This window comes from Haemaphysalis longicornis, unplaced genomic scaffold (genome assembly GCF_048455015.1).
Source record: "Haemaphysalis longicornis isolate Haplotype H1 unplaced genomic scaffold, Haemaphysalis longicornis Haplotype H1 scaffold_5, whole genome shotgun sequence".
Lineage (NCBI taxonomy): Eukaryota > Metazoa > Arthropoda > Arachnida > Ixodida > Ixodidae > Haemaphysalis > Haemaphysalis longicornis.
This window is the reverse complement of record NW_027526385.1, coordinates 75,919,618-76,062,944: the sequence shown is the minus strand read 5'-3', so window position 1 is coordinate 76,062,944 and position 143,327 is coordinate 75,919,618. Positions and strand designations below refer to the sequence as shown.

The 143,327-nt window shown below is 46.9% G+C and overlaps 4 protein-coding genes across 5 annotated transcripts; 1 reads left to right on the top strand and 3 right to left on the bottom strand.

Annotated features, from left to right (window-relative positions):
- Nucleotides 1-5,242: 5,242 nt before the first annotated feature.
- Nucleotides 5,243-24,416, bottom strand: Smd1 (small ribonucleoprotein particle protein SmD1). Its single transcript, XM_077670723.1, has 5 exons — nucleotides 24,265-24,416; nucleotides 23,893-23,969; nucleotides 17,960-18,151; nucleotides 11,904-12,009; nucleotides 5,243-5,384 (listed from the first exon to the last, which is right to left on the bottom strand). The coding sequence occupies exons 1-4, from the start codon at nucleotides 24,276-24,278 to the stop codon at nucleotides 11,927-11,929; spliced, it is 366 nt and encodes a 121-aa protein (XP_077526849.1). The 5' UTR covers nucleotides 24,279-24,416; the 3' UTR covers nucleotides 5,243-5,384; nucleotides 11,904-11,926.
- A 4,849-nt stretch (nucleotides 24,417-29,265) lies between these two features.
- On the bottom strand, nucleotides 29,266-45,270 carry Echs1 (Enoyl-CoA hydratase, short chain 1). Its single transcript, XM_077670722.1, has 8 exons — nucleotides 45,017-45,270; nucleotides 42,072-42,263; nucleotides 39,503-39,630; nucleotides 36,598-36,697; nucleotides 34,263-34,367; nucleotides 33,981-34,100; nucleotides 30,287-30,354; nucleotides 29,266-29,441 (listed from the first exon to the last, which is right to left on the bottom strand). The coding sequence occupies exons 1-8, from the start codon at nucleotides 45,105-45,107 to the stop codon at nucleotides 29,376-29,378; spliced, it is 870 nt and encodes a 289-aa protein (XP_077526848.1). The 5' UTR covers nucleotides 45,108-45,270; the 3' UTR covers nucleotides 29,266-29,375.
- A 200-nt stretch (nucleotides 45,271-45,470) lies between these two features.
- On the top strand, nucleotides 45,471-73,040 carry LOC144138440 (WD repeat domain phosphoinositide-interacting protein 3). Of its 2 annotated transcripts, none has more exons than XM_077670720.1 (10): nucleotides 45,471-45,659; nucleotides 46,028-46,102; nucleotides 48,265-48,366; nucleotides 57,063-57,150; nucleotides 57,258-57,352; nucleotides 58,388-58,578; nucleotides 60,378-60,463; nucleotides 63,640-63,744; nucleotides 68,304-68,425; nucleotides 70,641-73,040. In XM_077670720.1, exons 1-10 carry the CDS (start codon nucleotides 45,593-45,595, stop codon nucleotides 70,751-70,753), a joined length of 1,044 nt encoding a protein of 347 aa, XP_077526846.1. In that variant the 5' UTR covers nucleotides 45,471-45,592; the 3' UTR covers nucleotides 70,754-73,040. The 2 variants fall into 2 exon arrangements, with proteins under 2 accessions (XP_077526846.1, XP_077526845.1); XM_077670719.1 differs by having other exon boundaries at nucleotides 48,262-48,366.
- A 6,031-nt stretch (nucleotides 73,041-79,071) lies between these two features.
- Nucleotides 79,072-114,733, bottom strand: LOC144139291 (lysosomal alpha-glucosidase-like). Its single transcript, XM_077671686.1, has 20 exons — nucleotides 114,622-114,733; nucleotides 112,246-112,560; nucleotides 106,800-107,088; nucleotides 104,831-105,074; nucleotides 103,036-103,178; nucleotides 101,985-102,150; nucleotides 100,439-100,535; nucleotides 99,465-99,835; nucleotides 98,750-98,860; nucleotides 97,004-97,120; nucleotides 95,668-95,870; nucleotides 93,566-93,699; nucleotides 92,398-92,549; nucleotides 91,790-91,938; nucleotides 89,575-89,659; nucleotides 88,608-88,789; nucleotides 87,772-87,860; nucleotides 86,693-86,742; nucleotides 84,584-84,730; nucleotides 79,072-79,200 (listed from the first exon to the last, which is right to left on the bottom strand). Exons 1-20 carry the CDS (start codon nucleotides 114,731-114,733, stop codon nucleotides 79,135-79,137), a joined length of 3,222 nt encoding a protein of 1,073 aa, XP_077527812.1. The 3' UTR covers nucleotides 79,072-79,134.
- Between the last annotated feature and the right edge of the window lie 28,594 nt (nucleotides 114,734-143,327).

The window sequence follows — 143,327 nt, the reverse complement described above, 5'->3', positions numbered from 1 at the left end:
TGGCCAATCTCCCGTCCTTACGGGTATTTAGGTGAGCATATATAAGTCTGCAGCAGCGTCTGGATTTCTATTAACAGCTTCTACTTTTGCTGTTTTTGGCATTCCAGTGAATCCTTCCTCACACCAGTTGTATTCTTGAAACCAGAGGAGGCTCCAAATTTGCTCAGCTTTGGCCAGTTCCCGTTTAAAGGTCTGGAGATAGAGAGAGAAAACGTTCATTGCGAGAGCCTTTATGGTGTTGCAGGAGTGGTTGCCTCTTCACGAGACACCAGATGAAGAAACTCTTGATTTATAGCAACAGCCTTCTGCTCTTTTTGGTGTCCCAGTTGAAGCAAATTATATAAACCGCAATCAATTATTCTTTCGCCTCCTGAATTTCGCGACGAGAAAGAACCCGTACTATACAGAACTCTGGAAGTTTTATTCTCATCAATGAAAGAACCATGACTAAGTTGTTATAAATCAACCTTTTGAACCCAATTCTCAGTACTGACACATTTAATTTCCCTAACCTGCACTAAACGTTTCCAAACCTGCACAACTCAAGATGGGTCGAATACTCCTAAAGGCATTCCATGCCTAAAAATATCATTGCAAAATTAGAGCAAACCTGTTGCAGTACTTCAAGTACACACAAGTTTTTAGACCATTCTTGGCAAACCTACGCAATGGTACAGTGGGCTGCCTCTGCACAACTTGCCTGTTGCAGCTTTCCAGGCATGTACCGCCCTCAGCTTTCTTAGGCGATACCACGTGGAATTTAGTTTCACTGGGCCTACCCATGAAGGGCGCCCCTTTTTTCAAATGCGAGTGGCGCAATCCTTCCCTCCTGGGAATATCCACACAACTGTTTAGGTCCGCGTGCAACACTCCTGGTGTATTATCCCAGCCAGAGTGCAGGAACTGTTGGAAAGTTAAAAGTGCTACTTTTCCACTCTCATGCTACTTGGCAGCCCATGTGCGACGACGAAGGTAGGGACAACGCAAGCTGCCAGAAAAAGTACCCGTTCTAGACTTTAACCACAAAGCTGTAACAATAAGACACCAGGGTGGTCAGAGGTACCATTTCAGACATTGTGTCATTCTCAGCTACATCTTTTGTCAAAATTTTGTGGGCCAACACTAAGCCTTCTCGACAACAAATAATTCGAAGAATCGGCCGCTTTACCTTTAAATGTGACAAAAATATTTTTAAGGCAGTAAGAAAGGTGTTTTCTCTGGCTTTCCTGCATAAAAAGTTTCAGCCTCGCTCGGGACGCAAGCTTGAACATTGCATTTTTTGCAGCTTGCGCGTTTCCGGCTTGGCCCACAAAATTTTGACAAAGACTGTACCTGTCAGTACTTAAGGGGGACTCACCTGATTACACTCCTATAGGACTTGCTAATTCATGATCCGTGGGCTTAAAAACCATCACGTACCGACGCAAAAAGTTCTACAGATACAAGAAAATGTTCTTAATGGCCTAGTTTGCTTCTTTTAAAATATGTCATTTCTTTACTCAAATAAACGTTAAACAAGAAACACATTTTGGTTTATCGAATTTTCACTAGATGGCACTAGGTGTCTAGCAAACAAGTTCTAATTTTTTTTTTTTGGTACAGAAGTCATTTCTTTACTCCAATAAACATTAAACAAGAAACACATTTTGGTTTATCGAATTTTCACTAGATGGCACTAGGTGTCTAGCAAACAAGTTCTAATTTTTTTTTGTTTGGCACAGAAGTGATGCATTTCCAAAATAAGCAAACTAGGCCGTTGTGAACATTTCCATGAATCTGTAAAACTTTTCGTATTGGTGCACGATGGTTTTTTAGCCCATCGGTCATGAAGTAGTATGTTTAGCAGGTGAGACCCCCTTAAAGGGGCCATAAAGACAAAGTTCAAGTTGGTTTCATTGAAAAGACTGCTTGGTCCCGATAAAAATGTCAACTTCAATGCTAACTTCACACGGGTAATCTGGGTATTAGGGAAAACAGACGAAATAGTAGTGGCTGCCTGCCACCCACTTTCTAGCCAAGTCCTAACGACGTCACGGGGATCTGCTTGTAAAACTGGCATCCGCTGACCAAGAAACAAGACTCCATGACAGTAGTATGGCCTCTAGTTGTTTGATCTTACCACTTAAGCCAACATGGAGTTAACATGCTGCTAACCGTTTTTAGTTTGCATGCTATTACCTGATTCAGTGGTGCCACTGATGAACGGTGATTTGGAGCAATTTTTGTATCAGGAAATTATTAATGTTGGAGCAATTTGGAGGACCTAAATGCCAGTTTTGGAGCACCTTGGAGCAACTAAACATCAACTGCTAGATGTGTCCAAAGCAACTCTCAACACTAAAAATTGACCAGTATCGTCCAGTAATTGATGTGGAGGTCGCCATGGAATGTGCTTCAAGGTGCTTTTCACACAAATGGACGGCACAGCTGAAGAATAATGGCCTTCTTGTCCTTACCAGGGGAAGACTTTTTCAAGGAGTCACTGAAAACGCTCCATAGTTTGCAGGCTCGAACATGCATTAAAAATAGCTTTCACAGTCAGCTCACCCACAGCCCAAGAATAGACAAACAGCCAATAAGAATTCCGCCAAGTACAAAAAAAAGTAGCCATATTTGGCTACTTATAGCCCCAACCTGGCATCCCTAAGGCAATGGGATTTTTTTTCGCACTTATTTTGAAACAGTCCCTAGAAGTCGCGAGAAGTTTGATGCAATAAAATCCCCCAAGTATCCACGCAATAGCAAAAAATGCCACAAAACATAATTTGCAAGGTATTTTGTTCCTTTCTGGTGCAGATAAAAGGCAACATGCAACACGATAATGAATATTGAAAGGCTTCGACAAACCTGCGTAGCAAAAAACACGTCTCTCGCGCCTTTTTTCTACTTTATTAATTGTTGAGGCAAGCCCTCGTGTTTTATTTTTTCATTTTATTAGATGCAGGCGCTTGCTATCAGTCCTCGTGCGCATTTCCACGCTAGCTGGAAATGCGCACGAGAAATGCGCATGGAGCATTTTTGCATGCGATTCGTGCACGTCGGCGTTGCGCGTGCGATTTTTTCACCCCCGCGTCGACGATTCCACGCACGCGGCAGCTTCTGCCTCGCTCAGAAAATGACGCGCGTCGCGCGCGGCAGTGGGAGGAGCCTGGCGACTTGCGCCAATGGGGAGGCGCGCGCCTCATGGCGGCGGTTTTGAAGCGCTCGAGACAGCCCGGTCACGGCCGGCTGGCTCCGCCGGAGGTGTTTAGGCTTACCACCCCGGCAGGTATTGCATGGACGCTTTCACTGGAGACGCGGATGATGATTTATAGTGCCGATTTCGTCCACATTATAAGCTCCTTTACCACACCAGCAACCTCGTGTGTGCCTTGAGCTTTATTTTAGAGTTCGCTTAAAAGTAGTCACTCGAGCTCCCTACACCACTTCGCGGCCGAAGCCGCCGCCATGTTGCCGCGCCGCGCGCAGCGTGCGGGTGATTACGCGGCAGCGGCAGCGCGCCTGTGGCGTGCGCGGCGCGTTTTCGCAAGCAGAAAACGCTCCATGAGGTTCATGCTTTAGAGAGACTGGCCGTTTTTCACGGCCCGCTTCACTTGCGACGGTCCACTCCGCGAGCCCAACAAGCGAAGCGGAGCTTGCAGCCGAGCGCGTCACGCATGCCGCGAAACGGCACTACCATTGCCTCTCGGAGCAGAGTGAGCCGGCAATAAGCGCTACCTAAAACTACCTATTGTTTATAGCAGGAACCATTGGAAACTACAGCAAGAAGGAAAGTTTTTAACCGCGGTACGCCAGCGCTGCAATGAGTTGCTAGACGAAAACACTGTATCAGCGGTACAGTCACGGCGCCAACCAAACTCACAGCGGCAAACACGATGACGGGTGCTTGGGAGTTCAAGTTATCAAGCCGAATTAGTTATACATGTCTAGAGACCACTGTGAAGTAGTGCTTGTAACAGGCTGCACGCGATTTGTGCGACACAAATTTTGGCGCACTTTCTTGCAAAATCGTGGGTTTTTTTTATCAGGATGGCGCAGGATATCTCATTTTGCGCAAATTGGCGCATTTGGCGCAGGAGTGGGAGCACTGCCGATTGCTCGTGTTAGGTAGCGCGGTGAGCACAGAAGATTATTACAAGGCTTGGGAATTCCTCACTTGGAGGCACTTTTTTTTTAGGGGCTTGCTTTGTCATTGTAGCTCGCTCGCTGGACTTAAGTAGAGCCCCATGGCGTTCCGTCGTAGCGGCTGTCGTTGCGGCGTCCCACAGAGGCTTCGAAAGCCAAGCGGTTTATATAGTCATACGCGCTCAAAACTCGTGAACCGCTGGCGCTCGTCATACATCTCCCCCTTGTTTGGAGCAAATAAAAAAAACTGATGGTACGTTTGAGGCAAAATATATACAAGTAACCGGCAGCGCCCACGTTCATGCAGTTAGGAATGCTCGTTGGGTTGTTTTTTACGATGGTAAGAAAAAAAAAAAAAAAAAAAGTGGCACTGCAACGCTGGCACGTGCGGGAGGAAAAGCAAGCACAAAAAGAACAGAACTCCCACTGCCGCAGTTTCAATCAGGCGGCGTGCGAGCACTATGGAGGCGGGAAATTTGAATTGCTTTGGGTGGTAGCAGTGAGCGGATAACGGCGCTACAGCCCATTATGGCGAATCACTGCTCTGCACGCCCGATAGCTTTCACATTGAGTGGAAGGGCTTTAATTTTTTTTTTATCTTTCTTTTCCTAAATTTTGAGGCCCAAAATTCGTCAGTGACGGTTCCAGCATACACCCATCAAAACTTTTTTGCTGAGTGCTTGTTCATGGAATTGCAATTTGTATACATTTCACCTTCTTCCAAGTGAAACACAAAAAACAATTGCTCACCTGCTAGTGAAGTGAACCTAAAGTTTCGACACAAAACTACTACACGGATTTTGTCGCAAGTTACACATTAATAATTACACACAATCCCCTTTGGTGCAATGTCACTTTTTATTTTGCTGAAAGTCAACAGAGTGAACATATACCCCTGATGATGAAAAACAAGCCCCGAATTGTATTATATACAGCTTTTCGTTTTGATGTCATAGCCACAAAATTAACTAAAAAACAGAAATATCAACCTGGGTGACATTGTTTGTGGTGCTGCAAGTTGCGGCTTCGTGCTTTCGCATCACAATTATCCCTACGAAGCAACTGCTGCGAAAACACAATTCCAAATCAAAAAGAGAAAAGATTAACTACAAAAAAAAAGAAAACGCAATTAACAGTTGAAGAGCAGTTAACGGGCCCCAATGGATGATCTGCTGAAGTGCGGTGAAGTGGCTGCTGCTTCAGCCTATCCCAGGGGCTGTGAATGGCGCACTCCTTCGAACCAGATGTTGCTGGTGAACCTGAAAAATGGGGTTGTAACAAAATTCTGCCATCATTACCTTCACTTTTACAACAGCCCGACCAAACTTAGTTCAGCTTTGGCAGGATGCTGTTAAAGTTTAACAGCACAGTCACTGGATTTGCAAAGGCCCAACCACAAGAACGTGACATACCGATGTGCTCATGCATCAACGTAGCTCTGTGTAAGGGTGCGTAAAACAGGTGAACTCTGGCATACATTGCTACATGTTTCTTGTGCCGAGGTACGTGCAAGCCAGGTACGTGCAAACACGGTTTGCACGTGCAAATGTGCAAGCACGAGACATTTTTCCACACCGAACGCAGAAAAATGTCCGCGCATCTGAATGAATGGTTGGTTGGCGGAGAGAGTTCGTAGCAAGAACATGCTCGGTGTATTCATGTATTCCCTGCACATTTTTTACCAGTCTGAAAAGGAGTTGTCACGTTAACTCTTTCCTTACGGCACCATAGGCCATCGGACACTAAGTTCCGATGACTTCAAACGTCCCGTGAAAGCTATAAATGGTGCCTTGCGGACAACTAACGCCACCTGGCGTATTTATTGACAACTCCTCTTTTTATTTTATTGTGTTTTGTTGAATTTGCGCGCGGAGATGGCGCCAAGAGTGAAATTTGAACCTGCGCTAGCGGCGAGTTGTGTGAAAATGGCGTCTGCATCCCGGCGCACTCCACAAAAGCAGACAGCTGCGGCGGGGACTTCGGCAGCTGCTGCTGCTGCTGACTTTTGTTACCCCAGCAGCAGTGATGACTCCACCAACGATGCGGATTCGTTAGATTTTAGTTCTGATGAAGACTCTCCCATTCAACAACCTCAGACTTCGACAGGTGCTGCCACGTAGGTTCGTTTGTGACTTCGTAGTGTGTAATTATAAACAAAATGTGCTTCCCATCTGACGACTGTGGTTTTACTTTGAGGTGCAGGGTCTGGACAACGTACGGCAGGGATATTTTGTCAAATTCACCGCGCCGTATCGCGTTATCACCTTCAACATAGCCTGGCACTCGTGTCAGATTAGCACTGCGGAGCGATGTGCAATGCTTCTCAAGAGCGCTGGAATTTTTTTCTTGTTTTTTGTCACTGAAGTGATAATGAGTTTGTGTGAGAACACAAGCAAGTATACTTGGATGCATATTTTAGAGATAACGACCTACTCTCGAGTGGACCCGCGGAGTGGCACAGCCGTCAGTTCCACTAGGTTGACGGACCCGCATAGAACCAGAACTTGGTGTATAGCATTGATTTATACAGTTGAACCTCGATATAACGAACCTCGATTTAACGAAATTCGCGATATAACTAATTTTTTCAAGTTTTCTATCAAAATTTTGCTAAATCCCTGTATTTTTATCTCGATTTTACGAAGTAATTTCGTGCGGCGCTTTCGATTTAACGAAGTCATGGCGAGAAAGGAAGAATGAAATTCCAGTCGAGGCACGTTTTATTTTGCCTCTCAGAGCCTACATTGAAAACATTCAGTACTCGCATTAACTCTTAAAAGGCTAAAATGAAAGAAAAGCGCTGAATTATGCGGTTGAGAGCAATTAAAAGCGATGAAAGTAGCTGCTCAAAAACCGCATGCGGTCATGGACGGTTTAATAGTGCGGCCACCATTTTGACGTCTCCATCGTTGCCTACGCCAGCGCCCTCTATGCCTAGGCTGCCGAAGGCCGAAGCCTACTTCTAGCTAGTGTTTTTTTCTACGCATTCTTGCTCACGGTGCTGCTGCTCTAGGTTGTGCTCGCTGATAACCAAATTAATATTTTGCTAGTCCATCACTAGATGAGTCTTATAAACAGCATGAGCACTCCAAGGGAAAGAAAAGTGTTCCGAACAAGAGCCTGAGGAAGTGTCGGTGAAACCGAAGGCCGTTGAAGTGATGGATGCCATCGATGTTCTGCGGAGGCACGCAGGCGCATGCGAATGTTGAAAAGCAAGCCTTGTTAGCGCTGTCAGCATACGAGCGTCACGTAAAGCCCACCCTGGTCAAGAAACGCCAAGCACTGCTTACGGACTTCTTCACTACGGCTTGAACATCGAGTGCTGGTGGCAATAAATTGCTCTATGAACGTGGTCAAAACGTGTTCATTAGACAGCTGTGATGCGGAAAAATCGGTTTCTTTAGGCCTCAGAGCATAAAAGTAAGTGCTTAATCAAATTTGACCGGAAGATATCGAATGTAAGCTTTCCGCTCTAGCGGGAGCACGTAAGCGCTGCTCCACAAAGTGAAGCGGTCCGTGTGTACTCCGCTCAACTCTCAATCATGGCTTTATCTCGAGTGTCGTGGTTGCATCACGCGGCCATACTGCAGAGCCTTTGTGCATGAAAAAAGTCTTTCGAAAGCTTTATAGCACCCTTCCGCTGTTGGCCCGCCGCACCCCTCAACGCCGCGCCTAAGCCTACCACTGAACGGACGAAAAGAGGCATAACTTCGAACCAGCACCTCGCCGGGGTGAAGTTCACGGGGCATGGACGCTGGTTCATTCGACTAACAGCGGCGTTTAGTAGTGACCGAAATGAAAAAAAGAAAAATTGGAAACCTAGTCTGCTATCATATTTAATGCAACGTTGCGGAAAAAGCATTGGTTTTACGACGACACAAACTACCGTCGGCTATCCGAATTCCATTGCCTTTAATTCACACAATTTTCGCGGCCAGATTTAGTACAAATTTCGGTTTAAGTGGAGAGGTAACTACATAGCAGTTGTTTCTGAGTGATGGGCAAGGTTTTGAAACCTGAATAACTGGTTAAATTAACTGTAAAATCGAAACGTCGATTTTACGAAATTCTCGATTTAACGAATTTTTCGCCCGCAAGTACGACTTCGTTATATCGAGGTTTAACTGTATATACAATCACAGACAAGAAATGTAGAAACAATTTGCATATCTTAAAATCTATAAAAAAATTTTTAGGCTAAGTACAATTGCCTATATACGTTGTGTGTATACTTTTTTGTGCATTTTTTTCTGATTATTTGACCAATAAACTGCAAATAATTGCACCTTTCACAAAACTGCTGTTATGTGTTTGGAAGAGCCACTCATAAGCTACAATTTCATGCATAACAAGGCTAAATGAGTCCACTAGCTGAAGAGAAAAAAAAAAATAGTTTCGTGAAGGCATTCCAAATCGGCCGTTTTTCCGCCGCAAAGAAGAGTTAAAGGGCCCCTGAGATGGGGTTTTTTGGGGGGTCGATGGTATCGGGGCTCAACGGCTATTTCTTGAACTAATCGTGACGTGTTTGTGCGCTCTTGATTTAATCAATTTTTTACGAGCGTAAAAACATCAGAAAGCTACAAAAAACATCTTTTGTGTGTGGGTGCTTTTACACAGTCACACATATTTGTTTTATACCGGAGTGTAAGGCACTTACACACCGGGCCAAACCGGGCTTGACGCTCCTCCGTTCTCGGCGGAAGGATACAGCAATACAGTCAGCGCAGGAGCAACGACGCTTGCAGCCAGCGTGATCGCTCAGCGCTCCGTGTCTTCAGTATCATCAGTTTTCTTTGCATTTGCTTTCTTGGACGCTGTACCCGAATAGATTCTTTGCACCATCTGTGTTTCGAGCGTAGCCTCGACGTTGTTTCAGAGGTGGTAACGAACAGCGCGCCAAGGGAGCGCCGCGCCGACGACGAAGGAGGAGCTCCGCACGCAGCGCTTGGACGACGCCGGCCACTGCTCGTGATCACGAGGCGCACGCTCAAGTGCGCTCACGCGGGCTGAATAAATCAGTTCAAGCCCAAACGCTGTCGCAGCTGATTCTCTGCGGCGGTCGCGACAAGGGCAAGAGCATGCTCATTCCGTAACGACAACTGCCAAAGAGTTTCATTTCATTGCTTCCTATCAAGTCATGATCGCAGGAAAGTGTGGTTTGCTGCACCGGCCTTCTGAATGAACCTGTTGCCTAGTGTCCTTAGCGCGCTTTACCGTTTACCGTGTTAAATGAAGCAAGAGTAGCCGTTAGCCGCTGAAAACGAAAGGATTGCACTCTGCGGTTTCTGCATTCCGGCTTACCGGCTCTGCCGAGTAGCGACATCTGGCGAATTTGTCGCAAAGCAAATGACACAAACGTTTGTTGCCCAGAGCTGTTCGCTTACGCTTGAAATGGCTTGAATCTTAGACGTCTTAGATTGAACTCTCACAATACAATAATTTTTTTTTAAAAGAGCCGTATACTTCTACTGTAGAGCTTAAAAAATCGAAAACATGACGTTGACGCCGCCATCTAGTGGGAAGAATTAGGACCAAGTATTGCATTAACCAGAATTCACGCCACCGCTAAATATTTCGATATAAAATGAGTAAGATATATTGTAATGATTCCGCAGTTACCTATATTACCTTGCCCAAGACGATTTTGAAAGCATAAAAGAGCTATGCTAGTTCATAAAGGCATCTGAACCATTGGAAGCGTGGGAAGTTGGAGTAGGGGCGGAAATTTTGCTCACTCATTCTAAAAAAAAATTGTCCTTTATCGTGCTCCTGATCATCATTTAGCAAGAATGTAGTAAACAACATCAACTAAGATTGCTTGCATGAAGCGCAGAGCACAGCGCATTTGCTGTGCCGTAAAGTTCCGGAAGAACGCCCTCCCAATTTAAGTACAGTGATATCAAGTGAAAAATACGAGATGGGCGAAATTTCGGGTCACGCGCGGAAAGGACGAATAAGTGACCGCATCTACACATGAAGAGATGATTCGGGTTTGTTTTGTTCACTCATCGGCGCTAAAGCCATGGATTTCACAGGGTGGGCGCGCGTCTTTCAGTAAATTGAATATTTCACCCGTAAAAGGGGGTTGGCGATGTTTCGGGGGAGGGCGTTCACTCGGAACTTTCCGGTAATCTAATCAAAACGCGAGCGTACATTTCGCCGGCGCAGGGGGCTCGCTACTACAGTCGGTAGAAATTCTAGCCTCTGTATCGCTATGTAGCGACGGTAAAAATAAGTTACCGTTCACGGAAACTCTCGCGCATGCAAGGTCGACTTCCGCAATCACCAGTATCTCCTGCTCAAAGTCCGTAAAGAATGAAAACGTAGCTTAAATAAAAAAAAATAAAAGGACGTCGTCGTCTCATGTGCGACCCACTCGCTGAAGTAACCATGGTAACGACGACGCTCTAAACCAAACCGCCGCCGTCAAAAATCGCGGACATTCCGGCGGCCAACCATGAAATGAGTGCTTCGCCTCGGACGAGGTCGGACTATGTCGTCATCGCAAGCCGCCGAGCCAACAAATAGTTCTGTCTCGTCGGGGTAATAACTTTTGTTAGCGTGAGCGAATATGCTTACTATTTTTGGACTTGTTTCTACAAGAACTATAGAGTAGATTTCTGACACAAACAAAAACACTTTGAAATCCATCTCAGGCCCCCTTTAAAGAAAGGGTTCTGGTTTTATCATTCTTTGTTCGGGAGCAATTTGATGGTCAGAAATGGTGAAGGCAAGCTTCAATGGAAGCCAGTCCAGTGGTTATTAGGCTGGTAGCATTTCGGCTGGCGTACCCGCAAATTTTCCCACCATTTTTTCGCGGGGCTACCATGGTTGCCAGACCAGGACTGCCCTCTTTTGATTAGCTCGCATCATCTGTAAAGGCCGCGGATCTGTCAGCCCGCTCTGGTAATCTGTCAACCCGCTCCGGTTACAAACCCCTGCGCGCTTGCCGCGCGGGCTCGGGCTCGAGCCCGGGTTTTTTTTGCGCTTCGTCCACACGGGAGGTACTACGAACGTATGGGGCCCGTAAAGGCCGCGGATCTGTCAGCCCGCTCTGGTTACAAACCCCTGCTCGCTCGCGCCGTGGGCTCGGGCTCGAGCCTGTTTTTTTTTTTTTGCTTCGTCCCCATGGTTACCAGACCAGGACTGCCCTCCCCTTTACGGACTGCCTTTACGGGCCCCATACGTTTGTATTACCTCCCGTGGGGACGAAGTGAAAAAAAACCCGGGCTCGAGCCCGAGCCCGCGCGGCGAGATCGCAGGAGTTTGTTACCAGAGCGGGCTGACAGATCCGCGGCCTTTACAGATGATGCGAGCTAATCAAAAGAGGGCAGTCCTGGTCTGGCAACCATGGTAGCCCCGCGAAAAAATGGCGGGAAAATTTGCGGGTACGCCAGCCGAAATGCTACCATTAGGCTTACGCTGTACGGCAACCATTGCCATTAAGGCAACCGTCATGTGGTTGCTTTCCCTCACCGGTCTACTGCGCAACAGCAGTACTTTCATGCACTTGCGCATCGACACGAGTGCATACTCTGTTTTTTTCCCACATAGTTTGTTTGTCGTTGCTGCAGTGATTTATGAGCAGATTAAGTTAGAAAAATCACAGAAACGACTTGTGTCACATTCAAAATACGCTCAGCAAAGTGCTCTTCATACCGCACAGGGGAACAGCCGGCTGTGCTGATGAGGCACAGGGACAACTTCAATTGTCGTTTTTAGGTTCCACCTGAGTACAGCCACCATCTTAGCAAGGAATGGCCAAGGGAAATACATACCTTGGTGGCCAATGAGTCGCCGTCTACCGGCGACCTCGGCCCCTGATGCCACCGCCGCGTCCACGGCCGCGACCTCTGCCCCTTCCACGGCCACGACCCATGGCGACTGGGAGGAGAGAGAAAAAAAAAAAAAAAAAATGGTTAAGGTGGGATTTAACCTGGCCTATGAGGCGTGCCATATTGAAGGGCTTACGACCAACTTTGACCAACTGCAGATCTTCTAACGTGCCCCGAAATCTCGACACAAAGGCATCTTCGCTTTTCGCCACCATTGGAAAAGCAGCCCCTGCCGCCGGGAGCAAACCAGCGTCCTTCAGCTCAGCAGCACAACGCCTTAGCCACTGAGCCACCATGGCTGGAGAGTAAAACACACCACTGTCCAAGTTGAGTACATGCGGCACAGCTCTTACGCGATTACACGACGGCTGACGTTACCCTTACCTCCATCAAAAAACACTTCTCAACGACAGCACCACTAAACAAACTAGCCCCATCGCTTTCAGCTTTACGAGTTCACACAACCTGTAACCAGATCGTGGAGTTAACTTACATAACCCTTCATATGACAGTCCAGCAGAACTCAATAGCTTTGGTTTATCCATGAAGAGCCACCTTCATTTCACGCCACTACTTTCTTGGATTGAGCGTCCTCTGCGGTACCTGTTCACCTCACGGTCCGTCACTCGTTCCCCCCCCCCCCCACACTCCACGTACCGACAGTCCTTTTGGTACCATCTACTGTAGAGACGGTCCACAACACTGGACTTTTGGACTCGCGAGGCATAGAAGACTTTCACATTCAAAAGTATTCAACCTTTAGAAAAAGCTGCCTTTATTTAAATGAAAGTACTCACACTTTATGACTGAAAATAAGCACAAGCACACAGTTATACCCTTTAAGAATTGTCAGTGAGGTTAGTTCAAACCCACCGCCAATCCCTCACGTTGCCTTTCCTTCCCAAACACACTGGTGCAGCCACAGAGCGACCGCTTTGACGGTAGAGATCAAAGCTGCTACGAAAGCCACGGACAACGAAAAGAGCTTACCCAGCTTTATGAACTTTTCTATACATCCGTAGACCAAAGTAATGGCTGTAGTTTTTTTTTTTTGTTTCTTTCGTGACTTGAGGTCACAATTACATGAAAAGGAAGTGAATTTCGTTTTTTAAATGATGGTCTGCTTTCCTTTAAAGTTGAATTTACTGAAGTGGAAGTACTCACACTTGTCAGCTGGAAATAAATACGAAAACGTCACACCACTGACTTTAGTGTCCCTTCAAGAATCACACGTGGATTTAGTTTGAACACAAAGCCAATTCCCCACAGTCACCTTCTGGGGTTGTGTATACGAGAAGAGGGAATTTTCTGGCAACTCGTGACAGCAAGAGCTGTTCTCTGGTGCTTAGCTTTCACCAGTAGTGGAGCAGTGACCAAGTTGGAATCTCAAATCGGCAACAACACAATATTAATGACTGCTTTGGCAGAAAGAAGAAGAAACACTAGCAGATGATACTCGAGGCAGATTACAAACTGTCACAGGCTCGCTGGCTAGTTAAAAAAAAGCGGCGAATAAGACCGAATTACATGGCTTCTCAATATTTACACCACTGTGAATAGTGAGTAGAAATAACTGTACTATACATACTTCCAGAACGCAAACATCCTTGCAAATGTCCTTGAGGTCTATCCAGCACAGGAAATGATGCCATTGCGACATTTGGGTGCCTTTCAAATATGGACAAGGAACATCTCCAGACGACAACGTGTTGAACGTGTGGTAGTAGGGTCCTAGCCCCTGGCCATGGTTCCGAAGAACGACACAGAGTTTCCCGAAAAGCACACCATTACTCTGAGTTCCGTCTCCACAGAGGTCCGATCCCAGCCCACCTCGCCGCGCACTCTCTCAGTTCCCTGCTGTCCGCAATGTCCTGAACACACTCGTGTTCCCATCCAAATCTTCACCACCTGGCACACGGTTCGTTTGTGTGGATGGCCACCTTGTGGGACTGACCAGAGAGCCATTGCTGTCCAGTTACCTGGTTCCCACAAGCATTATGAATCACCCGGGAACACTCATGCTGGTGTCCTGTGGGTCAACCAGTGGTCTCGCTACTAGGAGCCTGCGTTGACATTCTCCACACAACAAACCAGGCTACAAACTGGGCCTAACAGCTCCTTTTGTATCTTTCGTCATCACCTCATTTTAAGCTTCTCGTGCTGTGTCTCAAACACTTACAGGCAGAAATGCCGATGTTCACGTGATCAACGAGCGACGTTGCATGTGTTTGTAGCAGAACTCACGCTTTCGTTTGCCAATTCTCCGGCCTAGCTTCTTCGACCACGAGCTAGAGGTGTCCAGCTGTGTGGCGTTCATTCCCTTCTTGGCTTGTTTTCTTTCATACTTTTCTTTTACTTGCTCTCTTCTGGGGTTCAGTGGGCTTTCTTGTTTGATTTATTTGGTCCTGCTTTGCCGCTTATGTTTCGTTTGTACACAGCAATGGCCGTTGCCGTGCTGCTAACCAACGCAGCTCTGCAATGCCCATGCTGCTTCTTCCGCTTCCGTGCCTTCAAACCCATGTGGCAGCAGAAGAACTGCGTTAACTTTTACAACTAAGTTTAGAGCTGTTACAAAAGGGCAGTGAAAAGAGCCTGCCAAGCTCTGCATAATGGTTGCCTCTGTTGAAGTAGAAGTACTCACGTTTATCGGCTGGAAATAAGCACAAAAGCACAGTTGTAGCACCAACTCCAGCGTCCTCACCAAAATCAATTGATTGTATGGTTTAACATGCCGACGCAACTCAGGCGATGAGGCATGCCGTAGTGAAGGGCTCTGGATTAATTTTGGCCACCTGGGGATCTTTAACACGCGCCGAAACCTCGTACACACGGGCATTTTGCCTTTTGCCTCCATCATAAAAGCGGGTCCTCACCGAAATCGTGAATGGATGCGGTTTGAACTCTAATGAACTCTAACCTGGATCCTTCCGCAGCCTTAGCTCCTCAGCAATAAAAGTGAGGTGGCCACAAAATGACTGCATCCCTTTGGCGACACAGTTCAAAAATTTGGAACAAAAACCATGGACAAGGGGGGAAAAAAGCCGACTTGGCTGTACAAGCTTCTGTACTCGGGTAAAGATGACTGCGGGTTTGATAGTTTTTCATCTTTCACGACTTGAAGTCAGAGTTGGAAATCCAGAAACTACATGGAAAGGAATAGATTTTGTTTTTCAAATGACACGGTGGTCTGTGTTCTCTTTGAAGTTGTCTTTGCTGAAATGGAAGTACTCACACTTCTCGGCTGGAAATAAACACAAAAACACAACTTTACCACTACATTCAGTGCCCTCAAAGAGGCAGATGGGTCTGCGGGACCAAAAAAATTGCCCAAAAAAGCATTTTTTAAGTAGTATCATTTTTCTTTTGGTTTTGCCGAGTTTTTCCTCCGAAAAGTTGGTACTTGAGCAATGCCAGGTACTTGTAAAGCTGTACAGGCCCGATTTCGACGAGATTCTGATGCCGAAATAACAATTTCTTTACAATTCCCCACTTCTGTGCCACAAGCGGTATCACAGTGATAGGAAATTCTCGAGAGGTATATCTCAACATGTAGAGCCACTAAAAAGATAATTTCTTTTCGAGCGTGAAGCTGAATGTGTAAACCTCGCAATAAGGGAAACAAATTTTGGATTTTATGTTTCAATAATTGTTTAATCAGCATTATTTATAATTGGCTAGCAAGAATGCTTCTAACCAAGAAGTTAGAATTGATGTAAACTTGCACGTGATTGGCAGACAAAAAAAAAAGATGCCTTAGCATTGCAATCTTTATAACTTCTACTACTACCTATTCATGCCTCGCTGGTAATTTTTGTCGAATGGTTTGTTTTATATAGTTCTCAAGAACAATCAAGGGCAATTTTTAATTATCTTGTAAAAAAACTACCTTCCATCAAAACTAACTGAATATTTGAAATGAGCTAAAAAAAAACTGAACAAGCTCATAAAATTTCATCAAAATTGGTTGGAAAGCAATAACAAACTTTCTAAGGCCAGTCCACCCCCTTCAATTTTAATAATTGCAGTTGGAACCCAAAGCTTAGCATTAAAACAGATGTGGCCACAAAATGATTGCTTCATTTCAGCAACAAAGTTTACGCCGAAGAGCCAATCCAGCTTTATGTGGTTTTGTATACACCCCATATACTCAACTCGTGATTTTAAGGCACAGCTATAAATGCGGCAACTACATCGAAAGGAACAATCCTATTTTCCATAAAAAAAAGGAGGGGATTCTTATTGAAGTTGCCTTCAACAAAATGAAAGTACTCACACTTATCAGCTGGAACTGAACCCGAAAAACACAGTTGTCACTCTCACAGTGGTAAAAGACACACTAATGAGACCACTGAAAACTTTGCAGTTGCTTGGCCTTACATTACTAAACCACTTTCATGGCCGACTTGAACCAGCTCACTTTTCTTCCTCCAGCCAGCATTTTTGGGGACATCAGAGGTTCCGGGTTTATGCTGCCACGAAGGAAGTGTTAAGTAACATCTTGACAAAATAAATAAATAAATAAATAAAGAAGAAGAAAAAGAAGAACTCAATATTTGTGTAATTAAACCCAAACCACTGCAAAATATGCTTAACAGGTCATCACCACTGAGCGTGCACTGTGAAAGCCATAAAAAAGCAACAGAGGAAGCGGAATTTCGTTCACGCTATAAATCTCGCAACAGCGTCTGCATCCCCAAGGCTGCATGAATTGGACATTAGGCGGCGCTGCCCAATGCCCTAAAATATTCGCCCCAGAATGAGGCTTGCATATGCTGAGGCAAAGATAAACCAAAAAGTCAACCACACAGCCATGGAATGCCAAAACATCCACCCAGCTAGAAGTGGGGGGACAGTCTTCCCAGGCACCGGGTTTCACCGTTGATGGAAGCGTTAACTGGGCAGCGGTGAATATCATTAAACAGAAATGAGAGTATTCGTGGGGAAAAAGCAGAGAAGGTGTCGATCGAGGGTCATCACAGCCACAGATAGTGGCGGGGCAAAACTTAAGGGAAATACGAGTCAGAGGTTAATTGAACATAGAACATAAACGAGATGGCCTATGCTGTCACCCCAATTCAAAAGGGAGGCCACTGCTCATCGTTATCACCGTCAACAAAACAGGAAACCATGTGAAAGATCAATCAACTGCAAAAAGACTCTGCAGGGAAACGTACAGTGGTTTGCTGAAAAACCCCCCGGAGAAAAGTGCTAAAGATCGGGAATTTCTTCATCGAGAAATGGGAAATTTTCCCAGTAGTATGGAACATCACTTCTTTATTAAACGGGCTCATGCATAGAGAACCTTTCAATATCACCAAGGTATAACGGGTAAAAAAATTTAGTTTCGAAATTGAAAGTATGTAAGAAAGGTAGTTACAGGAGACAACTAGACCAGAAAACAACCCCATGTGAAACAATAGCTAATTACACAAGACCTAAAAGTTATTCTTGCGTTATTCGCCGCCAATTTCGTGTGTCAGAGTGCGTGCGAAATTTTGCACCGAAACATTTGAGGGGTTGATATTGTTGAATATTACAGTTAATTAGGATTGTCTCACTGCCTGTACTCCACATATTCAACACAGTGCAGATACCTAAAGGACATAGAAAAACAAACAAGCAAAAAATCCGGGGCCACCTCCACTAACGTGAAACCTGGGGAGGGGCGAAGCGTGCAAAGTGTATTCTTGGCGCCTTGGTGTTTTTGCCAACGGAGATGAAACCATTGGGGGGTAGAGGTATGCAGCTTTGCTGTAAAAGTCTCTTGTCTGTGAAGCACAAAGCTCTCTAGCACGAGGCGTAACAGAGTGTCCCGGTGTTTTTTTAGTACGGGCTACAAAGTGCTCCAGCATAAGCGTGAGGCATAAACGAGTTTCCCGGTGTTTTAGTACTGTGACTACATGAGATGAACGACGATTACGACGATGACAGGAGACGCCAGCCCCAGCCCCTAACGGGCTTCGCCCCAACAAAAGCCAAGAGCGGAGGCGTGCCCTCACCTGCTTCCTTCTTCTTGGCCTTGGCCTTGGGCGTGTCGTCGATGAGCAGGGTCTCCAGGGGCAGGCTGTCGGGCAGCAGGTAGTAGCGGATGTTGTTACCTCGGATGCTCAGGCTGTCCAGCTGCACGGGCTCCCGGTTCTTCATGGTCATCTTGACCGCTTTCAGGTGGGTGTTCATGGCAACGTCCACGCCTGCGCCAGGAACCGGGGGTCATCACTATCCCCGCAACCTCAAGCGTGTGTGTTCTCCGAGAGCAAATGACCCAAGGTGAGGCCACAAGGCCTTAGCCCTTTTGGCCCTGGCGGTGTCAATTGATGCCATCACCTAAAAGTTCCTCCCGTGCATAGAGAACGAAACCAAAACTGCTAGTTTTCGGGGGAATCGCTCTCCAATGATGCCTATTGCAATAGATATCACTGCTGTTTCATTTTAGTGGAGCTGGATGCTACAAAGAAGAAGCCCTGATGAAGACGAAATTACGACATTGAGGCTGAAAAAAATGGCCGTCCGAGTTTTATTCCCAAGTTTGCAAATCTATAAATACATGCACTAGGTAGCTCAATTTTTGTTCGTAGGTTCATGTAGTCATAAGGTTTAGGAACATATGCAGAAGTTATGTCTCAGCTCAACATAAAATTTTTAATTGCCAGATGTCCTGATTAATAAATCTTAATATTTGCACTTCCAGCTTTATTTTTGTTTGTGGGCTTATGGGAGCCTCAAAAATTTAGGAAAACACACAGACAACATTGTTTTGCTTGAAACAAAAGAATCAGGGCTGAAAGGGTTAAGGTTTGTGTAAAGAAGAAGGCGCAGTAGAAAATTTGAATACTTTTTGCAGCTTTAGCAGTGCTACTGTGACCATTCTCACAGTTGAAGCAACCAGAAACAGCCAATGCAATGGTACTTGGTGAATGCAACGGATTATCGACCGTGACAAAGTCGCAACCTTTCACACAGGAAGCTGCCTGATTGCGATGTATTTAAGAAACTCAAATCACAGCAAAAGCAAGGATAAACAGCCGGGTGTTGCCTAGATGGGTGCTTGTTAAGGCTACTGAGCTCAAGCACTGTTCAAAACAAACACCAATGCCAGCAGGTAAATCATTAATGAAGATCAGGAATAAAATGGGCGCCAAAACACTGCCCTGTGGTAAACCTGACGTAACATTGGCTATGGTAGAACTTCTGCGATTGACTTGCACGTACTGCGTTCGGTTACTCAGATAATCCGCCTCTTTCATTGCGGTGTGCTGCCACCTAGCGTGCCTAGCGGAAGTTGAAGCTGTAGGGTTTGCCGGCGTTTCCTCCGGCTGCGTTCTCGTTGTATGCACGGCAATCCCACATTACGGCGAGGAGCAGCCGAAGTTTTTCTTCTGTGTTGGTGTTATAACGCCTTAAGACGACAGACCCTGGTCATCACATAATACCAGGCGGCTTCTTATCACTGAATGAGGACTGGCAGAGAAATCTCGGACAGATCCGTGTGCCGTCCGAGTAGCAGAGCGAGCAGTACTTGGAGTCGTCTGGCATGAAGTGCGATCGCCAGCTCAACAAAGGCCGGCAGTTCGCTGGACACATGTACGATTGGTACACGCGATTCGCATGCGACTGATCGCTACGACTGTCGCCACGACTAGTCGTACGCGTGAATTTGAGACGGCCCGATGAGCGCATGAAATGCGTCGTCGGCGTCGCTCCGCCCACTGTTTTTGCTCCATGGTCAACTACGATGATCGCTGAGCTGAATTTGTAGATTCTGCGCGTTTGTTCGCAAAAAATGGATAAAGCAAGCAATCGTGAAGCGTTTTCTGCCTTCGGAAACAGTCCGCGCACACGCCGGCCGCGCCTGCCAGCTCGGCACACTCAGCGGCTCGAACCGGCGCAGACCACGGTAGCAACGGTAGCAACCGCACTTGTCGCTGCTCTTCTGAATCAATCTGATCGCTAAAAAGTTCTACATGCGAGAAAGTAGGTGTTAGTGTGGTGAAAAATTGTGCTAGGGATTGTTGTCAGGGCTTATTTTAAAAGCGGCGATCAGATATATCTGCCGCGATGCAGACCTATACGCTGACCGGTCGCCGCAGCGCGCGGTGCGCCGAGCGGCCGAGAGATGGCGATACCTGCGCGGAAGCATCGAAACAGGCTACGCAGATGTTTCGGTCACCGATCACTCAAACGGCAGTTATAACTTAAATAGAGTTCCACATGCGAGAAAGGGGATGATAGTGTAGTGAAAAGTTGTGTTGCGGATTGTCATTCGCAGTTGCACAGATAGCAGCGATCAAATATCCGCCAGGATGCCGAGCCGACGCGAGCGACGCAAGCCGCCGTAGCCGATCGCGTGCGGCCGACGGGAAGCCATAGAAGCCGACACCGTTCCCTTTTCGGCACTCCGAGTTACAGCGGAACGTAGCACAAGTTGTGGGCATTGTTCCGCGCACAACGAGCACACACAAAAAATCAAACGATGTAAATACAACCACGACCCCTTCCCGCTTGTGCGGGAGCTGTGGGGATTGTCGTCTGCTGCCCCTACTGGACTGCTTAGGGACTTGGCCGCTAGGGGATTGCGCATGCGCAGTGGGGTTGTGAAAGAGGCGGATTGTCTATCCGGTTAGTAAGTGCACCTGTGCCTATTGTTGCTTCTAATTTTCTTGAAAGTTTTTTGTGTGGCACCCGATCAAAAGCCTTTGAGAGATCCAATAGGCCTCCTGCGCTACCCAGGGGGCGCAGCGCAAGCGGCTTCCGGGCGGTACTTCCGGGTAGTACAAAGCTGCGTGGGTCCCATAGGATCCCGTGTTGACAGAAGCAAAACGAGCTCGACGCTCCCGATTATTTTGCGACGTGGTCACCAGCTCATCCCCGACGCGTCCGATCTATTTCGGCGATCAAGTTAGCATTAGGGGAAAAAGCTTTGCAGCGCTAAACACGTTTACAGCGCCGACGAAAGTGCCAGAACCATGACGGCGCCTGCTACTTGCAGGTTCACCGATCGATGGTCGTACGAAGTGAAATTTCAGGTGAAATTTCTAGTTTAAACTAATACTCTAGGTGACAAAGACTTCTCAAAAACAGCCGATCAAAAAAGAAGAGTGACGCAATCGGCGATGATCGCGCTTTAAAAAGCCAGCGAGTCCGGCGGACCGCAGGCTCACCTGCTGCGGTGCGCCCCTCTTTTGCGTACCTGCACACTATGCGTGCACTTTCATTGCCCAGTGCTCGTTTGCGTAGGTGGTGCAGTGTTAGCTTGCCGTTTTGTTGCGTGTCTCAGTGACAAAATGCCGTGACCATCAGAAGCGTGAAATCTGTTTTGCGATTCCGAAATTAGTGGCCGTAAAACAAAGTGGTCGGACGAACTAAGAGGCCGCTCGCTTTCCTTGTTTGCTCTCACTTTACTTAATTACGCTCTTGCAGCATACATTCCCAGTTCGCACTTAATAGCCTAGAATGAGGGTCAGCAACGGCCGAGTTCCATGCAGCCGACACGGCGGAGGGCTGGACGGCAAATCGGGTGGGAGGAGGAGGGGGGCTTTGAATGCAAAGAGAAAAAAAATACAGCGAATTTCTAATAATATTTGACAATAATCTGGTGAAGTGTGAAGATGGGGGGGGGGGGGGGGGGGGGGGGGGGCAATTCAACTGGAGGACGCCAATCCTCTGTTCTTGTCTCGCTGTCTAACTCCATTCGAAGTTGGCGTGTCGGCGTTCAGATTCGACGACCCTTGCACTAGAAAACCAACACAGCTCAGTGATGATCGTATGTAAATATTTGGGGCCCCACGCCGTGTATGCGGCTGTGTTATGTTATGCTGTGTTATGTGATGTTATAGAAGCATACATCTCTGCAGGCAGCGGGCGTGTGATTTGGTGCATGTTTTGCGTCCTTTAATAGCGCTTAATTTGTTTATTTGGTGCTATTGTACCCTGCCGTTCGTAAATCCTGCTGCGTAAAACGTTATGCAAGAATCATTTAGTTTGCGAAAATACAAAACAAAATTTCCACTCGTTTCAAAGGCGGTGCCAGGCCAGCAGTATCAGCTGAGTCGGCTGCGCAATTCTTGCGTTCGCTTGCATGCTCCCTCTGAAGCAACCTTTTGCAGTTACCTTAGGATATACGATGAGCAGAGTTCCGTGTTAATGCTACTCGCGAACTTTCCTTTGTCGACCGCACGCAAGAAGAAAAAACTGTAACTGTCGTCAAACAGTTAAACCACCCGACCTGGCGATACTGTCCGACGCCGTGACCACCGTGACAGCTCGCTAAAAAGAAAGCCGATAAATCGGCTTCTTTTAGCAGATATTATTTTGTTTAGCCTCTGCAACTACTTTAAGGGCTATTTCATACAGTATGAAGTCATTTAAACACGCCACAAAGCGCCACAACCAACTTTCATTTCACTCTGGCTTGTAATTAAAACATATGGAGGGCGGCGGGGGTCATCTGCTATTGTACTACCCAGAGGCGTCGGCCGCTAGGGGCGCTGCATGTTGCCAAAACTCCAGCGCAGGAGGCCTATAGAATTAAATCGGTTTGTTTTCTGCAGTCTACATTGAGGGAGATGTCGTGAATTAGTTCAACCAGTTGGATAACTGTGGATAAACCTTTGCGAAAACCGTGTTGTAGTGGCGATAAGATGTGATAAGTTGATTATTTGGCAGAAGTTTTGGGCAGGCTTGAAGTAGTTTGTCCCAACGAGTAAGATTTGGACTCAACTTGTTTCGGGCGTTGATTATGAAATTTCCTGAGCCAACTGTTCATCAGTGTACATAGGGGAAACAAAGGACTTCTTGAGATGTCTAAAAGAACACCAGAATGTACGGAAGAGAACCCTCAACTACAACTTGAGCAGGTGTTTGCACCTGTCATACTGGAAATACGACAAAACTATGTACCCTTACCCTCTCGACTGATTGCAGGGTTTAATGCGCTGACACAACGTAGGCGATGAGGCGCACCCAAGTGGAGGGCTCCGGATTAATTTTGACCGCCTGGGGGGGGTGGGGGGGGGGGATCTTTAATGTGCGCCGAAATCTCATACACACGGGCAGTTTTGCTTTTTGCCTCCATCAGAAAAGCGGCTGCAGCGGCTGGTAATCAAACCCGCGTCCTTGTGCTCAACAGCACAATGCCTTAGCCACTGAGCTACCGCGGCGGGTCCCCTTACCCACTCTCTTACATCACTCTGGTTTGCTACAATAAGTCTAAAATTTTGATTTTCGCCTATTTAGTGGCAAATATTGACTTTGTCTGTTTATGCAAGGCTGAGCATGACACTAGTCATGCGAATTTCAGCTTGCGCCATTGCAAGAGTGTGTTGTCGCAGCAGATGTCGGCAAATCATTGAAGGTGGCAACTACCCTTTTGAAAGCACGGTTTACGTGAAACAGCGCAAGGAAGTCCGCCGTAAGAAATCAGAATATGACTTATGCACAGAAGTTAATTACCCAATAATTGTGAATCTCTTCACTGTCACTTTAAACAAAGCCACCTATGAAAGAACATAGCTGGAATTTCATCTTCTTGACATTCCCTTTGCAGATCTTGAAACTGCTTTAAGGTACAAAATGTATTAGTTTGATCATTACCACACCCCTGCTTCTTTTAGCCTACTGTTGGGTGTGAGAAAAGTGTAACGCAAATTATCAGGCTGTTGATGCCACATAAGGCGGCACACAAAACACAGATCACATGGTTCTGTATCGCTTGGTGCTGTTGCAAGAACCTCTCAACTCGCCAGGAAGCCCTGCTGCTTCCACAGACAACGCTAAATGCTGTTTACTACACTGGAAACGAAGTATGTCCATCGCAAAAACCGCGCAACACTTACACGGGCATCGGAAATACATGTGCTGAGTAACAATCGTACACGGAATGTATGCCGTTCTTCAGGACCAGGTCCATCGTATGGAAGCCCAATGTAATACGTACCAGTTATCGTGCCGTGGACTTGGGTGCCATTCTTGAGCTCTATTGTCACCGTTTCGTGACTCAGTTTCATCAAAAATCTGCAGAACGATGGGGAAATGACATCTCATTGTACTACTTCCAGGAACCACGAAAACATGTAAAGCCGATTGTGTCACACGGGTGCATCGCGTCTAGAATTTGAAAAAAATAGTTTTTCGAGCATCTTTAAGCAACAATTCTGAAGCACCTTTCATACAACTGTTCTTTAATTCAACACGCGGTTAAGCGCGCACACACCGAAAGACGAATACAACGAACATCGCACAAAGCTTAGACCGTATTTCACAACACATTGAATTGAATTGCCATTTCACAAAATGAGCGATACCGTACCTGACTAATTTCATGGCTGCAGCGGATAGTTATAGAAAGCCGGCTACCGATGGCAAACGTGTTGTTTGCGTTGAGAGACGCCAATGCTTCCAAAATGGCGCGACGCAGTGGTAGTTTCAGCCAGCGAGCCTCCAAGAGCTAGATTAGTAAACTGTGAGAAAAAATAAACAACGCGAAACCGGTTAATTCTAAAACGCGCGCCATAAAAACCATTAAAACAGAACATCTGTTCATTTTCAAGTGCAGCAGGCGATACCCAAATTGACCACTTCGACATGCCGGCGTTACAACGAGTCAGAAGTAGCCAAAAAGCAGCCAATAAAATCCAGTACGAGTTTACAAAAGCAGCGTAGATTTTGTCCGTCACCGTTTGTTTTTTGACAACGCCCTTGCCAAAGCTAATAGTTGCAAGAGCTGGCAACTTTACATCATGAAAATTATTGCCAAAATACTGGGAAATCCATCAACGAAGTGCTTTCTCACATTAATGCGGTTGATGTCTTACGCAGTCATCCTCGGTTTTATCCACGGCGCATTTTTAAAAATTTTGACCCATGAACATGATTGTACTGAAGTAGTTTTTTTTGCAAACAAACATTTATTATGCTTGCGTTTTCACCAAAGCGCCTCGTCCAGTAGCACACGGAAGCGGTCGGTCTGTGTGTGCTCAAGAAGACACAAACCACCAATGTTTCCATCCGGCATTGAGAATCTGAGGCCCATCTCCCTTACTTCGTGTGCGGGAAAGGTATTGGAACATGTCCTAAACAACAGGTGGCAAAGGTTCCTAGAAGACCGCAACATGTACCCGCACACGATGCTAGGGTTTCGAGAGAAGCTCAGCACGCAAGACGCCATGCTGCTAATCCAGCACGAAGCCATGGACACCACCACAGTCAACACCGGGGACAACCGCGCCATCCTCGGCCTAGACCTACAGAGCGCCTTTGACAAGGTGCGCCACTCTGCGATCCTGGCTCAAGTCAACAGACTGGGGCTCGGAGAGAGGACCTACAACTACATCAGGGACTTTCTGTCACACCGCACGGTGATGCTACAGATTGGAAACCTACAAATGGAAGAGCGGAAGCTGGGCAGCATCGGCACTCCGCAAGGCGCAGTCATCTCGCCATTTCTCTTCAACCTGGTGATGATTGGAGTCGCCGAACGCCTGAACCAGCTCCCTCAAGTCAAGTACACCATCTATGCGGACGACATTACCCTCTGGGTCCCCGGGGGTAGTGACGGCCACATTGAATCCACACTACAAGAGGCAATCGACAACATCGAAGACTGCCTGAAAGACACGGGACTACGATGCTCTCCGCAGAAATCGGAGTTGCTGATACTACCACCGCCCGGGCGCCTCCGCAAGCGAGCAGCGGAGGACGCCAAAAAGATCATGCTGCGCACGGGGGACGGCGCAGTCATACCCCACGTGAAAAGCATCAGAGTGCTCGGCATGCACATCGAAGCCAGCCGCAGCAATACAACCGCAATCGACCGCATGGTCACCAAGATGGGGATCGCAACGCGTCTCATCAAACGAATATCTACGCGCAGACAGGGAATGCGAGAAGCTAACCTGCTGCGCCTCTTGCAATCATTTGTCATGAGCCACGTTACATACGTTGGTGCGTTCCACTACTGGAAACAACAGGAGAAGGATAGGATCAATGCGGCCATCCGCAAATCCTACAAGGCAGCACTGGGGTTGCTCAACAGCACGAGTAACCAGGCCCTTGCCGAACTGGGGGTACACAACACCCTGGACGAGGTGAGTGAAGCCCAGCGGGTCTCCCAGCTCGAACGCCTCGGTTCCACCAAGACCGGCAGGGCCATCCTCCAGAGGTTGGGCCTCAACCCACCTCAAGTTGACCAACATCAAGATAGGATCGTTCCCATAGAGGACGACATCATTCGCAAGATCAAGGTGCTCCCCTTGCCGCGGAACGTCCACCCGGACAGGAACGCGGAGAGGAGAGCGGCGCGAGCCCGAGCGCTTGCCGAGGCACACAACAGTGACGAGGGGGCAGTATACGTGGATGCAGCCAAGCACCGCGACCGTCCCAACACATATGTGGTGGTGGTCGTACGAGCCACCACCGGGGAACTAATGAACGCCTGCAGCATCAAGGCCCGAACGGCCGCGCAGGCAGAGGAGGCTGCCATAGCCCTAGCGCTAGCGAGCAGCCCCACAATCACCACGGTGCTCAGCGACTCGAGGACCGCAGTAGCAAGCTACGCCAGGAACGCCGTGTGCGGGACTGCAGCGAGCCTGCTCCCCGAGCGCAAGGAGACTACAACGCACATCCGCTGGTTCCCCGCACACGTGGGGGGCATTGCGGGTGGCACCGTCAACCGCAACGAGGAGGCGGACGCCATCGCACGCGAGCTCGCGCACCGTGCGGTGCCCCCCTGCCCATCGTCTGCGGCGGAGATCATGGAGCCCCTGACCAACTACGGGGACATCCTTCACTGGCATCGTGCGGGAAGACGCGCCCTGCCCCCCCCTCACCCGAGGCTCAAGAGGGGCGAAGCCGTCCTCCTCCGTCAACTACAGACTGGATCCGTGCTGACTCCAGCGCTCGCGCGCCACGTGTGCCCTGGAACTTACGAAAGTGCAGTGTGCAGTGTGTGCGCGTTGGTGACTGCAGACCTGGCCCACATCATGTGGGGATGTGAAAGACACAGTGCAGTGGGGAGCCCAAAAGAGCTACCACCGGACATTATAGGACTCGTGAGCTCGCCCGAATACGAGCGGCAACTGCTGGCAGTCCAGCGGCTCGAGGCTGCTCTGGCCCGGCAAAGGCGAAAAGGAGACCCTCCTTCGGGAGGGGACTCGCCGAGTAGCCTGAACCGGTGCCCAGGCATAGCTTCGGGGTCTACTTAGTACATAGACAGGGGGTGGCGAAGCCCTGCGTGGCCTGACCCGCCTCCCCGCCGGAAATTTTCAATAAATGTCATTTTCTCTCTCTCTCTCCATGTCGCATACATTACCGTCGCTCTGTCTGCATTGTGGAAATTTCAGCGTTTGTCTTTTTGTGGCAACAACGAATTCTGTGCCAACTTCATGTCAAACGCACAATGGCGCATGGGCTGTCCATGAGATATGCTTGGTTTGGACTAGAAGGCATAGACATGGGTACACCAGCATTTATTGCAAAGTCAAAAGCCATTTTCGGCCTGCAACTGAAATAAGGGCACTGCGCGGTCCCAATCAGGTTGGCTACTGGAGCTGAGCTCGCACTGCAGTCACCGTAGCATCCTTTACCTAGGCTGGCAAGCTTTGGTGCAGTGATCTCGGTAGTGGATATCTCGGTGATATCAGTTGCAGTGGTCTCTCAGATCTGGCTGCTCCTGATCGCCACATCGTCCCGGGAGTTGACGCTAGCACGTGCTTCAGTTCTACAGTACCGCTAATGCACTTACCCTGAATGCAGCTATATAGGGATGACTGTATTCTCAGAGCAGAGCAAAAGCCAATGCCTATGTACACTCATTTCGATGGAGAAGCAGTCACAGTTACACGATCCTGCAAACCTACAACACCCTAATGTCTTCTTAGGGCGGGCTGGTAGAGGTAGAAGTCGAGTGAAACTCAGAAGCCTGGCACACCCATGCATGGACAAACACCAGAACGACTAGGACGTCCCGTGTGTTCAGTAACATTTAAACCATAACTAGAATATGCCCCAGCCAACAATGTACTCCCCTCCAAGGTGATCTCCAATGATTATTCATTATAAAAAAATGAAAGAAGCTCACACTTGTAGCAACATTGAAGCAGCGAAGAAGCAAATCGGCTGCAATCGTGGACTTAAACCGTTGTCATGATTGTGAAGGTTGCATATGGCTTCGCTACATTCAAGTCTCACGCATTAGTGCGAGCTTCCTTCTTGGGTTTTTTTTTTTTTTTGGAGACGCAGAAGTTGGGCCAGAGAGAACTGACTGAGCTAGCTGAGGTCGGTGGGACAGGCCTGCAACACTCATTTAGTCCGTTGGATAATGCGGGTCAGACATGAAATCGCACCGGACAACCGTTGTTTTTATCCCTTTGCAGTCCAGAGCTTTTACCCACTTTCCGCATGTCTGCAACTGTTTTGTCAGTTTCTGGCGCTGCTAAGAAAAACTCACAGGATATTTCTTTTTTTTTTCTTTCATTTTGCTTGCAAGTCCTGTACTGATATTGGAGCAGCGTGTGAAACTGCTCGAAACATTCTCCTGGGTGCAGGCCAGGGTTGTTACTGCAGGTTTTGCAGAAAGACACAGTTTCCCTGCTTCCTCTATTTGTTTTTCTATCGCTACAAACAGCACAGTCCTTGCTGCTTCGGCCACAGGAAGCTTGTAGATGAAATGGCCCGTCCCATCTAGCCTTTCCTCGCACTCCAAACAGAGCAGACGGGCCCCGATTTTCAGCTCGAGCTCTCAGACCACCCACCAACTGTTGGATGAGGTTTCTGTGGTGCTGCAGGCCTCGCTGCTCCTTCTTGCCATGTTTCTGCAGTTGTCTGTGCCTCCAAATATAAATATTGACAACGGAAGCCTTTACATGGCAGGAAAAAAGCTTTGCCACCACTCCATTGTCCTTCGACAAAATGAGTAGCTTACAGAGCAATGATCCGCACGGTGCTGTCTCCACTATCGTCGTGGTCTTCGTCACTCACTTCTGTCGAATCACTGTCATTACTAACTGATGGAGGCACGCAATTCTCTTCCCCACTGAAGTCATCATTGCTTTCGCTAAGTGCCCCACCGTAGAATGCATGCGATGAGAAAGCGGCCATGCTTCTCAGCGAACAGCACACACGTGAAAACACTATGGAATCCAGAGGGCCTGCGCTGAACATTGCGCTGCACCGCAGTGAACAAAGAAGAAAAAATAACGCGAAAACACTGGTAAACTCCCCATAATGCCAGCAAAAATAAGAGTTTGGCAAATCCCCTACAGTGTCCCTTAGGACCCACAAGCTCGCATCTCTGCAGGGAAAGATTAAAAGGTGTAACCAAAATATTAACGTTTATTAGGTTGTTCTCACATAACGGGGTTCACGAAAGAAACAATACGGGGATGGCCACCGAGTACGTCTATAGCCAAGCGCAGGACACCTCTAGTTGTTGGTGTACTTCGCTGGCCGCTTCTCAACAAACGCTGTCATGCCCTCTTTTCGGTCCTCCTGTAGAAATAAAAGAAAGAAAGAAAGAAAGAAAAAAAAACACGGTGTGATCGAGTGTAACGACCCAAGCTTACAAACATGCATGGCAAAAAAAGCAGTCACTTGTGGAATGCAACTCAGATCAGTTGGCCGTATAACTGGCAAAGTAAAGCTTCCTGTTTGGAAAAGAATTTTTATATACAAAATTAAAGCTGTTCCACTGAATGTGATTTTATATACAAAATTAAAGCCGTTCCACTCAATGTGAAAGCTGTCAGAAGTGCAGAGCAGTGATTCGCCATAATGGGCTGTAGCGCCGTTATCCACTCACTGCCACCACCCAATGCAATTCAAATTTCCCTCCTTCACAGTGCTCACGTGCCCCCTCAGGGGCCTGAAACTGCGTCAGCGGGAGTTCTGTTATTTTTGTGCTTGCTTTTCCTCCCGCACGTGCCGGCACTGCACTGCCGGCATTGCACTACCAAAAACCAACGCTAGTTCTAATGAACATGGGCGCTGCCCGTGAATTACATATATTTTGCCTCAAATGTGCCTGCAGTTTTCTTTGTGTTAAACAAGAGGGAGATGTATGACAAGCGCCAGCGGTTCACAAGTTTCGAACGCTTATGACTATATAAACCGCTTGTTTTTCGCAGCCTCTGGGTTACACCGCGACAACAGCCGCTACGGTGGAACGCCGTGTGGCTCTACTTGGGTCCAGCGAGCGAGCTACGACAAGGCGAGCCCCTAAAGTGCTCTGCACTTAAAAAGCAAGAGGACCACCAAGACACAACTGCAACACGGTGACCTGCCTAAACAGTCCTAGTAATCCTGAAATGCACAGAGGTGTTGAGGCAGTCACTTACCAGGGCAAAGGACGCATGGAAGAGCCTCTTCTCAACACGGAGACCTTCTTGTAGAGTGGTCTCGAAGGCTGCGTTCATCAAAGGGTTCTATAAGCATCACGGCACGCTGACAAAGTTGTGAACAGGAACACAGAGGTGGCTGACTCAGCACAGCTTGTGACAAGAATGAAATTCCCGCTCTTCACAGCAAAGCTAAAAGCAGGTTGCAGTAGCACTGTTACGAACACTTCAAAAATTGACAGTTTCCAAAACGCTTATACAGTGTAGACCGCTTATAACGTATGTCGCGGGAGCCGCAAAAATCCGCACTATAAGCGGTACCACACTATAACCAAAACACGCGCGAATTCAACCACATCGCCACCTATCTCTCAAGTCAACCTATATTTATCATGACTCAGTCGCACAGCACTTAAAAACGAAGGCACGGTCTATATTTCGTATTATTTTTAACATCAGCCGCTGCTGAAGGGCAACAGCGCAGTCTCAAGAACGGCGAGCGCGGCTTTAACTTCCGTTGTGTTTGTTTTGAAAGACCGTGGCTGCGTTTTTAGCGTCTATGAACAGCTGCCGCAAGACGTGATAAGAACGCCAGCGGGTTTTTTTTTTTTTTTTTTTTTTTTTTTCCTTCAAACCCCACATTGTGTTCACGATGCCGAAGGCGGCTGCATATCAGCGCAACGTACTGGTGGTGGAAATCTTCGGCTTCGCGCGGCTCGGATGTTCGGAAAGGGAAAGAGCGGTTGCTTATCTGCACAACGTTCTAAAGCGTGAACCGCGTGGTAGATTTGGTATCGCGAAAACGTGCAGTGCACGCCAGCGCGGATACAACTGGCGTGGTGTGGGCGGCGCGGTAAGGGGCGGCAACATGGCGTCGGCACTGGCTGTGAAGCGGTGCAGGCAGTTCCAGTAAGTTCCAGCGACCGCTTCTAACCGCTCGCTGAAATGCTGCACGGGGCCGCAAGCGAAGATGCTCATGCAAGAAAAGAGCTAATAATGTGGACGAAAAGTGGAATATAAACTGCCATCCACGCTGCTTGTGAAAGCGCCCATCAAAAAATATCGCGGTGGTAAGCCTAAACATCTCTGGCACGGCTAGCCGGCTCGGAGCGCTTCGAATCTCCCGCCGTTAGGTACGCGTCTCCCCATTGGTGCAAGTCGTCAGGCTCCTCCCACTGCCACGCGAAGAAGCCACCGCGAGCGCGGAATCGTCAATACGAGCACGAAAAAAAAAAAAAAAAAAAAAAAACACGCGCAACGTCGATGTGCACGATTCGTGCGCGGAAACGGGCCATGCGGTTCACGATTAATAAAATCAACTTGCCACACGCGGATGGGGAGTCTGTCGCTATCTTCCGAGGTGCATCAAGCAAGGTCAGTTGTGGTTATCAGGTACGCACGAACTAAAGGGTGCCTATTTTTTTTTTCTTTGGGTGTCTACGTTAGAGGAGGGCAAGGGGTGCACGCTGCGTCAGATGGCCGATTTCATCCTTTCTTTTTTCTTTTGCTACCCTAAAACGATGCCTCAGCTGCGCCGGTCGATCAGCAGACCCGCCGAAAAACCGCACTATAAACGGTATTGTGCTTCGGCCAACCGCATCTTAAGCGGTATGCTTATGCATTGAGTTCTATGGGAGGCAAACCGGTGGTCGCAAAAGCCCGCGTTATATCCGGTCCCGCACTATAAGCGGTTACGTTATAAATGGTCTACACTGTATCATTCATGCTCAAATTTTGAAACAAAGCTTGCACGTTGCGGCACATTTTAAAACCAAGGTTTGTTACAGTGTAACACCTTGGTGACAGAGCAATACCTTTAGAAACTGAACCCCCATCTACTATGCTAAATTGAAACCCTTCACTTTCCCTTAAATTGGTACCGAAAATTCTGTTTTCGGGGTCAGTAGTGGACGCTGCCACTCCAATAAAAATCCCATATGCATGAGGTCCCATATACCCTGTACAATAGACTCGCGATAATTCAAACTCCGACAATTTTGTTTGAATTATAAGAAGTTCTCATAATAATGTTTCACGGCAACATACCAACTTTTGTTGTAGTGAAACATTCACGTATATTTAATAACGCAACAATCACCTACAATACTGAAGGGCTAAGGAAAGAGAGGAGGAGATGAAGAAGAGACATCACGAATGAATTACTGTAAACATCCCATTCCTCACATTCTTGAGACTCAGCCCTATTTTCCCCTTAGTTTCATAGTTTTTAACCTTTTTACTGAATCTGACTTGGCCGATTCCCCAGAGTGGGTATGAGCCACTGATTTATTGGTACCAACCAAACAACTGACTGCTTTGTCTTTGCACGAGAGTTCAAAACAAAGTTTCCACTGCCAACAAAGACAGACAGTTCATTGCGAATTCACTGCAGGTTTCGCTTCGACACGCCTAAGCATGGAAATGTCCAGGTAGAAGCAACAAATGCGGCAGGTATTTTCCGGCCAGAACAAGCAAAAACTATGAATTAACCGAATTTATGGAGTGGTTTGAATTTGGCAGCTTTAAAATACATTTAAAGCATAGCGGGCGAAAAGTTTGTTTGAATTATCACGAGTCTACTGTATATATGAGAATTGTTTGTTTGACTTCTAAGTAACAAAGTAAGTGCTGTTCCCAATCTCAGTGTTCAACGAAGCAGACTAAAAATGAACATAAAAATAAAAATTAACTTTCATACGAAATTTCCGCATGTATGAGAGAGCAATTAAGAGAATAGCGTCGCAGCCTGTACAAAGCTAAGCCAGACGTAAGCTACTAAGGCATGAAGAATCTGCAAGTTGATGCAAGGAGCGAGAAATCAATTCTCCTAATTTAATTTATGTTTTGACCTCACAAAGAATACAGAAGCATGCTGATTTATTTTCAGCGAAGTTGTAATAAAATAATTATCATTTTCTCCCTTCCCATTCACTGAAATGAAGTTTTGCTGCATAAGAATGCTTCTAATTAAAAATAAATTAGAACTGCATTTTCAGTAGTCTTGAACATAGAGACATTTTCACATTTTCATTTCTTTCTCAAAAACTATTTGAGCCTGAAGTGAAAACTCTACTGTAGTAGACTTGTTACTTGACCCTGCTATTAGTAACACTAGAAACCAGGCCAAATTTAGCAAAGCACTGATCTACGCAAAGCCAAAATACATTGCTTTAACACCGATGGGACTTCTTAACTTGATTGACTGTACTTGACATTCAGCTTAACATCATAATTTTTCCCCTTTTTTGCAACCACATTTAGCACCATTCGATTACAAGCCTGACCTTCCCTATTAGCGCAAGCCTAATGCCTCGGATTTTGTCAGTTCGCATCCACAAGAACGATCCATCGTCACCTTTCTGTCTGGATTCACATTTTCTTGTTCCCGTTTTAGCCATTGGTGCCGAGACGTTATAAACCCCCAACAATGTCATTTTTTCCCCGATTTATGAGCATTTGCTAAGAGTTGAGGCGTGCAAATCAAAGCCTTCCCTGCTGACAACACAATGAAACTTCTGTACAGCTAGTTCTTTTGTGTTCTGTACTTCGCCCTTGAAGTTGGCCTGAAAATCGTAATTTCATATTAGGCTATTCACTAGCCATTCCAAGGCTGCGACAATCTGTTATAGCTGTTTCTGCTATCGAGATAACAAAGCACTCCGATTGATTGACTTGATTGATTGATTGCACTCACCGTGGTTGACACTGTCCTTGCAGAGGGCAACAGAGATCTGCGAGTAGCTGGCGATCTTCTCGGCTAGCTTGATCGCCTCATCAACCAGCTGGGCTGTCGGGAATACCTTGCTCACCAGCCCTGCACATGACACAGAGCAAAAAGAGACACAAACAACACTTTTTTTATTTTAAGTAACTTCCAGCCTCGGTCGTTATTCCATCTTTCCTTCAGCACTTGCTGTTCATGCAGCATCGATGAAAATAACCGAGAAGCCGTTTTAAAAATGCCGGGGCCACCAACCGTATTTCTCGGCCTCCGCAGCGGTGATCTGGTTCCCCGTGAGACACATCTCCATGGCACGCGACTTGCCAATGGCCTTGGTTAGCCGCTGGGTACCACCAGCACCTGGACACAATAAGGGCAAAGTCACAAGACTGTGCAGTGTGCAGTTGAGTCTCATTTAGCCATAAAGCTTATTGAGACGACAATGAGCAGTGCTGGACTTGAGACAGGTCAATTATTTATTTGTTTTTAAGTTAAAATTTACAAATCTGCCAGTCTCGTTTAACAGCATAGCAATTCCAACTACAAAAACAGTAAAAAATTGTACAATATTGTAGTGAGCTCGAAAAGACTGTTTTGAGTCATCCCACAAAAGCACAATCACTGCCCAAGTTGGTTTAGCTACAATTACTGTCCAAAATGGCGCTTTTTAACAATGCACTGTCAGAAATGAGTAGTGCAACCTATCGCCGTCTTTTTTTTCATAGGCAATAAGGCCAGGCCCGAGAGACCCAAGAAAAGCGATTTCAGTAACGCCAAGACGGCTTAGTGCGCACAAAACGCATGCTGACCGTTTATTACTACACTACAGCACAAAAAGGACAGTGCCACCACTTCCACGCAGTAACAAGCTTTATTACTACATTAAAGGCACAACATCGGCCCCTCTGAACGAGCAGATGTTGAAACTGACTCAGCAGTGTGATGCCTCCGTTTGCCTTACATTCCCAGCCCCAGATGCGAGTAACAAATGGAGGATTATGAATATTGCAAGGAGTGTACTGTGCACTGCAAGTGAGGTAATGACGCAAGTGTTTATGATGGAGTGGAAAGGCACGACGGCATAGTGACAACAGCGCGTCATTCCACTCTTTGCACGAGTGAGGAGAGTTACGTACGGTTCACCAGTCATCGTCCTCCGCATTCCTACCAATTCCTTCGCGAAACGGAACAACCTCGAATTTTGTTTTCCCCGTACTGAAAATGCATCCGCTATGGCCCAGGATATAACTCGATAGAAGGCCTTAGCACCTTTGACACTACGACAAAGGTGTACCATTTTGAATCTCTGGGCTGAACTGGAGTGCTGACTCCATATGTGAATCGAACAAGTGTAGCTTCAAGTTACTTAGAGGTAAACTCTGCATCAGCCAGGCTTTTTTTAATACCATTGGGTGCCTCAGCTATTCCGCGGTTGTAGAGAAGCAGTGGCCTATGCACATGATTGATTGACTGACTGATTAACTTTTGTTTTCCTGTTGCAGGTGGTAGCTGTACTAGGCCATATTCCCCTCTCTGCTTTTCGTCCACCAGCGCTCTAATCTTCTTTTAGTCGTCTGGACAGCCTTGAAGGTAACTCCCTCTGTTCTATCCTTAAATCCTAGGGCTTCTGGATGGCAAGTGTTTCCCTCTTGAAGATTTGGATGGATGCACTCATATTTTAAAACTATGCGCGTCCGTGTAGCATACCCAGTATATTTTCCAGTAGGCGTCGCACACCACAACAGACAAACTCTCTATTTTAACTAGGAAGATCATTACATTTAAGTGTTGTTATAAGGTATTGAAAAAGCTGATGGCTATGCAATTATTTCATCAATTATGGCGGGTAATTTGTGGTCTTCGTTTGCTCAATTATGCCGGTTCAATTCCATCATCTAAGTTCTCCCCTAGCACATGTGGTAGGCCAGAAGGATCAGAAACACAAAATATCCTGTATTTAAAACCGTTCAACCACGACACCATTTTCGTTCGTTTATGAACAATCACATGGCTTTTTTTTTCTTTTTTTGCAATTGCGTGCCTTTGGAAGCCAAAGTAAAACCCACCTCCTCGTCTCAACAAAATAAAGAGTAGGCATCTATGACAGAAATAATAATAAATAGCTCCACAACCCCACGCAAATGCTACGTATTTGACCTGAAATGACAATTACGTTTTCCTCTTGTTCACAACTTATTCATTCCTTCCTTCATTTAGTTACAAGGATAGAGCAAAAGCCTCGGGCCTTACGGCTGCCCCTTTCTAGTCGGCAATAACTCAGCTAGCAGGCATTTTAAAATGATTTTTGCAGGAGAACATTCCTTGGAAAGTACTCCAGCGACTGCGAGTGTAAGATCGCAGCCTTCGAAACCCTATTCAGGGCCGCTTTAGCAAGCGTCGGAATTTCAACAGGCGCGGGCGTTTTTGCTCTCCACCCCCATCTGAAGCGCGGGCACTGTGGATAGTATTGAACCCGTGGCTTTAGGCTCACCAGCACAACACCCCAGCCACCGTGCCACCATGGTGGACCAGTTTCCACCCTACTGAAACACTTCCTGTTTTACCAGTGCAGCTTCCAGGCAGGACTAACCTGGCAGAGTTCCCAGGATGATTTCGGGCTGTCCAAACTTGGCGTTCTCGCCGGCGTAGATGATGTCGCACATCATGGCCAGTTCGCAGCCACCACCCAGCTGTGGCAGGGAGAAAAACAACAGACGTGTTTCGCAGCTTACTCCACACCAGGCAGCCTGCTACAAGTGTGTCCTCCACTCAAAAAGGCAGACATAATGCCAAAGTATCAATCATTATCTAACACTGCTTTTCTTTTTTCTTTTTGAGTGAGTGAGCAAGTCTGCTTTGTACCTCTTCAAAGTATCTGCTCCTTAAAGAGGCCATGAAGACAAAATGAAAGCTTGGTTCATTAAAAAGATTGCTTTGCCTCAATAACAATGATGTTGATCTTACTGCAAACTTCAAATAATTGAGATGCTAAGGAAAGGCCTAGTTCCATTTGATCTCATCACTTGTATGCTAACGCACAGTCGACCCACTGATAGCCACGTCCCATATTGAAAAACATTTCTTCTACCCGAGAAGACGCAAAACATATTGAAGAACCTTTAAATTTCACACTACATTGATGTAATATGGGCACGAGTGACGTAATATGGGTCAGCTATCCGCGGCCCCTATATTACGTCACTCGTGCCCATATTATGTCACTGTAGTGTGGAATTTAAAGGTTCTCCAATATGTTTTGTGTCTTCTCGGGTAGAAACAATGCCTTTCCTGGCTGGCATCTGCTAGTACCGTATTTGCACGAATATAACGCAAGTTTTTTTTTCGAAATTACGTGCTCCAAAACGCACCTCGCGTTATATTCGGAATTGAGTTCAGCCACAAGGCGCGCGAGTCTGGAGAAAGGGGAGAAAGCCATCCCAGTTGAAGGAAACGAGGAACGGGAACATCGCGCCAAGTAAAAGGAGGAAAACCGAATCTGGAAAGAACTCGTCGCCCTTGTGACATACGAAAAAAACGCAAAAACACGGCGCAAGAGGAGCGCGAGGGCGAGGTGCGAGCGGGATGAGCAGGATGAGGGAGGGGGCGAGAGCGAAGGTCACCGGGTTGCCCCTCGCCGCTGCCGCCATGTTGAGGTGGTGTATTGTGTGCTGCACATCGTCAGCGTCGCGCCAAACGGAACTCGAATTTCTTTGTTCCGCGTCTGTTGAAGTGCTGTTTTTCCTTGTCTTCTCGTCTCGAGAGTCGTTCGTATTTCGTGTGTTACGTGCACCCACGGACCTCGCATGGAGAAGAGGACTCAGTACGACGCATCCTTAAAGAAGAAGGCAATCCTTTTGTCCGAAGATGTCGGCAACTCGTGTGCGGTCTTCACATCTTCACGTCAGGCTCGTCTCCACGCTCTTCAAGGACACAGAGGCCCCGTCGATCGCAACGGAGTCCTCTTCTCTCCCCTCTCTCGGACTCAACGTGCGCGGAGGCTACCGACGACTAACGAACACTGGAAAGAGCGTTGTGTGTGTCTGTGACGTTCGTGGCGTGTTGCCGCTTGTTGCATTTGACCGTTATCGCTTTTGGGTATAAATAGAGCTGCCCAAGCATTGTAACTCATTCTTGTTAGAGCAGCGAATCGATGTTGTCGCTCTGCTCGAGTCCTGTATTGTAACCTCACCCGTCGGGGCATTGTTCTTTGGCTTCGGCTCACCTCTCACTATGAAGTAAACAGTTACGTTAGCCTACGGCTTCTGGACTTCTTCACGGCTGCAACAGCGGCTGGCCGCTCGCATCATACACGCTACCACTCGTATGTCGGAGGCCACGGAGCTCGGATCGGGTGCCCCCGCCCGGTCGCAACAGAGGTGACAACAGGGCGACCAATAAGTGGATGCCGCTGTCACAGTACGGGACATCAAAATAGACATGGGGGCCGACGCAGCAAGCTGAGCGCATTTTTTTTCTTTGTCTTGTGAGTACATTATATGTGTTTAGTTAGAATTATCTTCCTCATCAATATTGAACGCATGCTTGCCGATATCGGCAAATCTGCGCCAATAACGTAGCCATGTTCGCTTTGAAAGGGAAGAAAACAGAGGTAAGCACGATCATCATTAGACATGACACACATACGACATACTGCTGCGGCAAGTTCAGGGTGCGTTCATTGCGCAGGAAAATAAAGAAAATCGAATTTTGATGACAAACTTCAGGGGTGCGATCATTACGCGAGTGCGATCATTGCGCGAGTAAATGCGGTAAATAGCCAGTGAAGGACCTCACAAAAATCAACACCTCACCCTTCTTGCAAGCACCTCAAGACACCATGCAAGCACCTCAAGACACCACAAGTACATGATGGAACTGGAGGTTGAGTGCATTGCGCGTGCCTTTGTGACTACTTTTTGAAGTTCATTGATTGATTGTAGGGTTTAACACACCGACGCAACGCAGGCGATGAGGCGCGCCGTAGTGGAGGCCTCCGGGTTAATTTTGACCACCTGGGGATCTTTTAACGTGCACTGATATCTTGTACACACCAGTGTTTTTGCTTTTTGCCTCCATCAGAAAAGCGGCCGCCGCTGCCGGGAATCGAACCCGCATCCTCGTGCTTAGCCACTGAGCCACCACTAAGGCGGGTTACTTTTTGAAGTGTCCTAGAGGATTTATCAGCATATCAACTGGGTGCATAACCGGTGCTTTTTTGTAGGCAAAGCAAGTTTTACCTTCACCCATACTGAAAGTTCACTCAGCAGCGCAGGAAGTAATTTGAAGCTCCAGCTAAAACAAACGACAAGGAAGACTCTTCAAAATTTTTCAAAAAAGTCACCACCATCGTGACTAGCGACTTCGTTCTTAAAATGGAGTGTTTCAGGCTGCGTCCTGGCAGCTTAGCCCCTCAAAAGGTGTTAATTGTTCACGAGGGGGGAAACCGGGGTGTAAGAGTGACCAGACGAATCCAATAGCCGGCAAACCGCACTCACCGCGTAGCCGTTAACAGCCGCTATGACCGGCTTGATGGAATGGGCCACCTTGTCCCAGTGGCTGAGGAAGTTGCCCGTGAAGCATTTGGCAAAGGTCATGTTCTGCATCTCCTTGATGTCCGCACCGGCTGCGCCAAGGGTGACAGAGTTAGTAAAGGTCACCAAGACAGTTACATGTCAAGCGTTGTCTGAAAAAAAACGAAATGCTCCCCAGGGCAATATTTGTCAAATGTCAGACAAAAAAAATTTAGCTTTACAACAACAACAAAAATCTCCTCCTGGCATACCCCAAAAGCTTAACCTTAAAGGGACCCAGAAAAGCCTTTTGTAAAAGTTACAAAAGGCCTGTATTGTCGCATAGCACCAATATAGCGATGCAATGCCGTTGGAATTATTGATCTACATTAAGTATTAGCTGCGCCAGAAGCAATTAAATGCACCTCCCCCCTTGCCGATCGATTCCTCCTCCCTCTCTGCTTCTTTCAAAGCAGCTGGAAACACTGGGAATAACCATGTGACAGCGCGACGCTCGACTTCCGTTCTGCGCTAGCTACATTCCTGCACCTAGGCACTGCTGCGTACCTGCCTTTGCCTTTGCACAGTCAGCAATCGTCCGTATCTTGCCTCATTTTGACGCCACTCAGTCGCTCGCTTTGCAGCCAACGACGTGGCACGGATAACTCATCTTTATCCAGATCCGGATGCAGAGCACTCGTATCGGAACGTCGCTGCAGAAATCTGGTACTCTACACCTACTCGGGATCGCGCAGGAAGCAGGAAGAGCAGCCGGAAGCCAATGGCAGTGACGTCGCCGGCGATAGGGCGAATCAGGGGGCGCCTCGCCGTTGCGTCAGCCGCGATCGGCTCGCTGCGGTGTCGCGCTCATCGGCTGAGAAAGGCTATCTTCAAAAATTGTTTACAAATTATCCGTACTTTGTATGGGGCTCACATTTGGTTCTAACATCCCCCGTTATGTGTTCTACCACCTGAATGCGTTTGATTGCCACCTTGACAAAGCTTTTCTGGGTCCCTTTAAGTCCTCAGAATATGAATCGGGCCATTTGGTCAGTGCTGCATTCTGGGGTAGCAGGCCCTGATCACCCTGTTCCACCAATGAATTCAGGGTAGAACACATGTTGAACTCCAGAACATGAGAGAAGTTTATTCCCTTCTTTCAATAGTTGTAGGCGTACGTACGAAAATATTCAAGTATATAAGCATACAGTACCTCAAGAGCCCGCTTAACACAAGCCTTGATGGATACTACAGCAGCCAATGATACAAAAACATTTCAGTAAAACATTTTGCCATGCCTGTGTATTCACGGCTGTGTAAGAAGCCTTAGTGCAGCAGAGACGAGGAACAGGGTTGGTGATAGACAAGCTGGCGTCCCATTAATTACTCCCCTGTGGTCACTGCGCTAAGCCTTTTCCTGCAACACAAACGCCCACTTCTATGCTTCCTAGCTTCTGCTTGTGCTGCAGCCAATCGCCATTAAGTGAAACTTATTACTGCAATTCAAACCCAGAAAACAGCTCATTCCTCATAGCATCAGTCTGACCTTGAAGCTCGGCTGAGGTCGAAACCCCCCACGGGGAAAAAAAAACTCCAAAGTGAAACTGATGAAATACTTTCTCTTTTACCCTTTGGATGGCGTTAGCTGTTCAGAAGTGCTCGGAGGGCACCAAAATTTGAATTTGTATAGGTTGTATTCACTAGCAAGGCATACATGCAGGCAACCATGTGTGTGCCGTCACTGGCTACGTCGGGCTACGCAGGATGGTGGTACCTGTCCGTGTTAAACACATGATGTGTGTTGAACATTCCAAACTCTACCCCACCGAACGCAAAGTTTTTCCTCGACTCCAAAGTGAGTGCGATTAATAACATCTCTTTTGACACCACTGTTGAGAATCGGGTTGAAACGGAGCTGACGACGAACGCTGGTGTTTTTCTTTTCTTCGGCGTGCAGGCGCAGTGGCACAAGCCGCACCACGTCCGTGGCCATTTCCAGTGTTGCCAAGCGAAGAAATTGACAGCTAAACTTTTCAGTGAATACCATCTATTCATCGATAATATACTATCGATGGGAATATGCGCGGTCACGAAAGTGTTAACCGCATTCCACCACGGCAAATTTATACCCAAATTCTGTATCACCTCTATGTCATAGGCTTTTTTTAAAAAGCTTTGCTGGTCGTCCACCTTGTGAGAGTGGAATGAACCTTTTTTTATTTTGAGGGTTTAATGCACCGAAGCTACACTTGGGCTGTGAGGTGCACCATAGTGGAGGTCTCCGGATTACTCTTGACCACCTGGGGATCTTTAACATGCGCCGAAATCTCGAACACACGGGCGTTTCTGCCTTTCGCCTACATCTGAAAAGCGGCCGCCGTGGCCCGAAATCGAACCGGCGCCCATGGGCTCGGCAGCACAACCCCTTAGCCACTGCAACGGGCACAGGGTGGAATGGCTCATGATTTCTTTTGTTGTCACCAACGACACACCATCTTTACCCGAGCTAAATACCCCCACTGACGTGCACGTCAGCGACGAGGTTTCTCCTCACCGGCGAAGGCCTTCTCGCTGCCAGTGATGACGATGCAGCCCACCGACTCGTCCTTGTTGAGCGCGTCCACGGCGTCCCCGACCTCAGTCATGAGGGCGCTCGACAGCGCGTTGAGGGCCTTGGGCCGGTTGAGGGTGAGCAGGGCCACATTCTGCTGGGCGCCCTTCTTCTCGACCTTGATGTGCTCGTACGCTGACAAGAGGGGTGGGGTGGGGAGATAAAGCCACATCATCATCATTATAATTAGGCGCCTACTCCAACATCCCACTGACCTCCCATTGCTTTTGCCCTTCATCACACCCGTGATTGCACTGCCCATATGTGCTCCTGTACTCGGGAACAAGTTCAGAACGGCAATGGCTCATGCACGGTATCGCTCCGCCTAAGCGACGGACACGGATGTCAATGGGAGCGTGAGATTTGAAAGGAGGTTGGTTTGAATGCGTGATATTGCCTGCTCTTTCTCACGTACTTTGTTTGTCATCACTGCAGTAGTTTATAAGCATGTTAAGTACAAGAAATCACAGAAACAGCTCGTGCCATGTACAAAATATTCCCAGTAACGCACTACTAGCGCCGCACGGAGTAACATCTGGCTGCGGTGATGAGGCACAGCGGCAACTGCGGCGCTGCCTTTCTTAAGTTGTACCCAGAAATGGTGCAACTTAATGGTTTATCCTATCATCATCATCATCACAATCTGCCCACTGCAGAAACAAAGCTAACTACAACTATGACCTCCAATCCCTCCTGTTCTTTCATCAACTCTTTCACCAGGAATGTTTCTTCATGTCCCTGAAATCCTGCTCGCTTATTAAGACTCACCTGATCACATTCCTACGGGACGGACAAATACATGACCCACTGGCTTCAAAAGCATCGTGTACCATCTACCTTTCATTAGATGGCACTAGTGGTCTAGCAAGCGAGAGTTTTACGTCTTTATTTCAATACAGAAGAGACATATCTCTACAATAAGCAGGCTTAGCGGTTCTGAACGTTATGTGTATTTGTAACACTTTTTTCATTGGTGCCCGATGGTTCTTAAGCCAGTGGGTCACGAAGTCGTCCGTCCCATAGGAATGTTAACAGATGAGTCCTCCTTCCTCAATCTGTTGTGTGTAGCACCCCAGTTATCTTTTCTTTTGATGTAGGCTATTACATTTTCCGCTCCTGTTCTGCAATCAATACTGCTAAATCTTAATATCTCTAGGCACTGCAGCTGACTTTTTCTTCCCTGGGTTCTTTTCTTTATCTGGTCTTAAGCTTTCTGCCCTAAGAACATTGGAAATCAGAGAACCAATGAACTTGGCAGCTCAGTGTTGCATTGTGTTTGACTGCGCCAAGTTCAATTGAAAAGATCGGAGGAGAGACAGAACTTTTCGCCAGCCACTAGCAGTGATTGAACACAGACAAAACAATGTGGACTACTTAAACAGGGAGGACTGCAGGAAGAACGAATACGGAACTTGGAGCGCATTTCCTTTTCTACGGTTCTTCAGCTTAAAAATAGTTTTGTCGTCGGCATTTTACGTTGTGGAGCGGTTCAGCAGTACACAACTGCTTGTTGATGGAGCATGTAGAAAACGATGTGGCACCTTCTTATTCTACGTGCACAATTAACAGTGTTCCATTATTGCACATGTTCATATTACAGCGCAAGTTTGCCCTACTTGAGTGTTTTTGCAAGCTGTTTGTGCAACAAAATACTGGGCACGGGCAGTGTTTTAGAGGAACCCAAGTTTATTTAGTTGGTTGGAAGAGGCAAAGGCAACAGTCTAATTAGTGTCGCATAATGGTGGCGATGGAAGCAGTCGGTTGATTTTACCCAACCGGCCGCACCGCTCACTGACTAGCCAGAGTCACTGTAATTATAATTAATGACTCTGGATAGTCAGTGAGCGGAAGCGGTTTCTCCAGTTGGGTAAAATCAAGACAGACTGATCCGTTTGCAGTTGCGAAACGGCACCAGCGAGGATTGCTGTACTGGATGGGAGCAGTCTGTCTGGATTTTTACCCAACGGGCCAAACCGCTTCCGCTCACTGACTATCCAGAGTCATTAATTATAATTACAGTGACTCTGGCTAGTCAGTGAGCGGAAGCGGTTCGGCCGGTTGGGTAAAATCAACTAGGTCTGCTCCCATCCCCGCCATCATGCGACACTAATTAGACCGTTGCAGAGGCAAGAAGGGTACCAGAACCGTAAGATGTAACTGTTGTAGCTAACGATAGATAAAACTAGCACGAGTGAACTGGTGGGCTGCAAAGCAAACCCTGAAAGAACGAACAAAATTTTTTCAGTTCACCGAAATAAAAAAGAAGACGCAAAATCGCCGCGTCCCTTCCACTTATTCGAAACGCCTTCCGGATAGCGCTTATCTCAGCTTTGATAAACTGAGATAATGAAATACGAGGAAACTCTACAACTTGGCCCCACGTTTTAGGCGGGAATCACGCGAAGCGACCTTTTCTGCAAATTTTAAACAGTAGCCTTTTTTAACCAAAAATTTATTGATCAAACTGAAAAAAAAAAACATGAAAACACCTGAAGTTAGTGAAAAGCGACAAAAGCACCGCCCGTAAAATGTGATATGCGTAACCACGTGAGCGATCGGACGATATGTCGCGCGCTCAGAAAACTGAACTACAAAGAAATAAAACAAAAAGCGACAAAAAGACATTTAAGAGGTTTCAACCACTGAAAAACTTACACAAGACGATTAGCTATGAACATAAGAGCGCGCGCACATGAGGTCGCAGCTGCATAGAATAAGCTGCACATCTTATTTTATGTCTTTTTCGTTGTTTTACGGAATATAAAGTAAATAACTCTAGAATATGCAGAACAAAACGGCCTTCGTCAATAGAGGAAGCGCATTATTATGCCTACGTTCTTGTAATGTGAAGGTGCAGAACAGCAGAGCTGCCCCCTGAACGCTCTCACCTGCCGATGCGAATCCACGTTTCACGAGCTCCGGGTGTTTGAACTGCCTCGCGCCAAGCAGGAGTGATCGCATCACGCTAGCGGTGTTCATTTTTGGCCAGACGTGCCGCTCGACGAGTTATTTAACCAGCAGGCGCGATATTACGCGAACGAAATTAAAATATATTCGTGATTACTTCAAGGGGAAGAGATCACAGCTGCAGACAGGCGGCACGTCCGGCTTGCTTGCGTGGCTAGAGCGTGGCTGACTACGACTCAATTAGCAAACATTCAAGCCTCAAAGCTACATCCAATCCATAAACAACACAGAACTATATTTTAAAAGTTAATAATAAAACTTATTTATTTTTACTAAAAATCAAATTTATTATTACGTTTAATAAAATAATTGTCCTATTGGTAAACTTGATCATACACTAATGAATGCGAAGCTAATGCTACATACCGCCGCTGTGTTGTGTTTTGTTTTCGTTTTTTGTGATGGCCGTCGATGTGCTCGTTGAGCTTGGAAGCGGAGCCTTTAGGCTGCACGAAAACGAATATTGACGCTTTGCTCATCTCCAAAACAACGCCAAGATGAACCTGTGGCCGGGTAATCGTTACGGCAACGGCCTGTTATTTGCCGGCTTCAACCAAGACCAGGGTAAGTTGTGTGACGAGTCGACGGCTGCAGTGCAAACCTCTACTGCGTGCTACGGCTTTTATTTTTGTTTTTGCCGCGGTGTGACTGTCACCTCGCACTCGTCTTTCTTGAGAACTTGCGAAGATTCGCCACTAAGCGATCTGTTTTCGGTCATTGTTGCGTGATAACTTCCGTTCGTAACCCAACGTCCGCGAATTGTCCAGCTCTGCCGTTGGACGCTCGGTTGAGCTTGGCAAAAAGGAGGTCACCGCTCTTTCAACTCTGATTAGCAAATTTTAGCAGGAAGAGGTTTCGCCACAACTTGTTTAACTTTCTTCGTTTCTCAGATTGGGAGTGATTTGTTTGCTTGTTCCTTGCAACGCCTGCAGGATGTTTCGCTTGCGGCATGGAAAACGGATTCAGGGTCTACAACTGCGATCCTCTAAAAGAAAAGGAAAAGCAAGGTAAGAACGATGTTGTCGTCGTTGTTATTCGTTGTCCGCGCGCTTTAGTAAGGGGCGCTTGTTCCAGCTAGGTGCCAAGTTTTAAATTCGCTGCGCTGCCAACTAACTGAGGGCGTTGTCGCGCCGTAGACGTCCGCACGCTACTACGTTTTCCGGTCCTTCGACACGCCGAGCTCCTCAAGTTGACGTTCGCATCTGCGACATTGCACGAGTTAATATCGTTGGCTCATTATTCCTTGCTCGCGAATGATGCTGCACTGCGCAGATTGACGTCTAGAATTTACAGAGTCGAAACCTGTTGGAGTTGATTCATATTCGGCAGGACAAGACGGACGTAAACAAATCTACGTCCCGATGCTGCAGGGATTAGTAGAAAGATGCACGTTAGAGACATTTGTTAAGCTTGTTATGAAATGTAGTCTTACCACGCTAGAAACTCATTGTTTTGAGAAACTTGCTGTTCGATGCTAAAGAACAGCACAACTTGGACGTCGCGGGTTCGATTCCCGGCCGCGGCGGCCGCTTTTCTGATGGAGGCGATAAGCAAAAACGCCCGTGTGTACGAGATTTCGGCGCACTTTAAAGATCCCCAGGTGGTCAACATTAATCCGGAGCCCTCCACTACGGTGTGCCTCATCGCCTGCGCTGCGTCGGCGCGTTAAACCCTACAATCAGTCAGCACAACTTGGTGAAGGCGTGAGTCGGGGGGGGGGGGGGGGACTCTTACTGTCTGCCCAGTTATGCAGTGAAATATTGTTAAGCGCCAGTTAATGTTGAAAATTCTCGGAACAGGGAAAGGATGAAGGGTGGTTACGGGACGTCGGTGGCATAACTCTGAACTTGAGTGGGGGTATAGTTGCAGTCTCCCCGACTGTGTGCGATATATCGGTCAACATTCCCGACAAAGATAAAGTATGCGGGGCTTGGAAATGGGATAAAAGTAGGCCACTTGTTTCCTACCCGTTCTTATCATTCCAGGTGTTATCTTTCATGTTGAACACTCGAAAAACTACTTTGGCTATTTTCGAAGAAGAGACTCTCGTGTTTTTCTTTTTTTTTTTTACTATATCCTGTTGTGCAAGATTAGAAGATTTTTGTGTGTTTTTTTAATTTCGTTTTCGCAGAAGAACGGGGGTTTGTCAAAACTGCCAGTACTTAACGGGAGATCTGTTCTGGTTTTTCTCGCTTTCTCTTCACCAATGTTCAAAGGCCTTGAATTTGCAAGCTTTATCGAACATACGCTAAAGACTACGATCCGCGATTGGCCAACCCGGCAGTATGTGGAGGCCTATCCGATTTTACACAGCTTAGCATAAAGGTGGATGGACAATGTGTAAAAAAAAACCAACAAAAATACAGTCACAACGAAGTATGTGTTTAATGGGGTTGGCTCCACGCAGAAGTAGTGGAAAATTAATGGCGGTGGCCTTCATCCAGCTGCCAACAATAATCACTGCTGAGGAAGGTAGATGTAATGTATTTTGGTTGTTGTTGCAAAAAAAAAGGAGAGAGAGGGAAGAGCTTGTTTGGTTTCACTGCAGAGGTCTTGAAACGTAAAGAAGTAGCGACACAAAAGTTCGAACCTTAAATAACTATGTACAATGCTTCCTTTTTATCAGGAGATATCTCCCAACAAGTTTCAACACAGTAACCGTTCAGTATAACATATTTTAGATCCGTTTTAATCTCTGCCCGCACGAGAAAGCCCAGAGTGGTCTGACACGACATCGTGTGCTCCTTGCCCCAAACTGCTGACGTCGGGGCTCCCGTGACGTCGCCGACACGCCGGCTGCGCTTGGCGCGCGCTGCTAGCCATGTGTATCACGTCATGGCTTTGGGACTGACGTCATGCTGCCCGGGCACGTGGGGATGGTGAAAACCTTGGCTGGTCTGAACACGTGCACCCTCCTGTCATGGCCGCCGCTCGGTGTTCATTTTGTCGAAACCGAAACTGACAGGAATAAACGACGCTGTAAATGATTATTTACGCTGCGATCGACCGTCTAATGTGCCATTCTATGATTAGTGGGCTAATAGGCACCCATAGCAGCGAAAAAACATAACACGAAAATTTTGTGTCAGTACTCTTTTAAAACACGCCGGTTGTGGGCGAGTAACTGTGGTCTTGTGGCTAACAGTACTACTTCTCCTTCTCAAAGCAGACTTTGTCGACGGGGGAATTGGCACAGTGGAGATGCTGTTTCGCTGCAACTACCTCGCCCTGGTCGGGGGCGGACGCAAGCCAAGGTACCCTCCAAACAAAGGTGAGGGTGCCGACAGCTCTCGCTTGTTTGCTTATCCTATTTCTTGTTTGTTTTTTGATTGAAAGCTTTCAACGTCTGGCTCCTCGAAGTGGAAGTTTGCCTGTACCCTGCGTTTGGGGGGGGATACATTGTCACTCGTCTTGAACGGCGAATAAGAAGGAAACAGCGACAGGCTTAACGAAACAGGCATCCATCCCAAAGACAGCACAGATGTATACTCAAAAGACCACACACAAAAAAAGAAACACCCAATCTATCAACTAACTGCCAAACACTCTTCACTGAATTATCTGCAGCACCTTCTAACACATCTCCCCTCAAAAATCTACGATGTCCCAGGACGGGAGTCTGTTAGGTGCAAGGCCCGGAACTGTGCCCCTTCATGCCAGCTCTCCCCGGATCTCTCTCCTCCGTCTTTGTGCTCGTCTGTTTTTCTTGGGCGTCGTTGCGGGGATTGTCCTAAACTCGTAACGTCCATATTCATCATGAGAAAGGATGCGATTAATGATCCTCGTAAGAGATGGGGGCAGATGAGTGGTAGACTGGTGTGGTAGAATGACACACTGCCCCTCCTCATGATCCCTTGTGTCATCTAGCAGATTGAGCAGTGGCGTTGCATAGGTGTTTAAGAACTCTCGAAATTCGACTTCTGTGTTCTTACTTTGTGTGGCAAATGCAGATGGTTGTATATCTGGAGGGTGACAGGGTCAAATGTCATAGTAAACACTGGTTGTACATCTGTAAATATATCCAGCACTCTGTCAGTTGTGTTGCAGGTTCGTATGCCTTGAAAATTGCCTTGCTAATTTTTTGTTGTCACGTTCTTGGTTGCGACAGTTGAATCTCGCTGGAATGAGTCGAAGTTAGAGTTAATACTAGCGTGTACCACATACAGGTGCACTCTGCTTTTTTGTGTGCGGCACTTTCTTGTTTGTCCTCCCTCTGAGCCACAGAAACATAAAATCGTACTCACTTATACTGTGATTGTGGGTGCATTCAGTGCAGATATTCCTGAAGACTAACTTGGCTCACTGTGAGATGGAAACAAACTAAAGCTAATACACAAGGGTTTTATCACTGTGAGGCGGTGAATTCTGTAATCTTTATTGATAAGGGCAGCGTCATTGAGTGGTTCGAAGCTTGTCTTGGTGCAAGATTTGTTGGTTGTAATGAGTAAATTTACTTAGCTTTGTAACATTGTCACAAACTAGTCAAAACCGCTGTCCTTGGTTTTGAATAATGCCAGGGTGTGTGCGAGTTTGTTCTGCGGAATTGCCGAGTTTGCTGTCTCATTGGGTCATGCCGCAAGAAAATTTATGTTCTGAGCTTTGCTGTGTGTGCTGGCCTCTGTTTTTGTAAGATGTGGGAGTGAAAAAGATAAAGGCAGAGCTGGACTGGTTGGAAGTTGTGTCCCCAGGTCTTGATAGCATTCCCAAGTAGTCTTCACATCTAGTTCTGGTCTCGGGGTGAAGCTTACGTGAAAAGGAGGTTTTGTGGGGGGGGCCAACTTTAAAGGGCCCATGAAGACAAAATGAAATTTCGTTCAATTTGAAAGAACCAGCCTTTGGTCACTTACTTAGCTCCATTTCACCCAAGAAAGAAATTTTTTTTTTAAACTGAAGTAACCAAAGGGATAATTGAAAAACCTTGAAATTTCATGCCGCAGTGTTTTAATATGGGTAACATTTGCATGATATAGGCCAGTACACAAAACATAGTTCTCAGTGTGTTAAACAGCTTGTTAGCGTTCAAGTGATACAATCAAACGGAACCAGAGGCCAAGTCATGTGTCTAATACCCGTGCCACACGTACACGAAAAATGACATTACGTGCTTAATGCCTTAACTTTTAATTCTATTAATTCGCTGCTACACGGAAAAATCTAATGCCGTTCGCTCTAATGTCATCTTGGTTTAAGGAGTTCCGCACAACTCATTTACCTTCACGAACACCTTAAATCTGCCTACCCTCGAACGCGATGAGCACCAAATGAAACCAACGAAACTCTCAGCACCAGAGTGTTGACGCGGGAATGTAGCTGAACTTCGAAATAAGGCGATTTTTTGTGCACCTTTGGTGCCGAAATATTGAAAAAGATGAATTCCACTAAAACAGCGGCAAAAGGCAAAACATCGTGTCACTCGTCGGGCTAAATTTTTCGGATTTGGCTACCACTGGCAGGCGATGGCAGCTGATGAAGCCACTTTTAGAAATGGCTCACACCATTTTTAAGAAAACACTGTTTCTCATAACGTTTTCTTTCACAAAAAACATTTGTAACCCTTGTGAGATGTTTTTCTCTACGTTAAAGACTTCTAAAATACGAGTAAATTTCTCTTTTTGGTCGTGATCACCATCATGCCTAACACATTTAATGCCTTTGCCTTCTAGGCACTATATTTGCGGTTTTGCGTGTAGCACGGCCCAACCAGTTAAGGTCATTTGGCATCTTAAGGCCTTCAGCGCTTAATGTCATTTTTTGTGTACGTGTGGCACGGGTATTATACCCCTGTTACACGCCAGATCTAATGACGTTTCGAGCAAATGTTATTCACTCCGAATGTCATTAATTCAGCGCTACACGAGAATAGCGAATGACATTTGAGGCGAATGACACTTAGCGGCTAACAGTGGTTCACGGGATAGTTCAGCGGCCAAATGAGTAGCCTCAACAGCAGTGGCGTGTCACTAGTGAAGAAAGTTCAGTAATAAACCGAAGAATACTGTTTCTAAAAACTGTTAATAAACTTATATTTTGTCCTTCCTCTTGTTTTTAAAATAAAGAAGGACAAACAAATACTAACAAACAAGAAAATCTCGTCTCCAATGCGCGCGCTATCCTAATACGGACTTTTTTGCGGACTTGTCTCGGCTTGTGATGTCTGCTGATGTCACCTAAACCGATAATTTTCTTCTTTTTCTTTGAAAAAGATAACCCTTTCTTATGTTTTAAAAAATTATGTATGGAAACTTTCTGGATGCACTTGCAATACAATTTCGCAGTTTTGCGAGCTCGCTTATTGTCACCACTATCAATATCAAGTGACATTTGTTTCACCGCGTATACCCGCCCGATCAAACTGAATGTCGTTAACTGCTAATGTCATTCACTCTGAACGACTTTAGATTTGCCGTTTGACAGGGGTATTAGCAACGGTTTATGTTGGCGGCCCTGCCAGTCGCAGAGAGTCTGCAATGTCATATAAAAGTTGCCCAAACGTGGCTGGGGAGTCGCCACTACTTCATCTGTTTTCTTTACTATCTCGGTTATTTGTTTGAAGTTTCCAATAAAATTGGCATGATTGTTATCTGGACAAAGCAGTCTTCTTTCTAATGAACCAAACTTGTATTTTGTCTTCAGGGCCCCTGTCCGGTACCCCTATTTGTAGTAGTGGACAAAATAAAAATGTTATATCTACTTGCATGTGGTGGTAGCAACGAAAGAAGCGTACAACCCGCCGCGGTGGCTCAGTGGCCGAGGTGTTGTGCTGCAGAGCACGAGCACGCGGGTTCGATTCCCGGCCACGGCGGCCGCTTTTCTGATGGAGGCAAAAAGCAAGAACGCCCGTGTGTACGAGATTTCGGCGCACATTAAAGATCCTAGGGTGATCAAAATTAATCCAGAGCCCTCCACTATGGCGCGCTTCATCGCCTGTGTAGCATCGCCGCATTAAACCCTACAATCAATCAATCAATCAAATGGAAAGAAGCATACAGTGGTGAAACTGCCTCCTCTTTTTTTGAACTAGATAAATTGGGGAAATGCATGATGGCGGGACTAAGAACAGCAAGACCTCCCTGTTCTGTAGCCTGGCAATTCAAATTCCTGTTTTGCACACTGAAAGGAGCCATGAAGACAAAATACAAGTTGGGTTTATTAGAAAGACTGCTTAGTCCCGATAACAGTGATACCAATATCATCGCAATTTTCGAATAAATAACGGAGATATTAAAGAAAAGGTGTGAAGCAGTCGCGACCCCCTAGCCAATTTCCCGCAACTTTTCTATGACGTCACGGAACCTTGTTTGTGCGATTGGCGGCCGCCTAACTGACCTGTCGCGACGACACATGACTGGACGTCTCTAATGGGGCCTCTAGTTCCATTTGTCCGCATCACTTGAATGCTAACGTGCAATTAACGCACGGAAAATTATGTTTTATTGTTGGCCCGTATGACGTCATTCTTGCTCATAACACGTCACTGTGGCACAAAATTTGAAAATTTTTAAATACTTCTTGCTTTTTGTCGTTAAAACAACATCTTTTGTGGCTGTATTGGAGCTGAGTGAGATACTGAATCCTAGTTCTTTCAAATTACACGAAGTTGTATTTTCTCGTCATGGCTCCTTGAAGTGACATCTGGTCTGAGAATATGAAGCAGGCCGTAGGGAAGACCTGCAGATCAATTCAGACTGCCCTGGTGGGAATCTCGGTGTGCGGACACTTTTTTTTTTGTTCTTTCACGGAAAGAAAAGGAAAGCAAGGCTGGGGATAGGAACTGATCCTTCGACCTCAGGCTCCGTAGCGCTTCGTTTTAGCCGGCGAGCCACGGCAGTGGGTGCCTGTCACGAAGCATGTTGTCGTTCGCGTGATGTTGCTACAGTGTATTTGTCGCCAGCTTGTGCATTGTGCTCAGCGTTTGTTGCTGCACCGAAGATGAAACAAAAACCACGAGAGGGGAAAGAGGAAAACCAGGCTGCTGCTTCCTGTCGGATAGTGCTTATCAGAGTAAACAGCGCTCGTGGAACACTGCTCTCTGCAGCGCAAACAGGAAGGCTCTGCAAAGCAGTTTTGTTGGCGTCTGCGTTGCACAACAAAAGCGCGGGAGTAAACGTGAACATCACCTGCTGGGCACACTTAGAAAGCAGTGTTGTCCTCGTGGTTTGCACTCAACAAGAAGTGTTGCATATCAGTTAAAGCTATGACCTTATGTGATAGTTTCTCTCTTTTTTTTTTTTTTTTTTTTTTTTGCAAAGTGTGTACTTTTACAATTCAGTGGATGCTTCCTTCTGAAGCAGTTTTGTAGGTGGTGTGTTTGTGCTTTTTTGAGGTGGTGAGCTTTCATTCGAGGGCATTCTGGTTGGTAGCGTACGAGTTCCTCATTTTATAAAATTGGCGCGTCCCATGCTTTGTTTGTTTCTTTATATTTTTTTACTGATGGGAAGTTGTTGCTGCTTTTGTGCTTCAGTGCTTTTATTGAAGTGTGGGACAGCAGGAGCATTGCCATTAGGGTGATGTACTGGAAACTAGTGGGCAGTGTTAACTTTAAAGGGGGCACGAAAACAAAATACAAGTTTGGTTTGTTAAAACAACTGATTTATCCCAATATCCCAAGGGTCCCATTACAGTTTTTAACTTTGGGACCGTCATCTGTATAATACTATTACTGTAATGCTTTTTTGGAATGACTAATAATAAACTGAAACTGAAGCAACAATACCAATTTCGTCTGAAACTTCAGACAAATAATGAAAATTTACAGGGTTCGCACAGGTCCTTGAAAACCTTGAAAACCCTTGAATTTAAAAGTGTCAATTTCAAGGCCTGGAAAGTCCTGGAATTTTTAAATGGTCCTTGAAAACTCTTGATTTTTCCGGAGAGAATCAATGGCCCTGTCTTTTTACAAGAATTTAAAGTGTTTGTTGTGGATTTTAGGTGCTAACAAATGTAAAGAAACATTGTAACAATCACGTTTCCGTGTATTGCGTGAAATTACAAGTTTGGTGGATTTTCATTATTACAAGGCAACATTGGGAGCAGGCAATTGTCAATCCAATCCATGTCACGATACAATCCAGTGAACAGTGAAAGCCCAGCTTCTGTTCTCTATCTTGCACATGGAGGAAAGAAAAGGTTAGGAGAGGCCTTGACGTCACATTTGTGAAGCCGAGTCCCGCCATGACTTGAGCCCACGGAGCCCAGCACTCTATCCCATCATCCTTTGCTGTCTCCGGTTTGATTTGACTAACATGGCGTCGCCCTGCCCTCCCGCTTCGAAGCGAAAACAGCTTCGCCGCTAATTCCTTGGTGCGATGTCATCTTCTAAGCTGTTGATTTCGCCTTCAATTTGCCCATTCTAACCCTCACCTAAAATTTCAATCGAAAAACGGCCTTCGTTTTTGAGGTAGAAGGACGACTTTTCAGCTCTTAAGCCTGGCAAAGTAGCGTTTGTCGTCGTCATAGCAACAGGCTCGCGGGATGGCGAACGCAGACGCCTCCGATGGCAGAGTTTTCAAACTGGCCTAATTTGAAAACGTTTGTCGTAGCGACTGAGTTGGTTTGCAAGCGTAGCGAGGCAGCCACATACCAAGCGCCTTAAAAGTTTGTCCGTTCTATTCGCCCAAATTTGGCCGCCGCAGTTGTAAACAAGCAAGCAACATTGTCTATGGGCTCAAGAAAATTCACGTGACTTCCTCCACACTTTTCGCAATGCATTGGGGTGCTAGGGGCCTCTCCTGAGTATTCTTTCCTCCATGATCTTGCATCTTCCATCTAGTCTGTGGACGCTCGCTCCTTGCATGTTTGCTGTGCCTCATACGCTCCATCTGCATTTGCTTTTACGTGCAAATGGTGGACGTGTACATTGTTCATCCTGCCTTGCAGCAACACTTGCGGATTTAATTTTAGCTGATGCTCTTGCTGACAAAGCAGGAGATGCAGGCAACATTAACTAAGTTTTGAAATCAAACAACCTCAGCAAACACAAAGGAAAAAGAAAAACCTCTAAATACCAGCCATGAAATAAAAAATAAAGCTGGGGAAGCATTTACGAACCCGTTAGCAACTATCTAAATGTGCACTAATGTGCTTAGGTATTGGGCAATAAAAAACTTTTGCATTGTGTTCGAAAGGTATAAATAATCTCATATAAAACGTTTGATGGGGACCTTGAAAATGTGTTTCCTGGTCCTTGAAAGTCTTTGAAAACCCTTGAATTTTTGCTTTTCAAGCCTGTACGAACCTTGATTAAGGAAAACAGATAAAGTAGTGGGGAGTCCTGTGCCACTTTCCATGACATCACGGAATCCTGTTTGTGTGATTAGCGGCTGCCGACCCAAGGCGTTACCGAGACACATGAATGGGTGACTGTACTGGGACCCCCAGTTCCTTTTGACTGTATCACTTGAATGCTAATGTGCAGTTTATTTACCCTTTGATGCCCGAAACTTCAAATTTTTTGCTTAAGATTGTGAAAACATTTTTATGATCTAAAAGAACTTCCGACATCAAAATATGAAGTCAGAAAAAAGTTTGGTTCCTTAGGACGGACACTAGGACACACTGGGCGCTGGCTGCCCGTAAATCACTTGAACAAGAGAGCTAGCTTGATCACCATGATTTATGGTTCAAGTGAAGACAGTAACCTAAAGTTTGTATTGCTATCATTTGTTTTAGCTACGAAATTTCGCAATTTTGCTTACTTGCCCATTAAGCCTTTGAGCTCGATGTGAGTTGACACACATAAACAAGACTTTGTTTTTATACATATTTTTTTTTTAATTTTTGAAGGTCCGGGAACCTTTGTCTGTCAACATGTGGTGTTAAATGTCGAAAAAAAAAAAAAAAAACTCGAAGTGCGAGAAAACATAATATTGTTTTGAGTTGTTGCTCCGTAGCGAAATTACTAGGTTGCTAGTTCTGGCCCACACTACGTTATTGTAGTGTGAAATTTAAGCATGTTTTTCGCATTTCCTGCATTTTTTTTTTTTGGCTAAGAAACATATCTTGGGGCTGGAATGAAGCTGGGTGAGCTACCAAAGGCTAGTTCTGTCAAATTCAAAAAAGTTGTATTTTGTCTTCATGACCTCTTTAATTAAGCGGAGACATGGCTGTGAAAACAATTTATTTTAATTGTTAAGTAAACTCTGTGAAACTTGCCAGTCTTGCTGCCTGTTCCCCACTGATTTCAAATATGCCATTATTTTTTGAGTCAGCCAGTTAGTTACCAAGATATTTGGCCATTTTGAGAGGAACACTAGACAAAACAGCGGTAGCCATAAAGCTGTAATGTTTACATTTTCCAATACTATGAACCCAGGCGAGTGTTACAGCTCTTTAAACTTTGGTGTTACAAATGGCCTTTTGAAATGGCTCCTTTGCCAGTGGTGCCACCAAGGTTTAATGAGCTGTAAAATTAGTTCCAAGTGATGCATCAAAAAAACTGATTCTCTTATTGCATTCACCAGGGTTCACGGTATTGTAAAATATAAAGATTACAGTTCTGTGACTAGCACTGTTTTGTCTATTTGTTCCTCCAGAAATGACTAATTACATATCTCTAATTGTCTTGGTAACTAATTGACTGAGTCAGAAAATAATGGCATGTTTGAAATCAGTGGGAAAAAAGCAGCAAGAGTGGCAAGTTTCACAGAGTCTACTTGAAAATTAAAAGGAGCTGTTTTAAGTTTTAAGAGCAGTGTTGTCCTCCTTGAAATGCAGCTGCGGGGCCCTTCGATTATCAGTCTTGAAGTGGAACTTCCCTCGAATAGTTTCTGGGTAAACTGAGGGCTTTGCTTGCCCTATAAATACACGGGCAAAACGAATGCCGGGTTGTTTCTTGGTGAGTCTGTGGTGAATCTGGGCTGGATAATTGAAGAGTGCCAAATGTCATAGTGTGCGTTGTCGCAGGTACAGGTGAGAAAGGGGAGTAATTCGCTCTCATCGCGGCTTTTGGGTCTTTGTGTCTCGCTGCAGTGATGGTGTGGGATGACCTCAAGAAGTTGCACGTCATCGAGCTGGAGTTCACGAGCGACGTGAAGGCGGTCAAGCTTCGGCGAGACAGGTTGGTGGGCTCAGCATGGGCGTAATGTCTTGAGCAGTTAACGTTAAAGGGACTCTACAACACTTTTTGGGATGTGTGTGTGAGTCGCATGTGTTCTTTCCTGTTAGGATCGTGGTGGTGCTGGAGTCGGTGATAAAGGTTTACACTTTCACCCAGAGCCCACAGCAACTACACGTTTTCGAGACATGCCCTAACGAAAAAGGTAATGACTCTGTTTCATGCCTAGTTCAGTTGGTGCGCAAGTGCTTGCTGTTTTTGGTATCCTGCTGTATGGCATCTTCAGTTGTGTTTGTTATTACTGGAAGGGAAAATCGTAGGAGGTTTTGTAGGGGTAACTTGTTAGTACCATGGAGTCTAAAGGCACTGGGTTGTCTGGAGGTTTTTATCGAGGAAAACGGGTTAGGTGTTACAGTAACGGCATTAGACACTGCTTTGTATGAACCCTTGAGTACTTAGGGTGGGACACTGGTCTTGAGGACATTTTTGTTATATTTTAACCTATGTGCTTGAGATTTTTACACATCAGGTGCATTTTAACATCATGAGCACAAATATGCAGTCAGTTTTTTGGCTATGTGGTCTAAGTTCAGATTTGTGCAACATGTTATGTCATTCCGTTTCGGGCAATTTTTTCATTAGCTACCTATGAAATACCCAAATACTCTTTATCCTTCTGTGCTCTAGAAGGACCAGGGAGTGCAACTATGCCACAGCATTGATTTTAGCATGGTTTCTGAAAACGCTGTGAACTAATTATATGTCAGGTCTTCAATTACCAATGTTTTCGTAAAACTAACTGCATAATATTTTGTGCTAGCACAAAGAAATTTCATATTCTTGTGGTTTCATTGCACTGTTGAGTTTATAAGCTTTCAAATGCAGCAAAAATGATACAAATCTGACCAGTACATCCTGAGATGCTGTACCTGACAGCTGACCTTGTGGGAAAAAAAAAAACTGGTTCTGTGAAAACAGGGCACGAAGTTTGGAAACAGGCAAGAATAGATATTTAGGCAACTTCAAAGGGCGACAGTGTTGTGAATACTTATAGTACAGCTGTAATATTTTGCAGGTACATTCTTTGGGACCTGTAGACTGTAAATAAAATGCATACAGAAAAATTATTTTTTGGCAAGCTTTTTTCGGTCCTGTAGACCAGTAGGCACCTCACATGCAGTGCAGGTTTTGCCCTTATCCTCCTCCTCCACCTCTCCCTGTCCCCTTCGATGCCACGCAGGCCTGTGCGTGCTGTGCCCCAACAGCAACAACAGCCTGCTGGCCTTCCCCGGCCGTCACACGGGCCGCGTGCAGATCGTGGACCTTGGCCAGACGGAGAAGGCGCCCCTGGACATCGAGGCCCACGAGGCGCCCCTCAGCTGCATCGCGCTCAACCTTAGCGGCACACGCCTGGCCACGGCGTCCGAGAAGGTCTGCTTCTTCTGCCCTCCCGCATGTCATGTTCTGAGTCCGGGACTTGCTGGAAGTCCGTCTGGTCAGCTTGCGAGTTTGTAGCAAAGTTGCAGTCGCTGAACAGGGCAAAGGCACAGTTTTGACGTTTCGGATCCCAAGCGGGATACTTGTACACAACGAGTTGTTCTCATTATTAGGTTCTGCCACCTGTGATGGGGCAAAAACTGGTTCTACTTAACTCTTCCACGACTATTGAAAGATGGCCGATATTGAGTGTTTCTGGAAAACGTTTTTTTTTCTCTTAAGCTATGGACGCATTTAGCATTGCTATGCATGCAATTATACCTTATAGATTTCTTTTTCAAACACACAACAGCAGTTTTGTAGAAGGTGTAATTATTGAGCGTTTATTGGTCAACGAAAAAAAAATACACAAAAAAGTACACACTAAACACAAATAGGCGATTTTACTGAGCCTAAAATTATTTTAGGGAATTCTAACATGTAGGGCGAAACTCTTTTGTTACGGCGAAAAAACGGCCGATGTTGAGTGCGTCCACAGAACGTTTTTTTGCTCTTGAGCTACTGGACTCATCTAGCAGTGCTATGCATGAAATTTTAGCTTATAGATTGCTCTGTCAAACACATCGCAGCAGTTTTGTGAAAGATTTGATTATATTGATCAAATTAACAAAAAAAAATGCACAAAACGTATACACCCATTGTATATAGGAGATTGTACTGAGCCTAAAATTATTTGAGGAATTCTAAGATATACAAGTTATTGCTACTGTCCTAAGCTATTATTCAATATGTCCATCGATTCAGTATATTTCAATTCAATTACATCAATTTAATATATACAATAAATATACTTTAAGGATTATTTGCGCTGCATTTTGAAGAGCTTGCAATCAAATTTTGGCCATGTCGAACTACGTATTCCGCATTAAAGGGACCCTGCAACACTTTTTGTGCAGTGCAAGTAAACCTGCGTTACGTTTAGATTACACTGCCAGGAATACCTGAGCCAAATATTACACGTGCACGTGAAGCGGTAAGTGTGCAAATCGCCGTGAAAGACGCGGAAAAACCAATCGCGCTCTCTTCAATTCTCCTCATTATGCACCCTTGGCATGGCCTAAACGACGTTATTGAGGCCATGGCTGTCCTACTGGCTGTTGCTGGTCAACTTCGCGGCTTATTTCTAGCATTTCCTGTGATGATCCGCTGTCGTCGGCACTGTACCAACCTCTGGTATGTCTGAACCTGCACACATACTTTTGGTGTTTCTTTTGTTTTGAATGCGCGCGGAGTTTGAGTGACGGACTCAATGCTTTCCTTTCAATGAGGCCACTCGACAACAAACGTTTATTACTTCAAAAACACCCTACCAGCCTGAGCGCTTCCTTGCGAGCAGGCAGCCATGCCTGCTTTTTTGGGGCTCCAGACCGGAAATAGTCTCCTCCACGTTGCGGAGAAAAGGGGAAAACTCGCGGGCCTGTGATATATCGACAGCCGCCGAAGAGAACGCCGCGCAGCTTTCGTAACATTGTCCACAGTCGTGTTGAGGGGGAACAATTATGCACGATTTCTCATCACGTGTAGTTTCGGCGATAGTGAAGGAATTTTCATAATTCTTGCAAGGGGGGGGAGGGGGTGATTGCTGGGCAATAGACTTTACCCCACAATACATTCCGAGTAGTCGATGGTAAGCGTTGCAGGGTCCCTTTAAATCCCGTTATTGTTCTTGTTGGCTATCTCCTTACCGTAGTTTGTGCATGTGTGATTCACTGGCTTGACCTCGTGTTTTTCAGGGCACGCTAATCCGGGTCTTCGACACAGCCACGGGGAACCTGGTGAATGAGCTGCGGCGGGGTGCCAACACGGCTAGCATCTACTGGTGAGCACGGTGACGGTTTTGCCGAATCTGATCAGCTGCATCAGCACTACCAGTGTGTTCAGATTGAAGTGCGTCGTACAGCATTGCTAGTGGATAGTCCTTTTCGATTATTGTGATACAGTTAACACTCTTGGACTTGGCTTGTAATGGCCGGTAAGTTATGCGGAATCTTTTAAAGCGATTTTCCTAGTGGGTCCGATGGTGTCATGTCAGAAAACTAATATAGACCAGTTGGCTGACAAATAAGCATCTCTGGACAGACGGCGCATGCGTGAAACTGCGATTCCACTGTGCCAATACGGTTACTTGACAATCACAAAAAGGAATGTTTCTAGATGAGGCGTTATGTGCATTGATCGTGAAGAATAAGTAGTACAATAGTATATCTCTATCTCGTAAACCACGTATCGCTATACATTTAGATCGTTTGTAGATGCGTTTACTTAGTGTGGAAAAATGGTCGCACAGGTTTACTCTTCGTTTGCGATTTCGGTCGTTGAAGGTTTAAAGATCGATTGGACGCGCTTACACCCAAGGTTGGACGCTCTTTTAGCGAAGTTTTTGACTCAATTTTGATGTGAGAGAGAGCTTTCACACTTCTCTAAACTTTCGGTAGGAAGGGATGGGGAAGTTTTTTAGTGAAGCCACTTAGTGTGATAAGTGGTACAGTAACACTTTGTTACAAGAGACACCTGGTTATAAGAGACATTTGAATGATGATTTGGTTGGTTTTTTGTGTTCAACATAGTAGCAACATCGCATACAACAGACCTTGGTTACTAGAGGCATATTTTCCAGGTACCCTTGAGTGCGTCTTGTAACGGGGTTTTTCTGTGATATTGCATGTGCTCTGAGAGCAGGAATATATGGTGAGAGCTGTATTTTTGTCCTCGTAAAAACTACTGGTTGACACTATCATGGCTGTGACGCTTCCTGTTCAAGGGGAGTCTTTGGGCTTCCCATACGGTGACTCTCAGGTTGGAGTGAATCTCATTATTCCAAAAGTTCTGCCACATGGCCACAGTGAAACGTAATTTTGATTGCTGAAATAAGTCAGTCAGTGCGGCCGGGCAAAGACAGAATCGTTTGAAAAAATTTTGCACTCACCCGTTTGACTGCATTCGCGGGCTGCACGTTATGTTGTAGTATCCCACCTAGGGACTGTACTTTATTACCAACTTGTTGAAATAGAAAGGAGGACACACCAGAACCGCACAGGTGTGAGCTGCTCGGACCTTGATGAGAATCTGGGATTCCTTAGCCGATGCACTTTCTGGAGGCAAAACCGTGGGGCTATGTTGATGGGATCATCTACAAAACTACAAATCTACAAAACTGGACAATGACTTGTGGCCTCACAGTCCTGTCATACATCACACTGTCAGTTCGAACTGCTTCCAAAGCATTCACTCGTGTTGCTTCAGCAAGGTTACAGTGGTGCCTTTGGTGGCTGCAGTGTGCACTTTCTTGGAGATGTTTGGGAACATCTTGTGGAGAGGTTGTTAGGTGAGAACAAGGATTCTACAAAAGCTTGACAGCTGATCATCTCTAACATCAGTTGTGCATGCAGCGAGCACCTTTTTATATTGATCATGAAACTTCCATAACTTTGTAGTGCTGCCGGCTGCAGCAGCGCGATGCAATGCTCACTTAGTAGAAATTAGTGCTGCAGGGTGCTGACCAGTTTTAGTAGCAACGCGAGGCCCTTGTGCTTGTTCGTGAACTCAACAATAGCGAGTTTAATCTTCCCAAATGACCCGCCGTGGTGGCTCAGTGGCTAAGGCGTTGCGCTGCTGAGCACGAGGTCGCGGGTTCGATTCCCGGCCGCGGCGGCCGCTTTTCTGATGGAGGCGAAAAGCAAAAACGCCCGTGTGTACGAGATTTCGGCGCACGTTAAAGATCCCCAGGTGGTCAAAATTAATCCGGAGCCCTCCACTACGGCGCGCCTCATCGCCTGCGTTGCGTCGGCACGTTAGAACCCTACAATCAATCAATCAATCTTCCCAAATGCCGTTCATGTGGTGCTCCTCATTGACGATTTCGCGGTGCTTAGAGGCGGCCACTTTTCTGATGGAGGCGAAAAGCAGAAACACCCAAGTGTTCGAGATTTCGGCTCAGGTTAAAGATCCCCAGGGGGTCAAAATTAATCCGGAGCCCCCCACTACGGCGCGCCTCATCGCTTTTGTGGCTTTGGTCATAGTTGGCAATTTCATAAATAGCTGCATTTTCACCTCTTCCGTTGCTGGCGTTCTCCTTATCTTTGAGTGTTGTTGCGAAATGCCCCTCCATAGCGTGCAGGGAGTTGATATTGTTGACAAATTCAGCTGCACTGGCTCTGGGAGCTGGCTGTTGTGTTGGTGGCATTTCTTCTCTTGCGCTTTCCTTGCACTGGTGTGAAGAGTGGATGTAGTGGAGGTAAAAGACACGCTTCTCTTCGCCGTTTGTCATCAAAAATTTTCGTTCGATGAAGAGGAAGTGTGAACCGTTGCTGAGGAAACGTAACACAAAATGATGAATGGGGTTTACAACATTATGTGTGCTGGTGGCAAGCCAATGGTGGTCCCATTTTTGTGCCCTGGGATTTAAAGGGAGTGAAAACTCTCAAAAGACGTGACAAAGCATTAAAAAAAATTCTTTTTATGCATTTGCAACTGGTAGTGGCTTCCACCTAAGGAAAAAGTTTGGGCTACATCCGACCAGTGGCTACGATGTCGTCCCGATGTGCTGCTATGCAGTGAAGCCACTCAAAGGTGGCCAAAATTGAATCGAATCCTTGATTTCTTGAGTCACCGGAAGTCAGTCAGACGTTTTTTTATTACTAATTTCTTATTCAAATTTGTTTTCATTTTTTTCTGCATGAAAATAATCGTGGATAAATAAGGATAGTGAATGAAGTGAAAATAAAAATTGAAAAATCTCAAAAGATGCCTTTTTATTTTCGACCCGCGTCTCTCGTAAGAAAGGTTGGCAGTGTCGCAACAACTGCATCATGAATATGATGCAAGAAAGAAGAAAACGTGGCACAAACTAGACGTGAACGAAGAAGACAGGACAAGACAGATACAGGCGCCTTATCTTGCCTTCTTTGTCCACGTCTTGTTTGTGCCACGTTTATATGATGTAAGGTTTTTCCAAAGCTGTTTCGGTAAAGTGCAAACCCTTTTGGCTTTTTTCAGCATCAACTTCAACCTGGATTCATCACTCATGTGCGTCTCCAGTGACCACGGCACCGTTCACATCTTCGCAGTCGAAGATTCCACCAGGAGAAACAAGCAGTCCAGGTGATTCTATGCACCTTTTCGGGTGCCACCCGCACCTAATGCTGCCAGTGGCATTAATCTTGCAAGTGCTGCTGCTTTTGACATTAATGGAATTCATCATGTGGCTAGTTTTCTCGCCAAGCAGTGTGGTAGGTTCTTTTTGTGTAGACACTTTTTATTTGGGGTGCTAGAGAGATCACTTTGATTTGTATAGCCTGTTTTGATTAGCCTAAACTGATAGCAATGGACCTTCTGATTAGCTGAAACTGATAGCAATGGACCTCTCCCTCTGAAAGGAGGAAGAAGTAAAATAAACAGCAACAAAACAGATGTATAAAAAGTGAAAGCCAGAAATTATTCCAATGAAATTTGTCAGGAAGATGTCATGCTCTACATTACAGATTGTTTTGTTACTTTTTCCACCAGTGAAATCGCGAAATGCTTCATCCTAATTGTGGGGGTACACGCACACTTATGGTTAGTGCGTAACTTGCAACAGTGGCCCTAAAATAATTGTCGGTAGTCGTTATTTCACAATAGTCAAAGTTTTCAAAGACAGTCAAAGAGGCCTTGTAACCCCCGCTTGTGCCAGTGTTGGGAGATCGCAACAAAAGAATGCATTCGCCGAGTTCGTTTGTTTGGAGTACTCATTTTTCAAGGTCGGTGTGGAGCAACAGTGCAACACAGATACGTGAGCGGCGCCAATCTCTCAGCGAAGGCAGGATCATCTTTGTTTGGCCGTGGCCTCAAGTGATAATATAATTTATCAACTTATAAATTTATCGCACTTGCAAGCGCGCATTTCTCTTGGACTTCTCTCCATATGACCAAACTTGTCGTGGTCAATCTGGTGGTAGGCGTCTATCGTGGATCGCTGCTCGAAACATTTATCGCATCTCGCCTAAACAGTTGAAACATTCATCGTCTGTTTAATACTGTACTCTACTACTTTGCAGCATGAACCCTCCCCCCCTCCCCGCCGGCACTATTTCACTGGGCAAAATTTAAATTTCTTCTGGTGCTTCATGAATGCAGAGGATTGACAAACAGCAGCATCGCTTCATGGCACTAATTGGAAATTGGCATGGACTGTCAACATAGACGGTGTGACTACGCTTTGAGGAGCACCAGAATATTGAAAATGAGAAATATTGCTATGAGTAAGAGCAGACAATGTCGCTGCATTGGCTGCCAGCCCCTTCGACGCATTGTGTGCATCTGCCCGCCAAAATTTCACTTTTTGTGGATGTGAAAGAGTCTGCTGCTGCCGCCGTTGCTCGCACGATTTGAGAAGCCGAAACCACAACACCCCACCGGCATCAGAAAAGCCGCAACAGGAGGGAAATCTGGGCCAGTTGGTTCGGTTTATTTTTAACAACGCCAAAGGGTGAGGCGTGACTGAAAACACACAGGACCAGTGCTGACTAACAACTGTTCAGACAGGGAAGGAACACACAAGGATGCACGTGCAACTGACAGAAGAGAGGAAGATAATAAATGTCACCCTGCCAAAATCACACTTTTCTAGGAAATGACACCTCACAATCAAGCAGCGCTATTAATGGTGTGCTGATCCAATTGTAACCGTTTTTCCAGATAGCGAAGGCTTCTTTGCGCATGTGTTGACATGTGCAAACTCTAATGTTGGTCGGCTAAATTGTGTCTGAATAAATCATTCAATTGTTAGCCCGCGCTGCTGCTGTGTGTTCTCCGACTCGTCTTGCCTTTTCGCATTCTTGAAACTGATCAGAAAAGCCAACACACGAAGAAAAACTCTGCTTTTGCGCACGTCCAAAGAAGCCTCGCTGGATATGTGCCGCGTGCCAGTCCAAATGTTTTGCCCGCACTGTGCACGTGCGGTGGCCATGACGTCACGGCCGCCTTGTGATGTACCTTAGGAGGGGTCCATTGAGGAGTGCAATTGGCTTTTCTTGTCTGAAAACTTCATCAGAGCCTAGTCACTGTGGTAGAGCCCTTTCACAGTGCAGTGCCTCTGATACAAGTTTAAACCAGTTCCGAGCTTTTTACTATTTGTAATGCTTTAGTGAAGCTCACTGTCAAAACTTTCTGCCTGTGTGTACTGTACAACAATGTCGTAACAAAGCAACAATAATGTATGTTAATTAAAGGGACAGACAACCGATTTTTGTCACGTATATGTTCTCTAGCTCAATGAAAGCCAGTGTTTTATATACCCCGGTAACCACAAGCCATTTCTAAGCAAATCGGAGGAAATAGTTTTAATTTGGCAGCTTACTTCCTGAAATCGGAAGGGTGGCGGTTCGTAGTGTCGAAACTTGACACTACAATATGTGTCCCTGTCACGTGACCTGCAAACCTAGCAGCTACTGTAACTGCTGAAACATTTATTGAAGTATTGAAAACCTTTTAATACAAGTATTTGTACAAGGTTAAATTGTATATGTATTTCTAAACATTATTTTGAAAATTTAAAAAATGCGCCGCCGCCCACCGTCGCTGGGGTGCTCTCAGTGTGACTAACTGAGCCTCCATGCCCAGAATCAACGGCAGCGTTCAGTAAACAGACCCAGTAAAGGAGCTTTGACGATTCTGCCTGAGTCAGGGGCGTTTGGTCTGACAAAATATTTGATTTCAGTTTCAAAATGCGCCAACGGCAGCTTAAAAAAAAAAAAAAAAGAGTCGCACCCGGGGAGAATCGAACTTCCCACCTCCACAACTCGTAGCCAGATTCTACCTATCGTCTATCCCAACAGATGGCACATTCATGCAAAATAGACCGTTGCATTAAAAAAGCACACAAGGAACAGGGAAACCCACGATTCAAACTTTTTTAGCTGGGGACAAGTTTTTAAATATCGTTTTTCATTTTGCATACAGACAAAAGTATGTGGCCGAGCTACTCTATGTCATGGTTGCCAGCATTATTTTTTGGAGGGACACATACGGCTCGTAGATCTAAAATTTCGATTTAAAAAGTTCTAGGGCGTTATCAGCAAAAGTTTCTCGTCAAGGTGCTTTAAGTGATGCCCTTTCATTTCGGATAGAGCCTATATACTCGACAAAAATCGGTTGTCTGTCCTTTTAACCTTGGCCGAGAAATATTAATCGCTCTGTGGAGCCTGACGGTTTTGATTGTTAATATCACGACGAGACAGGGAAGCTAGCATGGTTCAGGAAAAAAATATTTTACATATTGCGACTTAAGGTGGCTGCCCCTCTCACTAGTTGTGCCCACAAATAACTGGTGATACAATCTAGTCCACTTATAACAATATCCAAGTGCCAAGAAGATGCCATCATTATAACCAATAATTGTTATAAGCGGGTTGCACGAAAAAAAAAAAGACTAAACAGAGCTCAAAACCTTTTATTCGCATGCAAGCAAGGTCCTACTACTACTTATGTGCAGAAAATAAGCCATAGCCGGTCAGCTTTGTTTTCTGCACGCGAAGCTGGCACACATCTTTTTCAAGAGCTTCACCCAGCTGAGGGAAGGGTTCTTGGCGAAAACGAAGACCCTGAGGGGCTGTGTCATGCGTTGGGCCTCCTGTGAAGACACTACCTTAGTAGGCAGCGCAACCGCGTCGTCAGAGTCGTCACTGTCAGTGCTGTCCACAGCTTGTATCTGCACAATGATCGCCTCTTCAGTGAGGCACTCGGACGTTTCCAAAACATCGGCCCTGACGTCCCTTCCGCGGAAAAACCGAGGCAGTTGAAGATTCAAGGCACCCAGTCAAATTCGGAGCGATGCGCACGTGACACAACAAGCAAACGCGCGAGCGAGAAAGGAGACGAGCCAAAGGCAGTAGAGCTGGGAGGGGGTTCAGAAGGAAAACTGCTCCCCTCCTCCTCTCGCCTCCTCATAAGCGCCGCAGTCAACTCATTTTCTGAGGGGTGGATCAGATGCGAGGCACATCGTGGCGCATGCCGTTGGCGCGGAGAGCCAGTGCACGCTGTCACCAGTTTCAATAGTTATATCCGATATCACGGCACTGGAGTATTGTAATAGGCAGTTTATTTTACCATAGAATGCATACGAAAGTTGACAAGTGCCGTAGTTGTTCATCGTTATATCCGACATATTCTTATAAACGGTATCGTTAACAGTGGACTCGACTGTAACATTCTAGCGGAAGCGTAAATTGTGCAACTTGTGGCTGCTTCAGTCATCTGCTGCGTAACAGTCATGGACAAATGAAACTCGATCCCGAAAATGTGAACCAGAACTCACAAATAGGGCGATCTCTTTCATGCAGGTCAAATTGGCCCGTGGCTTAAATTACAGTAACAAAATTAGGAAAGGTGGCTTTCCAAATATACCAATAGCACGCCATTATTTGACCTCCATAAACAGTATGTTTTAATTTTGCATTTTCTGGTTCATATTTTCGTGTTCGCATTTCATTTGTCAATGACTGTACCTTCAGAATGGTTCTGCGTCAAAGAACTTCCCGTCAGTTCTTTCGAAGTTGTTTTTTTTTTTTTTTTTTAATATTGACAAATTCCGTGCTAGATGTCGTCTGTGCTTAGGCAAGATGCCAAGGGTTTGTTGGTGGTGTTGTACTCACCTTTCTGTAACTGCTATGCCTTCGCCGCAGCTGGGCCTCTGCGAGCTTCCTGCCCAAGTACTTCAGCTCCAAGTGGAGCTTCGGCAAGTTCCAGGTGCCCGGGGGAGCTCACTGCATCTGTGCCTTTGGCTCGGACCAGAATTCCGTCATAGGTATGTGGAGGCAGTCATGAAGGGGTGTAGTCTGTGGTAGAGCACTGCACGGGCGCTTACCAATCTCAAGAAGATTGGTATGCGTGCAGGTGTAGACGTCATTTTCTCTGCCCCTAACAAACTTTCCGAGCTGTGTCCGATGGTAGATGGCGGGGGCAGAGAAAAAGTGGGCTGCTTAAAGAAGCACAGGAAGCAGTTTGTTCACTGTAACGTAGGCGTTGTTTGCTCTCTCCCCTTAAAGGGACCCCGCAACACTCTTTGAGCAGTGCAAGTAAACGTGCGCGGCGTTTAGATTACACCGCCAGGAATACCTGAGCCAATTGTTACACGTGCACGTGAAGCGGTGAGCGCACAAATCGCTGTGAAAGACGCGGAAAAACCAACCGCGCTCTCTTCAATTTTTCTTCAATTTAGGCCATGCACCCCTGGCATGGCCTAAACGACGTCATTGAGGCCATGGTTGTCCTATTGGCTGTCGCTGGTCAACTTCGGGGCTTATTTCTCGCATTTCCTGTGATGATTCGCCGTCCTCGGTGCTGTGCACCAACCTCTTCTATGCCTGAGCCTGTACGCACAGTTTTGACATTACTTTTGTGCTCTGAGTGCGTGCAAAGTTTGAGTGACAAACTGAATACTCCCCTTTCAACGAGACCACTCTACAACAAACGTTTATTGCTTCGAAAACGCCCTACCAGCCTGAGCGTGCGCTTGCAAGCAGGTAGCCATGGCTGCTTTTTTTGTAGTACCAGACCAGAAATAGACCTTCCACATTGCAGAGAAAAGGAGAAAACTCCCTGGCCTCTGATATACTGAAGGCCGCTGAAGAGAACGCTGCGAGCCACTTCCCCCCTCTCCGGGAAAGAGCGCACAGTTTTCGTTGTGTTGGCCGTGCTTGAGTTGAGAGAGAAGTTATGCGCGATTTCTCATTGCATGTAGTTTCAGTGATAGTGAACGGATTTTCATAATTCTTGCGAGAGGAGATTGCTGGGACAATAGACTTTACCTTCCGAGTAGTCGATAGTAAGTGCTGCAGGGCCCCTTTAAAATCTGGCAAGTCCTGTTTTGGCGTAGACGGGTAGATGCGTCAACGAGAGGCTCAGGGGACATAAGAACCTCGTGGAAAAGGCTTGTTTCGGAACATCTGGCTTTTCATTGTAGTGATTGTGCTTACGTCCCGTTGTTCGGTGAGTGCAAAGTCATCACCAGAGAGAAGGATAAGCACGCACGCGAGATTGTTGAAGCGCTTGAAATTGAGCGGCTTAAAGAAAACTGTATAAGCATGCCTTCTGTTGCGCTCTTGCAAAAAGACAAAGATTATCTGGTGTAACGTTTGTAACATGCTGAAGGCAAGAGGATAAGTGTTGACATCAGGTTGTGTCGGCTATGCTGTTGGATGTGCGGGGTTTTATGTCTTTCTGTTCCGAATAAAAAATCAGTTGTAGTTCAGTGCCTTGTCCTGTCGTTTCTTTCTTCCGTGTCCCCGTCTGCATGCGCTGGTAACCCTGTTAATTTGCATCACCAACTAGACCACCAAGCCATCCTCGTGAACGTTCCATAATTTAACTTTCACTGAGGTGGTGAAAATGTTGTGAACTTATTGTCCACATTTAGAGACGAAGGTTGATCTACCTCATTGTTTTGAGGTGGATATTCCAACTAGTTTACTTTTTTTCTAAAGGGGAATCTTACACTTAAGACAAAAATTTATATTTTTGAGTGCATTTGAATGGAACCTCTCAAGTTTATGAAGCCTTGTGTACTGATGGTAAATATGTAATAAAATTATTAGGTCACATCTTACTGGTTATTAAAAATATTTACTATAATTTGGGGGCAGCATGCCTATGGAACATGACATTTTATAGGGTTGAACAGCGAGTAGAGATTTTAGCAGCTGTTTTTACACACCACGGGAGTTAGTTTGCCTATGAAAATCTGGTCATTTTGATTATTGTAACAGTTTTAAACAATTTGTCGGCTGGCTTCCTTCAGCTTCTTTTTTCCTTTCAAGAGATGATTGTGCAGTCCACCATTCCCACAGCCAGGGAGCAAATTACGGGGTTATTTCTTTGGTACAGGTGTCGCTTTTGGGAGTTTATGTATTAAAAAACACTGACTGATCTCTATTTCTCGTGAGCAAATGGCATCACTCTGCCAGTTTAATCTGCCCCACCAACTTTTATTCATTTTGCTTCTTTTTTCTTTCTCCACACAGCGATCTGTGCCGACGGCAGTTACTACAAGTTTGTCTTCAACGCAAAGGGCGAGTGCACGAGAGACGTGTACGCGCAGTTTCTGGACATGTCGGAAGACAACGGCCGCTCCTAGGATTGCCGTTGGTTTCGGCACAACCCACAAGGGGGCTGTTTGGTCACCCCCCAAAACGGAAAGACTGATTCCTGCGGACTGCCGATGTGCTCCAGTGAACTTCCACAAAGTGTAGAAGATAAAGGGAAAAAAAACGGCGGGTGGCCGTGATGGCTGTGCTGGAAAACCATGATGGTTGTGCTGGAGAACCATGATGACGGTACTGGAAAACCATGATGGCTGTGCTGGAATGAACATGTGCTTTAGCGGAATGGTGTATTGTGTTGTTGGAAACATGCAAACATCGGGCAGACCAAGTGGATGAACGAAGGGACTAGCATTCCAGCAAGCTGCGAGTGAATACGCCTACGTGCTGTGTTGCAGTTTGGGAATGAACGCTTCCTGTGGTAGGATTGAGCGTACTGTCTCGTAGGTGGAGATGGCCTTGAGAAGCATTTGGTTATCATGTTTTGCTGCGCAGTGAATCAACGACCTAGCCATCTGTTTGTGGGCTTCTAGGGTAGTGAGTGCGATGAAAAGCGGGCCGGCTAGGAGTAAACTGTGTGGTGCATATAACTGCCAATTTTGTGAGCTGCGTTGAGCTCGCTGTACTTGTGCTAAGGTGACTTGGTTACGGTTGAGGAGCCACCTTGTCTAAAGGGAAGGGTCTGTGAGACACAAAGTTCTTGAAAGAAGGCTAGGGAAGGATAGTTCAAACCGGTGCAAGCTTAAAAGCCTTTGATATGCTTTGTCGCTTGGTGCAGTTTCTTTCTTATACTGTAATGAATAAGTTTCTGTATTTTTGCTAAGTATTGCTTTTTATTTATACCTTTGTGCCTGTGTTTCTGCTCATCTTCTAGCATATCTTCTATGTTCTAGTTCTGATTATTGCCTGCAACTGAGTGCGACATATGGGTAACTTAATTTACAAAGAACTGAGGAGCGTGTTTTACTAGAGGAAACTGAAACCCACTAGCTACCACAACTGTTGTCTGTCAACGTGATGTGCATACGACTGCGTTGTGATTTCTGATGCACTGTTTGGCTGTAGTAAGAGTATCTGGGAGGTGCAAGACTGCACACAAGTGCTTAGTGCCTTTCTTGCTGCGTTGGGCTTTTATTGGAGGCTTGTTGAAGCGTCAAGCTTGTCTGCTTGTATCCTGGCTGCGTTTCGTTGATCTACAGTCTCCATCAAAAGTTCCTAGGCCATGCCGACTGCCACTAAAATTCAGATATTTCTTCACTGAAGCACAACCAGAATATTTTGTGTGAAAAAGAGGGTGAAAGAATTTTTTTTTTTTGTTACCAGCCCTATTTCATGAAGTCGAAGCGAATCAAAAGTAGGTTTCTGAAAGTATCCGACGTAAGTGACAAGCGTGATGGTCTAGGAGCTTTTGAGGTGGTCTGTATTGATGGGAGGTGTTTTGTGCCTGCCTTAATATTGCTGGCTAAAATAATGCCCATATTCTAGACTGCATAAATGCCGCTTGAGCAGTTTTCGCATGTTAATGAAAACTGCACGGTTGCAAAGAACCTGCCTTCTAGAAAAAGAAAACGAAGCTGCATTTCAGGGTGTCAAAAACACGAAAACTGTCTCTGAAGCGAGGCTGCGTAGGCTTATCAGTAAAGCTTGCAGTGTGTAGTGGAACTAAATTAGTGTACTGCTCTGTGGCGCCGCGCACTCAGAAGTGAACGCTGCAAAAGAGTGAGTAGAAAAGCTTGGGCTTTTGGTGTTTGGTGTTGGCAGCCAACTGTTTCCGTTCAGGCCATGTTGGTTTTGGGAGCAGGCGTGGAATTAAGAGCCTTTTTTCAGCTCCGAGTCGTAGTAACCATGTTGTCGCACTGAGCAAGCGAGATTCCTGTTTTTGCTTGTGTTTACGAGTGAACGTACCTGTAGAGTCATGAAGAATTACACTTGGCGACAACACTGGCTTGCGGCGTGCAACGTTTTTGATAAGCACCGAGCAGGGACGGTTGGTACGAGTTTGTGTGGGCCACTGTTTTTCCTTATTGTGTAGTTGAAGTTAGTATTTACAGCTCTTTGGACGGCACAGTGCCCACATATGCTCTTGTGAAGTTTTGCAGAGAGTATCTTTTGTCGTCACCTGCTTTGTAGAGGAACACGTTCATTTTCTAAACGTAAATTACGTGCACTGCTTAAGAAGGTGCATGAATGGCAAACACGTGATCATGACGCAAGCGCAGTAAAATGTTTCTTTGTATTGCTGCTGCTTTTTGCGTGTTGACGAGATGATGTTCCTTTGTTACTGCTGTACTCTGAGAAAATACATATATTTATGGACAAATAGTGTGCATGTGTGAGTAGGCTCAATGTGTATGAGTTGTTAACCCTTTGATGCCCAAAACATTATTATTTTGCATAAGCGTATGAAAGGTTTTTGTGATTTGAAAGGACTTCCGACATCACAAATATGATGTCAGAAAAAAATTTGGTTCATAGGACGGACACTAGGACACACTGGGAAACACTGGGCACTGGCTGCCCATATATCACTTGAACAAGAGAGCTACCTTGACCACCAAGATTTATGGTTCAAGTGAAGACAATAACGTAAAGTTTGTATTGCTATCGTTTGTAATAGCAGTGAAATTGCACAATTTCACTTACCTGTCACTAGCCCATTGAGCCACCCAGGCTCGATGCGAGTTGACACGCGTAAACAATATTTTTTTTAGCACACGGAAGTGCGTGCTGCCCTCTCCTTCAATTTATGAAGGTGTGGGATCCTTTGTATGTCGATAGATCGTGTTAAATGTCGAAAAAGACCACAAAGTGCGAGAGTAAAAAACATTGTTCGAGTTGTTGCCCCTGAGTGACACTGGGCATCAAAGGGCCAAGGAATCGCCAAGTTGTAGTTCTTTTTTCCTTGCGTTGTATGCAACCCTGTTGTCACGAAGGCAGCTGTTGCATGCTTATGCTCAGCAGAATGGGCTGTTTCGGCTATGCTGCTAGAAGCAGGAAATGAGAACAGAGTTTGACAGCTTGCAAAATGGAAGCTACTGACTGTGTCATGCCAGTCAAGCAGTGCAACATCCTTAGCTTTTCTCAAATGCTTATTAACCGACTTTCAGAGGCTGCAGCACGTTTGTTATGCATTTCAGAAAATTACTCTCTTGTGCTTCGTGCCAGCACAAGATTTGCTCGATCGCAGGTTGGTTTTGGTTGTTTGCAGACAAACAGGCACAATGATTTTCTAGACACCGAGTGCAGCATTTCTCCATTTAGCCCTAGTTTGACCCTAGCCTGTTATTCGCAGTTTAAAGTGGCTGTAAAGCATCTCCTGTCGGTACTATGGAAAGCATGGGGCCCTGCACAGCACAGGTAAAGTAACTCTTATTCTAAAATTTTGTTTAAACGTCCACGGAGCTACCATATATGAGTAGAGTGCTAGTTTTTTCCCTTCTGTCCAGCGCAATCCGTAGTGTTATGAAAGGTACTGGTTTGAGGTAATGAATGATCTGGTCTTGCATGTGCCAGCAATGCTGTCGTGAAAGTGCCTGCTTAAGGGCACAGGGTAAGGCGAAATTTTGAAAAAATGACTTTTTGTTTTTCTTCGCAATTAGGAAAGGTCAGTGCCTTGTGCACATTTTCCATATTCACACTTGCCTTAAAAAGTCATATTTCTCACTAAAAAACAGTTTTCCCGTAAGCAAGTAGTAAGTGCCCACATCCTCTTTAAGAATGTTCTCGGTGTTTATTGTCATTTTTTTCACCAAAAAACTTCCAGTTCCAGATCAAAACGCTTTTCTGGAACCAGCTGTATTAAGAAATTGCTTAGCAACCATTGCATAGCTGATTTTTCAGCGAGGGCAATCCAAAGACCCCGTTGCACGTTTTTTACACATTTTCCTTCGAAGCCGCGCACGAAAAAACATCTTTTCTGGGCTTCACGCTCTCATGATTCCAACATTGGATGCTGTTCTTTCATGAAATGATGGTAGCAACGCATGAGCCAGCTTTTGAAATCATTTAGACCAAAACCAGGGCGCAACACCACCATCAAGTGGCTTAAATAGGTTGACCACAAGTGAAATACTTTATGAACAGATCTGTATGATGGTGCACAATAATAGTCAAGGGAGGACAGACGACCGGCTGAAAGCAAAAAAATGACTTCGGCGGTGATTACGAAGCTGGTGCTTCATAAATAAATGGCTCCAGTGATGTTTTTGGCAAAAAAGTATTGTTTTTCACGTCTTTTTTTACTTTAAACTCAATTATCTCAAAACAATGTCTTTTATTACATAGGTACCATTATTTCCTGTATCTTCCACGGCAACGAGCTGATTTTTTTCCCCAGTCATCTACATAGCTTGGCACACGTGATGTACTAGAATTGAAAATATGCATGCAACAGTTTTTTTGTTACACGACTATTAATACTAAAATAATGGCAAAATTTAGGTACTAACGGACAAAAAATTATACAAAACGGAATTTTTTAACGATGTTTATCATTCTCGTACAGTTAAAAGAGCACAAAATTTGAAAGAAAATGATGTATACATTATGTAGACACCTTTATTAGATGCCAAGCAAAATGTACCTCAAAATGGCAAAAAATGCATGGGAAGTATAGGGCCGAAATTTGATTTAATGACAGAACAGTGCAACACTTGCTATGCCATCATTGAAGATGTCTTAGAGATACCTAGAGTTGCTGTGGGGGTACCTAGTGGTACTCGGAAGTACTTGAAAATACCTAGAGGTTCTGCAGAGGACCTTGTGGCCTTGATGATCGCAGCACCGAGTTAGGCTGAAATTGGCAGAGTTTATAAATGCAATGAAAACCCGTGTATGTTGTGAAGATTTTTTACTTGATTTTCGGCAATCCTGCACTGCCTTTCTGTGTTGACTGACATGGTTGCTGCAATAGGATCGTTCACGAATGGAAGAAGTGTTTTCAAGCTTATCAGTTATCAGTGCACATTATCATTCAAGTGATACGATCAAACGGTACAGAAGGCCCTGCTACAAACGCCGAGCAATGTTTCCTGGCGTCGACTTAGTTCAGTGGTCGCCAATCGCACAAGTTGCTGCGACATTGTAGAGAAGTTGCCGGAAGGTGGCTGGGGATTCACCACTGCTTCATCTGTTTTCATTACCATCTACATTATTTGTTTGAAGTTTGCAAAAAAATTAATACCGCTGGTATTGATAGACAAAGCAGTATTTTTAATGAACTAAACTTGTAGTTTGTCTTTATGGCCCTTTAATGTAAATTAAACACGGATGGACTGGAAGCGAGCAATGGAACAGAAGATGGTAGGTGTAATGTTAAGGGACAAGAAGAAACCGGAGTGGGTCAGGGAACAAAAGCATGTTATATTAGTAGAAATTAAGAAGAGAAATGGGCATGGGCAGGCCATGTAATGCGAGGGCAAGATAACCGTTGGTCATTAAGGGTAACAGAGTGGATCTCTAGAGAAGGCAAGTGTACGTGGCAGGGGGCGGCAGAAAGTTAGATGGGCAGATGAGATCAAGAAGCTTGCGGGGATAAATTGGTCGCATTAAGCATAGGACCGGTTTAATTGGAGATATATGGAAGAGGCCTTTGCTCTGCAGTGGGAATAGATAGACTGATGTCGATGATGATGATGGTAATGCGCATGCAATTGTGTGGGTTAATGCTGCAGCCGTGTCGACGAAGAGCAAATGATGGATGTACCCCTGCCAATAGCAGGGGTCTCTGCTCGAGAATGTAGGATAGCGAAGATTCGAAGCAAGCACTGGAAAAGGGTTGCAACCTTTGCAATAAAATCGTCAGTTTTCTGCTACCAGAGTCCTCAAACGAAAAAATGATATATGGTTCAAATGTCTTTCAGCACATGACCTTGCTTTTGCCGAGTTTATTGACTTTGCTCAAAATATGCTTTGGAACCTCATTGAAGAAGCTGCAAGTTTTTAAGACATCTGATTAATTATTTCTCGAGGCTTATGAATATCAAATTCGCGACTGTAAAGCCCCAACCACTTGGAGCGATTTTGCGAGCGACTTGGGGCGCGACGCGACTAGCGACGAACTACTTTTCGCCGCGGACCAAGTCGCTCATCGAATCGCTCGGTTCTGGGCCGCCAGAAACAGTCGCTCGCCTCCCGGAAGTGGCCTCAGCGACTAGCCAATAGGAGAGCCCCTACGTAAGCACGCAACCTCCGGTTTTGGAAGAGAACGGGGGGAAGACTTTGCAAATCCACGCAGCGGAGCAGCGGATTTTCCGCAGCGGTGCAGCGGAAAAGAAAGCTTCGCGTGGCAAAGCTTGTGTACACGCTGAAGCAGGAGCAAGAAGGCTCCCGCACACACTGGGTGAGACCCGTGTGGGAAAAATGACGTCAAGAAAGCGAATTCTTCACGGCGTTCATGTTGGAGCCGAGAGACGAGGCGCAGAAGGAAAAGCGTGCGCTATCGCTAACCCAAACCAGTTTTAAAGATGCAATGAAGTGCAAAAAGCAAGGTAGAAAGGCGTAATACTTTTTAGTCATGCTTTTTATGACAAATGAACAAAAAAATGTTTGCAAACAACCAGCGTACCAAGCGCGTGTGTGCGGCAACATTGAAATCGCCATCCTCAGTCGCTCGAGCAGTCGCTGTCATGTGGTTGCCTCGGCGAGCGACTTCGGTTCGGCGACTGCGGATCCTAGTCGCGTCGCTCGTCGCGTCGCTGGAAAAATCGCTCCATGTGGTTAGCGCTTAAGTCAAATACGAATATTACAAACTGACTGCGAATAGAAATTGACTATGTATTTCCTAATAGGAATATTTTTGCTTCTGTATGTATCGATGTTCTAAAATGTGGCTACGAAGAAAAACAGGAAAACTTAGGTAGTCGGGAATTAAATCCGAGTGTTAATGTACTGGTCCTTCATAAAGAGATGGCAGAAAAAAATCTCTATGACCCAATAGCAAGGCAACGGAACAAAAATTCGGCATTCATTGCATTAAGAAAGCCGAGTTGCTCAACATGCAGTGGAGTATATATTTGGCACCACCCTCCAGTCATGAAAAAAAGGCTATGCAACTCTTGCTTCTTGACTAATGCCACCATATTGACGGGTGGCTTATTTTTTGCTTATATAGTTTTTATTTACACAACGAGCGTTTTACTTCAGCTAACGTACAATTAGCTAGTATGCGCCTCTATCGCGGACAGCTTGCGCGTGTTGGGCTTTTCCGCGTGTTGGGCTTTCCCTGCACAACTCCAGCGTCATGCTAAAGAGCCAACACGAAGGGGCCTACCGTGTGGTGAAGCTGAACAGCGTTTATGTCATGCGGCAGAGCCGACTTTTACAGCTGTGTTATTTCGTAAATTTCGAATATTCGAAAACGTCGAGTACTTCGAACGAGAAAAGTGCGCTGCGAATCGAATGGAATAGCAAACACTATTCGCGAATTATTTGATGTTTCAAATATATACGTGGAAGTTAAATGTCGTGGCTAAAAATAAAATTAAAATTGTGGGAATGCAGAAAGCACGGTATCAGGCTCGGAGCTTCTGGAAAACAAAGAATATGCCCTAGGCAAGGGGCGCGAGGTGCCAAATAGGGGAGACGCTAAATTCGAGCGTTCCCCTTCCGTTTGGTAGAGAGTCAAGAGAGCACATACATTTTAAACACGTGGCATGAAGCTAATATACGTCGTGTTCCATACTACGGTGCACATGTTTTCGGACACGGCTGCGCCATTTTTTAGATGCGAAGCATCTCATGCTCGGGGCTGTGACCCTCCCTCCCTCGTCGTTGTCCGCCGTCCGCACTCTACAGCGCATGCGCGTCTCTTCAGCCCCGTCAGCGCTTGGCCTGACGTCAGCGCAGTACACTATAAATAAAAGGAATAGTTAGGCGGCGCCGTTTCGATCCCACGACTGTCTGGCCGCAAAGGGGGAGGAGAAGTGGCGCTCTTCCCACTGCGCTACAAACCGAGACGGGAGCATGTGCTACGAACGCGCCTTATGTCCTTCACTCATTCAAACTGCGTCAAGAAGGTACTGATACAACGAAGGTACGCGAAGCTGAACGTCAACGGAAACGACGAACAGAAAACTAATGGGAACTTCAGTCGACCCCATGGCTGCTTCGCTTACTACTCAGGGTTCCCCTACGGGTAGATGGTGTAATTTTTTTTTCAAATCGGCTCGAGAAGTGTGCCGTTACACATACGTGCTCTCGAAGTGAAGCGCGAACGCTCATTTGGAGCTTTAACCATGTAACATAAAGCAAAAGGCGAATTCGTGGCGAGGAAAAATTGGGGCAGTAATTGATCCCGTGTTTGTTATGTACAGCAGGTCTACTCTTCAAGTTACAAAACACGAGTATCTCGTGAGTTGGTAGATGCTCCGATACTTTATTGAACGCCTCCAACAGGACTGCAGCAGGCATGGCTCCCTCAGCGGCCCCACGTCAGGACGAACGGTTTTGTCAGCTGGTAATGGAGGCTGGAGACCTTCATGAACTGCGGGTAATGTGGAGATAAAAAAATGATAATGTAGAAGGCACACCTTCCGCATTATTCTGTTCTTTGCATTTGAACGTCTATGATATTGGCGGCAATTCGGGATGGGGAAGTTGTCTCGCTTTTAGGGGTCTGTGAAACAAGTTTGATTCGACAAACTAGACTACGGCATGCGAAGAGAGACGCCTTCGACGGAGGGAGAAAGAAGAAACTCAGCATTCCGTTCCCAGGCAAGTACTACCGACACCTTCGCTTGGAACACACCTATTCTTTTGCGCAGCCGACAAAAGAACACCGCTGTTCGTACTCGGTGTTAGGGACCGTATCGGTGTATTCACTGACGTGGCGCGCATGCTACCAACCATGTGTGTGCGTCGCCATGCCTGCGCTTGCGCGTCCCCGTTGCTGATTCCAACGTTACTAGGGCTGATTCGACGTTGTATGTTCGACCATTTGCCGGTAGAATTTGCTAGTCTACCAGCTAAAGCCACTACATCATCATCATTAACAACATTGCACACACTACCGTTGTCACGCGTGTCACGAAACTGCACGTTGACCGTCTCAAGGCTTACCACGAACCGATGGTTTTATCTTGCCCTTAGGTCGGCAGGATGGCTCCTTTTGTCCGCGGGGGGTAATTGCAGTGAAAAAGATTCGCCCATTTAGAGTATGCTATTAGACACTGCGAAGGACGCACTATGCCCAATGTGGGTGTGCTATGATATGTGGCCATGGGCAATAATGGGTATGCAGTGAATGGGGACTGTGAAGACGACGAGGATACAGCACCGCGGTCTCGCTGAGAGCGCGCCATGACCTCGGATAGCTCGCTGCACCGTGACAATTGCTCCGGCTAGTCCTCTTGGCGTCTACCTGAATACCATCACCTGGAACGCTACCATTCCCTACCAATAAACACCTTTTCAAAACAAACAAACAAACAAACAAACAAACAAATAAATAAATAAATAAATAAATAAATAAATAAATAAATAAATAAATAAATAAATAAATAAATAAATAAATAAATAAATAAATAAATAAATAAAACCTAGACCTCTACGCCCCTTTTACCAGCACAGAACTCCTTCAAGCCAAGCTCCGGTATTGTCGAGGGATCGTAATCCGGGTGTGGTATTGCGGTATCCGCAATACCGCACCCAGACATGTTTCGCATCCGCAATACCGCAATACCATCAAACTCATCCGAAATAACGCACCTTCTCAAATGCTACAATGACCATTGGAGCCGCAGCACGTTACCATTACAATGGCGCCATGGAGATATCAGCCATCTCCCAAAGCTCAATAAGCTAATCCAGTTGGATAATCTCCGGCCCATAGCCCTGACCTCATGTATTGGCAAGCTACTGGAATACCTGGTCACCCATCGGCTCACAACTAATCTCGAAAGCACTGCCAATTAGCTACCCCACACAATGTTCGGGTTCCGGGCCAATATCTACGCCCAAGACATACACCTCCAGATAAAAGAAGAAGTCATCGACAAACTGAGCTAGTCCCACCCAAGCTCCATTCTAGCACTAGACGTAGAGGGGGCATTTTATAACGTGACTCAATGAGTGATTTTAACTCAGCTACAGCACACCGGATGCGGCGCCGCGACGTACGACTATATGTCCGAGCGTTCCTTTTCAACCGCACAGCTACTCTGAGCATCGGCCCTCACAAGACGAACCGCTTTCACACATCAGCGCAGGGCACACCACAAGACCCTGTTATATCGCTTCTACTCTTAATATTGCCCTGGCAGCTCTCCCACCACTGCAGCACTGCTATATTCCATACCAAGCATTTTTCATGCATTTTATGCAGATGGCGTTACTCTCTGGATTCGCAAGGGCTTTCCTGGCCACCAGCAAGACCGGTTGTCACCCATAAGGAACAGCGGGCTCTGCTGCTAAACCTCCATATCTGCTCTTCTTAATTCTATATGTATACACGGGAGAACTAGCGGTAGCCGCCCACAGCCCACCCCCAACCCGACGGTTACCATCGATGCCGAGCCAATACCGACGGTCAAAACTCTACGCATACTCGGCGTGCAATACCATCCCACCGGCTCGGCGGCAGCCTTTCTCTCCAAAATCCGGACCACGGTATCCCAACTGACTTCCCTTATCCAACGAATATGCTCCCGCTGACACTGACTCCGGGAGGCAGACACCTGCCGGATAGTGCAATCCATGATCACGAGCCGCATAGTGTATGGGGCCCCATACCTCGCTCTAAAATCCCAGGAAATCGCCAAGATCGACACACTAATACGAAGGTCGTATAAGGCAGCCCTTGGGCTTCCCAACTTTACTTAGAACGTCTCCACCGGCTGGGCATTTTAACACCGTACCAGAGTTTACAGAAAAGTTTAGCAGGCGATTTCGTCGCTTGGCAACACTGAAAACCACCATGACAGTGGCCACTGTGCCTGCGCATGCGCTCTGCGCCCGCGTCTCGCAGAAAAAAAAAAAAGAAAAACAGTGCCAGCGTGCATCGTCTGCCGCTACCGGGCATTGCCGGAGGGGATGAACCACCCACCACCCCCAGACACCCCTACCCTCCAATCTCTACCCCCCACGAATACACCGATGTGCTCTCCCACTACCGTCAGTCCCGCCGCCTCTACCACCACCTCGCCCCTCCCTTCCCATCGCAGACGTACGGATCAGGCGCCGCCAACAGACGAACACTTTCTATAACCACCAACATCTACACCGCATTGCTCCGACCACCCACTCTCTAAACTGCACAAACTTGAACTCCCAATTAACAAACACTCCACTTGGTATGGCAGTGCCCTACTAACCCCCCCCCCCCCCCCCCCCCAAACTACGAGCAGCAGAGTGCAGTAGGAGTGCGTGCTGCGCAGCGGACGGGCTGGAGGACCAGGCTGCTCTGGTCGAACGGGCTAGGTCAGCGTTCAGTTGCTAGTCCAGCAGTGTCCCTGTCACTTCTTTGTTAACACTTAGTCTTTTGTTTTCAATGTTCAGCTGGTTTCTTCTAAACTCAGGATGCACCAACTAGCCCAGCAACAAACTCTCCTGTAGGACAGCGGCCGTGACACGTGGTCCGCCGGACTAGGCTGGGCGCCCTTGCCCGTTGTTTTCTTCAACAACCTTCTTTACCCTCCCCTCTCCCCCCAGTATTCTGAAATAAATGTTTACTCTCTCACTCTCGCTATCTAGCCACAAGTTCGCTATTTTTATGCGTGTTTTCCGAGACCTATGCAGGCTGTAAACAATGAATGCCGGAAGCTCTTAGCGAAACTCCAGATTGTCTTTTTCATATTTTCGTTTATGTTTGGTCTTCGGCGCAAACCGAGGGAGTCACAGGTAACCAGTCAGTGTACTTGGCTACCCGGGAGTGTCTCTCACATCCCAGTCCCATGACATCCTCGACCCACCTCAGAACTGAACAGCACCGCGCCAAGCAAAGCTCCTCATCGTCAACGCGTTCAGGAACCCCCCTACGTGTTTCTTCACAGCCCTAAAACGCCCCCCTAAAAAAGGAGAAGTTATTACAAAATGATCTATGTAAACTTTGCTGGATCAAGAGCCAGTTTGGCAGAGTATATCCCAGGTGAAAATCTACACAACTCGTTGGGAGTGCCCCCTCTATGCACAAATTAGACAACACTACACTATAGAGTGGCTGGCCACCCAGAGGACCAAGGACGAGCAACGTGTCCTAGTGGACTTCACCGAGAAGGCCATCAGTGGGAGCCTGAACGGAGGCACCCAGACTCCATGAAGATCTCCGACAGAGACATTTCCCTTCGTTTGGCAGAAAAATTCCTACACAGCTCGTCTAAAAGTCTCCTATTCCATTCTGGGCGACCGGATTCCCATTCTATTCCTCCAAGCGTGGTTGCCATTCCATTGCCATTCCATTCCGGTGTTGGGAAAAGGTGGAGTGAATCCGAAGTCATTCCAGTTCCGGAGTGGTAACTCCGCAACAGTGCCCGCGGGCAACTGCTCTATAGCGTAGACATTTCGTGCGTCGTGCCGCTTTCTTTCGCAATCGCGGCTCGATTCTCCGGTGGGGATGCGGAGTTTTCAAGGTAACCCGCAGCGGCGGCTCAGTATAGCTAAAGCGTTGCGCTGCTGAGCACGAGGACGCGGGTTCGATTCCCGGCCGTGGCGGCCGCTTTTCTGATGTAGGCGGAAGGCAGAAACGCCCGTGTGTACGAGATTTCGGCGCACGTTAGAGATCCCTAGGTGGTCAAAATTAATCCGGAGCCCTCCGCTACGGCACGCCTCATCGCCTGCCCTGCGTTGCGTCGGCGCGTTAGGGCCTACAATCAATCGAGTTCTCAAGGGCAAGTAAAGCATCCCCACACAATGTCACCACGAGTATTCATATCTGTTGATGCCACGGCCGACAATCACATAATAACGGCGCAGGCGACAAATGTTGGGGCAAGTTTCTTTTTTTTTCCTGTGAGATGCGGACGCAAGCGCAGACACGGCGGGCACTATCATGGTGGTGTTCAGTGTTGCCAAGGGAAGAAAAAATTTGGCAGCATCTCCACTCCGTGGATGATGGCGAGGGTGCGGAGCAAGGCCGTAGCCAGAAATTTTTTTAGGGGAGATTACGGATTTTGGCAAGGGGTAGTTTTGCTGAAAGCAACAGTAAGTATATTGCTTACGACCTGCCTGAAAAAGATTTCGGGAAGGGCTCGAACCCCCAAACCCCCCCTCTGGGTACGGCCCTGGTGCGGAGTACGGGGACTCGAAATGACATCCAAGTTGCGCCCCGACCGTCATTCGATTTGAGCCGTGAGTTGCACCTTGATTATTCCCCAAATGGAACTGCAACTCACGGCTCAAATCGCATTTCGCTTCATTTTCGCTTGATGGTGGTGTGCGCACGGATGGACGCGGACGGACATTGGGAGGTCCTAAGGTACTCCGCACCGTTACAGGTGAGGGAGTAAGCCGTTTGACTCTCGGGTACTAACAATGGGTAAGACGACTGACACTAACTCTGTCTGGTCTACCAGGCACAGGCTCGAATCCTGCCGGTGCCCGCAAGTGTGATTTTTTGAGATTGTAAATACTATGCGCACGGACGCGGACGAACATTGTGCGATCCTAAGGTATACTCCGCACCTACAATATCGTGCATCTATAACCTAGGGGTAAAATCATGGGTTTTGGGGTAAACGACCTGGGCTCGACCCTTAGCAATGTTCTGTTAGCTCAATTCTACACATTCTTTTTGTGAATAAGGGTAGTCTGGTGCCTAAGTCGGTTCAAAGGCAGTGCGCGGCATATTCGGGCTTGTACTGGGAACGGAACGCCGCATTCGCATCCCCACCCACTGTCCCTGTTGGTACGCCTTTGGCTCGGCATATACTCACCTGTCCGGCCGGGTTGTAGGTGAAGTTTGTGGGCTGCCGGTTGAACTGGACGTCGCGCGGCTTGTCGGTGACGCCGTACACCGTGATCGCGTTGAGCAGCATGATGCTGTCGTAGGCGCAGTGCACGCACAGGCTCGACACCGTGTTCTGCGCACACAAATGTCACCGATGGTCACACGCGTGTCACTGCTATCACGCACGGTCGAAGCTTGAAAGCGCACACCCGGCCTGTTGAGTCACAAAGCAACACGGGCAGTAACGAAGCAACATGACTTGCAGCTGCCAGTAGTTGCTATCACTGCGTTTTGACGCGACAGTGCATTCCTATGTTGATTGCTTCTATGTTGATTGTTGATTATGAGGTTTAACGCGCCGACGCTACACAGACGATGAGGCGCGGCGTAGTGGAGGGCTCCGGATTAATTTTGACCACCGTGTGCGCCGAAATCTTGAACACATGGGTGTTTTCGCTGCTCGCCTCCATCAGAAAAGCGGCCACCGCGGCCCGGAATCGAACCCGCGTCCTCGAGCTTTCGTATGTTAAATGTCCGTAACACATGACAGTTTGCCGAGGCGTGGGAGAGAGGAGGAAGCACCAGCTGAACGCTCCAGCTTCAGCCGTGGTGTAGACACGTTGCTGTAACATAGATTTTAAAGCGAAATTTTTCGTTAGAAACCGATTGAATTTCCATATAGACCGGTAGGTCGACCGGAAAGCTGTGATAAGATTTTTGGACACACGGCGCGTGCGTGAAACTAAGCTTCCATTGTGTCAAAAAGGTCATTTGAAAATCGCGAAAAAGGAACGGTTCTAGATAAGACAACATGCATCGATATGAATGAGGAGTAGCAAAGTATATCTTTATCTCATAAACTACGTATCGGCATACATTTAGAACGTTCGCGCATGCGTTTACGCATAGTACGCGAAAAATTGCCGCATTGGTTCACTCTTAGTTCGCGATTCGGGTGTTTCAAGGTTTGATGATCGATTGGACGCACTTTTCTTGAAATGGACGAAGCTTTTGCGCTTCTCTGAACTTTCTTTAAGAAGGGATAGTGATTTTTTTTGTGGTTTCGGCAGCTCAAATGCTTCCCATGTTTTTCACTGGAAGGGTACAACCGATACCACTGCGCCGACACTGACTTCCGAAACAAAACAGAAAAATGTTTCCACAAACTCAATTGCATGCGCATCATGTTATAGACCGAAGCTCGTCAAATTTGGTGACGTTTGACAAAATTATGTTATCTAGCGCATGCTTTCTACAGTTGCACTGCCAGCGCTCATCCCGTCTACTCCCTTACTCGTATTCCCTACTCGTCTTACTCGTCCTTGCTCGTCTCTGTCGCCGATTCTACCCGTTTCAAACATGACATACAGCAAAGTCAGCGTCATCTGTCTGCCGTAGGGATCTCTTGACTCGTTGGATCTTCTGACTCGGTCATCGCGTGACCTAGTGGATCTTCTGAATCGTTGGATCTAATGACTCGTTGGATGTAGTGAGCCCAAGTGGTCGAGAAAGTAAACTCTTACCTTCCAACGTACGCGCGCGACTTCTCTCGCACCCTTACATGGGTGCGCCAAAATTGTGTGCGCCACTAGTGCGCCAAACAGGTCAAATGCGCATCCGCGGAAGCATGCGTTTGAATTTTGCGGCGAATCGTTTTGATGGAACGAAATGCAGACGCTATCCTTACACAACAAGAGCAGAAAGACACACTTAAGACAAAGAAATATAGGAAAGGCCACGCTCGATGAGCTTTGCGAGATAAACCGGATTAGCACAACTGAGGAAGTGCAGCTTGCTGTGCCAGTTGGTAAGTACGTATTGACGTATGGGAAACCAGAGAAAAAAGGATGCAACACGGAGGAGAGCGCTGTGTTGTCTCGTCTTTCCTGTGTGTTGCGTCTTTTTTTTCGCTGGTTTCCCATCCGTCAATAGTACAACTGAAACTGTCGAACTAAATGAGCCGTTGCGCACAATATTCCGTTTAAAAACTTTGTGCAACTGAAAGACTTGTCCACAGGGTGCAAAAAGGGATTTCCTGTATAAAGCGAAACTCTCAGCAGGCGGAGCTCAAGCACAGAGGCGCGTTGTTTCTCACCTTCACAGCGGTGAACTTGATGAGGCTGTACTCTCCTTTTTCGTACGACCCTGCGTATGGAAACAGCATCTGTTACTCGAGGCGGGAAAATTCAAATACTGCATACTTTGGAACTACTGGAGTAATAGGTACCAAGGATTGTATCCGCTCGCTCAACCACGCTAGGATGTAGCTATATAGAAGAATGACGTGCTACCAGTACCATCACATATATACCCTCAAAATAGGGGTCTTACTGTAGTAAATGAAGGCAAATATCGATTTCACAAAGTAACCAGGACCCGTAAATTATTTTGTTGAAACCGTAACTTCGTAAAATTGGGAAAACATTACGCAAGATATATTGGCAATTGCGGTGGAAATCTGATTTTGTTGGTTAATTCGAGAAATTCGCAAAATAGGGTCCCGTAAGATCTACCTTCAACGCCCGGCTCAAGTCAAGCAATTATCAGTAGAGCTATTTTAGCAAGGCAGCTATGCTAAAACAGCGACTAGACACGCCACATGCATACGGCATCGTTCCTTTCCTTGTGCAGCTTGTGTGGTACGTTCACGCACTTTGCGTTCTTGTGCGAGTTACCTCGAGTTGTTTGTAAATATGGATGTGGCACGAAGGTAACTAACTTGTCGCTGCTGCAAGACGACCAAACCTCTGAGCTTGTGTGGTAATCGATCCCGGATACATCGAACTCCAAGGGGATCGCAAAATAGTTCTATATATCTATCATTCGATATATAAAATATTTTATTTTGCATAAGATTTTCAAGGGGACATTTGGACTGTTAGATATATGCAATAGTTCGATATACCACGGTTCGATATATCCGGGATCGATATATTACTAATCCGTACTCGATTTCTTACACCCATGACTACTATAAGGGTTCAGAAAAGAGGACAGAAGAAAGCTTGCTGGTTGATCTTGTGTTCCCTCTTTGGGAAACAGCAGCAGCACGCGGCCATCGACACTCCTTGTGCGTATTATATTAATTTCGCAACGTTTACAGATACCGCCTTAGGTGAGTAAAATCAACCCTCCGGAAGTCACAGTGGGGACTTTGTTGTCCCGCTCGCTCACCGATGTATTCGCCGTCGTCCCAGTAGAGCTCCCCAGTGGCCATCCCATCGTGGTTCTGGGCCACGAGAAGATTGAACGGCTTCAGTCGGCTGCGAGTGAAAGACGATGCTCGGGTTGGGGGCACGTGGTCGAGCTGCGCAAGCTTGCGCACATCACAACAGCTTGAACACCAACAGAGCGTGGTAACAAGTTGAGAGGGAGAGGGGGAGGGAATATTGATCGCAGTAGGGTTAGGGGGTCGGCGTGGGCGCATGTGTCAGCCTGGCAGCAACTACCGCAACCTTAATCCACGAGGGAGAGGTGTGTCCCCGGGTCAGATATATGCCTCCTCCCACTGCTCTGGGAGGAAATTAGAAGGAAAGAGTCACTAGAGCATCCACACATGAAGTGGGGCACAACTGCCACACGTGGAAGATAGGAACAGGGGTAGAGGGAGGGGTTTATGCGGTGAAGTGCCGCTCGGCAAGGAAGAGTGCGAATCTGGAGGATTCTCCATGTGAGTTCCTGCGCGTATAGGCGGGTTGAAGATAAGCGTTGGGGGGTCTACTTGAGTTAGGCGAGGTGGTAATGAGAATTGATACATCCTCTGGTGATTATTGCCTACTGAGAACGTACCTGTCATGTGACTTCTACAGCGGTGCGTTCTGGACGCTCTATCAATGCACAGAGCTAGCAAGATAACCCTTGCTAACTAGCAAGGGTTATCTTTATTCGGCGAATAGAAACACTAGGTCAATTTAATTCAATTATTGTATTAGAATGCAAACCACGACGCCTGAACATGTGCGTTTGCGCGCTATGGGTGCTACCTATATAGGCGTGTTGTTGCAGTCTACCTGGCGGCGGTGGTCTGGGCGGGCTCCTGCGAGGGCACCACGTGACCTCCCCGGATGAGCAGGCAGAGCGAGTCGTTCAGCGGCGTCATCTGGAAGTCCTCGCCCGCGCTGTGGAACGGCAGCCCCAGCATGACGTCGTACCAGATGCCCCGGGGAACGTACGGCTTCACCTCCGTAACGTTCTGGGAACAGAGACACACGAGGGCACGCATGCAGGCTTTTTCAGAGTAACGGCTACGGGATAGACTTATACAAAGGGACTGTTAGGCTGGCTTTTACAGTCTTTGCTGATAGGGGACCCTGCACGTAGTCCACAGGAGCGCACTTGTTGCGCTTCTGGGGACCAATCACATACATGTCCCACGCAAGCCTGTTATGTGATTGTCCTGTTTGGATACTACTTCTGTGCTGTGAACTGTACATACATTTTATACTGGGTTCCATCGTTGCAAGTATGCAACACTCCTGCCTAGGGAACCAAGAGGTGGCTGGTAGTATGCATTAAATAAATATTACCATGAACTGACCCCGAACCACGGCGGATGCTGGAATGCTCCAGTCGTGTTTCCCGCGAAGCGTATGCAGCTTAATCAAACATCACAATCAAGTGTGTGTTATTTGCACGAAGTTGTGAGCGCCAACCTTATTAAAGCAAAGCTTTTTTGGATCTTCGGTCAAGCCAGTCAAGCTTCAAGGGGGACTGATTCTACTGGTGCTCCACGGGCATGCGTACCCTGGATTTTGCGTTAGCCGACAACGCTAGCTAGCCTCCGCTGGGCGCGCCCGCAGGGCCTGGTTAGCGACTCGCGGTAAGCGACTGTATAGAGAAAGCTTCTGTGAAATAAACTCTTTGTGGTATTAACGGCTGCAGCCCAAAAGGACGTATATAGAGGCGGCACACAAGTGAAAGCTGGAGGGTTATACGAGGATCGACTATTTATGACAAACACTTGCGCGGAAGACTTACGGGCTCCAATATGGGAAGCACGAGTAGTGCCGAGCCCCACAAGAACTGCGAGTCGATGGCGTACGTGTTTGCGTCTCTGGGGAACCTGCGCAAAGGTGAGCGAAGTTACACGGGGAACTTAACTCCTCTGAGGCCATCTACTGGAGACAACTGCAAGCAAACACGTACCGTAACATACACAGGCTAAAATTCGTGCACTTCCAAAAATAAAAATTTGAATGCCCACATGGGAGGCGGCCCTGAGCAGCTTTGACCGGGAGGACTAACTCCGCGTGATCATCATCACCATCATCATCACCACCAGTCTATCTACGCCCACTGCAGGGCGAAGGGCTCTCCCATTAATCTCCAGTTATTCCGGTCCTGTGCTAACTGCGACCAATTTATCCCCGCAAACTTCTTGATCATCATCTGCCCATCTAACTTTCTGCCGCCCCCTGCAACGCTCGCCTACTCTAGGGGTCCACTCTGTCACCCTTAATGACCAATGGTTATCTTGCCTTCGCATTAAATGCCCTGCCCGCGTCCATTTCTTCTTCCTAATTTCTACTAATAAGTCCTTAACACACGCTTGTTCCCTGACCCACTCAGCTCTCTTCTTGTCCATTAATGTTACACCTATGATCTTCCGTTCCAATGCGCGCTGAGTCGCACTGAGTCCGCGTGATAAACCTGGTTGAAGAGAGGGCCTGGGAATATGGAGCCGTGCTCCACCCAGACAACCACCAACCCCTATTTTCATGCGCAAAATGACCCTTTGCCCAAAATGACCAGATGCTCTCTATATCCTTTCTCTTAAGGCCGCTACTGAGTGAAGCATTCGGCTGTGACGCGTATTGTTAGATAATCTTCTGGGAAGTGTAGACGAAATTGACCTCCATGTCTGGGACCCAACACAACGTGGTAGCTCAATTTACTCTTGTACAACTGAGTAGTGAGATTAGTGTTCATTAAACAATAGAGCTGCCACAGATGCCCGCAAGCGAGGACCTCGCGCTCTGTGAATATGCACTTCTGCGGGATACTCGCTCGCTGTACCCTGCTGTAGTGCATAGCCTGAAGGGTCAATAAGGGCAGCAGCTGCACACCTAATATAGAAGTTTGGTGACGTGACCGCGCGTCGAACAAGTACTCAGCCCCGACAAAAGCAGAACTGAGTGCTGTCGCCCCATGGAATACCTGTGGCATGATATCTAATACCGGGCCTTGCAATAGCATCAACAGAATCTGCAGCCCATTGGACGCAGGGACCGAATAAAGAGAAAATTTAGCCGAAAAAAGATTACTCGCTCGTTGGCATCACTCACAAGAGTGGTCAATGAGGCTAAAATTTCCTTCTGAACCATGGTTCCGATACGGGATTTACGCCGAGTATCCAACCATTGTACTCTTTCAAGGGACATCCACACACTACTAGACACGTACCCCTGCCCACTCAAACTGTTGTGTGGGTTCGGTGGAATACGCTCCCCGCTCACATTGCAGCGGATAGGGCTTGTCACCCTACGTATATTCCTCGGCCGCTGCCAATATGTTAACAACCGGTCCAATATAAAACTTTCTCCAACGGAAGGACGATCTGCGTCGTGTCACACGTGCCCTCATCCCACCATGTGGAACGGACCTCCCCAGTAGACTTGCTCGCTGGGAAGAGGTTTTGATGCGCAGACTTCGCGGTGGAGTGGCGCTTTCACCTATTGTGACCCGGGCGTGGCCACCACGCCACCATATCCCGTTCGATGACACCTGCACCTTCTGCACAACTCCTGCCGAACAAGCTGATGCGGACCATCTAATATGGGCGCGTCCTTCAATGGACTCAGCCAGGAAGCGACACCTGAGAGACACAGGCCTCAATCCTGGAAGACCCCCCAACCTCCAGCGGGACCCCACCACCGCTCCCTTCTTGACTTTCTTCGAGAGACGGGTGCCCATCTCTATACTTGTAAATAGGTAATTTTTATGCCAACGGGAATTCTATCGCAAATAAAGAAAGACATGAACCAGTACTTGCTCTGTTTTAGTTATGGTGAGCTGGAACTATAGCCAACAGCAACTCGACTGTGGCGCTGACCCCGCTTTATAGGTCCCATTGTGAGCGGACGTGTAGGCTAGAACAATGCCAATTCCGCCAAAGCTCTTACACTGGGAACGTAGAGTGCTTACTGTGTCCTACACCGTAAACTACATGGAAAGATGACACAGTCTCACGCACTCGAAGAACAGCGGCCGAGCTACGGTCTCTCCGTAAACGTGGCTCCGGTGGAACAGCGTGTACAGGTAGGGCAGGAAGCAGTAGCGGATCTTGAGCGTCTTCTTGGCCGTCGCCGCTACGTTTCCCCCGAGGGCCGCAGGGTCCTGGTCCTGGAACCAAGAGAGCGGGGTTTATTTGTTGCTCTTGACGCACCCTAGAACAATTTTTTTGTTTGCGTTTCGTAGTTCTTAACGCAGTTAACGCGTTGATTCTCTTGGGAGTCGACTTCCTTGAAGTTAGAAGTATCCTCACAATGTCAAAATAGTATTTGCTATTTGATTAAACTTGAAATAGCTGAATGTGATAGCAGACGCGAGAACCAAGAATTGTTAGGCAGAAAGCAAAGACCGCAAGACTTACTGTAACATCGTAAGATTGTATAGTTCGTTTAAAGTCATCCATCAAATTTATTTGACTTATTTTCACAGCAATTGTTAGGCTATTTCAAGCTTATAGTACAGGTTCGCGTTCTCTCATTTCTATGGCAACTGCCACTGAACCGAATACTCGTGGATCTGACAGTTTTGTCTCCATCAACAAAAATTAGTTTCGCTGCGTAGTATTCCTACCAGGTTTCCCTTGGCGTTGTGGTTCCTGGCAAACGGGTAGAAGGCTCCTAAAGCCTGCCACCGGTTGCACAGCTCGGTGGTGGTGTTGTCCCAGAAGCCGCAGATGTCCGAACCAGTCAGTGGGATACCCAGGATGTTGAATGTGAGCATCGCTGCGATTGGAATCGGTGACACGATCGCTTATGGTTTATATACGCCCTTTTGAGACTGCCCCAGGAACAACCGCCAAATGAAGGTGCCTCGTCTGAGAAGCAACCATTTCTTCTAGCAAAACAACTTTGTTGCTGTTTCCCAATCACACTGTAAAGTGATTTACACCCTTTTTGTCCAGAACTACCATCCTTGCATCCTATAAAAACACCCTTTGAAAGGGTGTAATTAACGATAAAACATCCTTTAAAAGGGTGTATTTTCGTGTTATTGCTGGGGTGTAAGGGGGTTATAAACGACGAAACACTTTTAAAGGGTTTCTTACTTTTTGGAAAATGTGTAACGGTGTTAGTTATAGACAGTAATTTACACCCTTAAGGGTGTAAACCATTCTACAGTGCGATCTCTTCCTGCTAACACTAGGTACGTTGCACTATCGGCCGTTACACGTCGGGTAGCTGTTACGCCTGCAGTTTACTCTTCTGTGGTTGCAAGGGAATTCAGATAAGTTAGAATGACCCAAAAAAGAACAGAGTCAGAATTCTGCAAGTTGAAGAGGGAAAATATTACAAGTTGAATCAATGTTGTTTAATTGAGTAACTAAACGTGACATTTTAATTTTTATGTTGCAGAATGAACTGAATTAGATCTTACACAAGGTCGCTAAAAGCGGTCGCTCTGCACGTCCCCATGTGTGCGCACCCCTTTAATGCAGCGATGTAGGCGGAGAAGCGTAATGATGTAATCTTTGCTGATTTCGATTGCACAGATCCTTAGTGTCAGGGGATCCAATGGGTAAGGACGTCGACTTAGCTCGTTCGTCCCTTGACTTGAAATTTACTCAAGAAAGGAAGCCAACAAGCCGGGTGGACCTCTTAACTCTTTTTGTGTCTGTACACGTGGCATCGATTCAAAGAACAAGAGATACGCCGATTGAATCTGACTATGTTGGATTAGAATAGGGTGAAATCAATTGACTCCCTGGACTCCGCCGTTGCAGTTTCAATTGCAGACGTACACGATATGGAGGAGCGCATGGATTCCCAGTCGGACTCGATGTCTCCGCTCCAGTGGCCCGAGTAGCGACCCTGACCCGAGAAGGTGGACCGGGATATGATGAAGGGCCTCCGCATCAGGATCTGGCGCAGGGAACTGCGAGGAATGTAACAACATTTTCGCTTTGGGGGGTTCCCAAGTCCGAAGCACCACCAGGAATGGCAAGGAACATTGAAACACGACGACTTCCATCATATCGACCAGCAGTAAAGCACGTGACATTTTGAACCCTTTGCAGAAAAACGAAGCCTTCCTAAAACGACCTCACAAAAGGTAGAGTGATCATCATACGCTGTGCGCATACAATCATCATGACCATCAGCCTATCTATTTTCCACTGCTTGGTGAAAGCGTCCTCCATTGACTTCCAACTGCGCCCATTCTGCACTGTCTATATCGTTTCTCTGCAACCAAAATTTTCTCATCCCATTGTCGAGTTATCGGGGTTCCTCTATACGTCTAGTCACATCCCTCAGTAGCCACTTCATTACCCTGGTGCTGCACCGGTGTCACTTCTCCGCACGATATGTTAGGCCCAATGTACACCGAATGTACACGCAGTGTACACGAAGTGTACACGAAGTGTACTTAGTGTATATACACCTCAAGTAAAACCTAATCCCAGCCATACGTACAGCAGCCCCGCCACACCCGAAGGATTCCGCATTGTTGCTACCATAGAGGCGGACTCACCTAATCGCCTTCCTATGACATTTACTAATTAATGCCCACTGGCTTAAAACCCACTGTGATCTAATACGGAAAGCCTTACAGTTTCATGAAAATGTTCCGGACTCAAAGTTTCAGAAATATATAACTTCTGTACGCAGTGGTAAAAAAATGAACTGGCTACACATTATGGTTTAGCTAGTTCGAACTAGACGGCGCTCGCTGTCTACCAAGCAATTTTTATTTTTTGTTTCAGTACAATAATGATATACTTCTAAAATAAGCAAAAGAGGCTGTTAGGAACATTTTCGTAGAACTGTAGATGTTTTCGTAATTGAGCACGATGGTTTAAAGCGAAATCGTTTTTAGTGGGACCAGTGGCGTCCTGTCAAAAACTAATTAATTTCCCCATAGACCGGTTGGTCGACCGACAAGACCTGATAAGATCTCTGGACACAGGGCGCGTGCGTGAAACTGGGCTTTCGTTGTGTCGAAACGCTTAATTGAAAATCTCGAAAAATGAACGGTTCTAGATAAGACAATACAAGCATTGATCATAAAGCAGTACAATAGTATACCTTTATCTCATAAACCACGTATCGCTATACATTTAGATCGTTCGTAGATGCGTTTACTTAGGGCGTGAAAAATGGTCGCATTTGTTCGTTCTTCGTTTGCGATTTGGGTCTTTGAAGGCTCGGCAATCGACTGGACGCACTTTCAGCGAAGGTTGCACGCACTTTTAGCTTTCGCGCTTCTCTCAACTTTTTTAGGAAGGGATTGATTGATTGATTGATTGATTGATTGATTGATTGATTGATTGATTGATTGATTGACTGATTGACTGATTGATTGAACAACTTTCATTTGCCCAGATTTGTCGCTTAGCCTTCGGTCAGGCGCCATTGATCCCTGGCGGCGGTCGTGGCCATCTGGACGAGCCGGGTCAGGACACCCGGGTCGGAGCTGAGTAGCGCGGTCTCCCACTGCTCCTTCGAACTTATGTTGAGTGCAGGCTGTCCTGCCTTACTGTTTTGCGGGTCATTTTTTCGCAGAGGGCAAGACCATACCATGTGCTGTAGGTCAGCCCTGTAACCGCACGCCTTGCATTTATCTGAATACAGCCCTGGGTAACATCGGCTGTAAGCCACTGGATTGGGGAAACAATCGGTCGGCAGCCGTCCCCACGCCACTGACTGCCATTTGCTGTCTGGGGCTGGGTATTTTGCCCTTTCTAGCCTATAGTGGTCGACAATATCTCTGTAGTACACTAGTCTGTCCCTCCCTGATCGATTAATGTGCAGGGCGGGATGGTAAACATTTTTATGCCTGTGGGTCATAAATTATAAGTCCCATAGTAACGTTGAATATGCCGTATTGAGGTGCGTCGCTTACTCGTACGTCCGCAGAGCCTCGGTCAAGCCGTACAGGTTGTGCAGGTTGTAGTGCCTGGACAGGTACTGGCGGCCGGTCATGCAGAGGGTCTTGGTCCTCAGCGCCTCGTTTCCCTCGCCCGGGAGGTAGGGCGGCTCTTCGAGCGTCGACGCTGGGCAACCCCGCTCTGAGCCGTTGTACAGGCTCGAAGGCTCGTTCAGGTCCTGGAACAGTTTTCACGCATGCTTTCGAAGTTAAGGGTACACTGTGAAATTATTTGAACCTTTAAGAGTGTAAATCACTGCCTATAACTAACACCCCTACAGCCCAGCAAAAAACAAAGAAAAAAACACCCTTTAATGTGTTTTGCTGTTTGCAACACCCTTACACACTAGCAAAAACTCAAGAATACACCCTTTTAAGGGTGATTTAACGTTAATTTCACCCTTGCAAAGGGTGTTTTTGTTTTTGGTACAGTGTAAGGGTGTTAGCTATAGACAAAAAAGGTGTAAATAGCTTACATGGATAAAAGCCTGGGCGCACTTTGCTGTAGAGAAGTGGAGGTAGGACAGGGACGGTAGGACCTATCCAGTACCGAGACTAAGGGTCTTTAAAAACGATTTACGAAGCAATCATTGACTTCAGCGCGACTGCAGCGAGCCACTTCGAAACGCGTTTTGAGTTGTTTTTACAAAAGCCAAGCTTTAGCGTTCTCACTGATGGCGTCTGTAACGCGAATGCGTCCTGAAGGAAAGCCAACTTTCTTTGACGACGACGACAATGATGACAATAGTGGGTTAAGTGCAGCAAAATTAAAACGCTTCATGTCGTGAGAGGTATGATGAGAATGTCGTTGCTCTGCGTGCCGTAAGGCTGTTGGCCAGAAGATGTTAGGCCTAACTTCCCGAGGATTGTGACGTTAGGTCTGACGTCACATCATGGGGTTGAACACCTCGGACCGGCACCCTTAAAAATTGCGCATTGAACGCCAAGCAGCAAGCACCGATTTGCGCCGTGTACCCCAAACTCAAACGTTAGGCGTGCGGAGTGCACTCCCAGAGCTGCTGTGGGTATTCTATAAAAGGAAGAATGCAAAGTATGCACTGCCGCTCCGTATACGTGGGGCGCAGCCAATCGGGTGGTGAGATTGTGAATGAAAGCGTACTGCCTCGCCGTGCGCGCGTGGCGCGGGTTTACCTCCTCTGGTTACCAGTACAGACAAGGAGGTAGCTAGAGAATGCTCTGCATGAGATTTTTGCCAGTGTTCTCGCCTAGCCGGAAGAAGCGTTCTCCGTATAGACGCATATGCGCTGAAAAGGTACCTTCTCGAATCAAAAGGTGGTTAAAATGGTCGTACCAGCCACAGGCCGTCGAAGGGCACCATGTCGTGGAAGTAGGAAAGCATCTTGGTCCAGTAGTCGCCGCTCGCTGGGTGCGTGAAATCCGGGAACACGAGCTTGCTCCGGTTGCCGACCTGGGTCACGGTGAGGTTATTATGTCATGAAGCCAAAGATGACGCAGTTGGCTTGACGGAAAAACAAGTTTATTGGAGTGAACTTGTGCTCTCCTAACAACTCAAAGAATACACAGGCGGCGAAGCAGCAGTCAATAAAGTGACGGGCGCAGGTGAGTGTCGGAGAATCGAATACCGCGGCGTCTGCTATGCGGGAATTTATCTGTGGGCGCGAGTGTTTCTCCAACCGTCGAATTACATCCAGAACACTGTAGACCAAAGAAGATTATTCTGGGCTGTTGACGTTAGTTCGAAACGCTCTCCCTATCAAAATAGATAACACGTGCGGCATAAAAATACAGAATGGAACACGCGCTTCACTTGGCACACACAGATAACATAGATCGGTGCAGCGGGGCGGCAGAAGCAAAAACAAACAAATCCAATCCATGATTCGAGGCAATATGCAACGCATACTAACTGGGCTTCTTTTAAATGCAGAGCATTTGTTAGTCGCACGATGTCCCGCGTCGGCGTCGGCGCCGTCCACACGCTCACTGCGCATGCGCGTCGCGTCGAGGCGATAGCGAACACTCTCTCGCGAGGGGCATTGGATTGGATTGGATTGGCTTGGCTTGGATTGGATTTGGATTGGATTGGATTGGATTAAAGTGGATTGTGTTGGATTGTGTTGCGTCATAGCCGCCGCACGTTGCGTCATAGCCGCGGCAGACGCGCTGGGGCCGGCGCATGTGCAGTACTCTCTCTTCCGCGGTTTCCTTTCCTTCGGGCGCGCTGCGCATATAACCGGTGTGCCGTTCTCCGGCGAAGCAACATCTACGCTTCGCTCAAACACCTAGAGTCCACGCCGCTTTACAAGTACGCCAACGTCGTCATCGACTGGGACCGGCTTACGCAGTCCCCTCAACGTATATAAGCGGCGGAGCGCGCGTTCGGAATTCAGTCAAGGGCGTCTTTGCTTGGCTTTCGCTTGACGTGACGCTTTGCTTGACTCGAGTAGATGCGACGCATTTACTCGAGTTCCCCCAGTGGGAAGATGCGGGCGGGTTTTTTTAATGGTAGGACGTGATGTATGTGGGCTTTGACCAAAAAAAAAAAAAAAGAATTCCCCGTGTTCTTCCCAACACTCCAAACGTGAGCGCCATCACCAGCATCAAATGAAAGAACTCAAGAAAACCTTTCCCATCGATGCTTACTCAACGGAAAAGGGGCTTTCCGTGGGCTCTCCAACGAATCTCACAACTCAAACTAAGAGCTATGATAAGGACCGGCGTACGGAGAAGAGGTCGGGTGAGTACTTCTCACTGGAACAGTACAAAAGTGTGACGTCAAGGTATCTGCTGCTTCTAGTCAAACGCCTGAAACGGTCTCAATACGGTGTATGCTGCGTACAGTCATGGCCAGGCGAAAATTTCCAAACGGTAGTCCAACTGGTTACAGTTAAAATAGTCTATGCAACTGTGGCCATTTGAACTGGTCCTATTTTGGAACGGTTTCAGTTGGAAGTGGTCCCAGTCAAGTTGGTTCCAGTTACTCTCAGCTCGAGACAAAACGCAGTACTGGTCGAAGGTGGCACATGGAACTGGCTGCCCAGTAGGTTTCCAAAATTCGGAAAGAGTCGTTGCTTACCATGCCGTAATTGTAGTCACCGGCTTCAGATCTCACAAACACGGCCGTCTTGTGGCCTTCGTCGAAAGGTATGTACGTGCCTCTTTCCAAGTTGGCATCAATGCCCGGGTGCTGCATGGTACGCACAAGAACCAGTGTCATTGCATGCCAAGCACGCAAATACTGATAGTTTTTACGTTATAAAAGCTAGCTAAAGAACGAAAATTTGCGTGTAAGACGCATGTACAAAGGAATGACGAGGTACAGTCTCACGTCTTTGTCTGTTTAGTGCATTTGATGCTTTACTTTTCCTGCTAAAATTTCGAACTTTCGGTCTAAGTTTGGCCTACGCATGTCTCCTTTTGTTGCCTGAGGCTTCGTTATCGGTCTAAAACCTGTGCTGCAAGTGGACTTCCAACTGACAGTTGACTCGATCGACTCGCGCGCTGGTTCACCATAGATTGACAACGCCAAAGTTCGATAGACGATGCTTTCGAAGGCCTTCGAAACGGCCTTACATCACAGTTGTTCTGGCGATAGAGGGTTATTCGATCCTTCACACAATAACAATCATCCGAAGACATTCAAAACTAAGTAAAAATATTGTCTCCTCCCGTCAAATATATCGTTCTCTGCCATTCTGTTGCCGAGGGAGCTCAAGGTTTTTACTTCAGACGTCGAAGGGGTAGAACAGCACTTCGTAGAACAGCAACAAGGTTGCCAGAAAACGACGTACCAGCGTGAGGACGACCTTCATGTCCCGCTTGTGCAGGTCCTGGGCGAACTCTGGCAGGCCAGCGAAGCGGACCTTGTCGTAGGTGAAGGGCTTGAGGCCGTCCATGTAGTCGGCGTCCAGCCACACGGCCTCGACGGGGATTCCCGCGCGCACGTTGCGCCGGCGCGCCTCCTTGACCTCGTCGATGCTGGCGTAGCCCCAGCGGCTCAGGTGGAAGCCCAGCGCCCAGTACGGGGGCATCGCGGGACGCCCCACCAGCGCCGTGTACTGCTGCACCACGGCCGACGGGCTAGGACCCAGGAACACGAACACGTCCACGATGCCGCCAGTGGAGCGGAAGGTCACCGATGGACTTGGCTTCAGGACGACGTCTGCGCGTGTTGTTAAGAGGGGCGGTACTTTGGCTTACAGGACATATACAGGACAGGACAGGCTTACAGGACAGGACATATGCAGGACATGACATATTACAGGACATAGTATACCTCGAGTACTAAGAAATAGGCGAAATGTAATTCTTTGCTATCCTCGAATAAAAGACAAAAGGTTTTCTTTCTTACCTCAGTGGAACGAAACTGCACAAGAGCTATTTCTGGGGTGTGCTGCTCATCGAAGAGTGATTTGAGGAATAATAAAAAAAAAAACCCAAGATGTAATACGTTTTGTTGAAGGTGTGAGAGTACTGCTTTATTCCCGCTACAGGGTCTCTAGTTTTACCACTGCATAGAGGCTAGTCCCTCACAAAGAGACGAATGAGGTGACGAATAATTCCCCGTGACGCTACTCTCCGTAAGCAAGGCCGTGTTACAAATTTCGCTAACAAACAACAAATACACTTTCGTCCCACTTTCGCGTGTGAAAAATTTATCAGGCTGATTTTGTGTACTGCGTTATTCAGCATCATCTGTGTTGACGTTTGCAAGGCCGCGTATGGCGTAAGTTGTGGCGGCCTCCCGCCATCGGCCATGACTCACCCATAGCGTTGCTGTTGAGAAAAAAGATGCCGCAGCTCTCTCCCGTCTCTTCGTGGACCAGCATGAAAGGGTGGCTGCTGTACAGGTTCTTGCCCTCCTGTAAAGTAAACAACAGAGAGACGACCACACATTAGGGCTGCGAATTCTCGGCCTGAAAGGAGGTTATTTGTGATCGAAAGTGTGGAAGGAAACTGATAGGTCGGTTGATAGATTGTTGGCTGATTGAGAGAAAAAGGCTTTTATTGAAAGACCAAAAGACGGGGTTAGTTTTAAGCTTAAGGGAGGCGTCCTCGGTACAAAAATTGATCGAAATTGTTGATTGAAATTTTTTATAAGCCGCTTTATCACCTTTTGCTAATGCCTCCATAACACAGCCAGTTTGGCTCTTACCGCTGGCGCTATTACAGCTGACCACATGATACACAATGCCGTCGTGACCGTATGAAGCCATGCTTACCGAGGCAGTTATTAATTGTCCGTGACGCCGCCAATTACTCTCGTTTTCTATTTTTAATTCATAGCATAACTTTTCATGTGCACTATCTGTTAGAGATTTTCTGACCACATGATAAAACGTAATGGCAGACGAAAACAACGTGCGTCGATTGGACTTGGAGAAAAAAGTCGCGCAGACAAAATTAGATCTTTCAGAAAAGCCAACTTTCTAGTGAATGTTCCGTAGCTCTCAATCTAATGTAGGTACCTTAAAAAAAGTACCTTGGAATTGGCCGATATGACGACTGCATCATTATGCCGAGTTTCATCTACTTTTCACAATTATATGCAGTCAAAACATAGGTTTCTACGAGAAGGAAATGGACAGCCCTATGTTTTTCAGCAATAATGAAACTAATGTGTCCAAGTTTTATTCAGCTAATTATCTAGGAAGTATTCTCAAACCCAAGTGTTTGTTCCGTGTTGTTCATGCCCTATGGTCAACTCTGCTGTTCACTCTTTCTCACAGAAACAAAATTACGCCCACCTCCCCTCGCGGGAACCCTGGTGTGATGCGACGCTGAGGGGGGTTCAAGCGCAAGCGGAGAGCAACCGTCGACCGAAAGGCCGCCGGAGAGCGCCACACCGGTTATATGCGCAGCGCGCCCGAAGGAGAGGAGACCGCGGAGAGAGAGTGCCGCGGCTATGACGCAACACAATCCAACGCAATCCACTTTAATCCAATCCAATCCAAATCCAATCCAATCCAATACAAGCCAAGCGAATCCAATCCAATGCCCCTCGCGAGAGAGTGTTCGCTATGGGAGAGGAGAGGGGGAGAGTGGCTGCGGACAACAACAACGGACGCACGCGGACAACAACGGACGCACGCAGGAAGGACAGGGCCGCCGACAAGAGATGCTCTGAGCGTCGCATCTAAAAGGACAGTGAACTTTTCCTGCCTGTGTCTGACCTTGCAGTTGCCTCTCTACTCATGTATCGCTTCCGAAATAACTATTCAGTGGGAGGGGTTCCGTATGTCCATACGAGGACATGCCTCAGAAAGAAGAGATGAGAGATTAACGAAGACGTATTTAGTGTGGAAACTCACAGTGGGCGATCGTCCCGCGTTGAACAGGGTGATCCGCTGCCAGTCGGTGCTGCGCAGGATCGGAGACTTGACGTCACCGATGCCGTACACATAGCGGGAAGGGATGTACGTGGACATCTGGAGGAATTGGTCGGCGAACACCAACGTCGACAGGTTCGTGTGAAAGCTGCATGAAACCAGGAGGCGTCGTCGATCTTTCTCATTTAAGATGTCTGCGTTATCATCACCATGCAGCTTGTGATGGTGAGGTCGGAATCGGGCATCCAAGTGGCTGGTATCAACAGGTAACGGTCGCCCTTAACGGGCAAGGACTTGCCACTGATGTACGCTTCTGCCTGTCTGTCTGTCTGTCTGTCCGTCCGTCCGTCCGCCCGTCCGTCCGCCCAGCCATCTCTGCATTCAACTGTCTGATCGTCCACTCATCTGTACATCCATGACTGTCTGTATCCGGTAAAGGCAATGACTAAGATCAAAGCCAAAAATAAATCCCTACGTCTTGCACAGATTCAGCCGACACAGATTCAACCGAAGATGAGTTCCATATGAGAGAAGAAAAAAAAAAAAAAAACGCGTTCAGTGATCTACTACTCGTCTCCACCGGCAGCAGATGCGAAAGCGAGAATTAAGCGGTCAGACACATTTGCGGAAAGCGACGCATTTCCTCAAGCGTTTTCCGTCTCCGGAAATCGGTCCAGGAAGGGCTCAGGAACACGCATGAAGGCTACGGGACCTGTTATGGAGAGGTAAAAAACGCGCCGCGTTCCGCACATGTGTTTGAACCCTTACTGGGGGAGCACGTGCCCCGAGACCCTGCGCGCCGTACGTGATTGATTGGTTGTTTAATTGTTTGTAAGGTTGAACGCACCTACGCAAGCAGGCGATGAGGCGCGACGTAGTAGAGGTCTCCGGATTAATTTTGTTCATCTGGGGATCTTTAACGTGCGCCGAAATCTCGTACACACGGACGTTATTGCTTTTCGCCTTTATCAGAAAAGCGGCCGCCGCGGCCGGGATTCCAACCAGCGTCCTCGTGCTCGCGCGCCGTACGTACACCACTTTTCGGGACACCGGCCGGATGATCTCGATGTCCCCGGCTGGACTGACCGCGGTCTCGTAGAGCACGGGAAAATAGTGGTCCTGCTGAGGGACGTTCGGCAGTGGGACCTCGTAGCGAGCATTCCTCGGGTCGTAGATCTGCGCATGCGTGGTAGCGAACGGAGTCACGGCGCCGTATTTTAGGCAACGCCCAACTGACGGGTTATTTGCGTCGTACATTAGATAACCTAGTCGAAATTCTTTCCTTTCGAGTTTAACCTTCGACACGTTGTATTAGCAACGCGTGTTTTGCACGATACGCGCATTACTGCACTATATAGCAGTGCCTTGGTGACGAATCTGTTGCCCTTTTTGACAATTAGACTGCGTTCATTCCTCCAAAATATTTTTGACGACCTGAACGTTATTTCGTAATTTTCTGTATTTCTTTGCATTTCATGGCCGGGGCATTAAATGAAAATCAAAACAGCGTAAAAAGAAGGGACAAGAAAATGACGACACAGGGCGCTGTGTCCCGTCTTGCATGCGCTGTTTTGATTTACAGTATGCACCAACTAGCCCAAACCACCGTTCCAACGCGGAGCATTAAACTTCGTCAGTAACTGCGGGTGTAATTTCCTTGGTGCATGTCGGAAGGGCAAACATACGAGGAAGTGGTCTAAATACTGGTGCATCATGGCGGGATTTCACCCAACCGGCGAAACTGCTTCCGCTCACCCGCCGCGGTGCCTCAGTGTTGCGCTGCTGAGCAGGAGGTCACGGGTTCGATTCCCGGCCGCGGCGGCCGCTTTTCTGATGGAGGCGAAAAGCGAAAACGCCCGTGTGTGCGAGATTTCGGCGCACGTTAAGATCCCCAGATGGACAAAATTGTTCCGGAGCCCTCCACTACGGCGCGCCTCAGCGCATGTGTTGCGTCGGCGCGTTAAATCCTACAATCAATCAATCAAACCGCTTCCGCTCACTGACTAGCCAGAGTCACTGTGAACTATTGATGGTGACCTTTGGCTATTCAGTGAGTGCAAGCAGTTTCGCCGGTTGGATAAAGTCAAGACAGTCTGAACACTTGCAGATGCGGGAAGACACCAGCGAGCTTTAAAGAATGATGAAAAGTGTGTCAGCCACGCGTCGGTGGCATTAAATCAAAAGAAATTTCTTTTCTTATCGAATGCGTTAACTGAGGTATTTCGTGGGTTGTTTGTTGAATTTGAACATTAATTGTAAACTTGTGCTTATCGAATCGTAATTCTGCAACCGTTGCAATCTTGTGTTTATCAAACCGCACTTCAGGGGTTGACCTGGGCGCGTGTTCATTCTGAGTATATTTATATTTGTGTTTATGCGTAATAAAGTCTGTTGCGAGTTAGCGCCGTCGTGTGTGTCCTCTGCTGTCATCCCGTTTGAAGCTCCAAAGGTCGTCCACAGCAAAGCAAAGTTCCGTTCCCTAGCGGGTACAAGCCAGGCATTTCCGGTGCGCACACAGTGCCACCTACTGCTTCGCTTAATTGGAACACGTCTTTTATTCTTTTGCGCAACTGCTTAAAACACTCCACTGTTCTGCCTAGGCGGTGGAGTGGTACGACCACGGGATTTGGGACGAAAGCCTCGGGTTAGAGCCTCAGCAATGGAAGTGCCTTTTTTTTCTTGTCACTGCAGTTTTATCCCATCTAGTTTCGGTTTCTGAATCTGGCTCATTTGAAAAAGAAAAAAAAAAAAACTCAAATGACGTTTTGAATCCCACCGGAAGTGCCCGGCTTGTACCTATCTCGGAAAGGAATATCGCCTCAACGTACCCTGATGCGGGCGGTGTTCTCGTTGTAGTTGATGACCTCCGCCTGTATGGTCTCGAGGTCGTCGGGCAGCCCTGAGGGAGTGACCCGCACGGCTTTGACGAGGGTGCGTGTGGGCGACCGGTGGACGGAGTCCACCTTGTAGCCCAGGTAGTTGGATGGGTAGAAGCACGCCGGTGGAAGAACGAAGCCGGGCTCGAGAGTGTCCACCGTCGCGTTCACGGGCTCGAAGCAGCAGCCACGCGTGCTGTGACGAGATTCACGGCGCACAAGATGGGCTTAAAATGGCCGAGGGAAAATAGAAGCTTGGTTCGTTAGAAATGCACAACTGCACTACGTAGCACAGATGGTTAACCAGCGACGCTGTAAAGTGAGGCCAGTATTTAGCCGTGCGTGGCTCCTTATGGTTAAAAAAAAAATTCACGCATCTCCACGAAGTGAATCATGACGAGTGGGCGAAGCACTGGGGATCGTTCTTACCGTAAATCACCCGTGGCATTTCCCACTCGCGCATGTAAATGAGTGACAACGCATGTGTACACTATATACAATTCCAATCGAATCCAATCCGCTACAATTAAATTTAATACAATCCAATGCAAATACAAACCAAATCCAATCATATCCAATTCAAATACAATTCAATCCAATGCTCCTGGAGCATGCGCAGCATGGCTCTCCAGGAGCCACGCGAAACTGTTAAACCTCTCTCTCTCTCTCTAGCCTTTTTTGAATCTCTCTTGCTCTCTAACCTTTTGTGAACCTTTTGTTCACAGATGCTTAGATTTACACGGTGCTGTGCGTCTCTCTCTCTCTCTCTCTCTCTCTCTCTCTCTCTCTCTCTCTCTCTCTCTCTCTCTCTCTCTCTCTCTCTCTCTCTCTCTCTCTCTCTCTCTCTCCCTAACCTCTTTTCCGCGAATTAGCGTTGATAGTTATGGTTTTTGCGTTTTGCCGCGATTTGCAACCTTTTAGGCGGTTTGACGTATACATATTCGGTTTATACTGATGTGAGCACGAACGCCAACAGTCGGACATTGCGAGGTCCAAAAGCCTGTCTTTGTTCCCGGGCTGCAGTAATGGCACGGAGGTCAGTTCCGTTTCTACTCGCAGCGTCGTTTACCGTAAGCTGCCCGCTCGTCGGGGGTACGTATAGAACCTGGCCTACCCATTTCGAAATAACGTGCGGTTGGTGTTTGCCGTTGTCACGTGACGTTGCTCCGTCCGCGCCGCCGCGGCCCGTTCCCGACGTTATCGCTACAGCTGTGCGTCACTGAATAGCTTGCTGCGCGCGCGCTCTGTTGCGAGAGGAATTTTTTATCGCTCTCTTCTTGCTTTTAACTCTCTACAATCTGGTTTCTTCGCGCATGCGCATGGGGTAGCGCCGGATGAGTTTTCTGCGTACACCGGACCGCCCTATTTTCCGTTCGTTTAGCAATACAAAGATTCGCTTAAAAACACTGCTTTGCCACTATAACAATGACACTAATTTTAAATTTAGGAACAGAACGGTCTATGGCGTATGAAACGCCCTACAATGCAAATCGAGGCCCCCTGCAGTCGTTTCCGTTTGTTCTTGATTGAATCGAGCTCTGGAGGCGAGTCAGTTTCAGCGACTGCAGACGATAAACTGGCAGCTCTAGTTGTACAGCGCTGGAAAACAGTAGGGCTCTTCGATTTACAGTCTCGGACTCACGGCGGATAGTTCGCGGGTAGTGCGAGGATTTCAAAATCCATAGGGATACACGGGAAAATCGAACGCCGAACTGCATCTCGGGGAGTGCGCGGTGAGTCCGAGACTGTAAATCGAAGAGCCCCACTGTCTGCATGCGGCGTGCCGCACCGTCAAGGCTCCAGACACAGCATCGCCGTCCCCGCTGGCTTATACTGAGTAGGGAACTCGTCCCTATGCAGGGGGGGGGGGGGGATACTCCGTAGCTCCCACAGCGAAACTTTCCTCACTGTGTCGTCTCACCGGCATGTCTCGAAGCTCGGCACAGACTCCGGGTGACAGTCCACGCGCTGGCTCTCCCAGACCTGGCTGCAGATGGGGCTCTGTATGACCACGATCTCCTTGACGTCCCTCCCCGGCAGGATGGACGCACCGAGGGCGGAGGCTTCCTCGCCGGCCGAGCCCCCGTACAACTGGGACAGGACCTGAGGCTCACCCGGCCGCTCCAGCACGACGTGCCGGTTGGCCTCCTGGTGGGAGACGGATCCCACGTGCCGGTGGCTGTCTGCGTGGCTACGGCTCGCGTGGGCGGCTGCGTGAAAGGAAAGAGTGGTGAAACGCTGGGGGAACTGCGTCACAACATTGAATTGAAGCTTTATTTCTCTCTTGCTGCGGTAGAGTAGAGAGAGGACGCATGGGAAAAAGCTGCAAACAAGGCAGCTTGAAGACCCCATACGCCCAACCCGACAGCGTGGTTCGCATACAATTCGCTTCATGCATTGGCCAAAGGACAATTGTGACGTCTACGTAATATGTCGGTCGCTCGGAAGGATAAAATAAAATCACAAAAACGCACTTGCACGAGAACAAACAAAATAAAATAAACACAGGCATAAAAAGATAGCACACAGCTGAAAAGGCACAGCATAAAACAAAAAAAAATCCTAAAACACAGCACAAGGGGTTTGCTGTTCGTACAATTTGCTGCTTGACAAACAGTTTAATGCAATCTCATCAAGATAATTCACAGTGATTCGAACAGGTAAATAACCGTATACAATTTTTTCTTTGAAGTTCTGTCGAGGCAGATATTATTACTCTCAAGACAATATAGAACAAGGACTGTAGGCGATAGTTAGTACGGAAAAAAGGCAGAAACCACGCCAGGCGCTGGCGTACGTTGTAAGAAGTGGCGATAGAGAGTTTTTCAATAGAGTTCAATAGTTCAATAGAGAGTTTTAGCAGTCCGGCCGTTCCGCCGTGTACGTTGTTACCGGGTTGACCGGGACCCGTCTGGGCACTTGGGCATTCGTCGTGGTAGGGGGATTAGCTCCGCGGGCCTGCCTTCGCCATGTCTGCGCCTCCTCGCCCTTCCGCGCGCAGGCGAAGACGGGTCCCGGTAAACCCTGTAACAACGTACACGACGGAACGGACGGACTGCTGAAACTCCCTATTAGAGAGTTTTAGCAGTCCGTATGCTCCGGCCGTTCCGTCGTGTGTTAAGGTTGCGGCAGACGGTGTTAAGCTTGCGGCACACAAGCTGCGGCGTGCCGTGCCGCGCGCCGCTTGCCGACGTCGGCAGCCACTGGAAACCTGTTTTCGGCGAGAACGGCTCGTTTTCCTTGCCGCAGAGTAAATGGATCCGAGACCCATTTCTGCCGTGCCGCAATGAGCGATAGAGTGCGATGGTCGACGCGCTGGGCACGTGCGCACCAACCTGTTGCCGCTTTCCCGCCGCCGCTTTCGCGAGTCCGTCCGTTCCGTTGCTTACGTTGTTACCGGGTTTACCGGGACCCGTCCGCGCCTGCGCGTGCGGAAGGGCGAGGAGGCGCGTACATGGCGAAGGCAGGCACGCGGAACTAATCCCCCTACCGCGACGAATGCACAAGTGCCCACACGGGTCCCGATAACTCCGTACACGACGGTACGGACGGACTGCTAAAACTCTCGTATTTCGCCTGAGAACTTCTCAGAAAAGCGGGGGAGAGCTCTCGCTCGAGACCGTTCCCGCAGAACGGGTGTACCACGTGAGCACCGTGGCGGCGAGTTGGTGTGGCCTTCTTCGACGGCGCGGCGCCCCGTCGCTGGCGGCCGTCGGCAGGGCGGCACGGCAAGTTCGACGCTAGTGTGCACGTAGCTTTAATGGGCAAGTTACGAGGGAGAAGATACTCCTCATTCTATTCTTTTAATTTGCGTTCTGTTAGGGGACCCACTGACTTGTCTATTGAACATCCGTCAAACATTCGGTTCTGGTCATTCGTATACATACGTGGGACGTTCGTTAAGATACGGTGAAAGTACCCCGTACCTCCTTGGGATTGTCCTGCGTAAAGTATTGCTTATCCTAGAAACATCCGACGGACGTCCGAACCTGACTTTAAGACGTCCTTGGGGTGTTTAAAATTGGGAATTTTGCTCGGCACTGCAAAATATAAATAGAAGTTTCAAATGTGTATCTACGGCAACTGCACGTAATGCCGTATTACTAGGGCTAATTGTTTGGAAACGCGTAGAAGCGATGGCTAATTTTCCGGGAACGTTACTAAGAACTCTTGTCGTTGGCCCCAAATGGCGTCTTGCCTATTAACACTTCTACTGTGTCAACGCAACAATATACCCATTCGTCATAATGATTGCAGGAATAACATTTTGCGATTTTAGAGTGAAACATTCTTGAGGTGAAAAACCCAAGTCGACCGCATATTTAAAGACGTCCATTGGGACAATACATTGATGGAGGTTGATTCTAGAGGACAAGCCGGCATGTCTCCGAGCTTCGACATGGTAAAAAAGCTAAAGAACAAGGACCTAAGGAAGAACACTAGAACAACAGTTCAAGTGGTCTTCCTTGGGTCCCTGCTCTTTAACGCTTTTTACCCCATTGAAGTTCTGCAACCGAATAGCCGAAACCTCTACCCTGAATCTATCAGAAAAGTAGGTTGTTAGCAGCATCGCAGAGACATACAGCCTCATGTGTGCGCACAAAAAATTCCCTCGCACTTCCCCGAGGGGGAGAGTGTGTAAGTGTGAATGCACGGTTGTTGATTGCGCGATTACGGTGGATATCGTGATCTTGGAGTGGAGAGGAGGCGCCCAACACCCGCAGTCACTGAGCGGAGAGAGGAGGAGGAGAGTAGCGCCCGCCGTTACGGCGAGGGCTACACGAGCGCCCTCACGCGTCGGAATGCGGAGCGCCCGCTACGCGAGCGAGAGCTCTCCCGCCCGAAGTGGAGAGGAGGCGCCCAACACCCGCAGTCACTGAGCGGAGAGAGGAGGAGGAGAGTAGCGTGCACCCATCTCCCCCCGTTGCTAGGGAAGACGAGGAGCGCGCGCACCCGCAGCTGTTGCTATGCGGACGACGGCGGCGGACGATTCAGGCTCGCTTAAGAAGTGCATTCGCACTTAAAAATGCCCCATGTCCCAGTAAGTAGTAGCCTGCACAGGACACCACCTCCCCCCCTGCAAACATGCTCATCGGATCGGCCTTTGGAGGTACACAGTGGGACTAATGCCCCTCCCGTATGCTTCCGACTGCCCCAAAACTACATCATCCGAGTGCAATCCTTCACCAACAGTTTTATGATGCCGCAATCGAGTTGTCTGTCTTCCTCTGCTGTTTAATTCCGTCACTGGGTAGCCGTTTTACTAGTAAATCTGTCCACCTCTCGCCATTTTCTACATTTCATGGCTGGGCCAACTACACTATATTCTTTTAATGGAAGCCAAGATGTCTTGAACATTTCTTCCCCGATCTGTTATGCTCGTTTCCAGTCCCTAAATGTCGCCCCTATTGTCCTCATTTCCGTAGCTTCTTCAGCTTCCCAAAGTTGCCTATAAAGGGGCGTAGCAAGGCGCCAATTAAGTGTCTGCCCAACTGGTGGACACCATAAGCACCCTGTAAGGTCCACTTATGAGATTAGCGGCCAGGCGCCCGGGCTGCGCGTGAGAACCCGCCGCTCTGTCTGGCGACGTAGCACTGCCGACACTGCGCTGCAGTCGACGCCAATTGGTCACGGCGTGCGCGGGAGACGGATTGTCTGGCTCACCGCATGCCACAAGGATGATCCCCCATTGAGAGGGCAGACTGCGGAGCCGGATTCCAGGAATTTCTACTTGACGCGCGGAGGTGGTGGGATTACCGTCGTCCGGACAAGCGCCGCACGAGTCTCTATTGTTAACACGTCCCGGTCAGCATGACGCACAATCGCGTCTTTCGCGCTCATCCCTCGGGGTCGTACGTGTTTTCTGGCCCGCGGGCGGTCCGTTGACCTGAGATAGCGGTTCCGTGACGTGCTCAGTGACAGCTGTCTACGTGAATTCGGGCACTCCCATACGCGTGTACGAACGCTACAGGGGCGTTCCCGAGAGAGGGTGATCTCGAGGTTTTAAAAGGCCGAACTTGGCCGTTGGAAATCGTTCTTGTCTGAGCGCTGAGCTGGCAGTTCCCGGCGAGACAAGGAGTCTCGACCGTTAACGCTAGGTTGGGATTTGTGAGCCCCCTAGTCGAGGTTAAGATCGCGTCGGAGGTAGGGTGCAGCGCCGCACCGGGCAACTAGACGGATCTTGCGGCGAGACAGAGTCTCGGCCGTGGTTTCTCGAGTGGTTTGTGTACGCTCCGAGAGTAGGAGAGTTAGACGAAATTGAGGAGCTCGAGTGATTTGTGCGCACTCGGAGCTAGCGTCTAGCCGAAGTTTGAAGTTTTTCTTTTTATTTCTCATGTACCCAGTTTTCATACTGTAAATAGCTGTACATAAACTTCCGTTTCACTTAATCAACTTCAACGCCTCGAGTTCGTCAATTCGACCGCCATCTCCAAGAACTTCAACACCATCACCCAGCCAGCCTCATGCCAAATCAACCGGAGCCCGGGCGATTGGGTTCCTGATCGACACCGGACTTCGGAGAATCCCATCTTTACTTACCCCACCTCTTGTGCTGAGCATTACCGAGTGAGACACGTTTCCCGAACATAGTCTCTTCGACAAACTTGCCCCATCTTTTGAAGCAGCGCTATTATCACATCTACAAAATGAGTACCCTGCGCAAATAGATGGAACTTGACTTCGTTAATTTCAAGCCGAGTGTTATATGTTCCTTTATTGCTTCGTCTATGTTGTGATTTTGTAAATTGTGAAAACAAGTGTTAAATGCTCGCGTGCTGCGTTGCCTCTGTTGAAACACATTTTGTGTTCATTGTTAGGCCGATGGCAACTTCCCAGTGTAGAAATTGTATTGTTTGCCCTGCATAGGTAAATCTTCTATGTTTAAGGGGCGAAGCCCCTTAGGAAGTCGCTTTGTCCGGGGCTTGGCGTCCGTGTACCCAGTGTTGCGCGTGTGTGAGGAGCATTGGATTGGATTTGGATTAAATTGGATTGGATTCGATTTACATTGATTGGATTGGATTGGATTGAATTGATTCGTGTCGAATTGGATTGAATTGAAATTGTATATACTGTACACACGCGTTGTCACTCATTTACACGCTGAGTGGGCAATGCCACGGGTGATTTACGGTAAGAACGATCCACAGTGCTTCGCCCACTCGTCTTGATTCACTTCGTGGAGATGCGTGAATTTTTTCTTTGTATACTGATCCTATGTACATCATGTGTCAATTTTTGCTTTTCTGATCCCCCCCGCCCCCTATGTAATGCCTTTCGGAGTCTCTAGGGTATCTAAATCAATCAATCAAATAAATAAATAAATAAATAAATAAATGTAAGACATGTTGTAACGTTCCTCCACTGACCGGGTCCCACCGCTACTGCCGAGACGTTGTGGCCCGCTGCTCCCGCGGCGACGGCGGCGCCCAGCGAGCCCTGCTGGCGCAGCGCGCTGATGAAGCTCTCGGGCAGGTCGGCCACGCGCAGCTTGATGGTCATGGTGGGGTCCGGCTTGGGCAGCGGCTTGTCCCGGGGCGAGAAAGGCCGGCCCGTGGACATGATGTAGAACAGCGACACCAGGATGACGCACGACGAGAGCAGCATGACCACGCCGAACGAGTACATCACCGCCGTCGGGATGCGCAGCGCACTCGCCCTGTCGTCGCCCGAAAGGAGCTTGGCTGCGCGGAGCGAGCGGGGTAGCACAATTGGTAGGGCGCCGCAGACGTTGCGCGGAAGCTGCAAGTTCCCTGTGACGTCGTCATCCTACTAGGAAGGTCGACCAGACCCCGACAAGAGGGAGAGTATATTGCGATGGAGAATAGGGAAGAGGAGAGTATATTGAGATGGAGAAGAGGAAGGAGGGTGAGCTAAGAAGTGATGAAGAGCACGTTGTGAAATGTATGTACAACGAACTAAATGAATTGGACCGGCTAAACGTGCTGGCTTCGAGCGATATACTGAGAGGTTAGAAAGTTATGCACGGAGAAATGGTTTCAGTAACCTGGAAATGGAAGAAATTCATTACCACGGAGTGGGAAAGTGTGGTTGGGCTGCTTATTCATCAAACTAGGCGCGACAAATTGTATGCATTTGAACAAAGTGCCGCTGAAGACATGGAGGATAGAGTGGAATGGGAAAGGTGTTGCCTAATGCGGGATAAATGAAGAGTTTTCTCTTTACGGTGCCTAATAATCAGGCAACGGACTCTCGTCCAGTCAGCATACAAGCGGGATTTGGGGATATATATATCGGACCTTTATTAGGACCATTACTGTGTTCTCCCTAAATCCTTCCAGGTAACGCAACAACGAGTAAATCACAACATTTCGGTCTCATTTAGGAAAAATTTGGTCGGCCAGTTCCCAAATAGTTGTCGTGAGGATCCCGGGGGAGGACAAGCAAGTCACAAGGTGAAGATAAGGCGTCGCTGCAAAGACAGGATTATTGTCTTGTTGGGTCGATTTCAATTAAACCGTACCCCGTACCTACGTGACATGTTCCATTACTTTTTTTAAGCGGTACGGTGAAACAAAAGTCGCAGCTTAATGCTGTTTGCTCCATTACGGTTAAGCGGGGCGGGGGTAAAAACACCAATGGGGGAACAATACTTATGGCTGTTAGGGGCGGAGCCCCTTAGTGGATCTGGCTGTCGGCGTCTCCTGTCGTCGTCGTCTCATGTCGTCACGGTGCTAAAACACCGGGACACTCGTTTTTTAACTGTTCGCGTTAGAACGTAGCGCGTACTAAAAGAGCACACCGGGACACTCGTACTCCGGTCACTCGTGATATGATCGGAGGCCTCGGTCAAGAGTCGGAAGAGGGATGGGAAGTAAGGAGTGGGGAGAACAGGGAAAGATAGGCAGATAGAAGCAGTCCTCAATGCCGGCTTCTCTGATGAAAATCAGCAGAGTGCCCAGCAGGTGCTTCCTGTGAGGTGGGGCTGGCAAACAAAACAACAGAGGCAAGAGCCGGTCTCGAAGCACAGTCCTTGGCATCAAGAAGCTAAGACAGAGCCCCCACACCACAACCACACACGGTTTGGGCGGTGCTAACCTTGTCCTAAATATTCGAATGTCATCTGACGGCACACTAGCTCAGCGCTGAGGGCATGGCACGGCATGGCATGGATGGCTTGGCATGGCATAGCATAGCATAGCATAGCATGGCATGGCATGGCATGGCATGGCATGGCATGGCATGGCCTTGGGTGCAGGCATGGTACTCTAGCCATGCCTGCAGATTCTCAAAAGGGGTAAACTGCGCTGAGGAAGACAACACAGAGAGAGGTACACAAGGACAGGCGCAATCCTTGACCTTGTGTACCTCTCCCTGTTTGGCGTCTTCCTTAGCGCATTTTACTCCTTTTGAGAATATGCACCAACTCGCCCAACAACAAGTCCTCTTAAACTACACGCCGGCAGAGCTTAGCTAGAGGGCCGTCGGACGGCACTCTAGGCACTGCGTTAGTTTATTCTTCTGCCCTCCTTGAGGGGCTTGTCAAAATTGAGATGATAGCTTGAGCTAAAGTAAACCTTCATTATAGCGAGGTCATAGTGACTGGATACTGACTTCGTTACAAGCAATACCTTGCAAAAATGGATAATATTTGCTCTTTATGCGCAGCCGTTGGAACCATGAAACACTTCGAATACAGCGACACTTCTTGTAGGGCGATTTTGGCATAACAAGGGTTTGCTTGTATATCGTTTGCTGAAGACGTGCAGGGCTAATGCACGCACCGGTGATGGGTGCCTCCTCCATGTTGCCATTGTCGTCCAGCCGGACTTCCTGGAAGTTCTCGGCGTCGTTGGCGTCCTCCACGGTGCTGCGCCGAGATGCCCTGCGCTCCATCGTCGGTTCTTGCTGCTCTGGCTGCGAGGAAGGACAGGGGGAGGGCCAAGTTATCAATGGCTCATTGATGCAGTTCTAAGTGTCTTCTAGGTCCTAGAAAGCGCGCATTTTTCACACACGCACGTACAGGCTAACATACACACAGCGTGTGTGTATGTAATAGTGAAACGTTGCTCTGTACAAACGAGATATGTTGACGTCCGTCACCCTGGGAAGTGACGATGGTGTTTTCTTTTACCGGTAGTCAATCAATGAACCCCATAATTTGTGTTTTAGCTATTGAGAGAGAGAGGGAGAGAGAGAGAGAGAGAGAGAGAGAGAGAGAGAGAGAGAGAGAGAGAGAGAGAGAGAGAGAGAGAGAGAGGGAGAGAGAGAGGGAGAGAGAGAGAGAGATTCGTATTACGCTTACGGAAGCGGGGTGGGTCGCCGTTTTGAGGTGGGTCGGCGGCCACGGTAGCAGCTAATTTTACCAAGGCAATCTGAACGCCCGGGACGAAGCTACCCAGCACACCCTCCAATAGCTTGTCACGAGTGACTGGAGGTAAGGGATTGGAAGAACAGCCCCACATAGAGTGGAGAAGTGTGGCGCGCTCGCTACACGCGGGGCAATAGGTGGAGGGTAGAGGTAGGGGTGCATGTGATAGAGCACCATCCTGCAAGGAAAGGAATGAATCAGAAGGCGCCAGGTGCGCGCTTGCTCGTGCCATAGCTGGAGATGCGTCCGGGGGGAGGGAGTATTTCCATTAGGCCAGGCGGCAGTGCGTAAGTACGTCATGATATGTGATTCGGCGCTCTCTGGCAGATCGGGCCTGGTGTCCATTAGAAAAAGCTAGGCTACAGTTAAAACCATCCGAGGAAGCTCTTTTATAGTACTGCAGAGGAGATCAAAAAACTAGAACACAGTGCGCACGTAGCGCTCTCACATAAAAGGGCACTTGCGATATTTGCTTAGGACTCGGGAGAGAACAGTGAAGACCTGGATAGAAGGAAATGGAGTTCTCTAGTGGCAGCCCATTTGTTGAGGTCTGAATGTTCGAAATCTAAGGTTCGACGAAATCTCGTATGGTGTGGTAAAAGATTCATAGTTGAAGAAACTGGTGATCGCCGACCAAAGGCTTATATAAAAAAATAAAAAGACGCTTCGGCTTCCATACAGAAGCCTTGTTTAATCCGGGAGTGAACAAGGCTTCCGTATGGAAGCCGCAGCGTCTTTTTACTTTTTTATACAAGCCTTTGGTCGGCGATCACCAGTTTCTTCAACTATAAGTCTGAATGTTCGCTTTGCCACCGGTACCATCCTTAGCGCCAGTGAAATGGTAGTCACAAGCTATTTGGACGGGTACAAGCAATATCGCTGTGCTTCTGCCGCAGTCCTGTATTTTTAAGACTACGAATGGCCAGGAGAACAGAGTGGCCGGAAACCTTGACAACGTGGAGGTGAGGTAGGCGTCAAAGAGCTCAGCTAATGCACGCAGGCGTCTAAGTTTTTTGTTTGAGAGCGCTCCATGTGGGCATACAGTCGTCAAAAGTGTTAAAATTGACAAAGAATTGTTGTTCAGCCTGTGCGCAGAAAGGTACACACAGGAACATCTTGAGTAGCTGATTATCTATAGTCATAGCAAGTGCGTAAGCCTAATCTCGCGGCATGTCTGTTCTCGCGGCCGCCGTGAGAATTCCCTCCCCAAAATTCTCACGGCAGTCACCTAATCCACCTGGAGCATCGTTGGGTCAAATATGCCGCGAAAACCCGTGCCGCCGTCTGCTTCCACGGCGCTGAGGTGTAGCACACGATTGGAGACGGGAGACGGGTTCGAATCAGAAGTCGGGAGTCTTCCTTTTCGTTCATCGGAATTTTTCGCAGTAGGTTATTCCTACAATGATTGCGCGATCGACGCCCACGATTTCCACTAGGTTGGGTTGATATAACGATAGGTTATTTCGGCGTCTTCGAACTGGGTTGCGTTAGGTTAGGTTACGTTAGGTCGGATTAGTTTTGGTGAAGATCCCCAAAAGCCTGCCAGGTTTTTGTGAATAGCGCCGTGAGAAATTCCTATGGTAATTATCACGGCTGCCGTAAGAATAGGCACTATCTGACTAGGCTGACTAGGCCGGACACCATCGTAAGCTGCCACTCCGTGTATAAGCTGGCATTCGCTTCTTTGTTCTTGTGACCACCTAATCTGGCACTGCTCCGCGTTTTTCCTGTGCCGGCCTATCCTCCACAGCCCTTGAGATCTTCGGAGAAGAGTGGATTAGTGTAGACCGGGATCTACCCCGGTCGGGAAAGTGCTCTTATAAGACATTATCTACCTTAAAGGGGCCATACAGACAAAATACAAGTTTGTTTTATTCGAAAGATTCAGTGTTTTTTGTGCCACCAGCGCTTGTACCGATGCAAACGATGTTTTATTCACTGAGAAATTAATCAAATTAAGTTACAATTTTTATTTTTCCGCTAAATCGTGTGCTTTCGTGGTCTGCAATGACATCACAGGAACCGACCGCTCTGCAGCCGATTGCGAAGCTTTTGTTTATCGTTAGTGAACCTAGATGGCCCCACGATACAACGGCAAGCCGTTTTCTGCCTTTGGTTTGTTTTTGACCGTATTTAAATCTGGCTTGTTTTTGTTCAGGGAGAAAATCGTTTCGTGAAACATCGTTCTCGCTCGACAAATATGATCGCGTAAGACACTGTTGCTTGCGTCAATCGGCCAGTGTCGTCTGAGACAACCCCAAAACCCCGCAGTCCTCTGCAGCTAAACCAAGCATAGTGCGCGCACTACCAACAGCAGTGCGCATCGGTACTCCTATGTTTACGTGTGCTTTCGTAACTTCCGCTGTTTGTCCCGCCATTCTTACTGCTTTGAACAGAGCGTGCCTAAATTTAAGCGCAAATAGCTCGCTCGACAAGCCTATAGGCTCTGCCTAATTTGCGTTTGCTTTTACCGGCTTGCGCCAATCGCAGAGCCGGCTGGTATGACATCATAAGTTCTGTTGCGGGAAATAAGCTGGTGGGTCGCATGGCCATACCCTTCTTCCTAATTATATAGCTTATTTGAGCCAAGTTTACGTTAAAAGTGGTGTCAGTGTGATTCTAACGAGGCAATCTTTTGAATGAACCAAAGTCGTGTTTTGTCTTCATGGCCTCTTTAACCTGGCCTCCGCTTATTGAAGGAAACTCCTGTGTGGCCTTCATGGACTCACATCTTTAACTGTGCTACTCCTCCCTTCCCTCCTACCCCCTCCACTCTTTTTGACCACATGGCCTTCCCTTCATAAATAAAGGAATACAACAACAACAACACTTCTAACGAGAATACACCATTCCTGCCTTCCTGGTTAGCGTTCCACTGCATCCGTCCTAATGTGCATCATACGTTCAAATTATCGGCAACTGCGGCTCGCACGGCGAAGCCAGGTGAGATTCTCCTTTCGTTTATGCCTTTGCGGTCGGTGTCTGACGTGGAAGCGACGTAAGGGCTCACCGTTGGGAGGGTGCCCTGTGTGTCGGCGGGAGCTGGGGAAGGGGCGGCGGCGACGTGCCCGGCGGATTCTTCTTCTCGACCCGGCGCGCGCCCGAGCGGCCGGTACCACGCGGGGCCTGGTACGTCCATCGTTGCTCTCTTCTTTTTCAGCGTGGATCCTCCGAACTACCACGCGCAATGTGCGGTTTAACTCTTTTTGCCCTGATGTCGTTTGATGACACCCCGCAAAATACACTCCATGGTGCAGTGCTTTGAGAACAAAACAAAAACTGCTAGTTTTCTGAGCAAGATGTTCTTCAAGGATGTTTCTTGCGATAAACATCGCCATTGTTGAGTTTTCGCTGAACCGGAGGCTATGAAAAAAATTAGCAGTCGCTTAGCTGGGCTATTCAGGTTCAGCTGGTTATTCTTAGGCTTCCTGGTTGTCTAGGATTAGCTGATTATCATGCTTACTGCTGCTAAGATGATTTCCAATCCAATACAATCCAATCCAATTTATTCCTATCCAATCCAATTTAATTCAGCCCAATCCAATCAAGTCGAGTCGCGGCGGCAGCTCCGGCGCGCCAGTTGTGTACCGTGAGACGTCACTGCTCGTCGCGCATGCGCAGCACGGCTGTTCAGGAGCCACGCGAGACTGCTCAACATCGGCCAGTGTAGCTCACGCTACAAAATAAGAAGCTCCAGTGGGCACCGGAGGTGACGCCAAGGCGGCTAAGGAAATCGAAATGGAGGTTTGTGAAAATGTTTATAAATCGGTAAATACTTGCACCCCCCGTTTATTTTTCCTCTGGACTGAGATTTTCGCGGCTTTTACGAAAACAAGCAAATTTTTTTCTACCCCTCTATACAACAGTGGACGGCGCGGTTGACCAGCAAGGACCCTACGTTCCAGCTTGACCTGGTGCAAAGGGCCCGCGCAGCCAGCAGTAGCCAGGGCCCGGACTAGGGATCCCCTCCACCGGGCGGGTGCCCTAACAACTGCACCTGTTGTTTTAATAAAGATTTTCCTCCTCCTCCTTCTCGAAAAGCAAATTTTAATTGCCTTGTGACCTAATTAATTGTCGTACCTGTAAATATAATAAGTAGGCATACTTGCCCTATCAGCTTAATTTTTTCTTTCTGCGCTTCTGATGTCCAAAATTCCACGAAAACACACAGGAAACAATTTTTGCTGAAAGGAAATATTCCAGGGCTGATAGTGTTAACAGTTGTACTGGTCAGGGCAGTAAAAGGATTCAATTCCCGTTTTACTGCTTTGAAGTCCCACCGCAGTGTCACGACTACTGCGCGGGCGCAAGAAACTGCGCAATTAAGATGCCGCGCTGACTCAAATAGCGATTCCACTCAGTGAAGGTGAATTACCAGGGAAGCTTTTGTAGCGTGAGCTGAGGTTGAGCAGTTTCTCGTGGCTCCTGGAGAGCAGTGCTGCGCATGCGCGAGGAGCAGTGACATCTCACGGCGCACAGCTGGCGCGCCGGAGCTGCCGCTATTGGATTGGATTGGATTTGATTAAATTAGATTGGATTGGATTGGGAATTCTTTTAGCACCAGTAAGCATGATAATAAGCTAATCCTAGACAACCAGGAAACACAAGAATAACCAGCTGAACCATAGCTCACGCTACGTATATCCTGGCGTAGCCGAGCTAAGCCGCTGCTAATTTTTATTTCGCAACATAGAGCCGACACCGCAATTATGTGAAAGGTATCAGCCAGTTTTATTAACAGCGAAGCTGTTTAGCAAATCATAATTTTTCGTCTCCGCAGTTAAAAATTCCCAGAAATTGCCGCGCGCTTGCACGTGAGCGCGCGCTCATGAGCGCGGGCCACGCGGCGACCACCCAGCAGTCAACAAAACCAAGAGTGCGTGAGTGAAAAAGACTTTATTAAATGCCGGCAACATACGCAGTGTTGCCACTACGCCCGGACGGAGCCACTCGTCGGTCCTTTGGCCACCAAGAAAATGCCTAGCGCTTGTGTGTGCGTGCCTCGCGACTGCCGCCCAGCGTCTCCTGCGCCCGTTCGACAAGCCAAGCAGACCTACCGAGGGAGATTGGCCAAGATCGGAAAAAAAAAAAAAAAAACTGCAGCGTTCACCGCAATCGTGGCAACACATGCTCAGAACGAGAAAGGCACGTGAAAGCGTACTGCCCTCCAAGGTGATGTCCAATGATTATCCATTCCAAAAAAATGAAAGAAGCTCACACTTATAGCGACATTGAGGCAGCGAAGAAGAAACAAATCGGCTGCAATCGTGCAGAGTTACTCAATATATACAGTTGCGAAACTCCGCTTCAGAATCCGGGCGGCGCTAGCCCCCCCCCCTGCTCCGTGGAAGCTGAAAGGCAAGTCGACGCGCGTGGCACCTAGGATATAAAAGCTGAACTTCGCTAGACTATTAATCTTCAATTTTGTTTGCAAAATAAAGATTGCTTTTTAAATTAAAATACATTGATTACGTTAAATTTACTGGTGTTTTTGCGGCTTTTCTTTTCAGGACTTACGGCAGCAGCCGCAAGCACTTGAGTACTACTTCAATGTCCTGCCGACAGACGACAGGCTAGTCAACTTGCCCCGTGCATGCCCCGGCGCAGGGGGGCAACCGAAGAACGGCTTTTGATACATGGGGTCTGTGGGGAATTTCGCAACTGTATATATCCAGTAACTCTGGCAATCGTGGACTTAAACCTCCGTGATGGTCGTGAATGTTGCGCAAAGCTTCGATACCTTCAAGTTTTACGCGTTAGTGTGAGTTTCCTTCATTTGTTTCCTATCGAGCGTTGGCGGCGGTCATCCCTAAGAAAGACACCTACGTACGTGCGCAGACTATTATTTTGACTTTACTGATCTTGAGAATGGTGCATACCCAAGTGATGAGGCGTATGAGCTTGGGGTCCAAATCATGCTCTAACTTCGAAAACGTAGGTTAGTATTAAATAATCCACTTAAGATGGATATCCAAGTAGTGATATGCATACTTTTGAGGTGCAACAATGTTTTAAAGGCTTGCGAATTTATGGTGACCGTGTGCTAACTGCGCGAACACCGATACACTTGTTTTCCAACGCCTCGCGCTGCAAGGACAAGTTGATCCTCGGGAGATTCTGATTTCTAATGTGAAGAATACACGGTACCCTGCCATATGAGCTCAGCTTAAGTAAGCGGAAGATTACGATTATCACATCTTTAATGACGAAGGCCCGTGTCCTCTGGTGGTGATTGGCCAACGCTAAGCAAAACACAGACCTCTTATTGGAGCGAAGTTTTTTCACAGAACATTTCACGCACCGCACTTGCTGGCCTTTACATAAAGGCAGTATCTATAGTTCCACCCCTCTCTCCTGTTTATGATGATCATGATGATAATAACGGTGATGGTGCCACGGCGAAAAGTTCATTCGGAGACGTAGTTCTCATATTCGCTCTTTGGCGTTACGACGTGATGTGACAATATATATCTGATTGTTCAACGGGATCGCTTCGAGCCGCTGTTTTGTCCATGACGAGCAGCTGTGTTCTGTGGTATAATAGTGCCCTCGCATGCTCTAATTCCTTCCCATCCATGGAGAACATGCATTTCTCACACCAATACCATGCCGCTTCTAAGTGAGGCGTTATTTTACAGAATTCGGACCCAAGTTAACATTCCTGAGTTAGGCAGCCTCACAGAACAATTCCCTCTCTGCAACGGACTACGTATGTCCACACGGCAGTGCAACGGCAACAGGGATCTCATCCTTATGTTCGCTCCTTTCTTTTAGATGCGGAGCATCTCATGCTCGGGGCTGTGTCCCTCCCTCCCTTGTCGTTGTCGTTGTTGTCCGCCATCCGCACCCCCACTTCGCATGCCTGGCCAGGCACCGCTGATGATGATTGTAGCAGGATGCCCCTAGGGATTGGCCAACCAAAAAATCCATCACGAGATAGTTTCGCGTTCAACCGCCATCGTCATCTTCCCGTAGGGGAACCGCTGAAGCAGAAGAAGGAGAAGAAGACAAAGCTGCGAAGAGGAGGGCGTGTACGTTGCTCCCAGCCGGTGCACCAACGTCAACAACCTTTACCTCACCCACGCTGACGGAGACTGCCGATTTTACCACAGAGACGACAACATCGACAAGAACATGATGGACGAGTTTCGGCGCCTCGAGAACCACCGCCTACTCACCGTCACACAACAGTACTTGCGTGCCGTTGCCACCGGTGTGGACCCGGACGCGGAATTCACTCTGGCGCTACTAAACACCAGATCACTCAACATAACGTAAACACAATGGAACCACACGAAACCCCCATGATGCTTCGCCTCCTTATCAGGGTTCCCCACGGGAAGATGGTGTAATTTTTTTCAATTCCATAGATCAGAGCACAACCAGCTACTCCACCCTTTTTCTTGGTTAGCGCTACTCTTTGTCATTCACTATTGACACTGGTCTAGCTTCTCCATGCGTTACTTTGGCGACCCAATTTGTCTAGTGGTGCATTCTTCGGCTAAACTTCCGTCTGCACTTGTTTCGTCCCACAATGATGTCAACCAGCCACCATTTTATTCACACCAGGCGCGGAGGCAAAATATTCGTGCGTACGACCTGGCCTGGGCGACAGACTTTATGCATTGCTATATAAGCTTGTCTCTGCACCGTTGAGCGCAGGGCTTAGCCACCGGCCCATGAATCCTTGACGAAAGCCCAGGAAAGATCTCTTAGGCTGCTTCAAACGAATACGTTTTCACACTTGGGGAAATCGCGCCTAATGTATCCGACCCAGTACTCCTCTGTGTGTCAATTTTGTAGTGAACCTGGCACGCTGTACAATATGGTGTGTGGGTGTCAGAGAAACCCCAAGTTAGACAGAATTCCTTGTACGTCATATAAGCCGTGGAGATCGTGATCTCCAGTTCCAGTCTGGAAGACCATCTTCGGTTGGTTGAAAGGGCCGTCGCAGCTGGCACCCCGAATGGGGTCCTGAAATGAGGACACCACTCAAGAAATTATTTGTGCTAATAAAGATGTTCATTCTTTCTTCCCTGTAAATCGCTATTTTCTCCCATGAGAGCTTTAACCGGGGACGATCGTCCTGTAGCTGAGATCGTTCATGTTCCCAGGTTGAAGGCACTGATCCTCCGCACTTCGTAAACGCTCACGTCCAGGCGGCCACTTTCACGAGTTGGGGGAAGCATCTACGGGAACATTCAGTCGTGAACCTCTCCATTCTTCACGTGGGAATTTTTATCACCCCCCCCCCACCCCCCCTCCAAGGAGTATACTCATCCTTACCAATTAGGATTCACATTTAGTTAGCATCATCCCCAGTGTTTACTTGCTGAAATACAATATGCGCTGTTCCAGTCATGTCAGTTTCGCCAGGTTTCATGCTATCTAATTTGGTGCAGGACGACATTGCTCGGAAGTGCGAAAGTTCCACTACATTCGAATCCGCAGTTGTTTGCGTGACGCCGCATTGAAGTCATACGTAACTCGTCTGTCTGCACGGCTGATCTTCTCCATTTATCTTTTCTCTAATCCCCTGCGCTCTGTTAGGCCTTGCTCCGTTAAACACGGCGCTTAGTTGAAAAGGCACGCTTGCAGGTTTACGCTGGATTAGCAGCAGGTTAGTTCCATCTGAGGACACCTCAAGCGGTTGGTTCAAGCGCTTTCATTCTTCCAAGTGACGGTGTGTGCCGGCCAGCGCTGCCTCGGGTTTAACGAGACGTCTGACGGAATCCGCGCCTCTGAAACAGATTCCCCCCAGAACAGCCATCGGTAAGGGCTTTGGGTGTCCGACAAACGGTTTTGAAATTAAAGGGGTGACCGTCGCGTTAGTTATACTTCAAACAATTAAGTGATTTGTTTGGATAGAGAGACTAATGTTTACTTTTACAAATTGATTGCTTTGGATATATATATATATATATATATATATATATATATATATATATATATAATTAGAGACGAATAGATGTTGCTAGAGCAATTACCTTCACCTTATTCTTGAACCTGGAGCTTGTGCGTGGTTTGTATCGAAGGGCTTTACTGGCTTGGAAACGATGCCTAAGCTGCGTCGCTTCTAACCCTGTCCTCGAAGTTTTGATAAAACGAGTTGTTTCTGGAGCATTCACGATAAAGTTGACTTTTCCGTAAGGCTTTCTTTGTTTTGATGAACAAGAATGCACGGAACCCAATAATACGCCGCTTCGATAAAAGGAATCATCTTTTTGGTGGACAGAATCGTACGGAGAAATCACATGCTAACATCAAAATATTCATTATCATTGTCGTCACCGTTGTCTCTGTCGATGCAAGGGGTTTTCTAAGAATCTAAATGTACTTATGTAAAAATATTTATTAAGAAAAGGCAAAAACCATAATTGTCACCGTCGATCGTCACCTTGAACGCTTGGACAGTAAGCGGTATTGCAAAGGTCTTGTTGCATTGCCTTACGGGTTTCGTATGGGACATCCTTTCAGCAAGTTCTGCGTGTGTCGTCGTTTTAGGCTCCGCGTCGGATGTTAATGCAGTTTCCGTATTACGTCATCCTCCTTCCCAAGTTCATTTTGATTGTGTCGCATGCCCTCTAAGGAAAGACTAAGCCCAACAGCCAGCCTAATAAGTACGGCGCTTATACCACAGATTACACCACTAATGGCCTCCCAGTGATTACCTCTCTGATTACTCCTACCACCCAGTGCAATACCCCCGATAATTATCAGCCTGGCAATGGGACCACTGATTACCTGCCCTTCGCCTCCCCCCCCCTCGCTGCTTATAACAGAATTGGCGAATGTTGCATTCCCGCCATTAATCTGCATTTTCGTGGTCATGTTTGAGATGTCTTTTTTTTCTTTTGCCTTACAACTGTCATTACTAATGTAGCGCCTAGCTACCCCCGTCCCACATGTAGGCAGAATTCTGCGATTTTCACTTTAGCGCCAAAATACACGGTCATGCAGTTGACAAGACACGGTAAAATACTGCTCTTCGTCACTTTTCTGTAAAAACCAGTTGGATGTCTTCGATTTGTAACTTTGGACAATTCCGAACCGCTCCATAGCAGCTCCGTTCTGTAGCGAGAGCTGCCGTAGACTACTGACAAAATGCTCCGAAACTACTCAGGATAAGCAAGTAAAAAAGAACGCGTGTGTAAGGATAAGGGAGCCCGTATACGAACTATCCGCATTTTAGCCTTGCCGTGCATTTTTTAATGTGAGACGGAACACATTCCTCAATAGATGACTTGTGACTTGCATGTGACTCTGCATGCAGCAGCTTCTTGCGCACCGGACACAGAATCAAGAAGTGCTTGTACACAAATAGGAAATAGTTCGCATTTGAAACTTTATCACATTTAATTAATTCAACGTGGCAGCACACCGCGTAAAAAGGTTGCAGAAGATTCAGCTGGTGTAAATGTTTCAGCTGCCATACAAGCTCAAAACTTCTAGATCACTGTGTGAAGCGACTGTTGAGCCTGCTCATTCCCTCCATCCAAAGAAAAAAAAAACAAACACTTGACATTAATAATGTTTAAAAATAAACGCTTCACATTGAAAATGTTTGAAGAACAACATCGAGATAGGGCTGCCTGGACATTCCGAAAGTTTCAACCTCACTGTTGGAAGAGCGTTATTTCGTGGCTCTGCTTATTATTGCTTCTTACCTTCGTGGTTGTTGCTAGCAAGGAGCTTGTGAATCACCAGAATTTTGAAAGTAAGCAGCGTCTTATTCAAGTTATTCCTTGTAAGGTTTCTGACGAATTCCCTTGCTGATACGTATGTAAACGTCGTTGGTATTGTTCTTCACCTGTGTCCGACTTTGCACTCCTATTATATAATAGGGGAAGCAAAAAGTCAACATCTACGTCAACCTGTGCTTCTTTTTCAAAAAGGTTCTTTTACCAAGTGACGTTTTCGTGCACATTCTTGCTGAAGAAAAAAATACTTTGCCGCATTGAACTTCAGAGCCGCGTGCTTCAATGTAATCTAATTTTGCCCTACCGTTTATATTCGAAATTTTCATATTTATATATTTATTTTATTTTATTTTCTCAAGGGTTCCTAAGGAAAGGGACGCTACATTTGAGGGTTGGATACAAAAGATAGCCAGAAGCAAGATAGTATGCGCAACATCATAAAAAAATAAAAGTTGTAGGATATAGCTAAAGCGAAAAGAAAATAGGTGAAGAGGTGCAGTTGTCTGCTGACAGTGGCTGAATTCATTTTACGGTTGTAAAGGATACCACGTTATTGAACAAACGATTCGTAAGCACAAATAATAGCAAATACACGCGCGGTAAGAGGAATACAATTGTAAGAACTAATATACAGGAAAAAGTATGGTCTGTAGTAAAAAAAAGAAAGATTAAGTGCATGTAGAAGGTCATGTACAATTTGTTACGGTTAAATTGGGGTTGCCAGTGATTTTTTGATGGTCTCTGCATTCATGATGCTAACAATGCTGTCTGCTAGGGCGTTCCAATCATTAAACTGGTCGCATGAACCACAAATCTGCATAAGTTGTAGTTTGTGTTGCTACAACGAGTAGACATATGGAAGCGTGGTGTTATGTATATGCTCGATAAGGATGCTAGGTAGATTTTATAGAATAAGTATAGTGGCCCTAGAAGAAGTAGGGAAGAAGAAAGAGGGGAAAAGAAGTGATTAAAAGAAAAAGTGAACACGAGGCTTTGCGTGGTGACTTAAAAGTCCACACGATCTCACACGTTAAGTTCTAAATTGTCTCTGCGAGGCCGATTCCTTTACTCCCTTCTCCCCATCCCCGCAGAGTAGCATGCAGGCGGGGACATGCCGGCAAACCTCTCTGCTTTCATCTAATAAAGAGCTCTCTCTCTCTCTCTCTCTCTCTCTCTCTCTCTCTCTCTCTCTCTATAGTGGCGCAACCTTTCGGCGGTGACAGGGAGGAGTGAGTGGCTGCGAAGTCTGCTTGTAAAGCCACTTGATCGGCACGCCTAGCGATTGTTGCTTAAATAACACAGTCATATGCGAACAGTCGGGTATCGGTAGTCATGCAGCGCGGAAGGTCGCTGATGTAAATGAGAAGTAGGGGACCAAGTACTGTTTTGGTGAAACGCCGGAGAGGACGGGAGAGATTCTAGATGTAGTAGTATTTGTGATGACTAACTGTTTTCTGTGAGCTAGGAAGGTATTGATCCAGGGTAAGGCGAATGGCTTGGGGTTGAGCAAAGAAAGTTTGGTCCTTACGTGGCGGTGGGGAACTTTATCAAATGCTTTCACAAAATCAAGAAAGCTGGCATCCGTCTGATTATAATGGTCGGGATTTGTGCGCAATTAATTAACTAAGGCAGCTAGTTGTGTTTCGCAGGACAGACCCTTGCGAAACTTATGTTGTAAAAGGTGAACGAGGTCGGCTTGCTTGAGGTGATTAATGATGTTGGTAAATGAAATATGCTGGATAATTTTGGACGGGACACTTGTTAACAATATAGGTCTGTATTTATATGAGGGTAAGTTTGTTGCCATTTTTAAACAACGAAGTCGCTTTAACGAGATTCCAATCGCTCGGCACGTGACCCTGTAAAAGTGATGGCGAGAAGAAAAGCAGTGATTGTTTGATTGTAGGGTTTTAAAGCGCCGGCGCGCGCAGTCGATAAGGCGCGCCGTAGTGGAGGGCTCCGGATGAATTTTTCCCACCTGGGGATCTTTAACGTGCGCCGAAATCTCGTACACACGGACGTTTTTGCTTTTCGCCTCCATCAAAAATAGCGACCGCCGCGTTAAAGGAGTACTGACACGAAATTTCAAAGCTGAGATAACTATGTAAAACGCTTCCTTTTTATCAGGAGATATCTCCCAGCAAGTTTCAACAGCAACCGTTCAGCGAAACATATTTAAAATCCATTTTAATCTTCGCCCGCACGAGAAAGCCCAGAGCGGGCCGACGTGACATCATCTGCTACGTGCCCCAAATTGCCGACGTCGGGGCTCCCGTGACGAAGCCGACGCGCTGGCTGTGGTTGGCGCGCGCTGCTCGGGCGTGTGTACACGTCATGGTTTTGGGACTGACGTCATGCTGCCCGGGCCTGTGGGGACGGCGAAAACCTCGGCCGGTCTGGGCGCGCTTCCAGAGAGGCAGCGATACGGCAAGAATGGTGACGTCATGTTATACATGCTGTCATGGCGGCCGCTGGGCGTTTTTCAGTCGAAACCGAAACTGGCACGAATAAACGACGCCGTAAATGAATGTTTACGCTGCGCTCGACCGTCTATTCTGTCATTCTATGATTAGTGGGCTGGTAGGCACGCATAGCAGCGAAAAAAACGTCACATAAAAATTTCGTGTCAGTACTCCTTTAAGGAATCGAACCTACGTCCTCGTGCTCAGCAGTGCAACGACTTAGCCACTGAGCCACCACGGCGGGTAAGAAAGGCATTGCGAATGCCGCCCCAATTTCTAACTTTGTCTTCTTTAATATTTTGCTCTTGATTCTATCAAGAGCAAGTCTCTTTTATATAATCGCAAACTTGCCCTTGATCCAACCACTTTTCTTTCTCCATTAAACACAAGACCGACAAGACATTACAACCAAATGCACTAACTCCGTAATTCGCGAGAACGGACACGTTCAAATTTTCATTTTTTCCACGCACCATTGCAGACTGGAACCAGATAACCGAATGAAGTACTTGCGATACTGGGTAACTGTGCATTGTTTTTTGTGTATGTTTATTGTATTGCTGTTTGCATTGTACCATGCCCCCTGCTTGGACCGAAGTGTGGTCCGCAGTATGTATTAAATAAATAAAATGAAAATTCGGGATGCAGATGGAAGATTCATATTTCTAATTATGTTCAGTGTTCCGTTTGCAGAAATGTCGATGCGTAAAAATATTGGTTCGTTCGCCTATGATAGAATGCGAGGTTCTGATGAATGCCTCGCGAAAGCTTTGTTCGTGCCTGAAACAGGCACAAAAGGCATCATACTGAACTGCGCTAAGTATACACATGAATAGGACGCTAACAGGACTGGGACGAGGCGCAAACTTGCAGCTGTTTATTTAAAAAGACGACAGCAACGGGGAACCCCTAAATATACACACAAGAACGACACTCTCTGCTTGCACAGTAAAACCGATAAACCCTATTGCAAGCAGACACTCCCACTTTTTCCTGCCAGTGTTCTGGTGTTTTGTGGTCGTCTGAGCAGATCTGTTTCAGCACCTTCATGTTTTGGTTTTGGGGTTTATCGGTTTTACTGCGCAAGCGCAGAGTGTTGCTTATGTGTGTATATTTAGGTGTCCCCCGTTGCTGTCGTCTTTTTAAATAAACAGTTGCAAGTTTGCGCCTCGTCCCAGTCCTGTTAGCGTCCTGTTCATGTGTGTAGTAGCGCAGTTCAGTATGAAGCATCACCAACTAGCCCCATTCTACGTTCTTTTGAACAAAAGGCATGATTTAGGGCATCATCCAAGTCTACGTCACTCAGTGATTCGTAATTAGGACCGGATTAGGCTATCGGCAAGACGTCCCACCAAGAAATATCGAGAATTTGTCAACCGTCACGCTGACCTCATGAAACTGAAACGACCATACAGGAAATTCAACTATTATCAAAAGACATTACGAAGGAAAAAGCCATCGACTTGGGCAATATATATATATATATTCCTACTGACGAAGGCCTGTCCCAGGCCGAAACGTCCATAAAGTTTGTTACCCGTTCGTCTGTTCACTCTGCGATATATATATATATATATATATATATATATATATATATATATATATATATATATATATATATATATATATATATATATATATATATATATATATATAGACAGAAAATAAGGGTTGGCAGTCAAGAAAACCTCGGAAAGCAAAGGGGAGGTTGTGGTGGCGAGTGGCGCTGGCTACCACCCCCAAGTGCAGGAAACAAAAATACCTTAACATAAATACCCGAGAAAGTGCTGGGGAAACAGCCCCGCCGGTAGCGTAGTGGTTATCGCACCAGACCGGTATTCTGGAGGTCGTGGGTTCGGATCCCACCCGGCGGGCATTTTTTCACCACTTTCTTTTCGACTCAAAAAATTCTTCATCTCTTTCTATGACCCACCACAACCTCCCCTTTGCTTTCCGAGGTTTTCTTGACTGCCAACCCTTATTTTCTGTCTTATTTCACGGAGCCCCTCATTTCCCATTTTCTGATTCGCTATATATATATATATATATATATATATATATATATATATATATATATATATATATATATATATATATATATATATATATATATATATAATCTATTTTTTTGTATACATATATTCTTCCTATTTTTTCGTTTGTAGAAGAATATGTTCATGAACATCAGGATCTTTTCCTCCGCTAATCCCACCTGTGTATCTGCTCGACTATTGCGAATCTATTTCAAAGTTTACTGAGCGGTCTCCCACTTGCATCTTACCTACTTCTGCGTTAGTCTGCCATCACAATCGCGAACTGTGTCGTTCTCTCATTCACTGCTGATTCCGCGTCCTCATAGAAACTGTCTACGACTTCATCATCGTAGCTAGTTGTTGGCGCATAGGCCTGTACTGTTTTTAACTTGGATCGCTTGGAAACAATCTTCAGTTGTTGTATACCGAGCGGTCGCTGAATCCTTCTTAGTAGGGCGGATGTAACATTTTTCGAGCTCGGCGTTTATTATTTGATAACTTCGTAATTTCGTATGGTTTGTGGCGCATTGAACCTTTATTGTAAATTATTTCTGAATTTTTAATGTTTTTAGTTTCTTTAACACTGTTTTGTCATCATGGTAACTTATATCACTAATCTGATAGCCACGAAAGCCGAAAATGGGTGGATGTTCTAAGATAAACTGCGCACAGTTAAGGTATCAGTTGAATGGTTTTGGAACTAGTATATCTGTCTGACTGGCTGACTGACTGACTGACGATCTGACTGACTTTTCGGGCTCAGGTAGCCCAACGGAAATCACCGTCTTTAAAATCCGTTTCTTCCTCTTTATTCTCTGTCCCTCCTCTTAGCTACAGGAATTCGTTGAAGAAACAAACCATCGGACAATTCTGTTAAAACTCGGAAACTTACACTTGGAAAATAATTTTCTTCCGTACTTAAAAAAAAAATTCGCTAGACATTTCATCCGGTTTTTTCCTTGCTTCTGTCGTCCGATATTTCCTTTACCTACGTACAGCTACAGCGCTCCATCTTTCTGCGGCTTCAAAATTGCTTTGCACATTAATGAGATTTCGATCGTTGCTATCAGAATAAGTTAGGTCATTTCTCGTTGCAAGGTAAAGAACATAAAATAATGTCCCGAACACGGACGTGTCGCATTCAACTGAATTTTATCATAAACACTGACATTTGAAGAAGGCTGGAAAGTGAGTTAAGAAGATGTAGCTCTTTCCTTTGAGTAAAATTGCCGAAGACAAAAAAGGAAACCGGTCCCTGGACAGCCCACATTCTATTTCCGGGGTTAAAATGAAGACAGTTTTTTTTGCGGAAATCGCGAAACAGCAAATTTGATTGATTGATTGATCGATTGATTGTAGGGTTTAACACGCCGACGCAACGTAGACGATGAGGCGCGCCGTAGTGAAGGGCTTCGGATTAAGTTCGACCACCTGGGGATCTTTAACGTGCGCCGAAATCTCGTACACACGGGCGTTTTTGCTTTTCGCCTTCATCAGAAAAGCGGCCGCGGCGGCCGGGAATCGAACCCGCGACCTCGTGCAACAGCAAATTTGAAGCCGAGTACAGTTCGTCTGGCGCAGTATATAATATCACGTTTCCATCTTCTCAGAAAAACACTCTGGAACAAGCGGACGAGGTCCAAGCGACAAGGTTTCTTGATTCATGGGCTCGGATAGTTTGTTTTCACAGCCGAAACACATATGTGGTTGTTAATGGTTAGAAATGAGGCAATAATGCCTCAGGTGGGCGCCGAATTGCCAAATCTATAACGAGATACCAAAAAAGGTAGAATATTTTTATTAAACCTCAGGAGCTTGAAGGTTCCAAATACGTTCATGCTCCTGATGTTTAATAAAAATCTTCACACATATTTAGGCTGCCCAGAAAGCTCTCTATGAACATGTGCACCGGATCCGCACGGGCATCCTGCAGTTTTACGTGTGTCCGGTGAATTGAACACTCAAATTATGACCTGGACTTAGGTCGTGCGTAAAATAAAAGTTTGTTTTCTCTCTCTCTCAGGAGCATAAAAGTTTCAACTATTTTAAACTTATAACTTGATGTCTATTTAAAGTACACTTGGTAGTAGTGACTGCCTTGGATGAGTGTGCACGATTTGTGCAAGCTTGAAGCATATTTCGAGTTCACGGGGCAGTTTTGGCATATCGACATCGACATATTCTTGAATTCTCGAACCCCATCGTAGAACTCTCCACATGGGTTTCTTGTTCCCGAAACACATAAAACCAAACTCTGTCGCAAAACAAAACCTCCTGATATTAGATCGACTTATATAGCCACGATGACCATGTACAGGTGTCATCAAAAGATATTGGAACACGGTCTCGTACATTTACAGGACTTCCTTCTTACAGAAACTGCCTGGCTGCATTACTGTGCGTTTAAAAGAGTCTTCCCGAATAAACAAACCTTCCTGTAAACCGGGAATGGCCGTCACAAGACCTCTTAGACAACTATTTTATGTGTAAAAATCCTTGTTCCAATTACTTATGACGGCACCTATATCTCCTTTAAAAGTACGGAGGCTCCTGATCAAGCTCTAATGATAATGATAACGTTAAAGGGGTAATTAACCTGCCTTTTAGCGACGGGGTGCATGATTCACTGAATGGATGCATTCAGTGAGGGGAAGCAACACGCCTCGATTTAGGAAGCGAAGGTAGAAATTGGAAACTTACTTCCGAGCTGTAGTACTGCTCAAATTATGTAGAAATTTTCGCCGCCGCAGACGTGGTCGTTTCTTTCAGGTGACGCAAATTCAGCTACACCATCTGGAAAATGGCGCACGAAGGTGTACACACATTGGGTGTGTTCCGTAAAGTAGGCCGCTATCAGAGCCATATGACAGGTGACCGTGGTACAGGTTGAAAAGAGGTTTAATCTCGAGGGCAAGTTGTCGGCTTCCACTCTTAAATGATGCCACATGTGGTGAGCCGAATATGAGCCTCTGTTCTTAGTGAGAGGGGAAATCTCCGAGATGTCCGTACGGCTGTGCCCTTGAGAACATTGCGGAAAAACGTTTGCTGGTAATTACGATACTCCCCCATGAAAAATTTGTGCGCACGGCGAACTGCAGTCTTCTGGATGACGGAGCATACCTGCTGCATCTCACTAAGTGATCGCCGCATCAGCAAATGCACGATATACTCTAGTGTTGCATCGTACCGGTTCGCCGCGGGGTGCTTCGCCATACTTTCATCCACACTTTTCCTCGTCGCTCTATCTTCGGGGGCCTTTTCGTTCTCTCAGTTCTCATAGTGCGTCGCCGCCGGAGAGAATGTCTAGGCCGCCTCGGCGTACCGCCCTCCCCCTCACACTCTCGCCATACGTTCCTCCTCTGCTTTCCGGCTCGTTACGTCTCGTTTGCCAGCGGCGTCCCCTTGTTTCGCCAGGTTACTACGAGAGACGACGGTGCCGTGAAACCACCGGAGCGGGAGCTTAAGTGCTGCGCATTAAAACGCAAAAACTTTCAGTGGCAAGGTGTTTAGAGGCAGATTCTTAGCATTGCTTTACTTCTGTTGGAGCAATCGCCGATAGGACGGGGCGTCCTCAGTGGCACCATAATTGGAGCGAGCTCTGGAGATCAGTGTCGGCAGAGATCTGTTAGTCAAAAGGTCGGAGTGGTAGTGGATAAAACATACCCTGCCTTCTACAGACAATAACTGCTCACGTCGTGTTCTAGCAGCGTTCGTAATGCCTTCTAGATGATAAATTCTACTAACATATTTCAATTACGTCCATAACAACGGTGTTCATCGTTTTCCTTATTTTTTCTTTTGTTAAAACGCTAATTTTATATGCTTTAACTAATTTTGATAACTTATCAACACCAAAGTTAGCTTGACGGTTGAAACATTTTGGATCGGATGCCGATTTTGAAAATTATCGGTTGGGTTAGAGCGCGGTTATAGTCATCGTAAACACAGCGTCACAGACTGAGTACTGGGGTGTCGGAAAAGAGATCTCTTTGTGACATATAAGTGTACGGCTCCACATTTATTTGCAAAAGAGGGAACGAGAAAGCTCATTTCTGACAATGTTTTTACACTATAGATACCTAAAAAAATGGAGACCGAAGATGTTACCTTCAAGCACCTGAACTTTGCTGCACTTTGCTCATGCTGTACAATGTGTTCCAGCTCCTGTCACTAGGTACTGATTGTACAGTCCAACTGAAGCAGCCGTACTTCGAGGTACATATGTCAGCTCCACACGTCAGTTCGTTTCCGAAGCAAGGCTTAGGGGGAAAAGAAAGAAACCATAAATACCTCCCTGCGGTGATTACTGGCGTCGCAACCACTAGCGCCTGTTGCCTGTGATACAACAACTCCAAAATGCCATTTGCTTTACTTACGGATGCTCAAGAAAATGAGCCGGTGGTGTTGTTGGGGCGAAAGCACGCCTCTATTTGTTTTTATCTGCATTGCTTATGCTTCCTTTTGCTGTTCCTACCTAACACAATTGTACTGCGCGAATTACGCCCCATTCTGCGTCGATGACATCCTGCGGGAAAACCAAAGGGTTAGGATATAGCTGCCATTCGCACCGTACGCAGGTGGATGCGAAAACAGCCATGTGGCAGCAGCATGGAGGGCCCATTGCTGCAATTACTACAGCGTTAACTGATGTAGTACACAGCAATCTCCGGTCACCGCTAAGGTCAAAGAGGCAGTGTGTAGGTTTGTCAGGCATGACTTCAACGGTTTTACCAGGAACGGAGGAGCAAAAGAAACATCGCTTGCGATAATTAGCGGTGATTGCCTGGGAGATTGGTCGAGCGAGCACGCCTAGAGCTGAAGAAGAAGGGGTAGAAGCAAATGTTTTTTTAGCAAAATCAGTAATTAGGCGCGCTGAAAATCTCTTCTTGCGTCCGGCAGTGCTGATAAAGGTCAAAACTCATTTCAGGACAATTTCGATGTTGCAAGTTGAAAGATGAGACTTGCTCGGTGCTTCGTTGACTTGTCTGATCGTATGTTGATTTGGGACAAGTTTTTTTTAGGATATACTGGGTGCTCTTTGCGATCTTGCCAAGGAGACACTACTGCAGAAGGTATTTAGGCAGAATAACAGGACAATAAACAAAGTTATACAAGAAGCGTCACGGGACCACGACAAAGACATTAACAAGAGACAATGCTAGGGAACCAGACTGAATTCGTTTTCATTTGGGTATGGTTACGTGTATATAAAAGAATACATTCGTTTACAGGTGATTGCGTTTTATATGAGCTCTGGCGGAGCTGACACTGCTGCAGAAGGCATTTTGACCGAAGAACATGACCATAAAAAACGCACAATAGAAATCGTCACGGGAACACGACAAAGACATTAACAGGATACAATACTGGTGAACCAGACTGAATTCATTCTTTCATTTGGGTAAAGTTGGCTCTCCTTTCAGTGTTCATTGAACCCGATTCTCATTACTTAGAACTGTAGCTACATGCATAACGAGGGCATCGGTTCTGGCATTCTTAATACCGCAGGCAGTATACGAGGGTTCGCTGTCAGTTGCCTGCTTATGAAACGGCGCAGACGCGCTAGTTACGGTAGCAGACTCCAGGAAGAAGTACATTTAGTTCGAAGTTTTCGGAGCAGGGCAGGCTACCACTGCAAATGCAGGGTACACATGATGACGTCACGAGATTTAGGGGAAAAAGTATTACACACCAATTTACCCTTGCAGCAAGCGATGGTCAAAGGAAAAACAAAACCGGGCTTCAAGAAAGCGAGTAAAGGTTCAGGGGAGACGGTGTCTAAACTATTTGCCTTCACGATGGAAGGTTTTTCTGCTTTGAGAAGGTAAAACTAAGCAGCGATAACGTTGACTCTGATGATATCTAAATACACAACTGCTATACAATCCGCGCAGTATTACAAAAAACACGCAAAAAAAGCAATCAAGTTGCTGCGAATTCATTTCATGCAAATTATATCAATCCCAAATAAATGGTAACTTGCACGTGTAGATGTGCGGATCGTTATAGAAGAAATACGGAGACCTTCACCAACCGTTGTTTTCTGCTTGAGATAAGAGAACTGAGTACGAAGGTAATTTACTATTGTTTGGGCGTTTTCTCGCATACTTTAATGGCAGACATCAAAACGCCTTTACCTGCATTGTTTATTGCTTGCAATGATTTGGTGCTTTATAGGCGCTATGTGGGAAAGGACGCGCGTTGTTGGGCCATTCAGTTAATACAGAAGAAAAAAACACCATTCAAAGCAGCTGCCTTCCCCAGAAAGAGGTCTGAGAGGCCTAAATTTATGTCCTCTTCCACAAAAACTTTCCATGGCTCAACTTGTGTTTTTCCGACGCATCGATAGACCGGAAAGGCAATTGCCAAGATAGAAAACACGGGAAGATTCTATTTAGCGTAATAACTTTGACGCTATAGAGGCGGGCGTAGGCCATCCACTTTCAAGGGACCGGTGTAGCCGCCGTGCCACTCAGCAGCTGCTTGGTGAGGACCAGCCGGTTGACGCTGGGTCCCCCGCTGCCTTTGGCCGAGCAGTTGGCGCCGTGGTCCTCCAAGTCGACGTCGTACAAGGCCCAGCCGAACTTTTGGAAGCCGGACGACCGCATAATTTGGACGCATTTGCGTACCTGCACAGAGTAGTGACGATGAGGTTGATGTATGCATCTGTTTATCCACCACTGTCGTACGACCGGGAGAACATTGTCATTTTACTAATTCCCCATTAGTAAAACGAAAATGTGAGGCCGAGGTTGCCCAAGTAGCGAACATTACATTACGACGATAACCAGCATCTACGCATGGACGTACAGACGTTCTTTTTTTGTGAGGTGGGGGAAGGGAATGCACACCCTCATATTCTGTTAAAAAAGAACGGTCCGTAGTTGTAGCATTCTTGAGGTTGACGAACAATGACTGTGCATTGTACTTACTCTCTTAAGAAGAAAGTTCTAAAAATTTGTAAAAGGATTTTGTGACAAGAAGGTTAAATGGGTTTTAGACCTTTATATTGTTTATTTTGGGATGCAAAAAAAACATTTTATTAACTTCATTGGTCTAAGATGTACCGAGGATTCGCTGAAACGCTTTCAAATGTGTTCACCGTTTAGGTGCAAAGATTTTAGGTGTACTCAACTATTAATAGACATTTTTGCTAGCGACAACTATACGTAAGAGCGAATTCCATAACTATTGAGATGTAAGAAGTGTTCATTTAACCTTGTTAGAGACAGCCTCTAAACACCCTGAAAAACATATGAATACAAAAGTAGATACGAAGGACGTGGTATACATTACAGATATTGAAAGATTTCTCAAACCGCGCTTAAGCCCTGGCTATTTTTTGGAAGTTCGGAAACACAAGCTCTGGTGCGCCAGTACGTCAGGTAATAACTCCCGTTTCGAAAGTTCGAACGCAAGCAGTTGGTCGTCTGGTCGGTCGGTTCCAATAGCCTAGGCAAGTCTAGTAAGTTAACGTCCCCATCTTACGCATCATCGGTACAAAGTCGCACCGTTCCCCAGCAAAACAAACGCATTTTATCTATCCTTTTTACCCCGCAGAGTGACTTAATGGAATCGTCTTCCCAAACTGTTCCTAATATGTATGGATAACAGGTTATTTAATGCTGCCTTACTCGCACATTTTTCGGATTGTTCATCGATCTGGTCTTTCAGAAGCCTTGTTCGTGTGTAAAAACACGTATATTTTCTTGATTGTTTTAGAATATTGTTTTATGTCTGCATTCAATAATGTGTGATTTTTCCGTTGTAAACCACTTTCCCATTCGCCTATGTAACGCCCTGAGTGACAATGAGGGCATTCGAAAATAAATACATAAAACTTTTTGAATGACAGCTAAGTTTTCGAAGTATGTATACATACATATACGTACACACTCACATGTAAGGAGGGTTTTTTTCGAATTGAATCAAATCCACCCAAACAAAATTTATTTATTTATTTATTTATTTATTTATTTATTTATTTATTTATTTATTTATTTATTTATTTATTAATTTATTTATTTATCTGTTTATTTATTTGTTTATTTATTTATTTATTTATTTATTTATTTATTTATTTATTTATTTATTTATTTATTTATTTATTTTAGGGTTTAACGCGCCGAAGCAACGCAGGCGGTGAGGCGTGCCGTAGTGGAGGGGTCCGGATTAATTTTGACCACCTGGGGTTGTTTATCGTGCGCCGAAATCTCGTACAAACGGGCGTTTTTCCTTTTCGCCTCCATTAGGAAAGCGGCCGCCGCGGCCGGGAACAAACAGGATTTGAGAAAACAGCGAAACATTGTTACGGTACCTAAATGGAACGCTGTCAATGCTATTGTGCGATTTGTTTTACATGTCAGTTAGGGGAACGTTGCGGTAAAAAGTATGCAGCCAATAGGTTATTTCTTAATTTGTAATTAATTATTTACTATTACATAAATAAATATTTCATCCCGCATGACAATCCCAGAGGTCATGCGGGAACTCACAAGAAGGCTGCCATGTTGTTAATATGACGTAAGAGCAAAACCACACTCGGGAAAATTACTTCGTCTCATTTTGATCCGTGCCACAACAGGATATGGCTCATTCTCGATTAGTAATTCGATCTGTGTATACACGTTCGCCGGGCGTTCTCTGATCTATTTTGTTTGTTGCAACCTCTTTTCTAGGGGAAAGTTGCTGTTATATCTCTTGCATCTACAGTTTTATACGATTTAGTTTCGGTTTCTGGATTTGGCTCAGATAGAAAATAAAATTCCTGATATGTTTATCGATGCGCGTGTGTGTGCGCGCACGCAAATGCGGACGGTAAAGAAGAGCGTAAAGAAAAGGGTATACTCGGTGACAACTTAAGAACGGCACCGGAAGTTGCCGCTGTGCCTTATCACCGAAGCCGGATGTTTCTCTGCGCGGCGCAAGTAGGGCGTTACTGGGAATATGTTGAACATGCCGTGAGCTGTTCCCGTGATTTTTTGGACTTAATATGCTTATAAACGACTCCAGTGACGACAAACAAACGGCGTGAGACAAGGCAAACGATATCACGCATTCATAGCAAACCCCTTTCAAAACGCGCGCGCACTGCGTCACGGGTCCGGCGCTTTGGCGGAGTGATACACTACATGAGGTGGTGCCGTTCTTGAGTTGTAACCGAGTGTAGCTTCTTTGCCGACATATCGAAAAAGAAGCTACATTTCGAGACAACACTGACCTTGGCCATGATGCTGTCGGCGGTTTCAAAGGAGCGCCACGTCATGCTCGTCTTACTGAAGTCATACACGACATGGTCTTCGGCTCCCACCGTTCCATGCGTCAGCGGGTTGCTGCACGTCTGCACAGAGCAAGGCCTATGAGCATCTTCGTCATGCTGTGTTGAGCACGTCGAGCATGCTGCGCAGCCAGCGCTCGCAAACGTTCACTATAACTCAGTTGGTATGCCCTTAGGACGTGCAGGTGCTCCAAAAGTTAAACGGAGCACGGGAGCGGTGGCCGGAGCGGACAGAACTGCATTGCAGCGCGATGTATGAATAGATGCGGCCGCAGATAGCGAGTGCGCGGGCACATCCGGATGGCCCATCTCGATACTCGGACATGCTCGGACGCTCAGATGAAGCTGCGCCGCTGCCATCCCTGCTCGCCAGGGGTCATTCCGGTGCTTTCTGCGCAAATTTTGAACGAATCTGTTGCCCGCGTCTGGAAGAAAGCTGATCTTCAGCGGCGTATGGGTTCCGTTTTGTTGGGAACGCCGCCAGTTTTCCCACGTCCGGCCGTGGTTAGAGACTATCCCGGCGGCAAGTATGTTGTTCTATGAGCTTTAAACGATCGAGAGTCATACAGCGGCTGCCTTAACCATTCTTGGCTCAAGGAAACGCTCATGAAAATGAATAAAAACAAACAGCTCATGCGTGCATTGGCTGCACCCCTTTCATTGTCTTAATTGTCACTCAAGAGAATTGAGGCGCTGAGCGTATCGGAGGCCAGCTCCTTCAAAACATATCGGCTTTGTTAAACAAAATTCAGTAAATAATGTTAGAAAAGAACGGTATCCTATAGCTTGACACGTAACATTGAAAACGCCCCTGACGAGCAGGAATCGCAGCGGCGCAGCTTCGTCTGAACCGGCGATGTTACGATGTTACGAACCACCACTCCGATGTTACGTTTAACTTTTGGAGCACCTGTACGTTTGTAAGTGGCCCGTAGCGCAACTTTCGGTATGAGGATGAAGTAATAGTTCTGGGCAGCACCTGAGGAACTAGTGCAACCGCTACCACGCCTGTACGTTGCTCCAAGGCACCAGCCAAGTCATGTTTACGTGGCTTAGGTCTGCAGCAGCCACTGGCACAAACAATGTTTTGTGACGTCATAAAGGAGTCACCGGCAAATGCCTGGGAATTCGCCACCGTTAAAATTGGTTTCCTTTTTTTCTAATGGAACTAAACAAATCCGTCTAAAATCCACGTATGAACGTAAAAAGGGCTGCGATATTATTTATAACGCTTTTTCTTTGTCATTTAAAGATGGCTCTCCTATAAATCATGCCATTATCCCCTCTTATACGTTTTTGGGAAATGGAATCGATTGTAATCGATTGGGACGGTATAACTAGCATGATTCATAACGCAAAACCTCCGTCTTCTTCTGGATGTGATAACAAAGTAAAAATGTTTGCAGAGTACAAGCGCGTATTCAACATTATTGCTATCGTACACATTCCCCCAATCTTTGCAGACAGCCGCGGCACCAGACGACTGGTGGGTGGGCAAGGTGTACCCAGTGCAAAACTCTGGTGACGTACATTCCGAACCAATTACACGCCAATTTCTTTAACGTCAATCACAAGCAAACTTCTAGAACGCCTAATGTATGCCAGCCTGATCAATCTTCGGGAGCTTTAATTCATACTTTACTAAACACCAGCACGGTTTACGCAAGCATCATTCATATGAATGTCAACAATTGGTTTTCACTAACGACATATTTTCTGCTTTGGATCGATCATCCATAACTGAGTGTATTTTTATTGACTTTGCCAAGGCATTTGACGCTGTCCAGCATCAACTACCCTTCAAACTTTCTGGTTCTTGCCCAGTGACATCCGGTGCTCCACAAGGGTCGGCGTGAGGCCCTCTCCTATTCCTAATACATAATAATGATCTTCCTGATATGTTAACTCATCTGTAGGGATGTTTGCTGATGATTGCGTTATTTAGAGAAAGATCTCTAGCCCTTCTGATGCAATGAGTCTTCAGACCAATCTTAATAATATTTCGACATGGTGTGAAAGATATTATACGAAATTGAATGTTAACAAATGCGTTTATTTTTGCGAGCAATTAACCCCACCAACGCTCCTACTTATTACCTCTCAATGGTCCACCTTTAACTGAAATTGCTATCTATAAGTATCTTGGAGTCCATATTGCCAATAACCTCTCTTGGGAAACGCATGTGAAATACGCTTTTAACAGCGCCAGTCGCACGCTTGGTTTTCTTCGTTGCAACTTTTTCGTGCTCCGACATCGTTGAAACTAATATTATACAAGACACTCGTGCGACCGAAAATCGATCATGCCTCATCCGTCTGGTACCCCGGTAGCAAATCGCTTACTTCAACTCTAGATTCTCCAAAAAATCGTGCTGCTAGATTCATATCATCAAACCATAGCACCTGACCAGTGTAACAGGAATGAAAAAAAAAAAAACAGTTAGGTTTTGACCATCTCTCTACACGACGCATCGTTTTCCGCTTGTGTAAATTTCACAAAATTTGCCACGCTAACCAAACAGTCGCTTTTGGCTGATCCCACGGATGCATCCTCCCGCATTGACCACAACTTCAAAGTTGGTTTACCATTTTTCCGAACAAACAATATGATTTTTGCTTCAAAAACAAGCGTGCACTAGAACAGCCTTCCCACTTCCATCGTCTGCATCACTGAGCCCTTCGCCCTCATGTCAATAGTTTAGAATTTCGTTTATTAATTCTATTTGTCCTCTTCCCCGCCCCGCTGTGTGTTATTGCTGTGTTTTTCCCCTTCATTACCCCACTCCTTTCTGTAACGCGTGAACGACATGAAGAGTAAATCAATCAACATGAAATGAAACTAAATATATATTATTTTTTGACGATGGGGTTAAAATTTGTATCGTTGTTATTGGGATAAAGCAGTGTTTTTAAATAACTAAACTTGCATATAGTCTTCACGGGCCTTTTAAACTGAAGGGAACCGAACTGGTCTGGAATGCAAGGAACGGGCGCTTAAAATTGCACAACAGATTATTTTACTCACCATCCATCGATAATAGTCACCGCCATTAGAAACGTTGAGTCAACCGGCAAGCGTACCTTTCCGAAGGGCTGAAGCTCGCTGCCCTCGCAGGCGACATTCCAGATGCCGTCAATACCCGCCAGTCCAGCGGCCGGCACACGGTAGTCCAGGACGCCTAGAGTAAGCGACATGGCGAACGTGGCGCTCGCGTTCCGGCCGTCCCGCAGCATGTCCAGCGTGTTGGTCTGCGAGTTTTACCCACGAACATGCTATGGACTCTTCCATGAATTCAAGTTGAAAGCTTCGCTTGGCAGGTTGTGATACATTCCTGACTCCCAAAATGTTCTCTTGTATAAACGCACTCACAAAGTAAAACATAAACACAGTAGGCAGACTATTCCGCTCAGCGCCGCCCCGAAGCCAGAAATCACAGCAGACCGGATAGGCGAAGCCGCCGCTAGATTCCGAGGAATCCTGGCTGATGGCTAAGGGAGAGAGGTTGTCCGAAGCGACATTCTTTCGAAACTTATGCCGGGCATGAAATAACGTTCTCTCTCTCTAACGCATTTCTAAAATCACTATGTCCACTCCTTAATAACGCGCAAAACAGCAATTCGAATGAACTTGAACGCCGATTTGCTCC

What these genes read in the sequence shown, in the direction of transcription:
- Smd1 (XM_077670723.1), bottom strand. An exon ending in AGTCCACGGCACGATAACTG is followed by an intron (nt 18,152 to 23,892) that starts GTACGTATTACA and finishes TTCCTGGCGCAG; the next exon opens with GCGTGGACGTTGCCATGAAC. An exon ending in GGCCAAGAAGAAGGAAGCAG is followed by an intron (nt 12,010 to 17,959) that starts GTGAGGGCACGC and finishes CTCTCCTCCCAG; the next exon opens with TCGCCATGGGTCGTGGCCGT.
- Echs1 (XM_077670722.1), bottom strand. Translation starts at nt 45,107, where the DNA reads ATGAACACCGCTAGCGTGATGCGATCACTCCTGCTTGGCGCGAGGCAG. An exon ending in CAGCGAGAAGGCCTTCGCCG is followed by an intron (nt 39,631 to 42,071) that starts GTGAGGAGAAAC and finishes CCCTTGGCGCAG; the next exon opens with CCGGTGCGGACATCAAGGAG. An exon ending in CATCCTGGGAACTCTGCCAG is followed by an intron (nt 34,368 to 36,597) that starts GTTAGTCCTGCC and finishes TATTGTGTCCAG; the next exon opens with GTGCTGGTGGTACCCAGCGG.
- LOC144138440 (XM_077670719.1), top strand. Translation starts at nt 45,593, where the DNA reads ATGAACCTGTGGCCGGGTAATCGTTACGGCAACGGCCTGTTATTTGCC. An exon ending in AACACGGCTAGCATCTACTG is followed by an intron (nt 60,464 to 63,639) that starts GTGAGCACGGTG and finishes GGCTTTTTTCAG; the next exon opens with CATCAACTTCAACCTGGATT. An exon ending in AGGAGAAACAAGCAGTCCAG is followed by an intron (nt 63,745 to 68,303) that starts GTGATTCTATGC and finishes CCTTCGCCGCAG; the next exon opens with CTGGGCCTCTGCGAGCTTCC.
- LOC144139291 (XM_077671686.1), bottom strand. Translation starts at nt 114,733, where the DNA reads ATGGAGCGCAGGGCATCTCGGCGCAGCACCGTGGAGGACGCCAACGAC. An exon ending in CATGCGCTCCTCCATATCGT is followed by an intron (nt 92,550 to 93,565) that starts GTACGTCTGCAA and finishes TTCCAATCGCAG; the next exon opens with CGATGCTCACATTCAACATC. An exon ending in TGCTTCCCATATTGGAGCCC is followed by an intron (nt 88,790 to 89,574) that starts GTAAGTCTTCCG and finishes CTCTGTTCCCAG; the next exon opens with AACGTTACGGAGGTGAAGCC.